Source organism: Panthera leo, chromosome A3 (assembly GCF_018350215.1).
Source record: "Panthera leo isolate Ple1 chromosome A3, P.leo_Ple1_pat1.1, whole genome shotgun sequence".
NCBI lineage: Eukaryota > Metazoa > Chordata > Mammalia > Carnivora > Felidae > Panthera > Panthera leo.
The window spans coordinates 5,670,966-5,806,890 of record NC_056681.1 but is presented as its reverse complement, the minus strand read 5'-3'; the positions used below and the strand labels follow the sequence as shown (position 1 = coordinate 5,806,890).

General features: G+C 55.6%; 3 protein-coding genes, 3 long non-coding RNA genes and 1 pseudogene across 12 annotated transcripts; 4 read left to right on the top strand and 3 right to left on the bottom strand.

Annotated features, from left to right (window-relative positions):
- Positions 1-16,966: 16,966 nt before the first annotated feature.
- On the bottom strand, positions 16,967-18,479 carry LOC122215373. The gene is made up of 2 exons (XR_006200340.1): positions 18,027-18,479; positions 16,967-17,341 (listed from the first exon to the last, which is right to left on the bottom strand). It is a non-coding gene; the product is annotated as an uncharacterized LOC122215373 (long non-coding RNA).
- Positions 18,480-18,548: 69 nt separating this feature from the next.
- On the bottom strand, positions 18,549-28,703 carry LOC122215372. 2 transcript variants are annotated; one of them, XR_006200339.1, is made up of 4 exons: positions 28,594-28,676; positions 28,034-28,152; positions 26,796-26,893; positions 18,549-19,393 (listed from the first exon to the last, which is right to left on the bottom strand). It is a non-coding gene; the product is annotated as an uncharacterized LOC122215372 (long non-coding RNA). The 2 variants fall into 2 exon arrangements; XR_006200338.1 differs by lacking the exon at positions 26,796-26,893 and having other exon boundaries at positions 28,594-28,703.
- Positions 26,034-26,138, top strand: LOC122216787 (annotated as a pseudogene).
- A 56-nt stretch (positions 28,704-28,759) lies between the features above and the next one.
- Positions 28,760-41,632, top strand: SPO11 (SPO11 initiator of meiotic double stranded breaks). Of its 3 annotated transcripts, none has more exons than XM_042930594.1 (13): positions 28,760-28,984; positions 31,145-31,258; positions 32,530-32,618; positions 33,035-33,101; positions 33,324-33,432; positions 33,985-34,071; positions 34,786-34,822; positions 35,153-35,262; positions 36,690-36,789; positions 37,104-37,141; positions 38,080-38,156; positions 40,358-40,469; positions 40,970-41,632. In XM_042930594.1, the coding sequence occupies exons 1-13, from the start codon at positions 28,854-28,856 to the stop codon at positions 41,087-41,089; spliced, it is 1,191 nt and encodes a 396-aa protein (XP_042786528.1). In that variant the 5' UTR covers positions 28,760-28,853; the 3' UTR covers positions 41,090-41,632. The 3 variants fall into 3 exon arrangements, with proteins under 3 accessions (XP_042786528.1, XP_042786529.1, XP_042786530.1); XM_042930596.1 differs by lacking the exon at positions 28,760-28,984 and adding an exon at positions 29,050-29,311; XM_042930595.1 differs by lacking the exon at positions 33,985-34,071.
- Positions 41,633-46,301: 4,669 nt separating this feature from the next.
- Positions 46,302-68,031, top strand: RAE1 (ribonucleic acid export 1). Of its 4 annotated transcripts, none has more exons than XM_042930589.1 (12): positions 46,302-46,326; positions 48,676-48,772; positions 49,337-49,441; positions 51,493-51,585; positions 57,105-57,191; positions 57,935-58,021; positions 58,148-58,219; positions 59,205-59,312; positions 62,980-63,086; positions 63,168-63,243; positions 63,788-63,982; positions 67,596-68,031. In XM_042930589.1, exons 2-12 carry the CDS (start codon positions 48,683-48,685, stop codon positions 67,680-67,682), a joined length of 1,107 nt encoding a protein of 368 aa, XP_042786523.1. In that variant the 5' UTR covers positions 46,302-46,326; positions 48,676-48,682; the 3' UTR covers positions 67,683-68,031. The 4 variants fall into 4 exon arrangements, with proteins under 4 accessions (XP_042786523.1, XP_042786526.1, XP_042786525.1 ...); XM_042930592.1 differs by lacking the exon at positions 46,302-46,326 and adding an exon at positions 46,351-46,487; XM_042930591.1 differs by lacking the exon at positions 46,302-46,326 and adding an exon at positions 46,591-46,761.
- Positions 68,032-81,537: 13,506 nt separating this feature from the next.
- RBM38 (RNA binding motif protein 38) lies at positions 81,538-96,454 on the top strand. Its single transcript, XM_042930588.1, has 4 exons — positions 81,538-81,949; positions 82,757-82,880; positions 83,361-83,415; positions 95,819-96,454. The coding sequence occupies exons 1-4, from the start codon at positions 81,713-81,715 to the stop codon at positions 96,120-96,122; spliced, it is 720 nt and encodes a 239-aa protein (XP_042786522.1). The 5' UTR covers positions 81,538-81,712; the 3' UTR covers positions 96,123-96,454.
- Positions 96,455-127,541: 31,087 nt separating this feature from the next.
- On the bottom strand, positions 127,542-130,567 carry LOC122214862. The gene is made up of 3 exons (XR_006200108.1): positions 130,344-130,567; positions 129,464-129,725; positions 127,542-127,853 (listed from the first exon to the last, which is right to left on the bottom strand). It is a non-coding gene; the product is annotated as an uncharacterized LOC122214862 (long non-coding RNA).
- Positions 130,568-135,925: the final 5,358 nt, after the last annotated feature.

Here is a 135,925-nt window from a genome sequence, read left to right as displayed (position 1 = left end):
AGCAATGACAAGGGGACCGACATTGCCAGACCCCAGCCCATCGGGGCCCAATAATCACAGGCAACAAGGACAAAGCCTCTGCCGTGAGCCCTGTGTGGAGATGTAAAGTCACTGGGCCTCAAACAGCCGTAGGAGCCGGGTGCCAGGATTACCGAGGGAGAAACTGCGGCACAGAGAGGTTAAGCAACTGCTCCTGGGTCACACAGCTCCATAGCGAGGCTGAACCCAAATGTGATTTTACCTCGAAAACCGCCTGCCTCCCCAAAGTCACTCTTTGTACTGAAAGGACTAACGCTCTATGAGCAAGCAGCTATAAATCAAGACTAATAAAATACCCACTTTGAAGGGCCACCATGGTGATTCAACGAGATAAAGGGAAGGAAAGATTCTGGTACCTGATTCCTTAAGAAACATTCACCCATTTCCGGCCTCTCCCAGCTGGCAAGACACATTTGTAAATACCAAAAACAAAGGTTCAGACAGATTAGGGTGCAGTTTGAGCACTCATCACTTAGCGGCCGCGTGATCTTGGGTGAGGCACTTAACCCTCGCTGGGCCTCAGTTTTCCTAGCCTGGAAAATGGGGCTCGGGCCAGTGCCTCCTGCATGGGCTGGCTGCGGTTCAGAGAGAAAGCCGTGGGAGCTCTTGGCATAAGCGTCACCTGTGACTCTAGAAAACGGCAACAAGCTGGGGGCCTACGGAGGGCATGGCTTGTCCTGGAGCGCACAGGCTCGGTGGGGGTCTCTGGGGAGGCAGGAATTGTGGCGAAGTAGCCAGAAGGGAGCCCCAGCGTGACTTTGCACGGCATTCCCTCTGTACCAGGTGCTGTGCTCAGCCCCGCTTGGGAACAGACTCAGGAATTTTGCTCTGATTCTCAACGAACCCTCGCAAAACCCCGAGGAACCAGGTCTGAGTATGAGCAGACAAGGCAACCGAGGCTCAGAGAGCAGTCCCCTCCTCAAGGGTGTGGGGAGGGGGTGTGGCGGAGGGAGCACCTGAGCCGGCCACTTCCCAGCCCCCGCTGCCCATCACGTCACCACGGTCCCTGTCCGCCCCGTTTCCACACATCAAACTTCTGGCATCCTCTATCCCATGTTGGCCGCATCAGGCAGCACCGTCGTGACATCCTTACCTGGCCCCTGAACCGTAGATGGTTCTAGAAGGAGGAGACTTTGGGGAGGCCACTGGGATTCTTTCAAGGCAATACTCCCTCACAAAGCAGCGAGCAGCTTTGCTGTCAGAGGTGAACACGGGTCAGGGTTCTTACAAAACCCCAAATCCCACAAAGCACCCTGGCTGAAACCTGTGAACGTACGCCCCCCACGCCCCCACCCCAAGCAGAAAGAAACAAACCCCCAAATTCTCTCAGGCCCCCAAGAGCACTGCTCTTGTGGGATCATCCGACCTCTTCCCCGTGTCAAGAGGCCAGGCAGTTCTTGGTCATGTTAATGAATCATTTTCATAGGGTGTCTCCACAGAAACATTCATCACCTTTCGGGCAACAAGGCTTTTTTTTTTGTTTGTTTGATTTAAATGGTTAAGTAGGTAATAAATGCCTATCAGCTTCCCCACTATAGGCTGGTAATCCCTCGAAACCGTCAATCACCCCGAAGATTATTATTGTCCTGATAAACTAACACTCGGAGGGGCCTGGTCAGCCAGGGTTTGGGGCTGTCTGTCCCTCAGGAGCAAGGAAGGAAAGCTGGGGTCTCATCTGCTGACCAGTGAGGGTCTGGCTAGAGGAGGTCCCCTCTCCTGCCCACCAAGGCTGCGATGGTCACATCTCTCTCCCTGCCGGCCTCCGCCCCCTTCTGTCAGGTGCAAAAGGCCCCACTCTGTGCGGGGCACTTGGCCAGGCCTGGGGCAGCTGAAGAGAAGGAGCCGGATGGGAGGCTTGACCTCACGGAGCGAATGGGCCGCTGGAGGCTGGACAGGGACGCCCAGGGACCCGACGCCCCGGGGCAGGGCCTGGCTCAGCTGTGGGGGCACCCCCTTCTCTGTGGGGTGTGGGAGGGAGTTGGAGTAGTTTCCTACAGCTCCTCTGGAAAGAACCAAAAGCTTAGATGGCTAAACAAGACAGGACGTTGTTCTCGCACGGCGCTGGGGCTCAAAGTCTAAAATCAAGGGGTCGGCAGGGCTGTGCCCCCTGCAAAGCCTTCAGGGGAGGATCCTTCTTCCCCTTCCGGCTTCCGGTGGCCCCAGGCCTCTCTGGCTTGGAGCCACCTTCATGCCGTCCTTCTACACGTCTGCGTCCAAACGTCCCTGTCCTGTTCAGATCACCGAGCCGGCATCCGAGGGGACAGGACTTCAACGTCTCTTTGGCGGGGACACAGTCAGCCCATCACGGGGGGCGGTCGGAGAGACCGACACTCGCCTGCTGGCTGGCTCACCTCCGCGATGCCAGGCCCGTCACTGACCCTCCTCCTCCCCTCTTGCTCCTTCAGCTTCTCTGACTCCTGGGCCAGGCAGGTGTTGGGCCTCGCCGCTGCGGGGCACCCTTGTCACCGCCGCCAGAGGGAGCGAGAACCAGACAGCCAGAGAACGAGAGGGGACGGGCTCCAGTCCATCCTCGGGGCCTCCGGCTCCCGCCTGCAGGTGCCAGCACGTTCCTGTTCACCTTCCCTTCCTGTCCATCCCCCCGGCATCTGCCTTGCTCTCCCCTCCCCAGCACCCCGGGGCCCCGCACCTGCCCTTCTCTTCAGAGCGCGTGGCCTTTGCTGGTCAGCCCAGCCCCTGCCTCGAGGCCGGCCAGGCTTTGAGCGTCCTCCACAGTCCAGAACCTCCAGTGGGATCGGGCCCAGCCCAGCTTCGTGTCTGAAACCACCCCCGGGTTCGGTTTCTTCCATCCCCTGTCTGGCTGCCTCTGGGCACACATCTTCGGCGACTTCGGGGGGACTCGACCTACTGCAGAGACATTTAGCCAAGTGGTTCTAAGCAGCAGGTTAAGGGCCAAACCGACTGTGATCAAGTCCTGAGAAGCCGAAAGCAGGGCAGGGGTGGCGGGGGGGTGGGGGGGGGAGGTTCAGGGAGGCAACACGTGTGTCCGTTGAGTGGCTTTCCCGTCAGGCCAGGCATTGTATTCATGGGGGCGCACGGGGCTGGCGGGTGGACAAAGGTCAGACCTTGACCCACAAGATAAAGAGGAAGGTCCCATCACGCAGGACACGTGGGGCCCAATAGGACTGTCGGGAGGAAGGGTCCCTTTGTTGTTAACTTTTCGTTTTGGAAGTCATTGCAGACTGGCAGAATTGCAAACACAGTGCAGAAGGTTCCAGAACAACCCTAACCGCTTCCCCTAAAGTTAGCGTCTCACGGAATCAGGGCACAAGGGCATCTCTTGCAAATCCCTACTCGTTCCCATGGCTGCGGGGTGAGTGGGGAGGCAGAGAAGGGTTGCCGTGGGAAGGGGCGGCCCTACCTTCCCGGGGTAAAAGTATTCCGGGGCGCAGAGCAGAAAGCATGGGCCCGTGGGTGCTGCAGGGTGGGATGTGTGGGGACACGAGCGGGGACCCGAGCCGCGAAGAGCTGCCAGCCCCAGGTCCACCGTGCTGAGCAGTCCGGAGCTCGGTGTGCAGACGGGGGATCCCCGGCCACTTCTCGGGACACCTCCAGCCCCGAAGCTTGCTGTCTTCCCTCCAGGAGAGTGCCAAGGGGGCAGGTGGGGAGCGGGTGAAGACAGAGCCCAAGGAGAGACGCGAAGAAGCCACAGGGAAGCTGGACCTGTGGCTGGACGTACAGAACCGGCCCCCTGGGCCGGGGCCACGTTCCAGCGGGGGCAGCCTCCACACAGGCCGCCCTGATGCGGTGAAGGCAGTGACCTTGTCACCTGAGGGCTTCGCAGACCACTGGGGGGGGGGGCATGTTATTGCCCCCCACCTCCCGCAAGCAGTGGCCGGGTCTGGCACCTTCCTCTGGTCCGCCCCAACTCCTTCTAAGTGGCCAGGGAGCCACCCCTCTCCCCCCTACTCCCGGCTCACTCCCGGGCTCCCTGAAGGCGGCTTTGTCTCCTGGTCCTTGCTGGGTCACCCCCACTCAGCCTTGGGCTACCTTCCCTCAGAAGTAAGTCTGTCTCCTTCCTGCTAAGGCCTTAGGGGGAGTCTGGACCTCCGGCAGGCAGGCCCGGTGCTGAGCTAATTAGCTGAGTAAAGCAATTGACACTAAGGTGTGAGTGACAGACAGGCCTTACCTGGAGGTGGATGGTGGCAGGGCCACAAAGCAAAGCAGATGAGTTGACAGAGTGCCGTTGGGGGGGAGGGGCGCAGAGGTGACTGCCCCCGATGGAAAACCTCCTGGGGGTTCCCCTGGTCGTTACCTGGAGGCGAAAGTGCCCTCTGGGGGCGCCTGGGTGTCTCAGCACAGAGCCCGCCGTGGGGCTCAAACTCACCAACCGCGCGAGACCATGTCCCAAGCCGAAATCAAGAGTCTGAGCCACCCAGGTGCCCTGCATACAGCGCGTCTGAAGCCCTCCGTAAATGTGGGCTACAGTTATCAATGACCCGCTTTTGTTAGAGAGCAGGGCAAAAGGGTCAGCTGGCAGGAGAATAGTTGGATATGGTCTTTCTGGGGGTCAATAACGGAATATGGGCCAAAATTTAAAACACACTTTTTAGCAGCTGTGATCTCGATTTCCTGGCCTGTCTGTGCCTCAGTTTCCATACCTGGAAATGGGGCTGAGAGTGACCATTGCAGAGATCGCTGTAAGGATTAAATTAATTAATAAACAGAAAGCATTAAACCATGCCTGCGACCTAGTAAGGGCTTGATTCCCGTTATGACTATTGGTTGGCCCACTGATTCTGCTTTTCAGATTCGAATTCCAGCTTTCAACTTCATGATTTTTCCGGGGCTTCCCGACATGGGCATAAGGCTGTTCATGGTTGCAGTGTTTGTCATAGCGAAGAATTAGAAAACCCCTCAATATCTACCTGTAGGGGAGGGAATAATATACTATAGATCGTCCCCACGGCAGATTCTTTGCTGCTGTTAAAACAGGAAGGACTCGATCTGGAACGACGTCTAAGACGTGCTTAAAGGCAAAAAAAAAAAAAAAAAAAAAAGACTGAAATAATATGCGTAGCGTTACCCGTGTTTGTTGAAAAAATACTGTCAACATACACAAAACTTCCTAAAGAATTTTTCGCAAACTGCTCATTTCTAGGGAAAGGGCTTTACTTTGAGATTCGTGTTTCGGTATTTTCGAAGTGAGGGTGCATTGGCTGGTGTAATCTAAAAATAACAATATAATAAGAAAGATACACTGAAATGAAGATGGCCGTAATCGCGCCCCTCAGAGGAGGGCAGAGACTGAGCTCCCGAGAGACGGATGGAAACAAACCAGGGAGGGGGCTGACTCTGGAAAGGGGAGAGCCCCGCTCCAGGGCTCAATTCCACCGCACTGACCTGGAAAGGGCCCTCCTGTACTTTGCGAAAGGAACCTCAGTGCACCGAGGGTGACTCTGACGTAGGTGATGGGGAGCGGGGCTAGGAGAGGTCTCGCTATTCGCAGGTCGGCTCGGGCGAGCAAGAGATGGGACCCGCCGTGCCCCGGGTCAGTCCCCGCTGGCCACCCAGAGGGATCTGCTGGCTTCTGTGCTCGGAGCTGGCACCGAGGGCCCCCCTGCCTTGGAAGGTGGGAGAGGAAAGAGCCCACGGGGGTACAGAAGACCAAGGTGGTCAAATCTTCCTTTCCGCCCCCTCTCCCTCGGACACACCTCTCTCAGCCATTCCGGATCCGAGTGCCCGAGAGGGTGCACAGCCGACTCGCTCGCGAGCATAACCTGAGCGAGTGTCACTGAGGGCTTTCCGCTATCAGGCGCTGTGTGAGACGTTAGCCTCACTTGAGCTCATTTCCGCACGCGCTGCGGTTAGTTATAGCCCCCTTCTTCTTCACGTTTATTTATTTTGAGGGGGGGAGAGGGGCTGAGAGAGAGAATCCCAGGCAGGCTCCGCACCTTCAGCGTGGAGCCCAACGCGGGGCTCGCACCCATGAACCGTGAGATCATGACCTGAGCTGAAACCAAGAGTCGGACGCTCAACTGACTGAGCCCCACCCCCCCCCCCCCCCCACGCCCTCCGGCACCTCTGTTATTCCCCTTCATATAGTCAAGAAGCTGAAGCCCAGAGCTTTGAAATAATTTATCTCAAATCACACAAATCACAGATGGTGGGATTTACACCTTTGTAATTAACGTGTACATCTTTTTATACAAGTTACTGTTTTTACAAAATGTAAAAGCTGGAATTTCGACGCGTGATGGGTTGAAGCCATCACAACACGAAGCCGCCGACATCCAAGAACGTCACTGCTGGCAAGCTCTTGAGAGATTCACTCTGTTGTCCAACAAATGTTTCTCGAGCCTCTTCTATATCCTGAGACGCCTGCTTGGACTTCACCAGTGCTGGACGCGTGAAGGGACCTCAACCGGTATTTTTGTTTTTTTAATGTTCATTTATTTATTTTGAGGAAGAGAGAGCACGAACAGGGTGGAGAGGGGCAGAGAGAGAATCCCAAGCAGGCTCCACACTGTCAGCGCAGTCGAACCCATGAACCACGAGATCATGACCTGAGCCGGACCCTTAGCCAACTGAGCCCTGCAGGCACCCTCCGGCCGGTATTTTGAATGAAGGAATGAGCGAGCGAATGAGTGGATACACTCTTGACATTGAAAAGCCGCTCAGATGCCTGGATCAAAAAGCTGGTACACGTGCTACTTGGGTCAGTGGCGAAAGAGACAGGTTTGCCCCAGAAGACAGTGACCATAATGGAACGGCCCACCCTCATTGTCTGCTGATACTCCACTGACACACTGCAATGCTTCACTGATACTACGTCATTCTGATCGTTCCAATCCCTACCTCACTATTGCTCTTAGAACGGGGATCAAAATTCTCACCGGGCCCCCAAGGCGCGGCATGCCTTTGCCCATGGTCCTCTCCGGCCCCCTTCCCCTACTGTCCGCCTTCCCCCGTCCCCCACCCCAGCTCTCCAGCCCCACCCCCCTTCTGAGGTCACCATGCTTCCCCCAGGGCATTTGCACATGCTCCTTTTGCCTCGGTCTCTCTTCTCTGTCTCTTGGACCAGATAACACCCCCTCAGAACTCAGCTCAGGTATCACCTCCTCCATGAAATCTTCCCTGATTCAAACACTCCCCCTGCCGCCAGCCCCCCCTTCCCCATTAAACATGCCCTCAAGGTCTAGAACACTTTTCATGAGATGACGTCTGTCCACTAGTCTAGACTGTAAACTTCCCAAGGGCAGGACCAGGTCTGCTTATTCTTCACAGTATCTTCAGCATGGAGCTCAGTGCCCCCTCACCCCCCCCCCAGGTAGACGCTCATCAACCAGCCACTGAAATAAGGTCCAGCCTCCGGGGTAGGTGGACATGTGTCCAGACAAGCCTAAGACAAGGCAGGCCAAAGCCACACGTGATGTTGCAGTCAGACGGGAGAGCGAGATAAAATTGCCCCGGCCAGGAAACACAAGAGGACATGTGATGGGGGACAGCACAAGGACACAGCCTCACGGGAGTACGGCAGTCAAGGCGGCCAGAAAAGTTGACGGTGCATCTTCTAGCCTGGAGGAAGGCTGGAGGTAGGCACCAGGGAAGGAGCCCGATCGTGATGAGGAAAACAACTTTTATTTTTCTGAGACGCCGCCCTGGTCACTTATAGAACGCCAACCCTGCTCACGCCGAGTCTGGACATTTAGATGCGTCTGAGTTTAGGGTTCCACCATCGGTCTCTGCTTTGCTTTTCCCGAGTCCCCTTTTAATACAACCTCCTGGAGTCGGGCTCACGAGAAGCTCGCGACTCCGCCCCAACCACCTTAGAAGTACTAAGTGCTCGCGACCCTGCTGGCTCGTGACTGCGCTCCCCCCCGGTCCTGGCACCTGTAAATAATGAATCTTGTGACTCTGCTCGCTTTGCGTGGCTGCACTGAGACCGCACCTTCGATCAGGACAATCCTGTGGTTTTCACCGCCCCGAAGCAGGAGCTCAGACGCCCAGGAGGCTCCCCGCTGACCCCACAGGGGTGGCTTGTGCCGCGTCATCCCACAGGTCAGGATCCGCCCCGTCTGAATCCAGTGCCCCAGCGCCAGCTTCCCGACGCAGTCGAACAGCTACCCTCCCATCTGCTCGAAGCAGAAGCACTCCTCCTATCCGGGAACCGCTTTTCCGCAGCTCGCCCGACGCGGTCCTGGTGCGGCCGCTAATCCCCGTCCCCAGACCTGCTGGCCGCGGCGTGGGGCGCAAGGCTCAGGGCCTCGGCCACCATGGTCTTTACAAAGGACTTTTAAGGAGGCAGAGAAATGGCTAAGCTACTAACTAACGGGAAGGAGCAGCGCACACAACTTAACACATCAAATGACCTTATAATTACAGAAAAAGTACCTATAGTACATGGAAAAAACTCTGGAATGGACTATGAATGGCTTCCTCTGAGCGTGAGATTCTTTGTATTTTCCAACACGGTCACCTATTACTTTATAAACAGAGGAGGGGGCGCCTGGGTGGCTCACTCGGTTGAGCGTCTGACTCTTGATTTCAGCTCAGGTCATGATCCTGGGGTCGTGGGATCGAGCCTCAGGTCAGGCTCTGCGCGGATCGTGGAGCCTGCTTGGGATATTCTCTCTCTCTCTCTCTCTCTCTCTCTCTCTCTCTCTTTCTGGCTCTGTCCCTCCCCCCTGCCCTGCACTCTCTCTCGCTCTCTCTTTAAAGGTAAAATTTAAAAAAGAGAGAAAAGAACAAAACGGAAACGGAAGAGAAAACATTGTCGAAGGTACGTGCAGGGGGGTGAGGTGGATAACACCGGAGCCGCCCCGCGGACGGGCGTCCTGCCGTGTGGTTTATAAGAGACTCAAGCACGCAAGCAGTCAGGGGTCTGGGTAGTTACTGTAGCCAGGGTGGTGATAACAGTGACAAGTGTCGCAGGGTGGTGATGAACGAGTGCTGTCACTTTACTAAGAAAAAGCTTGGGGAGCCTGGCTGGCTCAGTCAGTGGAGCGTGCAACTTGGATCTCGGGGTTGCGACTTCGAGCCCCAAGTCGGGTATAGAGATTACTTACAAATAAAATCAAGGGGCGCCTGGGTGGTTCAGTCGGTTAAGTGTCCAATTGTGGCTCAGGTCGTGATCTCCCGGCTCGTGGGTTCGAGCCCCGCGTCGGGCTCTGTGCTGACAGCTCGGAGCTGGAGCCTGCTTCCGATTCTGTGTCTCCTTCTCTCTCTGCCCCTCCCCTGCTCACGCTCTGTCTCTCTGTCTCTCTCTCTCTCAAAAATAAATAAAAACATTTTGAAAAATTAAAAAATAATAAAATTGAAAAGAAAAATGAAAAGAAAGCTTGGTAGAGGACATCTGAGGTTTCCGTCTTCGCTCCTCAGTATGCTTAACACTTTTCTCTGGAAATTTCTCTTGGGGACGCACCCTCCCCGGTCCAGGCAGCTCTGGCGGGGCTGGCCCTGGTTCTGCGTACGGATGAGCCAATCAGAGCATCTCATCCCCTTGTGGCCAAAGTGCTTGGTTCAGGAACGGGCACGTGACCCCGGCAACGTTAGTCCTTCTCAGGGCCGCTCCGTCCCAGACTTTCTGTTGGAACTCCTGTGAGGGAGCCACTTCCTCCCGCCTGCAAAAGCATTGGACACAAGCCTGGGGCTGCTGACTTCCATCCTCCTTGGAGAATGCCTGCCTGAAAAAGCAGACAACACGGAGAGCAGCTTTGTTGGAGCACCTAGACACAGCCGTTCCTGAAGTCATCTACTCTGCACTTTTAAGTTGAGGGAGCCCATGTTTGCTTTTCTGTTTTTCTGTTAAGCCGGCTTGATTAGCTTTTCTGTCACTTGCAACCTGAGTGTCCTGCTGACACCAGGGGCAGAACGCGCGCGCGGGGTTGCTTTGGAAGTGGCTTCTGTGGCCACGCCCCCTCGATTTCTTCCCGGAGCTCTGTGGCTGGCTGCAAGCTGCCGCTCCTGCCGGACAGGCTGGGGCTCCTCTGGGAGGCCTGTGCAAATCATCAAGGCCACCCGACCTCACTCCCCAACACCGGCGCCCCTTTCTTCCTCCGATTCTCCCGTTCCCTCACAGTCTCCTCCCTCTTCTCCTGAGGCCGTCTTCTTCCCTGTTTCCCGAAACAGAAGAATCGTGAGTCAACCGAGGGTGAGAGTATGGAATCTGGAATCAGATATCCCAGACTTCAGACATCCAGCATCCCAGCTGTGTGACCTAGGCAGACGACTTCACCTCTCTGAGACTCGGTTTGCTTTTCTGTAAAATGGGGATAATACTTCCTATTCATGAGTCGTCTTACACACAAGTCGTGCACGACGCACGGCACGTGACTACTACGGCTAACCTTTTCTTCCCGTTCCCCGCGCGTGGCCCAGTGACGCCCAGAGCCATCGGTGACCTTCAACCTTCTCCCTGGCAGTCTCCGTGGGGCCATTTGCAGACGCTGTTAGCTGATGACTTAACTCCCCAAGGAAATGGCTGTCTGCTCAGCCACGTTTTAAGAATATAAATACCACCATCGGCAAGATTCAAAGGCCAGGCCGGGTAATGACTACCCCTCACAGGCCCTCGGTGTAAGACAGGTCTCAGCTTGCTACTCAGGGCGTGGAGCTGCTCTTTGGTCTCGCGAGGAGCATTTCAGCTGAGCTCCAGGCATAAGCAGCACCTGGGGACTCCGCTAGGTGTCTTCTCGGCGCCCAGGTTCAGCGCCCTTAAAGCAGAAACGGGACACCGTCAGTCAACAGACGTGGGCCGGAGACCACGAGGCAGCCCCATCACCAAGCCAACCCGTGAAGCAACTGCAACAGCAGGCTCAGCCCAAACAGTCCCTGCAGATGCCGCTGGGTTGTGACGAGCCTCTTCCACTCACAGAGCCGTCTTCAAGCTGCCCATTTGTGTCACGTGCTTAACGCTGCTTGTTCCTGAGGCCGCACCCCGGCCCATGTGCTTGCGTAACCGGGGATTTTCTTCGAACGACACGGAACTCATGCCAAGGCGTCCCAGAAGCCACGGAATATAGCGCTGTGACCCGAGCGTGGGCTTTGGAACCTGTCCTTCCATAAGGAATGGGATCTGAAGCACCTTGCCTGCATCTGGCTTTTTCTTTTCTTTTTTTTTTTTTTTTTTTTAAGCACAATGCAATGCAGAGCCGAGTTTTTTGTGCGTTTGTCCCATATTAAATGCAGACTCGCTGAGCACAGGGTGGGTGTTGTTTCGCTCTGTCAGCTTATGAGCTTGCTTAGTTTCCCAGTCTGCTAAGTCGGGATCATAGTGGTTCCCGCTTAGTAGGGCTGCTGTAAGGATTAGTAACGGCTGTCTTTGCTGAGCCCACACCCCGCACGGAGCACCTTTTAAGTGAGCTGCACGCATTACCTTATTTAATCTGGACAACGTCCCGGTGAGATAGGTACTAACATCATCCCCAGACGGGGGGGATTTACAGATGAGGAAATTGACCCAGAGGGGCCTGAGCAACCTGCCCAAGGGCAGGGATGTACCGGGAACTGGGGCCAGAATTGAACCCAGACGGAAGGACCGCAGAGCCCCGCTCGCTGACTGCCCCGGCGCCCCCCCCCCGCCCCCCCGTTCAACACGGTCACGGGTGTGCAACACGTATACAGCACAGCGCCTCACCCAGCCGTCCCCAACTCGTCACAGTTGACCTCGGTGCCCCACGTGCACCACGGGACTGTCACCGATTCGCATTTAGTGAGTGGCTCCATGCTATTGATCCCCAAGTACCGGTTGAGTTCCTGCACTGCCCTGGGGTACAGTTCTGGACACAGAGGGCGGAGCACCCATCAGGTTTGCATCTGTCCCCATGCTGCCATCGCGGTGGGAGGAAACCGCAGCAAACCGGAAGTCAGAGGCACGATCAGATGGGACCTAATGCCAACTGGCGGTAGGAAGAAAAAAAACGAACCAACAGCCCGAAGGACGGGAGAAAGACAGGAGCTGAAAAGGGAATGACTTCTGGTTTGCTTGAAAAAGTGGACTCTCTAGAAGGAGAGGCACAGTGAGGACATTTCCAAAGGGAATGTATTTGTGACTTGGTCACACTCTTGGTCAAATTCAGTGCCATCTCGTAGCAGGGAAAGTTACACGAGGGGGCTTGAAATGGCGATAGAGAGAGAGAGAGACGGTTGATGGGGCTGACCCAGGAGGCAGAATCCTTAGACCACACCTGCTCGCTCTGGCTTTCACGGCCTAAGGCACCACGTGAGGACAGGGCCCCCAGCCCCCAGCCGCCCACCTGGAATCCTGTATTCCGCCTATTCTTGAGCCGTCAAATATCGGCACAACCCAAAATACGATGTCATCCATCTGTGACTAGCACAGAAGAAGCTAGACCCCCAAGACGGGATGTCCGAGGGGGCCAAAATGCAGACGTGCCCCTCCCCGCCACAAGCCACAGCGGCTGGACGCAGCAAGAAAGTCAACACAGGGATTTACAAGCACACAACAAAACAGACATTTGCCTGATGGCAAATCGTGCAGGGAAGGGTGGGTATCTTGGAGCTGCAGATAACCAGATAAGGAGAAAAAGAAAACAGATCTGTGTGCAATTATCTCCCACACTGAGTCATAAGGCACACGAGCCGCGTCCTGCAGGATGCTGTCACCCGCACCCGCGCCCGCGGGCCGCGGCGCCGTGGCTGATGGGACCCAGCGGCCGCCTCCCGGCTTCTCTCCCTTCGCTGCAGCCCCGAGGGAGCTCGGAGGCGATGTTACTAGCGTCCGGGTCTAGCGCTCCAGAGGGAACCGGCCCTCCAGGTTGACGCTGGCCGAGGAAACCCACAGAGAGCCGGGGATCATGTTCAAGAGCAAACAGAAACGCTTTCTGACACAGATTCCGCCCAGTCTGTGGGATTCCCTGAAGCAGGAGATGTCAAGGGAGCAGAGAAGACCGCCAGGGCCCCCTCCCCACAGGGGGAGGGGCTGCGACGTCCCAGCGACTGAGGTCCCCAAGCTGACCCTGCGAGTCCCCTCGGGAGAAGAAGGGAAGTGACAGGAACGTGGGAGGGAAGCCCGGAGCGATCAGCAATTATGAAAACTCCCCGGCGATGCTGGATTTGGCCTAAGAACAGTCTCCTCCTCGCACAGCCGGCCCCGAAGAGCGAGGGACAAGTGTCAGCAGCCGTGGCCGAGTCCCCGATGACACATCGTGTTTGTCCTCTGCCTCTAGCAGCTGAGTACGTGGCTTGCTTGGCCATCCCCAAAAGAAACCCATCTCGACAAGAACATTCTAGTTCTATTAGCAAGGCAGGCGAGCCAGGGTTTTTTGGCTCTGCCCGCCTCCCCGGGGAGCGCCTCGGGACCAAGCAGACACAGGGAGGAGGCGAGACACGAGTGGAAGCTCTGAGCTGGGGACATGCAGGAGCGGAGGGCGAGGTCCCTGTGCAGGGCTCGCGGGTCCTACAGGAGTGCCTCCACCGGGGACGGGACCGGGCAGGGCGGTCTCACGCTGGAGCTCGGGACGCAGGCCTGGTTCGAGCCCCAGCTCCAGTGCGTTCTTGCTGGGGGCCTGGGGCAAGTTCCTCACCCTCTCTGTGCCTCAGCTTCCTGGTGTGTGAGATGAAGATTATCAGCCAGCGCCTCCGATGCCCCCGTAGGGGGACGGGGACGGAGCGGAGCGCCAACCTCGCGTGCGAACTGGAGCCTTGAACGTGGCCCGTGCTCCGTGAGGGCCTCTGACTTACCCTCGTGTCATCGCGGTGGCGATGTGGAAGGGCTTCGAGTTCCAGCCACGTGGGGCTGACGCGTATCCGACACCACAGGACGGGGGACTGGCTCGGAGCTTCGCAAGCCTCCTCGCCTCACTTAATTCTCGCAGTGGGTCTGCGACACGGGGACCGTTCCGTAGGCGAGAGTATGTCGACAAGAGGGCCCGGGGCAGTCGATTGAAGGTGGATCAAACAGGGGGCCTGGGTGGCTCAGTCGGTTGAGCATCTGACTCTTGATTTCGGCTCAGCCCACGATCTCACTGTTCGTGGCCCTGTGCTGACAGCGAGAAGCCTGCTTGGGATGCCCTGTCTCCCTCTCTCTCTGCCTCTTCCGCAATCACGCGCTCTCTCTTGCTCTCTCTCTCTCTCTCAAAAACAAACATTAAAAGACTACCTACGTAGGAGTGGATCAAACGATGAGGAAGTGGCTTTTTCTCGCCGAATGTGACGGCCGCTGGTAGGCGGTCCCACCCGGCACCAGCGTCCCTGGGAACTCTTCCAGGGTCCGGGCTCTTTTTGCTCTCCCCCATCGACCGCAGGTGGGGCTGTCCCCTCGCGGTCACAAGATGCTGCTGCAGCTCTAGGCGTCACACACAGATGTGACAACTTCCTTCAGGGAGCTGGGGGGGTGGTTCTTAAAGTCTTCATTGCTACTGTTTCGGGCAACTCTTGATTCGCTGCCGAATACAAGCAGCGCAAGCGGGGCTTGGAGGTCTGACCGTGGTCCCCTCGGAAGGGCATCGCCAGGCTCCCCTCGCTCGCGGGCCGGTGCTGAGCCCACTGGCGCTTCGTCCGCGTGGGGTGCGGCCGTCCCCCGTGGCCCGAGGGGAGTCGGCCCCTCGTCCCTGCCTCCCACGCCGCGTCTCCCGACTACCTCGAAAACCACACCCACACGCTTTGGCGCGGTCGTTAGCCGCGCGTGTGGAGGTGGTGCCGGCACCCGGACAACCCCTTGAACTAAACGGTCCCAACACCGCTTGGCGTCCACACACGGTCCTGTCACTCAGGTCTCTTTGCCCGTGCCAGCTCTTCTATGGAGCAACTGGGTTTCATTACGAAACGCTGCCAGGAAGTCAGACCTTCTCAGTTAGCTCATTAGCATGTGGTCCAGACAAGGTAGATTCTGGAAAGAGAGCAGCAGGGCGGCAGGCCGAGGAGAGCAGTCACCACATCTGGGTGGACAACCTCGCAGGTGATGGCCCCACAACCACGAGCCTTCCGGTGACCAACGGCTTCCGTTGCTGCTGCGTCGGATAAGGGGTGGATGGGGCATCTCGTTGAACAGATTCATTCAAGGGGCGCCAGGGTTGCCCAGTCGGTTGGGCATCCGACGCTTAAGTCCGGCTCAGGTCATGATCTCACGGTTCGTGGGTTCGAGCCCCGCGTCGGGCTCTGCGCTGACGGTGCGGAACCTGCTTGGGATTCCGCCTTTCCTTCTCTCTCTGCCCCTCCCCTGTCCTTTCTCTCTTTCTCAAAAATAAATAAATAAACATGAAAACAGATGAATAAGTAAATAAAAGATCCATTCGAGATGCGGCAGATGGGAGCAGAAACAAGAAAACCTCCCTCAGAGTAGCCCAGCCTCCCAGATGCAGACACAGTTCACTCCAGGTCTGGGGGCTCCTCGCAGAGGCTCTGTGGCTGGAATGCCTGGGTCCTCACCAACTTCTGCCGCTTATTAGCTGTGTGACCTCGGGCAAATTATCAATCTCTCTGGGCCTCAGTTTCTCTATCTGTAAGATGGACGTGGCTACCTACCTACCTCATAGGCTGTTGAAGGATTAAATGAGATGATGCATCCAAAGGGTTGAGAACAGGTCCTGGCACAGGGTGAGCACTCGGCAAACGTTAACCGTCGTTATGATTACTACTGCTTTCACTGTGAATATTAACATCATCATCTTTGAGTTGTGATGAGAATGTAGGTCAATATGACACAAACTCAGACTCTGGTCTGGCTGATGCCCCATCCTGGCAGATGAGACTCGGGGGCCTGCGTACCGTCACCTTGCGGGAAAGGCTTCCCGCCCTAATAAAGAGAGGTAGTTTTCAAGGTAGTTTCAATACCCAGGTCCTCACTGACTTGCATGATGTGAGGCTCACAACACTTTCCCATTTGCCCTCACTACAAAATAATCCCTACCTTAAAAAAAAAAAAACAACAAAACCCAAACAGGGGCGGCTGGGAGGTTCAGTCTGTTGAGCGCCCGACTCTTGATCTCGGCTCAGGTCGTGATTCCCGGGGTCGCGAGACTGAGCCCCGCGTCGCGCTCCGTGCTGAGTGGGGAGCCTGCTTGGGATTCTCTTCCTCTCCTTCCCTCTGTTCCCCCACCCCCCAGCTCACTCTCTCTCTCTCTCTCTCTGTGAAAAAAAGAAATAAAATAAACTGTTTAAACATTTCAGAAATGCATAATACAGAAGGCAAAAGTATAATCTGCTGAGGACACACGCGGCTTTCCCCCCGAAGCGTACCCGGCTGGTACCCGTGCCCACCGTCGGCCTCCCGCGTTTCCGCTGTGTGTCTGGAAAACGCTGGCCGAGTCCACCAAGTACCGGAGAATATTTGAGTGTTTGCAACGTTCTTGGTTTTGCAAACAGCGAGGCAACGAACGTGCCGACTCCTGCAGACGCCGAATGTTTTAGGACAGACGCTCGGTGCCACTACGAGGTCTCAGAAACCGGGATTCCTCCCGTGTAGCGAACACTTCACGCTGTCGGTGCATTTTAGCCTCACAACCCCGTCAGGCAGCTACGACGGTCACCCCCACTCTACAGATGGGCAAACGGAGGCTCTTAGTCAGTCTCACGCAGGTGAGCGGGGCCAGGAAGGAGCGGAGGGGGGGGTCGCAAGCATGAAATGGGACGCGCCCCACTAAGCGCAGTACCCGGCGAGCGATAAAGACGAAGCCACTGCCACTGTGACCCTGCCTTCTTTCTGCACGTGCTCCCGCGGCCCCGTCCCCGCACACACAGGACATCCAGCTGGTGCGGTGACTCCCCACCCCGATCACACAGAGTTGGGCCCAGCGGGACCTCTCAGAGGTCAGGAGGCTGGCTCTGCCCACTAACTTGCTGTGTGGCCTCGGGCAAGTGTCTTGACCCCTCTGAGCCTCGGTGTCCATGCGTGGAAAACGGGGGTCACGGCAGCCCCGCCTCCCCCCAGGCCCGAGATAGGGATGAAGGAGTCGACCCACGAACAGCACTCAGCACGGTGCCCACCCCCAGTAAGCATCCTTAGACATTAACTCTCCATCGTACTATGATCGACTCGACTAAATGTTAATTGAGTGCCTACTGTATACCAGGCAGTGTTCTAAGTGCTGCAGTATAGTAGCGAACAGAAGCAGACAGAGCCCGCCCTCCGGGGGCCTAGATTTTAGGGGGAGAAGGAAATAATAAGCAACTAGCTGTAGCCAACGGCACGTGGGGAGGGGCACAGCAGAGAACCAGGGCACGGTGGGGGGGGGGGGCACAGACACAGGGTGTCTCAGGAACAGGGTAACACGGAGCTGTTCCCCAAAAGTCTTCCGGACCCTCGTGACTTGCTTTGGCCAAAGACACGTGACAGGTGCCAGTTCTGGGAGGAACTGCAGAGCCGCTGCGTGACTTCCCACAGCTCCGGTGACCATGAAAATACAAACAGAGGCGCCTGGGTCAGCCTGGGGCTCTGAGTGACCAACAGCGCCCCCCAGGCCGTGACACGGGATGGGTAGTGTGTGTGAGAGGTGAACCTGCACCGCGCGCAGACTCGGGAGTCTGGGGTTGCTAACTGCCACATAACTAAGCCTCATCCAAAGTCCTATGACTTAAGGGGGCAGAAGCTTAAAGGAAGTGAGGGAGCAAGGCGCAGGACAGTGTGTGGGAAGAGTGTTGCTGGGGGTGGGGGGTGGGGGGAGCAGCAGGTGCAAGGGCCCTGAGGCAGGAGCGAACTGGTGTATTTCCGGAACAGCCCAGGAGGCCCTGGAGGCTGGTGTAGCTGCAGCAGCGGAATGGGGTTGGGGGGCAGGGGGAGGGGCACCCATCACGTCCTCACAGGCCACCGTCAGGCCAAGCACAGTGCATGCTGGTGTCTGGGGAGGGGAGGGTCTCCGAGCCAACCAGCACACCTGTCCTCCCAGCCCTGTTTCCAACACTGCGTTTAAAAAGCAGCAAGCGGAAGATACCGGCCTTGGCACCCCTCCCCCACCCCCCACCCCCCCCACACCCCGCCCCCACGCGAGAGCAAAAGGCTGGGCGTCCTGTTGGACCGCCCCCACCCCAGGGCTCTCCCTCCCTGGCTGGGACCTTCCAGCTGGCCTCACGCTTGGCTCCGGGTCCTCGTTTGTTTGGAGCTTGGACAGACTTTCCGGGCTGCTCCTCTCGGCGTCTGTTTACGAAGACTACTCCGCCGCACGAGCCTCCCAGGGCCTCTGCGTCGGTCCAAGCATCTGTTCTGCCGAGTCTCTTTCTCTATTTATTTCCCCAGTAAACAACCGGGGCAAAGGCAGGCTGGTGTGGCGTTTCCACCTCCGCCCGCTGCCTGTGCCAGGATCTAATAGGATGCAGAGATAACGAGGGGGGAAGCGAGGGCCCCACGACCGGAGCGGGAGCGAACACAGGGTGGGCTGGAGTCTCCCTGCAGAAGCCGTATCGCCCACGGCACCCGGGCCCCCGCGGCGCCTCCCCCCCTTTCGCTATCCACAGCACCCCAGTGACCCCCCCGAAAGGCCCCAAAGGACCACCCCTCCCCTTTCTCAGTCCGGGGGCTTTCAAGGTAGCCCTGCAGGCCCCTTGCTCCCCACCCCGCACCCCGCCCCCCCCCCCACCCAGCCCCACATCCAGGAACAGGTACGGGGCTGAGGCCTCCTCTCTGCAGTTCCCCTTCCCCCGCCCTTTGTGATTGGTTCTGCCTCGGTCATGTGACCCAAGCTGCGCCTTTCCAGGTCATCCCAGGACTCTTAGGGGAGCCATGGGGAAAGGTGGGGTCTCTGACTGGGTTGTTAAGGTGACAGGCTGCGACTCCCAACTGCTGGTGGTCCTCTCAGCCACCACGTGGGGAGGGCCTGCCAGGGAATGAAGGTGAGGCAGAAGACAAGGCAGAAGACAGCAAGGTAGAGGGAGGGAGGGAAAGACGCAGACTTCTGAAAGTAATCCTTGAGCTCCTGGATCCAGCCGTTCCTGAAGTCCCCGGATTTGGGGGTTAAGTAATTTGTGAGATTTCCCGTCACTCACAATCAACAGTGCCCCGGGGCGATCCGCGAACACACCTCGGTAGACAGATATAAGGAGGTAGGGGGTGGCGATGGAATGAAAACCGGGCAGGATGGAAAATGAGAGAAGGGCGAGGGGGAACAGAGGGCGAGGACGTCTGAGAGTTACGCACTTGGCGTGGTCTTCTGGGTCCCTCAGCACAAATGCCAAGTCCTCCCCGCGGCCGATGGCCCTGCAGGGTCTGGCCTGTCACCTCCTGGGCTTCACCCGGTGGTAGTTACGCGACCTCTACATCCGTTTTCTGTGCCACGTGACGAATGACTCAAATTCAGGAGCTTAAAACAACACCTTTTTACGAGCTCACGGTTGCGTGGCTTGGAAGTGCGGCACAGCGTGGCTGGTCCTTCGCTCAGGCTGCAGGGAAGGTGTTGGCCAGCTGCACTCTCTTGGAGCTGAGGGTTCTCTTACAAGCTCATTCCTCAAAAAAAAAAAAAAAAAAAAAAAAAGTTTATTTAGTTACTTTGAGAGAGAGTGTGTAAGCTTGAGCAGGGAAGGGGTAAAGTGGGAGTCAGAGTCCCAAGGAAGCTCCGAGCTGTCAGCACAGAGCCCGACACGGGGCTCAAACTCGTGAACGGTGAGATCATGGCCCGAGTCAAAATCAAAAGTCGGACGCTTAACCGACTGAGCCCCCCGGGCGCCCCGCCAAGCTCATTCCTGTCATTGGCAGAATCTGTTCCTCGTGGTTGCAGGACTGCAGCCCCCATCTCCTTGGCGGCTCTCAGCCCCCGGGGAAGCTCCCAGCTCCCAGAGGCCACCATGTCACGGTCCCGTGTACCTCAGCCAGCCACAGCACATCAAATCCTCTCGGCTTCCAGGCCCTCTGACATTTCCTCCGGCCTCCAGCCTTTCTGCCTCCCAGGGGCTCCCCTGACGAGGTCAGATGTGCCCATCTTCCCTCTGTATCCCAAGGGCAACTGACTTGGGGCTTTAATTACAAACACAAAGTCCGCGCACGGCAGCACCTAGATTCATGTTTGGATGAATAAGCAGAGGGCGGGGATCTTGGGAGGCCAGCTGGAGGGTTCTCGAGCTCCTTAAACATCCCAACCGCCTTCTCCTTCGAAGCCCGAATGTGCTATCCCCTCCCCCCAGACAGCTCTCCTGGCCGGTGCCCGTGTGGCTCGCGACCCACTTCATCATGTTTCTGTACGAATGCTACCTCCTTGACGAGACTTCCTCGACCTCCCGACAGAAACAGCGCCCCTCTCCCTCTCCAGCTCCTTAACGCTGCTTTGTTTTTCTTCGCAGAGCTTACGTGACGGTACAGATTTATTCTCTCTCCCTCCCCCGCTGGACTGCCAGCCCTGGCGACAGGGACTTTATTTTGTTTGCAGAGCCTGGCACCGAGTAAATGCTCAATAAATATTTGTCGAATGAAAGGATGCACATGTTTCTTAGATTTCTTAATGGTCTTAGTCACCGCGAGGTCTCGCTCGTGTTTATCTGCCAGCGCCGGGCTCCACAGGAGGCCCAGTGAAGCGGAGGCAGGGAGCCCAGGCATCGGAGCCAGCCCGCCCGAGCTCCAAACTCGCGGGCCAGCCCTTCACCTCTCAAAGCTGGTTTCTTCATCTGCAGGATGGGGAGGAGATCAGCGTCTGCCTCACAGGGTGTCTGCAGGTGCTAAACAGTCCCAGGGAAGTGGCAGGCACCCAAATCAAAATCATAAAGTCACACCTTTTCACACCCTCCGAAAGGCAAAAAGGAAAAAAGACAAGGACACGGACAAGGAGGGGAGTGACATCGGGGTGGTCACTTCAGAGATTCGTTTGGCAAAAGCCGGCAGAGGTGAGGAGGTGCACGTCCTGCGTCCTGTTCAGAGACAAGCCCAGGAGCCCTTTACACGTTTGCAACCACGTCTACCAAGGTAGGAAACTTCTCTCAGTAAGGTCTCACAATACCGGCTTCAGACACCAGAGCGAGCGCTTTCCACAAACCGCCTCCTTTCGTCCGATTCCCACTTTACAGAGGAGAAAACGGAGGCTTAGCGAAGTGCACATCGCTTGCTCAAGACCACACATCTGCGAAGTGGCAAAGTTCCGACCTGCACCCTGGATGGTGAAGAGAGTGGAGGGGGTGAGGGGAGTGGGGCGAGGGGGCGCAGGAAGGGAAGAGGAGGAAGGAAATTGGCAGGGCAGGCAAAAATGACGGCACCTACCCATCTCCGAGAGTGCCCTCTTCTGCAAAATGCCGCACACGCACCGGCCACTTCAGTCCGAGGTCTGGACCCAAGAGCGATGCAAACATACATCCACGTGGAAACTTGTACGGGAATGTTCGTGGCGACGTCATTCCTAAAGGTGGAAGCCACCTGAACGCCCACCAAGTAAGGAATGGGCAAACCAAAATGGTGCCCTCCATACAGTGGGACATTTACTTGGCCGGGAAGAAGAAAAAGCACAGACACACATAGACGAACCTTGAAAACACGCTGAGTGAAGGAAGCCAGTCACACAAGGCCCCTTGTTGTAGGATTGCATTTACGTGAATTGTCCAGAACACGCAGCTCCATAAACACGGAAGGTTGCTGGGGGCAACGAGAGAGAAGTGACTGACGGGGGGTTTCTTGGGGGGCGGGTGGAGGGACACAAAAATGTTCTCCAAGTAGATCGGGACGATGGCTGCACAGCTCTGTGAACGTACCCTGTGAACTTTGGGAGGGTGGATTTCATGCCGGCTGACTTACGTCTCAGGATAGCCGTTTTTTAAAATTTCTACAGATTTTAAAACGTTCTATGGATTTCTGGTTTTCTGCGTGTCGCTGAGGAAGAGGCACGGAAAACGGAAGTTTGGCAAATGCGGGTTACACGGGTTCAGTAAGACTTTTATGCACAGCCTTGCATTTGTGGACACACATGGTGGCACCCTTAATGGGGACGCGCTCGAATAACAGGTAATGTTTGTTGAGTGTCCATGATGTGCCAGGCATATACGAACTCGTTTACACATATTAACAAATCAACCCACACGGACCCTGGGAGGTAGGTACTATTCTTAGTCTTATTTTAGAAGTGAAAAAAAACTGAAGCACAGAGAGGTTGAGACACTTACTCAAGATCACACAGCCTGAGCAGGTGGCAAGGCCAAGGTTTGAACCCAACCAATCTCGCTGTGGGATTCACGCCAGACTGCTATCTTGGTGGAGCATGCAGCGTTTCCAAAACATGTGTGACCATGGCTTTCTTTGATTGAAAAGCATCCCCAAGCCCGTGCCTTCTCTCCATCTTGGAGGACAGCGTCCTGGTCCAGGAGAACCTCCCGCCTGCACAGATGCAATTCCTATCCCCGGTCTGGCTGCCTCCACCCTCACTCCCTGGGATCCATTCTCCCTTCTTGATTCAGTTTATGTCATTCCCTTGCTCTAAACCCTCTGATGACCTCCGCCTGCCTTTCCAGCAGGCTTTCTCAGCCTGGGCACTATTAACATCAGGGACAGGTTCATTCTCTGCTGTGGGGGCTGCCCTGTGCCCTGCAGGATGTTTAACGCCACCCTCTTCCCACCATACGCCAGTAGCAGCCCCCCCACCCCCCCAGGTTGTGACAGCCAAAGACACCTCCCAACATTGCCAAATGTCCCGTGGAAGCAAATTGCCCCAGTTGGAATCATTGCCTTATAGCAAAGTCCCAACTCCTCCTGCTGGCGGACAGGCCTCTGATGGTCTGGCCCTCGGCCCCTCCTCTCCACCACCTTCCTGTCCTTCTCACCCTCCACCAACATTGCCTTGCTCTCTGATCCCATCTGTCCCGAGGGGCTTGGCATGTGCTGCTCCCCCCAGCCTGCGGCTGGCCCTTCCTTAGTATTCAGCTTCTCTGTGTTCACGTCTTCACTCTTTCCTGTCCAAACACTGGCATTTCTTTTCCAGGCAACACAGCATTATTGACTCTATGTCGTGTATTCGTTTTTCTCTTTATGATCTGTCTTCCCCATCAAAATACCAGCAACATGTGCGTGGCACTTGGTGATCGTGCTTTTTTTCTTTTTTTAATTTTTTTAAATGTTTATTTATTTTTGAGAGAGGGAGACCGAGCGTGAGCAGGGGAGAGGCAGAGAGAGAGGGAGACACAGAATCCGAAGCAGGCTCCAGGCTCTGAGCTGTCAGCACAGGGCCTGACTCGGGGCTCGAACTCACAAACCGTGAGATCGTGACCTGAGCTGAAGTCGGACTTGGACGCCCAACCGGCTGAGCCACCCAGGTGCCCCAGTGATCTTCCTCTTTGTCATCTTGGTGTCAAGAAGGGCCCTGGGCACCAGGGAGGCGCTTGTCTGCGTGTGTGTGATGATCCAGGTCAATACGTAAGTCCGGAAGCCCTCTGGTATGGACTCGGGCGTAGTAAAGAGGGGGCTAGAGGAGGAAACACCTTAGGAGTTTTATCACCTTGGTTTTGGGCACTGAATGTGCCTTCTGGTCTTTGGTAAAAGGTCTCTTTCTGTCAAAACCAGTTGCCAAGAGGGCTTTAGAATGAAACACAAACAATAAAAGAAGAAAAAGGAGTGGCAGAGAGGGACGATGAGAACTACTTTAAAATTTTTTTTAAGTCCCCTTAAATCAAAGCAAGGCGCTGTTTAGTGTCAACTGATTTTTCCAATGAAGCCGAGACTAGATGCTGGAGGAGGGCTGGGAAACGGTTGTGGTGGGGTGCCTCTAGGCCATGGCTACAGCAATTCTCACACACACACACACACACACACACACACACACACACACTAGTGGGTGGAGGGGAGTGATTAGCAGCCCAGTTGGGGTGTGAGGCAGAAAGAAATAAAAAGCAGAGAGGATGAGTCAGGCTGGGCCGCGGCCAGAAGCCACTCTGCGAGCTGGCAAGCCGGGAGGGAGCCAGGTTGCAGAGCCTTCCCTGCAAATCCATAGGACGCTTCCATGAAGTGGAGGGAAACCGTGGCTGCAAAATCGCTCCCTGGATTTCCTCCTCTGGGTTGGTCTTCTGTGGAGGGATTCTGAACCCTGCAGGGTTTTTGCTGAGCCTGACTCTGCCTCCTGGGCTGGGCTTCTCCTTCTGTTAATGAGAGGCTCAGGCCAGCTCTGAGCTTCTCAACCTGGAAGCTCCAGCCATAGAGGGCCTAGGAGGTTACAGTGGAGTGAAATATAGTGAAATATACACATTTCAAACTACCTATGATATATACAGGGAAGGAAGGAAGAAGGAAGGAAGGAAGGAAGGAAGGAGGAAGGGAGGGAGGGAGGGAGGGAGGGAGGGAAGGGAGGGAAGAAGGAAGGAAGGAAGGAAGGAAGGAAGGAAGGAAGGAAGGAAAGGAAGGTCCAAGCAAGACCAGTCAAGCCCCTAAATCTAATTTCCAACTTACAGGAAATACCAGGGACAGAAAAACATGTTAAATGACACCACAGGGGTGCGATCCACAAACTATTAATTGCGTGAAACTCTCTGGGACAAATGACTCGGTATCTTCAACAAATAAATAGCAAGGAAGGAAAGCGGGGGGGGGGGGGGGGGGAGGTGTAGAATTAAGGAAATTTAAGAGCTGTATCAGCCAACAGCCATGAAGGGATGGACCTTATCTGCACCTTGATGAGAAGAAACTATAAAAACAATTCGTGGAATAACTGGGGACATTTTAGCAGTGACAGAATATTAGGAAGTATTAAAGGATGATTGTAAAATATGCTCTTTTTGGTATGAAAATGGGATTATGGTTATTTTTTTTTTAGTTTTTAAATGTTTATTATTTTTGAGACAGAGAGAGAAAGAGAGAGAGAGGGAGAGAGCCAGTGCACTTGAGCGGGGGAGGGCCAGAGAGAGAAGGAGACACAGAATCCGAAGCAGGCTGCAGGCTCCGAGCTGTCAGCACGGAGCCCGACGCAGGGCTCGAATCCACGAACCATGAGACCGTGACCTGAGCAGAAGTCAGATGCTTAACCAACTGAGCCACCCAGTCACCCCAGGATTATAGTTATTTTTAAAAGAGTCCTTATTTTTTAGAGATGCGCGTTCAAATACTTAAGATGAAATAATACGATGCCTAGGATTTGCTTCCAAATAATCTGGAGGGAGGGTTGGGAAGGGGGTGGACGTAGATGGAAAGGTTTGGCCAGAGTCACAGAAGCTCATGCTGGGTCCCTGGGGGTACATATTACAGCATACTCTCTTTCTCAAACAAACAACTTCCAGGCCTTCATCAGTAAGATAACCCACAGGCTCACGAATATTTTGCTGATCTTATTTGCATCATCTTCCTTGTATTGATCGGCTTTACATCATATATCCTGTTCTATAATCACCCTGCCTACGAAAAATGAATGAATCCGTTCATCAGCACCAAATGACCTCGACTTTGAGGCAATAGGATATAGCAGCTCACAGCACAGACACTGTTCTTGTCAGATCAGAGCTTTGTCAGATGCCTCTCTGTGAAGCCAGGAGTTCGGATTGTACTTCTTTGAGCCTCGACTTTCTCCCCATACAATGAAAGGCAGGAAATGAGATTTCGTGCATGGAGTTCGGCTCAGGGTCTGAGCATCAGCAAACCGCAGTTATTATTATGGCCGGTGGCAGAATCCCAGGAGAATGTAGGGTCTTATTCATATAAAAAAGGATGCTTATGTGGGCATGTGCAGAAAGATGTACAGAAATACTACAAGTAGATAACAGACAGAATCCCGCAAGGCGTCATTCATTCATTCGCTCCACAAATACTGCTGAGTGCCTTCTGTGTGCTGGGCACAGTGGAACTGTGGGGTACCGGATGGGCTCAGCCCCTGGGGTTGACAGGGTAGAGGAATGCAGGCATGTGGAGACAGGGGGCACCAAGGGTCAAGACTTGGGGGTGGTCCAGGGAGATCCAGACGGACATCTGAAGGATACAGGAGAATTAGCAAAGCTGGCTTTAGGGGAGGGAGGGCGGAGAGTAGGAGAGAAAGAAGACAAAACATTCCAAACTGCTAGAGAGCACGTGCAAAGGCCCCGGGGCGAGAAGGAATCCTTCCAGGGTCCGGAGGATGGCAGAGTGCAGAGTAGGACAAATGAAGCTAAGGCAGTGAGTAGATGCTGGGAGAGGGGCTGCCTTTCACTTTCATCTCATACCTTCAGGCTCTGCGCGGGGGCAGTATTGTAGCCAACGAGGTTTATCCGAGGCGCAATTATTGCTAATTGAAAACGCTTCTCATTTTGTAATTTCTGAATTATGTAAATATTTTACGAAAAGCATGTATCTTTCTTATAATTTTTTAAAAGCGAAAAAAAAAACCCATACATACAAAATCAAAACACCTGATAAAGCTCCCCAAATAAAGACATTATTGTGGAATTTACCTTTTTTTTTTTCCTCAACATTCTATATGATGTTAAAATCCACTTACAGCTGCTGAAGAAGCCACCTTGCTTAAACGTAACAAGTGGGGCATCGTCTCCTGTCCAGTTTGCTAGAAAGGCCTCCCCATCCTTCCTACAATCATTGTGCCTAACTTGAAGAATGCTCCTTTCCAGCCCACTCGGAGGTTCTGGCCCTCAGACAAGCTTCCGGATGTCAGCTTGGGTTCGGAGGAAAGGCCCACTAGTAGGGTGTAGGGGGAAAGCTTTTCATTTTCCCAAGAGCAGCTTGAGTGCGACTTTGTGACCCTTCTCTGTCCCTGTGCCAAGCACAGCTGGCCAGCAGGTAGGCAGAACCCCATACCAAGACTGCCCCGCAAAGCGCAAAGCGCAAAGGGCATTTGCCAAGTTTCATTTGCGATCCGTTGCTAGGGGCGGAATCGGTTTCTCTGGTTTCCTCGCAGGGCCCCGGGGCTGGGCTAGTTGACTTTGATGTGAAGGTGGTGGGCACAGGGCAAGTCGCCTGAGTGCAGGCTGGATACCTGAAAGCCTCCTGCAAAGACAGCTAACGCCTCCCGCTTTGGTCTGCCGCGGTGGGAACACAGCGAGGCCTTTCAAGTCTGCCCCTTGTGGTTTCTCCCTGCAGGAATGCCAAGTTTATTACGGGTTGTTCCCTTCTTGGTGTCGATCCCCTCCCCTCCCCGTGCCCCTGCCCAGCTCAGGACTTTTCATAGATCTGGTGAGGCCGCCGGCTCCTGGCTGAGCCTAGCGCTCTGTGATACAGAACGGCCTGTCCTCGCGAGAGCCAGAGACAGCTGGACAGATGGTTCTAGTCCCAGGAGAGAGGCACTTCCCAGCAGACAAGCCTAGCTGGTGTCACTGACTTGCCCTCTCCCTTCAAAGGCCTTTTGTTTCTTCCTCGTTGGGGATGATAAATTAGAGTGGCACCGCCCTCATCCCAAAGTGGAGAGAACTGAGGCCAGAGGGGTAATTCTATCACCAGAGAAGCCTCTACAAATTACACTACACATTCCCCAGCCAGACCTGTAGTAGTGCCTCCTGTCCCCATGATAAAAAGCTTGAATCTGGGGTCATGATTTCGCTCTCACCCCTGTTACATACCAGAGTGCAATCTTGCACCAACTGATGGCTCCCCAAGCCTCGGTTTCTTCCTCGGTGAAATGGGGGTAATGATTTTTACCTCTTAGCGTTGTTGATTTCAACGCACCCTGCCAACTTGATTACTCAAGCCTTCACTTATCTATCCCCTCCTTAGATGGTAAGCTCCCAAAGGGCAAGGACTCTGCCTGCCTTGTTCACAGCAGCGTCCTCGGTTCCCGACAATTCCTAGCTCAGGGCAGGCAGTAAGGAAGTATTTGTGATAATAATAATAACAAAGGCCCTCAGTTCAGTACCCATTATGAACAGAGGGGGTTCATTGTCATTTCTGACAGCAAAGCAGTTTTTAGTTTCAAAACTATCAAATACCCAGCAAGTGAGGGAATAAAGTCGTTTTCTGGAGCGGGCCTGCTGTCAGGTGGCTCTTCCGTGGCAAAGCCCTCAGGCTCCCATCCATGTAGGACCAGGCCCCCAGAGGCCTGGGACCTACCTTGCTTTAGGGTCTCTCCCCACTGTCCTCTCTCTCAAGGGCACCATTCCCCCTAAAGCAAGAGTCCTTCTCTGGGGCTTTGGAATTCCTATCTTCTGCTCAAAGGTTTCAAGAGAGGGTGGGGGGCTGGGGGCGGGGGGGGGGGGGGGGGGGGGGAGAGACACAACTCACCAATCTCCAATCTGCCAGGCAAGGGTGTGGTCCAATGTGAGGATTGCTAGATGAAATACTGGATGTCGGAAAACTTTTAGTAAGAGTATGTCCCAAAGATGGCATGGGACCTAGTTATCCTTTAAAAAAAAAAAAAAAGTATTTGTTGTTTATCTGAAATTCAAATTTAACGGAGCGGCCTGTATTTCAATTTGCTAAACCTGGCGATCCTTGCAAGTGATCAAGCTGGGATGTTACCATAGCCCGACTGAGCTGTGAACCTCACTTCCTCCTCGCCTGCTAAAGCGCCATGACCACATCAGGAACCTCCTGGGATGGTTAGGAGAATTAAGAAAGAGGCCGCTCTATGAATGTTGGTAAGGCCAGGAGATTTGTTTGCCTTGATCACAGCTGAACCCAGTGCCTAGCACCGCATCTGGTGTACAGGTGGATCACCAGAACTATGTCTTTTAATGAAAAACTGCTGGTACGATTTTCCCTAGATACCACCCTCCCCCCAAATAACCCATAAATCCATTTCAAGGAAAACCGGGTCCCACAGTCCAAACATGGGTCCCTACCGGGCCCATCACTTTGCCTCCCGAGGTGGGACCGCACCCGATGGAGCCCTGCTCAGCTGCGAATTCAAGTCGGTGAGAGTCGTTATGCGCAGGCGAGAGTCGTTACACGCCGGCCTGGGCAGTGCGCATGCGCAGTCGCAGCCAGAAAGCCGACGAAGGGCTCGCGCCGCCAGGGAGCATGCGCAGCAAGCAGCAGGGAGGGCCGTGGCGGGCGCTGGTGGGGTTCCTGCGCTTGGCGCTTCCTGTCGCTGTCGGCCCCCATGGCCTTTGCGCCAGTGGGGCCTGAGGCCTCGTTCTTCGAGGTTTTGGACCAACACAGGGCTTCGCTGCTGGCCGCCCTGAGGACAGGCGGTGGGGAGCCCGCGGACGGGGGGACGCGCCTGGCCTCGAGGTAGAAGGGCTCCTTGCGGGGCGCGCAGGCCGGGCGGTTAGCAGCGGGGTCCCCGGAGGTCCCCAGTCGCCCCGGGGTGGGGGCGTGAGGCGCTCCGGGGGGACGTGGCTGGGGCCCCTTCCCTTCTCCCTTGAGATGCTGAGGTGTTGAGGCCACAGGACGACGTCCTTCACAGGCCACCCATGAACCCGGAAGCGCTCCATCTCCTCCGCTCTCGGCTCTCATTTTGAACTCAAAAAGCGTCGTGACAGAGCCCCTCCCCCCTTGTTTTCTAGAATGTTCGCCATCTAGAATGTTCCAGGAGCGTCCCCACAGCGAGGCTCGCAGGTTTCCTAAGATTCTCTGCAGTCGGGGAGTTTAGGCTGACCTAAACTTTGGCTTTGTCTTTGTTAGAAAAAAAGAAAAAAAAAATTTTTTTTTTTTTTTTTTTAATTGGAGAGCATTTTAACCTAAAAAGCTTTCAGGATTGTGGGGGTGGAGGCGGGGGTGGGGAAGAGAAAGGGAACACGAATGTTGGGAGTTGCCGCTCACTTAGGGGGTTTTAGCAAAGTGAAGGAGAAGGTGTTTACGCTACGACAAGGATTTACTTAACTTGGAAGTGGAGGGGATGTTCGCGCCTCAATGAAAACCAAAGCAGTTGGCGGCTTGGCTTAGTTGGTTAGGGTGAGGTGTTGATGAAATCATTACGGAGCGTCTCCAGCTACTCAACTTGGAATGAACTATAGAGACTATGTTCTGGATCGTTTTTGCCTAAAGTGCCCTGTTGTTCTTTTCCTAGGTCGGCTTTTGTGGTTTATCGGCAAAGTTTGTTTTGTTTTTGTTTTTCGATGTTTGCTTGTTTTGAGAGGAGGGGGAGGGGCAGAGAGAGAGGGAGAGAGTCCCGAGCAGGCTCGACGCTGGCAACGCAGATCCCACCGCCCGGGTAGATCCCATGAAGCATGAGGTTACCGCCCCAGCCGAAATCAAGAGTCAGAGTCTTAACCCACTGAGCCGTCCAGGCCCCCCTCCGCGAAGTTTTTCAGCCTAAACAAATTACCGGTGTCTTTTTAAGTCTAAGCCGACTACCAGAAGCAAAACAGAACAAAACGAAACGAACAACAACAGAAGTGGAATACCTACAAGCAAACCAATTTTTATGAAACTAGTTTGGGAGAGAAGTGATGAGGGTGAGGGGAAGGAGGGCACGGAAGGCCCGTATTTACGGTTCCGATGTAAAGTAATCTAATTGTATTTTCAGGTTTGTCACAGCATTAATCTTGCAACTTTTTTTTTTTTTTCCCCAAACTGGAAAAATGAATGAGATACGTGAGTCCGTTTTTCTCTCCCCATTAGAAAATACTGATTCTTTTGAAACTTACTTTCTGATTTGTGCATTTTCAAAGCAAGCTCTGACCTTTCTGTGGAAACTAGAACATTCTACATTTTGCCCATTTTCTACATTTAATTTGATCTCCCTTCTTAGGCAGCACGCTAATGGTATTTATAACCGAACGGCATTTTTTGAAGCTGATGGCTTGTGAAATTAAAAGTCAGCTCACAGAAAACTGGGCTAAGTCTTAATATTTTGCTGTAAAGTGGTGTAATGGTTTTGCCAAGTCTTTTCATGGTAGTGATTAAACTTTTTTCTCATTCTATCACTAAAATTCAAAAGGGCAGATTTAAGGCATGAGATCAATCAGGGCGATGTGCTACAACAAATACTGCTTTTGGAATGTTTTTGCATTGCATTTTTTTGGGGAAGAGATTCAACTCAGCCAATATTCCATCATTTTTAATTAAAACAGTTATCAGCAGTATTTCAAGCCAACAAGTTTGGATTTAAGTAGGTTAATATGATGAGATGTAAAATATATTTATAAATTCTATTGTCTAGTCATTAACACTGTCTAAAAGGGAGATTTTAGTTCAATTGTAACTATTTGGGAAGTAAAATTACAAGCAAATGAAATTTCTCTGTAAGTAACCGCTATCCATCCAGTTGTTTTAATGCAATGCTGATGTCAAAAGCGAGAGAGAGTGGTATAGAGGGGAAATTACCTAGTCTTAAAAAACAATCAAGGAGACAAGAACTTACTTTAGTGTTGATCTGGGGGAATGGTACATGTTGTAAAAGGCCTAATTTAGAATTAAGATTGAATCATAATGTGTTTCTTGTTTCAGTTCTGAGGTTCTTGCATCTATAGAAAGTGTTATTCAAGACATCATCACCAGCCTGGCAAGAAATAAAGCTCCCGTGTTCACAATAGACAACAGATCAAGCTGGGAAAATATAAAGTGGGCATGTTGCCTTTTTAATTTTTAAATACAGTTATCTATGTCATTATTTTAATTTACTCGAGTTAGAGTCCTAGTCCGATTTCATTCTTCTTACCGCGTTTACCCTTTCTGGAAGGCTTTAAGGGTGCTTACAAAAACACGTACGTCGTAGGCAGGTCATTTAAACCAGAAGTGGATGTGGAAGGTAAGGCAAAGGGAAGCAATGCTAGGAACCGTGAAGGAAGCACCAAAAGAGGCTAGAAGTCGAAACGCATATGATGAAGTCTTACAGTCCTGCTAAAAATAGGCTCCAAACTTGGATCTAAGCTTTTGTAGCACTCAAAGCGGGGAAACACCACCGGGGGGATTCTGCAAAAATACTGTAAAAGTGAACTGCTTGCTCAGGGGAGCTACAACCAATCCTGATACTGAAATGAAAATAAATGTATCTGGAACATAGAGCACACTTCTGAGGCTCTTCCTCCTGGTTGATCTCCCCCCTGCTAAGTCATGTGTCCGAGAGGTTAAAATGAGCAAACAACTTTGTCAAAGCCTTCTGACCTACTCACATAGCTTGTTTTTTTTCCAGGGGCTCAGCCTGTAGAATCTAAATAGCAAAAAGCACTGTGGTAGCTCTCATAAGGGTTACAGAAACAGAATAAAAGTAATTTGGGGTCCCCTTACTCACTAAATGCTCTTTTACAGTCAGTAATTAATACAAACTGTAAACTTCTGAATCGCATTCTACATCATTTTGCAAGATAGGCTTCATCGAGTCCAGAAGCAGCAGAGACCTGGCCTATTTGCCTGGTGCCCTTCTGCCACCTTTAGGACAGGCCTGGGAGTTCAGTGTAACCACCTAACACAAATTGTCATTTCATTTAGTGTAACTTTGGAGATAAATCAGGAATACGATATTTCAAAACTTGTTAAATTGAGCAAAATTATTAAATGGGCAAAATAAGCAAAAATGCTAATAAAATTGTGAAATATTTGATAATAGTTTACATACAGTTGATGTCTTCCCAGGAAAGAAATACACACATTATACTTAAAGGTACTTAATTCACGTATTTTAAACACTTTATTTTAGTACCTCTGTGTGTCGCAAAGCTAATTACCTAATTAACACCTGGAATTATCTAAGGTTATAAATGAAGTTGTCCTAAAGCTTCTGCTGAGAAGAAATAAAGATTTAGATTATGTGCGGAAGAGGACACTAAGTGTATGTTGTTTGGTGATTAGAAGTTAATTTTTTTTTGTTTTATTACCTTTCAACAAAATGACAGGTTTGAAGATTCTGTGGGTCTTCAGATGGTCCCTCATTGTACTAGGAGAAAAATCAAAAGTGATTCACCAAAATCAGTTAAAAATTTTGGTAAATTAATCTTTCTTAGCTTTTAGGAATAAATAAGTTTGGTTGTTTTCTGGGTTTCAGTTGTTCCTAGTTGAATAATTTTAGTTGTTCTTTCATAGACCACCCTTACACCTGAAGTATAGTTACCGAAGCTTGCATTGTCAATAACCATGGAAATAGATTATAATTTCCAAATAGATTTGCAAGGTACACGAATCAGTGAAAAAGTGTTCTCTTGGTTTTGCTGTTCAGAGAGCAATTCATTTTATCTGATCCTTCAGGAAATTATTATTCTGTATTCAATACTTCTATTTTGGAATGACAGTTTTTTTAATGTCATGGATAGTAACGGGGGCAGTTGAAATCTTTGATAGCAGTATGTTTTGAATTAATAAGAGAAATGATGAGTAACTTGTTTGTTGCATCTTATCTTGCAGCTCTCATTCTTAAAATATTGTCCATAATTTATAAATTGGTACAGAGCAACACTTACGCAACCAAAAGGTAAATACTTGTTTTGGTAAATTGCTAAGACACAATGTGAGAGTTAGTTTAGATTAACTCCTATTATGTTTTGAAATGGTACATAAAAGCCACAGTCTACTGTGGGTAAAAAATTACTTTCTTTATATGTTGTGTTTCATCCAATTAAAGCTTCCTACAAATAATACTCCAATACTCCAAAGAGAACATGGCTAATTAAAAATATATATTTAATTTTCATAGAGACATATATTATACCGACAGCCAACTTTTTGGTAACCAGACGGTTGTGGACAATATTATCAATGACATTTCTTGTATGTTAAAAGTGCCGAGGATGAGTCTACATATAGTAAGTACCATTAAATACAAAACTGTTTTTTTTTAAATAGAAGATTTGCGGGGCACTGGGTGGCTCAGTTGGTTAAGCGTCCAGCTCTTGGTATCAGCTCAGGTCATGATCTCACTGTTTGTGGGATCGAGCCCCATGTCAGGCTCTGTGCTGACAGCATGGAACCTGTTTGGGATTCTCTCTCTCCCTCTCTCGCTGTCCCTCCCCCTCTCAAAATAAGTAAATAAACTTAAAAAAATACAAGTTTGTGTAAAATTATAATAGAAAAATAAATGTAATCTGTGCCTTTTTCTGATATTATTTGGTACTACATTTTTCTCACTGTGAATTTAAATGATCGACTCTCAATATATTTCCTTGGATGAATGGACCAAAACAGGTGAATTACTAAATATTTTTTATTCCTAAACACCTTATGTATTTTCTCCTTCACGTCTTAAATTCCAATCGGAGCTAAAACACATGTAGTCAGGTGGGTGAGCATGAGGATTGACTTAGCAGTATAAAGTATGTTAGTGAGAAAGTGTTCAAGTATGGCTATTATTTTTTCAGTCATCCACATCAAAAGGTTTAATTGCTGGCAACTTAAGGTATATCGAGGAAGACGGAACCAAAGTGCACTGTACCTGTGGTACAACAGTAAGCATATTGATGTTTTCACATGCTTTAACTCCCTTGCAGATCCTTTGTTTTTGAAATGTGCTTTATTTCCTGCTTTCTTATGTAGTTTGGAGTTTAAGATTTTCAAATAAAACTGAATGGTGAGTAGGCATATGCTTTCTGGGCCTGCACATTACATAGTTTCAGAATATGCCAATTGTCCAATGTCATAGTGAAATAAACAAAGATATGCTTTCCTTCAAAAAAAAAAAAAAAACGTACCTTTGTTTTCAGGTAGAACGTAGCGTGGCTATCTTAGCATGATTCTTTATGTAATCTTTACACAGTTTTCTGGTTCTGAAATTGATACCTTTAATGCTAAACTGTTTGTTAGGCTTGGGCACCTAGAAAGCCCACAGCACTAGCATGCACAGCAGTCTAGAAACACACAAGACGACACTCATGCCCTCTAAGAGAAGGAGGCCTTAAATTTCATCCCTTTCTGCTGCCTAAGCCGGATCTCCACAAAGCTTCCAAGAGATTCTCACCTGCAAGGAAGTAGTTTGAGTGGCATGTCTGTTTTCTTACTGAGGAGTATATCTGTTTCCTACTGTTTCTTTTCTGAGGAGTAAACCTCTGATGCCTGGTATATCCAGAGGAAAATGAAAATGTAGGGCTTCTGTGATAAATTTTTTGAATGTGGTTATACTTGCTTTTTATTTAAAATAAAAGCTATCTTGTTTTGTTATTTAGGCTGTTGCCGTGCCATCTAATATTCAAGGTATTCGAAGTATCCTTTGAGTGGGGAAACTAGTTAAGCTCATAGGGCATTCATTCATTCATTCGATAGACCAAGCCTTCATAATGTGTAACCATCAAGCTAGACCCTATCGTGGTCAAGATGAACACACATGGTTTCTGCTTTACGATTCTTGTAGGAGCTCCCCAACTAGTAGGAGAGACAGATATCTAGATACGTGAATAGGCCTATATAGTTGAGGGTAAAAAGGAAAATACTGTATCTATAGCTGCTTTTGAATGGATTTATGTGGCATCATTATTTAGTTGGTGATTAAATTGCAATACTCCTGCCTTCAAATTATCAGCCTTAACGTCACAGATATAATGACAGATGCAAAATTTCTGTTAATTGTGGAAAAAGATGCGACCTTTCAGCGACTCCTGGATGACAACTTTTGCAACAGGATGTCTCCGTGCATTATGGTTACGGTATGTTACCTACCTTGACCTCGATTCCAAGGCTAGCACGCTACTTTGGGGATTGGCCGGAGGGGTTTATAACATCTGTGCAGCTTGCTCAACGTTCTGTCAGCAATATGGTGTATCTTTTATGGTTGTAGAGTAAAAATTTCCAAGGTGTTTATTTTTTTTTCATTTTTTTAAAAGATTTTTTAAATGTTTATTTCTGAGAGAGACAGAGCGTGAGTGGGGGAGGGACAGAGAGAGAGGGAGACACAGACTCCGAAGCAGGCTCCAGGCTCCGAGCCGTCAGCCCGGAGCCCCACGTGGGGCTGGAACGCACCAACCGTGAGATCGTGACCTGAGCCACCCAGGTGCACCCCAGTGTGTTTATTTAAGCATCCTCAAATCTGACTAAAATCAAGGTGGTGCTCCCAATTCTTAAATACCAGTGATTTTCCAATATTGCAGTGAGTTTACACAGGCTCTCAGTCACCCACTCGCCATTCCCCTACCACCGTGGTGTCAGCTGTGATATGGTAACACTGGGGCTGTGGGGAGGAGAGGACTGAACGCACAGGAGCTGCTCTGTTCTGCCTCCTGTGGGTTTGTATATCATGTAATTGCATTAATTCCATCAAAGGGAGCCTGATTCTGTATACATATATATACGCGCCCAAAACGGCCAAGAACGCAGAAGTATACGTTGAGATGACACACAGGCGGCCACAGGCATCAGTCAGCAGAGGGGGGTAAGCTTCCTGCTACAGGGTAGTGTGGCAGAAGTTGATGAAACTGGGATAATCAGGGCCCCCCGGGTGGCTCAGCCAGTTGAGTGTTCAACTCTTGAGTTCAGCTCAGGCCATGATCTCGGGGTTCTGGGTTCGAGCCCTGTGTAGGGCTCTGTGCTGACAGTGCAGAGCCTGCTTAGGATTCTCTCTCTCTGTGTCTCTCTCTCTCTGTCTCTCTGACTCTCCCCTGCCCACTTTCTCTCTCTCTCTCAAAAATGAGTCAACTTAAAAAAAAAACAAAACTGGCGTAATCCGAGACACCTGCTGGACCGAGGCAGCGTGAGGCGTGTGCAGCGCTGCCTCCCCGTGTCCCTGTTGTTACCTGTTTCGGCTGCTTGCCATCTCGAATAGTTTTTGCCATCTCGAATGAGACCGCAGCGAACATCTTTATAGGCGTCCGACTTGTTGTTATTCCCGTTTCTGCCGAAATGTTGCCTTAGGATTATTTCCCAGGACTGGGATAGTAGAGTCATAGTTATGAACGTACGTGGGCCTTTTTCCCTCTGTTGTGTAGACTGCATTTTTGTCACAGTCTACACCAGTCTTCCACCTGAAATTTAAAGTACTCTAACTTTTTAACTTTTAAATTATTAATAAAATAAGGAAAAGATTTTGTCATTTTCTTCTGCTGGAACTAAAGTTGCGTCATTTCAATCTTGCTTTTAGGGAAAGGGGGTACCTGATCTGAACACGAGACTTTTAGTCAAGAAGCTGTGGGATACGTTTCACATTCCTGTCTTCACTCTTGTGGATGCCGACCCACACGGTGACTTATCGTTGGGGATGATTGGAAGCAGTTGTCTTAACTAAATCCTGTTTACAGTATTCATAGTTGTGCTCTTCTGCTCTTAGAACACTTCCGTAGATTATTGTAAGAGAATATGGTTATTAGATTAAAATTAATGACTCTAATCACGTGAGGCAATTTCTTGCTATTTTTGCCATAGGAAGCCAAACCATAAGTTTTTTGTTGGTAGTATCTGTGAAAATAAGAATTACAGATGTTACATATAGCGTTGATGATGATCTAACCTGCAATATACAAAGAAACTAATTGTAAAGGTAACTTTCTTTTAACAGGCATAGAAATAATGTGCATCTATAAGTATGGATCTATGGTGAGTAGAGAGGAGTATTTTTCCTCTCCTACTGTTGAGGTAGCTCATAGTCATCAGAGTGATTGTTGTATCCACGTATTGGCCCCTTGTTAGCTGAGGACCCCCAAAATGTACAGGGGAGCTACTCTCCTAGTCTGAGGCCATTCTGTTTCAGTGGCCGTGATTCCAGCTTCTGGCATGCCAAACGTGACCACAGATGACAGAATGGGATTAGCTGTGGGCAAGAGGCATTATTATCTTCCGCTCTCCCAGCCTGTTCTAGTGACTGCGGGGCCTCACCGTAACAACAACGTCTCATTGCCAGATAAACTCTGGAAGTTATATACAGCCTTGAATTCTGACGTCGCCCGTTCCCTTCACTCCCACCAGATGGTAAAATGAAAACATTTCCAAATTCCACCCCCGGAGTCCCCAGCTACCATATATCAGTGGTTCTCAATGTACGGTCCCAGACAAGCAGTGTTAGCATTACCGGGGAACTTGCCAGAAATGCGTATCTCGGTCCCCATCCAGGCCTCCTGAATTGGAATGTCTAGGGTTGGGCCCCAAGCGATTCTGTTGCATGATAAAGTTTGGGAACCACTGGTATGCACGTGGAGTATCCCTGACGTATATGACCTACATATTGACATAAAAGGGATAGTGAAGCAAGATGTTAAAATATAGAACCACAAACAACAATAAATGCAGGTCAGAGAGGTTGTTTATGGTTTCACTTTATATAAAACCAATGTGGAAATACTAGAGCAGTTTTAAAACCTTCACTGAAAGCCCAGTTTAGCAAAACTCTTGGTGATTTCCTTAGTTCCATAGGCTCAGGGCATGTGAAGTCTTTAGTACTCGTCTTTCTTAATGTGTAAAAAATTAGGCTGCACGAACAAGTATGCTAGCTTTCTGCATTTTAGCCTCACCCAATGTACTTTTGTTCTTTATTTTAGGCGATGTCTTTTGAAGCCCATAATCTCACAGTTCCAGCTATTAGATGGCTTGGTCTCCTCCCTTCTGATATTAAACGGTTAGATGGTTTTAGTAAAATCAGGGTGTTTGAAATGATGACTCATCATAATATGTAACAACGAGCCTAAAAAGCCACTACGAGGGAAAGCTCTTCGTGTGTCGTCTTTATGTTGTTCACTGTGACTCAGGGTTAGAGAATCAGGAGTTAAAGTCACCATGTCTGTTTCAATTTCTAAAACTTCAATGAATTTGGTTAATTGAACTCTCAGCTGGAACGTATTTTTTGTTTTACCTTTATGGTTAAGAGATTTTGTGGCATTTTTATACTCAAAGTAGAAGACATCGCATGTAGTTAAACGGTAATAATTGACAACATCATTGGTTGCACCTGAATCCATTTTACCATAGATGAAAATTTTTTAATTTCATAAGAAAATCTCATTTTAAGATTACTTAAAGTTTGGGAGCCTCAATTTTGGCGAGTTGAACATAACACGTTCACTATAGGAAAAATGTCATTATGTAACAAGATAAAAATCACCTACAGATGAACGGTGTTCGTCCATCTGTACGTTATTATTCACCCTTGTACGTTATTATTGCTCTCTGTACATAGCCCTCACTTTTTCACAAAAATGGGATCATACCCTGTTATTTTGTAATCTGCTCTCCTCACACAACAACACAATGAAATCACTTTTCCGTATCAAGAAATACAGTTCCGTGACCTCATTTTAACGTCCTCCGTTACTGAGTTCCAATTCTGGATGGACCAGTGTTTATTCAGCCAGTGCCTCATAGTCAGACGTTTGGGTGGTTTCCAAATAATCTGATAAATAGTGCTTTGATGGACCCTGCTGTAACTGAATCTCTGCCCACATCTTTAATTAGTCCCTTACTCCCGAAGGCTGAATTCCCAGAATTGCTGGGTCAAAGGGTATGCACATTTTTAAGACGTTGACTGCCCTCTGGATAGGTTAATTGTTTTCCCTGGAGAGTAAGAGCCCGCCTGTCCCTCAGCATAGGACATCATCACTGTTATTCATCTCTGCTTAATGTGATATTTAAAAATATTTTGTTGTTTTAATTGGCCGGCATGAATGAACTTGAGAACATGTTTATCGGATTTCTTTAAGCAGTGAGCAAACCTTGGTCACTGCTCCTTATTTCCTAAGTTTGGAACACGAACAGGTTTTGGGTGATTGCCACTTCTTCAAAAATGAGGGCATAAAACATTCAGTTTTTGATTTTTGAATAGTTACGCTCCAGTGACTCAAAGTTTTGTTCAGTCTGGTGTACGTGTATGGTCAAAATCCCTTCGGGGTGATCTGCCTGTATGAAAAGCTTTCCTAACGAATTCGGGACAAACGATCTGATAATTACTAAGGTGAAGGGCCTTGCAGAAACTGTAGCTGCGGCTCCTAAATTCCATCAGTGCCCTCAAAGCCACTCCAGATAAATGTACAACGAAGTAAGGGGAAAGATGTGATAGCTATGTAAACAGCTTCATGGGAAATCCTCTAGGCCCCCCTTTCTAATCAAATTGTCACCCTATCCGGAAGCTGCCACTGGCAACTGATCATAATTGTGGGGACATTGAAAACGACTGTTTGAAACTGGAGCTCTTCTGGGAAATCCAGGATTTGTCACTTCAAAAGTTAGTCTATACCATAAATCCTGGACTCCTCATGTTCTGTTTTTAAAACACACACCGAGAAAAAAAATTACAACCTGCTTCTCGAAAATTTAAAACTAGATATGCGCGCGCGCGTGTGTGTGCCCACATGTGAAAAGAAGTGAGTGATAGACTAACTTCCTTGGCCCAGAAAATTCTCGATGAATGGCAAAGAAGGAAGCGCTCAGTGGAGCCTAAGATCCCACAGCGAATCTTGCTGCTGGCCACACACATTAAATAGCTCACCGCTTCAAGGCCGTAGTGCTCTGGGAGCCACACTGGTGTCCACACGCTTGATGTGAGCGCTGTTGGCATTAGTGTCTGTAACCAATGTCCGTGTTCTTCTTCTCACTGTCGTGTGCGTGTGATGTGAAGAAAAACAATTTAGAGCAGACTTCCACTGTGAACCCGAATACTTGCTGGTCTGGGACGTGCCAGATCCCCCCAAATTCTGAATTTAAAATAACTTGCTTATCTGTTATTTTAGAGTTTCTTGAAATAGTATAATAAATACAAACAAATATGTGTTCTTCAAGTTATAGGAACACTTTGTTTTTGCTGATTTTTTTCATATATTTTTCCAGATTAAATATACCTAGAGATACTTTAATTCCACTGACAAAACGGGACCAGATGAAACTGGACAGTGTCCTGAAAAGACCTTATGTTACTTGCCAACCATTTTGGAGAAAAGAAGTAGGTTTTTTTTTTTCTAAAATTCAAGTGTTGTATGTTTTATTGCCTTTAACTTCCATAGTGGCTATTCACATAGTATTTTGAAAATATCCTCCTTGAAATTTTATATTACCAACAACTAGCATAGGTGTTGTGTGGCGGTAGATGGTTGTTGAAACACTGAATTAGGAATGCCAATAGAGAAGATCAGCTGGATGGAGCTGATCTGTTTATCCTCATCATAGTTGTATACCCATTGTCTATGGCTTTACCATAGCTTATGGGGATGTGGGGGAAGAAGAGAAAGAAATCAGAAAGACCCCAGACCATTCCTAGTTATCACACACAGCCATACTGGGTATTCTGACATTTTTTGCTGTGACAGCTCTGGAATATTCTGGCTGATTCGAAAGCTATTGCTCACGGTTTTGGAGAATAAAACAAGTCTAGACTTACTAGTTTGAGTCAACAGAAGTGTCACACGGGACCCTGTTACGGCTGTACTTTACTTTTATTGGCAGATGGAAATAATGGCGGACTCTAAAATGAAGGCAGAAATTCAAGCTTTGACCTTCCTTTCATCAGATTACCTTTCCAGAGTGTACTTACCTAACAAATTAAAATTTGGAGGATGGATATAAAACGTATCACAATATACCTTGTGATTCCAAGAGGCTTTTCATTAGTTTTCAGTAGTAGATACTGTTGTGGAAAGAATGTATATTCTTAACTCCGTGGAGGTAAAAGAATTTTACGTTAGTTATATTTTTTGTCAAAACAGTTTTCTCTAGAAGTCTTTGTTTTGGCCTTCTCTGTAGAGATTGAGTTCTATCTTATGTTCTAAAGTAAATTATAAAAGAAATAGTAGAAGTTATTTTGACTTTTAAATTTTACTTGAAAAAAAATGTGTACATGTCATCAAGGTCTACAGAAATACCTTATTTACTTTCTACAGTACGACTAATGTTAAGGCACGAAGTATCTTTTCAGTATCAAAACAAATAATAACCTAGATTTGAGAGGTTGCAGATGAATCACAGTGTCCGGCATTTCCTTTTTAGCTGCTTTTTGTTTTGTTTTGTTTTGTTTTTTCTTTTTCCTTCCTGGTGTAGGGGCTGTAGCCCATTCATTCACTTGTGAAAGTGGTAAAATTTATTATGAATAAATATTTGGGTTGATGCAGACCGAAGCACTTAATCTCGTTTCTGAGTATGCCTCTTATTAGTAATAATTTGTTTGAAGATTTCTCCAGGGCTTTATCCGTTCTCACCCCAAATCAAGTCTCCTGGCTTCTCCTCTAGTCCGTGTTTATGAAACATAGAACATGTTCGAGATTTGCAGAAGCCTCGAATTTTAATAAGGTCTTTCTGTGACAGTAAAGATTTGATCTTCTCCCCTCCTAACCCTATCTTAATTTTTCCAGAGTTGGGTTTTATGGCTTTATTCTCTACTTTCGGCAAGCTTTTCCCTGTATTGAAGAACTGCTTGTAATTATAAGCAAGAATATAGATTCATAGGAGAACAGAAATGTTGGTGATTTTATCAAGTGATGACGTTTCATCGATGATAGTAGTGGATACCATTTCTGAGAACTCACATGTGCTGATCACTGCTTACACGTGATCTTACTTAAGGCTTCCAAGAGCCCCGTCACGTCTGTAGTTAATTACATCTGCAGCTTACAGGTGAGAACACGGGGGATGTTGCTTCTCCCGGGACACGTAGCCAGGACATGGCAGAGAGGGGACAGTGACACTGCTTACCTCAAGAGTAGGACCAGCTACCGAATGTGTGGGGGCCAGGGCAAAATGTAATTGTAGGGTCCTCGTTCAAAAGTTAGCAGCAGGGAATTAAAGGGCCCTTGGGGCCCGCGTGACTGCACACCCACGAAGCTGGCCCTACTCAAGAGGTTCTGGTACATATTAAATGAGGTAATATAATAAGAAAATTAAGTACTTGTATAGCACTTACGCACCAGGTGTTTTCCTAGGTGCTTTTGAACATTAACGTCATCTTCACAGAAACTCTATGAGCTAGGGACTTTCATCAGCCCCCCTTACAGATAAGAGAACAAAGGTACAGAGATGCTAATAGCCTTTCCCAAAGTCACACGGCTACTAAGCAGCGGAGCTGGGACTCGAGGCTCCTGCTCTCATCACGACACCGGTACACGTGAAGGGCTCCGCGTGTGGAGCACGAGTGTGCACACTGCTCGGAGAAGGTCCACAGTTCTCGTTGGCTGGGGGCCGAGTCAGGTCCTCCTGATGCCAAGCCTGTAGTGTCAAAAATTATGTGATTTTCCGTGGTCGCCTCAGAACCAGGTATTTCATTTTGAGAATATTCTGTGAGGCTACCAAATTGACTTGTGAGACTATCGCGAATTGTAAAGACACTTCTATAACTCACAAATTTTTCTTCAAATTTATACCCTACTTCCTTCCTTTACATCTCCTATCGCTGAACTTTGACATGTCGTGTAAAGGAGAACATTACTAATCTAGAAATACATGGTCAAGCTGCACGATGTCTGGATTCGTTCGGATAGACTATCAAATGGAAAGGAATGAAACATCTACAGTAGTCTAACTAAAGTTTGAAAATAGGGGCGCCTGGGTGGCTCAGTCGGTTAAGTGGACACCTCCTGATGTCGGCTCAGGCCGTGATCTTGCGGTTTGTGAGGTGGAGCCCCAGGTCGGGCTCCACGCCGACAGTGAGGAGCCTGCTTGGGATTCTCTCTCTCTCTCTGCCTTTCCCTCTGCCCTTTCCCTGCACATGCACATGCGTGCTCTCTCTCTCTCAAAATAAGTAAACTTTAAAAAAGTTGGAAAATAAATTTGAAAGGGGCTTGCAGATACATTCAGTTTAGACAATTACAGTCATTTCAAGTTTATGATTGGAAATTTACTTAAAATACTTTTCAGTTATTTGGGAAAAGAAAATGGGAGGAGAGAATATTGCAGTTTCTGCAGAATAAGCAAAATCATTCTGGGATTTCCATCTATGACTTCCTTCCTTTCATGAGCGCGTCTCGGTTGAACTGTTGGATGTAGACACCTGTTTATTGGTGCCGAAAAGAACGGTTGCTCTCAAAGCTAAACCACATGTACATGTGCACTAAGAGATATTTGCAACAGAATGTTTTTGTAGTAAAGTATCGAGAAACATTACTTCTGTTTGGACTTTTGTGCACCGGTAAAATCTGTTACCCGGGGGAACAATCCTGTAAACACGAGCCAAGGGCGTCCTCTGCTGGCAGAAACTCTACTGTTCTCTCAGATCCTTCCACTCTTGGATGGATGTTTCTTTAAAATATCTTCAAGTCAGCGTTTGAAGGAATGGAGCAGAAGAGTCTGAGATGCGACAAAAGACGGGGAAACCACGAAGATTCCTGTGTGAGACTGAGTACTACTTGACAAAAATTCATTCTGTGTCATCAGCTCTGGATGCTTCCGATTCCTTGTGAAGCTGCACTTTGTGCTTCTTGGCAACCGAGCTGTTTACAAAACCTTAAACAACACATTAGAACTTTGTAATCAGGGGCGCCTGGGTGGCTCAGCCGGTCAAGCGTCCAACTTCGACTCCGGTCAGGATCTTGCGGTTCTCGAGTTCTGGCCCCCCCGTCGGGCTCTGTGCTGACAGTTCGGAGCCTGGAGCCCGCTTCGGATTCTGGGTCTCCCTCTCTCTCTGCCCCTCCTGCCTGCGCGTGCGAGCTCTCTCTCAAAAATAAACAAACGTGAAAAAAAATTCGTAATTAAATTTCAACATTAAAGGTCACCTTAAATGAAAAGGAAGTGATACTAAGATTACAAGCCTGTTTAGTCTGTATTCACCTAGAAATGTAATCTAAACTGTGCGGTCCTTCATAAAGCCTGTCTTGCATAATAACCGCGCAAGTGTTTACCAATGTGAATGATAGCCGTAGCTGAAATTTAATTTTAATTGTTTTATTTTTAATGATGTTTTGCCTACACTTTATGGCTCGATAATTCTATCCCTGCTTTTAGGTTGTTTTGATCCCCCTTCCTGTTGCCAGTGGAAAAGATGCCACTGCTAGTGGCAGTGATTTGCTGCCATCTGCCGAGTCGGATTTGGGGGGCACGCGGCTTGCATCTCACTCCCCCTTCTACTCGCTTCTTGTGTGGCTGGCCTTGGTTTTGTCAACGGCGAATTGGAGATAACAAGAATAATATCCCCGTAGTCTCATTGTGAGGACTAAATGAGAGAACTCCCGTAAACTGTCGGAATGACACTTCAGAAAAGTCAAGGAACGTTCGCTGTTGCTACATTTGCGTGCACGTGCTTTTATTCTTCCCCGGGGGGTCGATGCAAAAGCAGCTTGTCAATTAGTTCCCCTGAAACAGCAGAAAGATCGTTTTAAAAATATGATGAAGCACCAGGATTGTGCAAGACTCTGTATCATGATAGAGGTTTCTGGAGTATTCCTCAGGTGTGGGAAATATAATTCAACAAACGCCGATCTCACGCCAGCTGTGTGTAAGACACTGAGAGCTTGGTGCTGCAAAGGATACGCACGGGAGTAAGACACAGTTTAAAGTCTAGCAAGCAAGACGAGGCAAATGCCTGCCGTCTTATGAGGCGGAATATGAGAAGCAGTCTTCAAGAGGCGATGGTATGAGATGGGCCATTTGGGAAAGAATGAGGAAAGGTGTCCTTGAGGAGGGAGTACTTGTCAGAGATGATTCCAAGATTATGCTGGGGGACTTCGGTACCGGACAGGCTTCACTGGCTCTGCTGCTTAACGGCTGTATGACGTCTTGACAAGGAGGTTGCTTCGCTCAGCCTCGCTTTCCTTTCTATAAAATGGGATTACAGTACTTACTTTATAGGGCTGCTCTGGAAATTATAGGAGATAAAGAGCTCTTATTATTATCACGATCTAGACTAGAGGTTCTCAATCTTGCCTGCTCCTTAGGATCACTTGGGGAGCTTATAAAAACGATTAACCCCCTGTGCCACCACAGATCAACTAAATCAGAAATCTCTGAGAGGGAGGCCCAGGCAGCACAGCTTTACAAAAGGTACCCCAAATGACTCCGAATACCTCATCTAGACTCGGTGCGGCCAGCTCAGCTGGGAATTTGCTCAGCACCCCCTGGACCTTCTCGATCTGCATTTTATAAAAAGGTCTTGCGGGTCTGAAAGTCCCCTGCAGAGATTAAGGCTCCTGGTTCGCAGACCACACTGAATAGCAAAGGAGAAGGTTCGGTGTATGTCCCACAGAGTCAGGAGATCCCTCTCTCTTCTTTTCCTTCAGAAATTCAGCCACCAGCTGAAATCTTTGGAGTTGGCACGCGTCCATGTGTGTGTCCTAACAACCCCTTAGCATTCTTATGGAATCTTACACTTGGCAAAAGTCTTTCATGTGTGTTACTTCATTCGACCCCAATTAAGAACTTTCCTGAAGTCAGGCATCGTTATGCCAATTTTACAAAAGGAAACTGAGGCCCAAAGAGCCCCTGACGGCAGACAGGAGACCAGGGCAGGGCCCCAGGCTGGCGGACTTCACCGCAGCCCGAGGCAGCATTCCATCAGCTTCTCCGAGGATGGCCTTGGACTTGAATTGGCGGCAATCAGAATTCTGCTAGACATTTAATTCTCGAGAGAAAATACTGACTATCCTCCGCGGGCGGGAGCGGCAGCGGCGAATTTATTAAAACGGTTGCTTGGCAACTTGCAGGCGGGCCACACCAACTTACGACCAATCCGCAAATTGCTGGCACGGGGACTGCTTCTCGGCGTCAATAACGCTTCTGCGCATGTGTCATCGTCTCGCGAGAGGGGGAAGGCTTTCTCTTTCTTCGCTGCCTTCCGGGCGACACAGGAAGTGGCCCCGGGGCGCAGGCGCAGTGGCTCCGCGGTAATTGGGGCAGTTTCCTCCACCAGCGTGAGGGTGTTTCGGCCTTGGGGTTTTCTGTTCGCGCCACCTCGCCTTCGCCTCCTCCTCGCCCGGGTGGGCTCGCAGGCCCCCGAGTTCCTCCCGCTCCCCGCCACCTGCCCCCCCGCCGCGGCGCGACTCAGGTAGGCCCCGTGCCGCCTCCCTCGCTCCCCGCGGCCATGGCGCCTCCGAGGCCGGGTCCCCCGGCGGAGTGAGCCCCGCAGCGAGGTGCCGGGGCGCGAGCCGGCCGGTTAGCTGGCTTCGTTACCGGCCCCTGGGAGGGACGCCAGAGCTGGAAGGGGCCTCGGAGTCATCTCGGGTCTAACCCCCTCGTCCCTCTTGTGGGGAAACTGAGGCACTGGGAAGGGTCGCGGAGTTGATGGCAGCGTGTGTCGCCTCTGCCCGCCCCGGTTACAGGTCTGGCTTATCAGATGCATGCTACCTCCTCGGAGGAGCCTTCCCCGACCAGTGTAGAAGGGCATCCATCCCCTTTAGTCTTCTCCCGCCTTAACATCTCTTCGTTGCACCGACCACTGTCTGAAACTGATCTGTCTCTTTGTTTCCGGCCTTCTCTGCCAAGTGTTTGCTGTACACGCGGAGACACGCGTCCCCCAGGCCAGTATCTGTTCAGTCCCAGCCGCCGGGCCCAAGGCACTGTGCTGAGGGTCAGGCGTGTGCCAGGGAAGAATCCGGACAGCCCTCTGTCCTCCCGGAGCTGACCTTCTCTCGGGGAAGAGCCTGGTTGCAAACAGTATCAGACCCTGACAGGTGCCGTCCAGAAAACAGGGTGATGTCGTCCGAGGTTGGAGATGTCAGATGAGGAACACGGGGACGCCTCTGAGGAGGTGACCTTTTGGCAACAGACGGGTCTAGCAGCCTTTACGGTAACCCTTTTAAAGCAGACCTTTCCGATGAGTTTGGGAAGTTGGCCACGGTTGTGTCAACATCACCACAGTCCAGTTTTAGAACGTTTCCATCGCCCCCCAAAAGTGCTCGGGAGACAGCTTTTGAATCGGGGGTCTGAAGGTTCAGCCTGAGACCTCGGGGGGATGGGGGAGGGCGAGTCACCCCAGGCGGAAGGAACAGGTGGCAGCAATGTTCCAAGGCCGGGTGGACCTTGCTGTGTCCACGCGCAGGAAGGGCGTCAGCAGAGCCAGCCCGGCTGGAGCGCAGCGGGTGGTGCAGGCGGGGAGATGCGGTTGCGTTGGACGCGTGTCCTCCGAACTGGAGGGGTCCCAGCGTCCTGTATGACACGCGGTCCCCGTGGCCTGGTGCATACTTGCATGACCCCTGCTCCTTCCCTGGGTTCCACGTGGCAGAAGCGTTCTCTCCCAACTTGAGAGCTGCAGAGAGGGAAGGAACAGAATTTTCAGGCGCGATTGCGTGTGTGCACGCGACCTCCCTTGTTTTTCGCGGTTCTGTGAAGTGGGTATTCGTGGCCCTGTTTTCGGGGCTGAGGAAATCGAGGCTAAGCCACCTGCCCCAAGCCGTGTAGCCACTGGTTCCTGGACTCCGACTGCAGAAGCCTTGTGATTCCTTTGTTCTCATGCACTGAGCTGGTGTTGCCCGGGCACTGCTCACATTTAACGTCCTCTCTCAGAGTTGTTCTCAGATGCCGACGGGATCATAGCTGTTGCTTTGACCAGGTCGCTGGGCGCCCACTTTCTTCATGAAGTCGGGAAGCCCAGATGCCTTTCCAGAATCCCTGGCGGCCTCCCCATTCTGTGTTGTCCAGGATGTAATACCAGGCCTTTGGGTACTCGAGCGGACCCGATGGAGTAGTGTTTAAAACTTCTTGTACGGAGAAGTTGCTGAACTTTGCCGGGACTGGTTGCTTGTCTTAGTGACTTCGTTCGGAGATGCTGACCTAAAGCAGCGTAGAAGTTAGTAAGAAGAGACGAAACTCCCACTGAGTGGTGACCTGAAGAATGGGGCCTTTCGCTGGTTTACTGTTGTGTTCCTGGTGCCAAGGGCAGCGTCTCAAACTACGTGAGACATGGGTGAACTTATTTTCTGGCTGGTGACTGAAAAGCACTCGGCCGTAGTTTATTGGTTTACTAACGGTGGCAAACGTGCGAGGGAAACGGGGAAGCTGGCTGTGCGGTGTGTGGGAACTCTGTCTTGACAATTCCCTGTAAGTCAAAAACAGTCCTAAAGTAGAAAGTTCATCTTTAAAAAGTACCTGCTTATCACGTTTAGATGTCTTGAGAAGAGAGCAACTCATTTAGAGTCTTCTTTTTCTTCTGTGGCTGAATTAGCTTTAAGTTAGCTCTCAGTGATCTTGATTCCTGAAGGAAGGACCCGTCCTTAACGTTTTCCGTTACTTTTCAGGGCCAAAATGAGTCTGTTCGGAACAACCTCGGGTTTCGGAACCAGTGGGACCAGCATGTTTGGCAGCACAAGCACAGATAACCACAACCCCATGAAGGTACCGCGGAAAGCTTCACAGCACTTGGAGGAAATCACGCGCCAGGGCCTCCCCGAGTGAGAGACACTGAAGTGGTGTGGGAGCCTCCTTGGGGGCGAAAGCTCTGGAACTCTGTCTAGCCCACTTTCTCCAACTTGGGAGCACGGCAGCTGTGTCCACTGCACGAGTGTCCCGGGCACCCTAACTTCCCCCATCTCTTAAGTCACCGCGGTGCTTGTTAAAACTGTGGGTTCCCAGGGCCCGGCCCACGACTGTTGAGTTAGAATTTCCTTTGGGGTGGGGACAGGCGATGACTTTGATCTAGCACTTTGAGGCCACAGTGAACCAGTGGGCCATCGCTTGGAAGATATCATGATGGGCATTCCATAGAGAGTGCTGGGTCTGGTCCCTCCCATCTTTGCTGGTCCTTCCCCTGGCTTCCCCTTTGGGATCCAAGTAAGAGAGGTCCAGTTCATTTAGTTCTTGAACACAAGGAAAGTCTACCCTGAGTGCTTAGTGAGAAAGAAAACAATTTTGAATGAAATTAATGATGCATACTTTGTAACACTGGCTTTTTCCCCCCAGGATATTGAAGTAACATCCTCTCCTGATGATAGCATTGGTTGTCTATCTTTTAGCCCACCAACCTTGCCCGGGAACTTTCTTATTGCAGGATCGTGGGCTAATGATGTAAGTGCTCCTTACGTGCATGTTCTAGAAGTCCTCTCTCTTTGTATGGACAGGGTTAGCTTTCCTTTTGGCTCCATTCTTTCCCAAGTGAATGAAGTGAATGAAGAAAGAAATCGGTTAGAGGGTGTGACCCTTCTGAGTGCACTGACATCATCTGTTACCCTGATTTTTGTTAAGAAAGCACGATCATAGGCATCACTCAAAACTTCCTCCTCTGGGGGGGCCTGGCCGACTCAGTCAGTGGAGCACATGTCTCCTGATCTCAGGGTTGTGAGCTCCAGCCCTGCGTTGGGTGTGGAGATTACGTACGTACATATACATACGTACGTACATACATACGACCGTAAAAAAATTTCCTACCTTAGTTCAGTAACTTGACGTGGATTCCCAGACCAAATGTAGTATCGTTGAGAATGACTGTTACCCGTGGTAGTATACGTAAATTTCTTTTCTTATCCTGAAATGTTCTTAAGGCGTACATTAAGCTTGTTTAACTTGGGGTAAAGCACAGATCGTGCGTAGGTGTTACACTTAGCCTGTGGCGTACAAGAAGAAAGGCAAAAAAATCGCAGTACACAGAAAGAGAAAAACTCTGGTAGAAACATAAGGCAAAGGATGTGAGGAGGCACTTCACAGAAGGACTGCAGGTGGCCCCTTGGTGTGGACTGGAGCCATCCAACCACACTCCTGAGCAGACGAGTTCAGACTTAGGCGATAGACTGCGTCACGTTACCGAAAATTAAAAGCAGAAAAGCGTAACGCTTGGTCCCGGCAAAGATAAGCCGAAACCGTACGTGTACCTCTGCTGAGTACGTAGATTGCTACGGGGCTCCTGAAAGGTAATCGGCCATACCTGTGAGAAGTCCTTAAGTTTGTACGTTGCATCTTAGTGCTTCCCCTGTGGGGCATGAGGAACGTCCCCAGGCTGTCTCTTGCAGACTCTCCAGCGGTCTCTTCACTGTCCTCCCCGTCTTAGGAAGCAGCTCGTGAGCTCAGGAGTAGAACAACTGGCCCAGGGCCCACATGTAAGGGAGGGGCGAGGCGGGGCTGCCGACCCGTGCAATGTGGCCCAGGGTCTAGACTCCTGGCCGCTACCCGATACCGCCTCATTTTAAGAAGTCTCCGTGCTAGTCCACTCATAATGGTATTCTGTGGTATGTTTGTATGCTGGGTTGCCATTTTAAAAGTTTTGGAAAAGATTCTTCGGCAGCAGGGAGGCAGTGGGGCGGCAGGGGGATGAAGAGAGGAGAACAGCAAGGGGAGGAAGGTAGCCGTGGCTGAGCAGGTTTGGTTTCTACATGTAGTTTCTGGAAAGACTTCAAATGAGTCACTAAAAAACGTCAGAAGAATGTGTAATGGCAACTAATGATGCAAGGGAGAAAAGTGCTGACGAGAGTGAAGGTACTCTGTAATCTAGGTTTTTGTTTTTTTTTTTTTTTTTTATGTATATTTTTTTAACGTTTTATTTTTATTTTTGAGACAGAGACAGAGCATGAACGGGGGAGGGGCAGAGAGAGAGAGGGAGACAAGAATCCGAAACAGGCTCCAGGCTCTGAGCGGTCAGCCCAGAGCCCGACGCGGGGCTCAAACTCACGGACTGCAAGATAGTGACCTGAGCTGAAGTTGGACGCTTAACCGACTGAGCCACCCAGGCGCCCCTGTAATCTAGTTTCTTGAAGACAACGTGTGCATAGAAAGACAAAGCACAACAAACTTTTTTTTTTTTTTTTAATGTTTATTTTGAGAGACAGAGCACAAGCTGGGGCGGGGCAGAGCGAGAGAATCCCAAGCAGGCTCTGCACTGTCAGCACAGAGCCCGACTCCGGGCTTGATCCTGCGAACCATGAAATCGTGACCTGAGCCAAAATAGACAGTCAGATGCTTAACCGAGGAAGCTACCCAGGCGCCCCTCAATTGCTTTGTTGTTAAAGTCAATGAGGTTGACAGGAGACGTTTCCATATGTGTAAGTTGCCCCCATTCCTTATCAGGTGTTAGCTGCGTGCAGCGTGCCATGGCTTGCTGTTTGTGCTCATTTGTCGTATCGCTTCAGGTTCGCTGCTGGGAAGTTCAAGACAGCGGACAGACGATCCCAAAAGCCCAGCAGATGCATACGGGGCCGGTGTTAGATGTCTGCTGGAGTGATGTGAGTCTCATTCAAGTTTTCGTGTTTTCTGCAGCGTAAAATCGTGTGTAATCCAGAGTTTGTGTTTCAACTTTTATATAACCCAAACCATACATAGCGTGTATCTGTACACATTGTTGGAAATTCTGAGTTTCTGAATGTGTTGATGTTCCTAAAGTGGTCCGTTAATGTTAGCTTTAGTTAATGTGAAAGCTTTTCTTGCATAAAAACTTCATTATTTTAGGGGTGCCTGGGTGGCTCAGTCGGTTGAGTGTCTGACTTCAGCTCGGTTCATGATCTCGCAGTCTGTGAGTTCGAGCCCCGCTTTGGGCTCTGTGCTGACAGCTCGGAGCCCGGAGCCTGCTTCCAATTCTGTGTCTCCCTTTCTCTCTGCCCCTCCCCTGTTCGCACTGTGTCTATCTCTTTCAGAGGTAAATAAACATTTTAAAAAATTAAAAAAACAAAAAAGCACAACTTCATCATTTTATTGACACGGTACCTTGGGCAAAGGGTTAAATAATTTCTGGAAACCTTTTTTTACCCTTATGCCATAAATTTATGTTGTTTTAAAATTGGAAATTTAGTATCTCAGAAAATAAATGCTAGAGAAAAAAAATAATATCTTTCTATTAACAGACATTTGAAGTCTTTTTTAGGGTTTTAGAATTCTGTTTTTCCTTCCAAATCTTGAACATCAGTCATATAAACAAATATGTCCAAGTTAATGTGGCTCTGAGCTTCTACTGTGGATTGGGGAGAGTCTAAATGGAGACATCTTTCACAAGGCCCAGCAGAGAAGGGAAGGTGGGTGTGGCGGGCCGCAGCTGCGGAGAGGCCGGTCCCCTGGGTAGAGGAGGGCCTGGGGCACTGACAGCTCAGCCTTTCTCTCCCGCCACCGCTGTGGCCCGGTTGGCTGAGCTCAGCGGAGGCAAGAAAACAGGGGCCTGACTGACAGGCAGACAGATGTACCCCCATGCTGGGGAGGCTAGGCCTTCCGGCCCCTCCCAGGCCTTCTGTGTCATTTGTTCGGTCAGATTCATTAGGTATGATTTGCAGATGATGAAACGGAACCTTTTTAGCGTGTAATTCTGTCAGTTTTTGAGACTGCAGAGACTTGTGGTCGAAAAACAGAACATCAGCCCCCAGAATCCGCCCCCCCCCCCCCCCGCCCTTATGTGGTACGTCCTCCTCCGATCCCAGCCCCTGGAAACCACTGGTGTGGTTTTGGTGCCCGTGGCTCTCCCCGTGCCGGGTCGCGCAGACAGCCCCGCCCCACGGTGCCCCTTCAGTCCGCGTGGTGCCTTTGAGCCCCGTGCAGGTGGTCGTGCCAGTGGTTTGGCCCACTGCGTGGCTGGGTCATCGTTTGCTCACCCAGCCACCAGGAGAAGGATGTTTGGGTTGTTGCCCATTTTGGTCAGGAATCAGGCTGCTGTAAACACTTGGGTCCTGGAATTGCCACGAACAAAAGTTTTCATTTCTCCTGGGTAGATAATGGATTACTGGGTCGTATGGTGAGTATATGTTTTATGAGAAATTGCCAGTTACTCCTGTTTTATGTGGTCATTTTTAAGTGACGTGATCTTACTTAGTTTCTAACTAAGAAAGGAGTCTGCTACTCATCAATATTTCGGGATGGTTCAGGAGCCAGACTTGCTCCTGTTCTCATCATTAACTGTGATGGTCTTCTCTGAGCATTTTTGTCATCTGAAGGTGTTTTCTTGACATCTCTGATTGGGTTAGTATGAGACTGATAATAGATCTGTGAAAACAATTTGAAAAGATGCATTTTTTACAGATACAACTTATTGTTTTTTAAGTTTGTTTTGAGAGAGAGAAAGAGAGAGAGTGAGCACACGTGCAGGGGAGGGGCAGAGAAAAACAGAATCCCAGGGAAGGGGGGCGTGGCGCCTGAGTGGCTCAGTCGGTTGAGTGTCCGGCTCAGGTCATGATCTAACGGTTTCATGAGTTTGAGCCCCATGAGTTCACGCCCCGCATTGGTCTCTCTGCTGTTGGCCTGTCAGCTCAGAGCCCCCTTGGGATCCTCTGTCCCCTCTCTGCCCCTCCCCTGCTCACGCGCATGCTCTCTCTTTCTCTCCAAAAAAAAAAACCCGAAAACTCAGGCAGGCTGTGCGGTGTCTGCACAGAGCCTGACGTGGGGCTCGAACTCATGAACTGTGAGATCGTGACCTGAACTGAAATCAAGAGTCTGACTGACACTAAACCCACTGAGCCACCCAGGGGCCCCACAACTTATTTTTAATTTGCACGTGGAAAAGTAATAACTTGAGTAAATTTAAAATACTTGATTTATTTTGCCTGTCTTTTTTTCGGATTTGGTGATGGATCAGAATGTAAAGTTTCTTACAAACTAGGTAAGAAGTAAAATGAACTGGTAGAGGATGTATTGAGTGGCTTCGGGATCTATAAAAACGAGAACAGCTTATTTCCTTTCTCCCGAGTCGTGCGTCATCTGCTGGAGGGATTGAGCACCGTAACGAAGGGTTCTGAGTTCTGAGAAGGTGTGCTGGTGCTGGGTAGTGGGGAACACAGAAAGCAACTGTAAATTTTGGGGAGGGGGCCGTGAAGGCTCCACTGAAGAGACAGGAGTTAGAGAAACGAACTGCACACAGGCCTCTAGTTTTTTGAGCATTGTGTCACCCAGTCCAGGCCTAGGTTCAAATTTGGGCTCTACTCTTCAGTGTTTTCAGTTTGGCAGGTTACCTGATCTCTCCATCTGTTTCCTCGTTTGTAAAATGAAGGTGATAATAATTACGACGGGTCATATTTAATTCAGCAGATAACTATCAGGCTCCTCTAGTCAGCTAAAGCCATGGGGGGGGATAGAGTGGAAAACAAAGTAGGCCAGGTAGGCAAATACCGTATTCATGGAATTTCTGGTCTCTTAGGACAGACCTGTAGAAACAAGTAAGAACTCCAGGTGGCAGAACTTGTGACAGCTAGACTACGTGTACGTAAAGCAACGGGCACGGTGTTAGACGACGGGCTTGCCTGAGGGAACGTAGTGAGTGGCCGAGTCTAGGCCCAGACCCAGACCTTCCTGGCTCCAGAGCCCATGCGCTTGACCGCCTCCCTCATAGGCCTACAGGAAGGGAAATGGGCCAGCGTGGGAAGAGCGTCCGGGAGAGGAAGCCGCGTACGTAACGGCACGGAAGCACGAAAGAGCCAGAATGACCGTGGAGGCAGAAAAACCAAACTTGGCGAAGATGATTCTTTGCCCTCTGAGGACATTTTCGCTCCGTGGCCGTAGCAGCGTGGAGAGCAGCTGGGTGGAGAACGCAGGGCCGGGGAACACGAGTGCTGTCGTCTGCCCCGCCTTCGGGTCCATTAGCCTCGAGGTCGGCGCCCACTGGGCTCTCGTGTGCCCGCTGCCGCGTGGTGCTGGTCACGGCTGGTAGGATGGGCGTTGCCGGTGCGATGGAGAGGCCGGCGCGTCCCTCGGTCTGGGGGTGGCCATCGCACGCGTCGGTATCTTTCTGAGGGTTCACAGAGTGAGCCTTCCGACGTCACTGACACACAGGCAGGTTGTATCTTGTCTTTCAGTTGCAGAACTGGTGACTTTCTATGGGAAGAAACTTTTGCTGGGGAAGAATGGCAGTAAATCTTTGAGCTTTGGAACCAGAAATGACATAATCTGGGTCACTGGTCAGCAGACTGTGGCCCGTTGCCTATTTTTGGGAATAAAGTTTATTGGAACACAGCCACACTCCCTCATGTACATAGTGTGTATGGCTGCCTTCAAGTGTAACACTTCAGGAGTTGCAACGGAGACCTATAAAGACGAAAATTCACTAAATAAATGGCCCTTTAAGAGAGAAATTTGTGGGGCGCCTGGGTGGCTCAGTCAGTTGGGCGTCCGACTTCAGCTCAGGTCATGATCTTGCAGTCTGTGAGTTCAAGTCCCACGTCGGGCTCTGTGCTGACAGAGCCCGGAGCCCGTTCAGATTCTGTGTTTCCCTCGCTCTCCGCCCCTCTCCCGCTCTCACTGTGTGTCTCTCTCTCTCAAAAGTAAAATAAAAACATAAAAAAAATTGTTTTCTAAAGAAAAAAATTTGCCAACCGCTGGTCTAGAACTTTCCATTTAGTACCTTTCTTTTTAAAACTTATCTTGTGCTTCTTCGTATTTGACCTAATTTATGAGTTCTGTATTTGAATTTTTTTAAACATTTGTTTATTTTTGAGAGAGAGAGGCACAGAGCGTGAGTTGGGGAAAGGTAGAGAGAGAGGGAGACACAGAATCTGAAGTGGGTTCCAGGCTCTGAGCTGTCAGCACAGAGCCCAACACCGGGTTCGAAGTCACGAACCGTGAGATCCTGACCTGAGCCGAAGTCAGACACTTAACCGACTAAGCCACCCAGGCATCCCTGTATTTGAATATGTTTAAAATCACCACACCATGATTGCTAATTTTTTAAGCTGTTCTGTAGTTTACATAGGACCAGTGATGTTTGCAAATTAGCGTAAGGGCACCTGGGTGGCTCAGTCAGTTAAACGTACCAACTTCGGCTCAGGTCAGGATCTCACGGTTCGTGACTTCGAACCCCGTGTCGGGCTCTGTGCTGACAACTCAGAGCTTGGAACCCACTTTGGATTCTGTGTCTCCTTCTCTGTCTGTGCCCCCCCACATGTGCTCACTCTTGCTCTCTCATAAATAAATAAACATTAAAGAAATTTAAAGAATAAGAATTAGTGTAGTCTTACGGTGTGCACTTCAGAATGTTATTGGATACATAGGCGAACAAATGTGTAATGATTACGGATATATACGTGTGTCTACATAGATACTGTAAATGTGTTTACGCTTGGTGATTCTAGGTGAAGGGTTTACGGATGTTCATGGTTTTATTCCTGCAACTTTTGTGAGGGCTTGAAATTCATTAAAAAAAAAAAAAAAAACAGCTTAAAATTAATCAAAGCAAGAAAAAATGTATAAACGTCCCTTGGTAATACACACAGACAGAGGATATGCAAAAACTACTCCCAGAGGGTAGTGAGTGGCCCATAAGGAAGGAGCCGGGTCAGGGGTGGGAGACCTCATTTTCCCTGTATAACTTCAAGTGCTATTTGAATTGTTTTCATCCTGTTTACGTGGTATTTCTTAGAAAAATAAATCAGTAATAAAGAAATGAAGCTAAAACACGTTTTGGGTATGACAGTGTAGTTTATAATATACCAGCCCCCAGATAATTAGAAAAATAAAAATTGCAGGGGCACCGGGTGGCTCAGTCGGTTAAGCCTCCGACTTCGACTCAGGTCATGATCTCATGGTCCTTGAGTTCGAGCCCCACGTCGGGCTCTGTGCTGACAGCTCGGAGCCTGGAGCCTGCTTCGGATTCTGTGTCTCCCTCTCTCTCTGCCCCTCCCCACTTGTGCTCTTTCTCTTTCCCTCTCTCTCTCAAAAATAAACATTTAAAAATTTTTTTAAAAATTGCAAAACGAAACCTGCCTCAATATGATCAACTTAATATACAGATAGAAATTTTATTTTTTTTCAATGACAAATTTTCTCCACTTTCTTTTAGGATGGGAGCAAAGTATTTACAGCATCATGTGATAAAACTGCCAAAATGTGGGACCTCAACAGTAATCAAGCAATACAGATTGCACAGGTAATAAACAGCGTCTGCAAAAGGCTGGTGCCCGTGGGCCTCAACATTCACGTATCTGACATTCCAACACCCGTGTGTGGCTTGCCTTTTCCCAACTGTATTTGGATACTCGTTCGTTCGACAAGCATTTATTGAATGCTGCCGTATCCCAGGCACTTTCCGTAGGGGTAGAGACGCGGCAGAGTAAGAAAGACACTTGCCACACGCCCGTGGAGCTGTTAGCCTGCTCGGGGACAGCAGGCACCCCCTTGTGGAAGGACTACTGAGGCAGGAGTAACGGAGGCAAGAGAGCCAAGAACCAGAGGGTCTGACCTGTTGGAGAAGGGCCCCTTGACATGGAAACATTTTCAGAAAGGCATCACATACTCCGAGATCACGGGGCTGTGTGACTGTGCCAGAAGCGTCTCCTTGATTTCTTGATTCGTGCCACCTTAGTATAAACAACAGTGGTGGAGTCCCTACTCGTCACTTCTGAAAATGCCTCCCTAGGAAGGGTTTACTTTTACCCTCACGTGCTCGCTAATTAGGGGGAAATAAAACTGACGTTTGTCAGAATGGTAGGTAGATACATGTTCTTGGGGTAAATTGGGTGTCATGGTCATGGGGAAAGGCTTGGATATCCTTTGGTGTTTGTTTGCTACGACCTTGATATTTAAGTTCGTTCCTTCTCTGAGTTTCCAGAACTGGGGCCGTTCGGCACATGGTTACATTTATCTTGATCTGTTCTGATTGTGTTTCGAAAGCACGACGCTCCTGTTAAGACCATCCATTGGATCAAAGCTCCAAACTACAGCTGTGTGATGACTGGCAGCTGGGATAAGACTTTGAAGGTATGATCATGCCATTGAGGGGACTGCATGGCCTGACCGGGATGGACATTTCCTTCTCATGCTGTTTGGACTAAAGCTCTGAATGGTCAGTTACTGGCGTTTTGGTTTTTTTTTTTTTCCTTCTAGTTTTGGGACACACGATCGTCAAATCCCATGATGGTTTTGCAACTCCCTGAAAGATGTTACTGCGCCGATGTGGTGAGGAATTTCTGACTCAATATGTATCCTTTTAAGAGAAATACAAAACTCGATGACGTCTTGCAATTAGAGGATAATGTAAAAATCCCTCGCATTTTAATAATAAGTTCCCAGAGGATGTAGTTCAGATCTCCCGTCGTCTTGAATCAGGAGATTTTTGTGCTGGATTTGTTCCAAAATTACTGAATCCTGCTGCCGGGGTTTTTTTTGCCACTTGTGTTTTGAACGTACGCAGGAAGCCACGTGCCATCAGGGCTGTAACGCTTTTTGGTTGCTGTAGAAAAACCGGCAACAGCTTTGTGGCGTCGCACGGGCCCTTTGGGGACTGTGAGCGGGAGAGAAACCGAAGAACTCTCTCCGTCCATCTGGTGATAAGTCTTAAAGTTTTGTGCGAACTACCAGTAATCGCACCTTTAGGAATTTGTTGTGAGAAAAATGACGCAGATGCGTTTTGTTTTGTGTAACGTACCGAAACCTTGGATGTGACCTAACGGGCCAACAGGACCAGGGAGCTTAAACGGACCCGGTGCTGTGTTTGTTTGAGGGAAAATTGCACAGTCGCCAGTAGCGTTCTCGGAACACACACCTCGAGTGCAGGATCCACGTCACGTAGGAACATACGGACGTGCCTGTGTGCGCGTAATGCTCCGAGAAACGCCACAGGAACACGCTGTGATAGTGACAACAGCTGTCATCTGGAGGGATGGTGTAGGTGACTGTGATTTCTTCTCTCTTCCTCAGGGTACTTTTCAAGTGGTCGTATTTCATGGTTTTAAAAAACGAGCCTTTTAAAAACGGACGTTCTCCTTGCAGATACGGTTTCTGCAGGTTTTCATGAAACATGTTGATACCGGTGGTCTGTTTTAGATTAAAAAAAATTCAGGCTTATTTTTGTGACTCTAAAAGAATTTCGATCTAATAGTTTTGTGTAAAAAAAGCACAGTCCTTCATTTGAAGCACGCCCCTGCCTCCCTCCATTCCCTAGATCTACCCTATGGCCGTGGTGGCGACTGCAGAGAGGGGACTGATCGTCTACCAGCTAGAGAATCAGCCCTCCGAATTCAGGAGGATAGAATCCCCGCTGAAACACCAGGTGAGTCGCGTGACCAGGACGCACATACTTAGAGCCTGTGTCACACGCACTTCACTGCGCACGATTGGGATACGGTTGTGCTTCCAGACACGTGTAAGCATTTTCTTTTTTTTTAAAGTTTGTTTGTTTAAAGGTCTTAAAGTTTATTTCTTTGGGCAGAAAGTGAGCGTGAGCAGGGGAGGGGCAGAGAGAGGGAGAGAGAGAATCCCAAGCAGGAGCTGTCAACACAGACCCCGATGCAGGGCCTGGACTCCCAGATCATGAGCTCGTGACCCGAGCCGAGATGAAGAGTCGCATGCCTAAGCAACCGGGCCACGCGGGCGCCCCGGCAAGTAGTTTCAGAGGGGGTGAAGTTAAGGGTATAAGCGAGCACTTAGTGAGTAACTACTGTCCGTCCCTGGACAAGCCAGACTTCTCTGTCCTCTCCAGACGTGCCCCGGACAGCTGGATGCTGCGGAATCAGATCGATACCCCCGCGGGCTGGTTCCGTCGTGGGCATAGCTCCCAGCCTCCGCTGTGCCTTCATCCCGCCCAGTCACCGGGTTTTTCTCGTCCGCTCACCTGCCACAGACTCTTAGATTTTCTTCACTTGAAACTGCTAGGCTCTCCCTCCCCTACCTTTGTCTCCGCACATCCATCCGGCTCCTGCTCAGAGAGCATCCGGACCGGCGGTGGGGAGCTTCTCTTCCTCCCGCTGAACCTAGAAGTCTGCCTGCGCCTGCCCCTGGCCCCCGCTTTCTCCCGCCAGTCAGGGGACGTGTGCCCCTGGGGAAGGCCCATCGTGTGGGGGGGGGTCTGTGGAGCCTCGTGCTGCTGGTCCCCATCGCCTCCGGGGGCGGGGGTTGTCTGGACTCCCACCCCCTCCTGATGTCACAACCGGCCGTGACATGCGCCCTAGTCTTCCTCACCCGAGAAAACACTCTTGGCCCACATCCTTTGGTCCCACCCGGACCCCTTTTTCCTCCGCAGTTAAGCATCTCACCTGCGCTTTCTTGGTTTCCTTACCTCCCACTCACTTCTCACCCGACTCCCTTGAGACTTCTGCCTCCGTGACTCCTCTGAAACAGCTTTTGGCTGGCCACCGAGGGCTTCCTCGTCAGCGATTCCGGTGGACGCTGACCAGCCGTCCTCTTCTGTCAGCCCAGCAGCATTCGCCACTGTCCCTACATGTTCTCAAACGCCCCGTCCCTGTTCTCCGCGACGCCCGCCTCTTACCACCTGCCTCGCGGTTGCTGCTTCGTCTTCCTCACTGCTGCTTGCTGCGTGTCGGGTGCCCCGGGTGTCTGCCCTTGGCCGCGCTGCCTCCTCTCCTGAAGCAGGACCTCCTCTCCCGTCCCTGCTGTCATGTTGGTAAACCTTGTGGGCTGGGGACTCAGATCCCCCACAGACCTCGCCTCCGGGATGCCTGCAGGACACCCCCAGTCTGACAGCTCCTTGACGTGTCTCCCGACGTCTCCGCCCAACAGTATCCGTCACCAAACCCGGGACGACTTTCTGCAGATCTTCATTTGGGTGTTGCCCCTCCTCAGGCTTCTCCCTGGCCCTTTTCCCCCAAACTGCGTGTGTGCGTGTGTGTATATACCTTAGAGATAAACGCGTGATGTGTCTCGTGTGTTTCGTTTTGTGCTGCCCACTAGAAAGTAAACTCAGTAAGAGCAGACATTTCTCTTTGTTGCTGCTTCGTTCCCAGCTGCAGCCCAGTCTGGTGGGTAGAAGGCTTCTGTAGATGTTTGCTGAGCAAAACAACGATCTTAACCTGCTCCCGCCCCCCACCCCCCACCCCCAGCATGTTCCTCCCCAGGTGCTCTGCCTCTCATGAGACCCACCTGCTGTTGTCAATGCTGCGAATCGGAAAGGCATCCTTGATCTGCTCCCCCTCCTTTCCGCCTGTCCCCCTGATCCCCAGGTTCACTTCTGCAGGTGTTTTAGAATCTGTTCATTTTGTTCCTTCCCTCCCACCACATCTAATCCAAATCTCCTCGAATGACTGTAAGAGGTTCTGTCTGTGCCCTCCTTTGATCTGCTCTCCACGCGTGGGTTGGGGGGGCTCTTTCTTCTAGTGGCACGTCTGACTTTGCCACACCTCTGCCGAAAAGCCAGCAGTGACTTCTCATTTCCCTTTGGATAAATCCCAGATTCCCTGACAAAACCTAGTCTGATCTGACTTCACTTCCTGCTTCTAGGCACCCTGGCCTTTCATTTGTTGAGGCATGCCATCAGCCTTTGCATAGGGCTGCTGTGTGGTTGTGTTCTTGTAGATGGTGCCCCCTAGAGGTGTGCAGTTCCTGGGCTCTGTGCTGAGCATGGGAGGCACAGCTTGACGAGCCATGGTTCCTGCTGACCTCTAAGAACTTACAGATTTTGTCTCTTTACATTAGTTTTTTTTCTACTCGAAGAAGTAATGGACTTTCTGTTCAAAAAAAGGCAAATGGTACAGAAATAGAACTAGCCTGTGCTTTTCTGTTTACTTAGGAAATTTGTGCGCTCTAATAAGTGTTACAATAACAGAGACTGCTCTTTACCATCATTCTTCTATGGCTTCGTCCCAGGCTCTGATGCTGCCCTCGTGCCTCCCGAGCCCCTCTAGGAAGATGAAATGTCCAGTTTGGGGAGGGTGGGTGGTTCTCGGGGGTAGGCCAGGTTGTCACATCTAGAAGGAGGAAGTGACGGGGTGCCTGATCGGCTCAGGTGGTTAAGCGTCCGACTCTTGATTTCGGTGCAGGTCGTGATCTCACAGTTGGTGAGATAGAACCCCGCACCAGACTCTGTGCTGACAGCGCGGAGCCTGCTTGGGATTCTCTCTCTCTCTCTCTCTCTCTCTCTCTCTCTCTCTCTCTCTGTCTCCCCTCCTCCTCCCCGCCACCCCCACTTGCCGGCATGCTCTTCTGTCAAGGTAGGTGAAAGGATAGAAGGAGGCACTGAAGACCCAGGCCCTGGTCCTCTGCCACAGGGGCTGGTCCCAGGCTCTTCTGTGGGGTCTTCTGTAGAGTCCCGGAGACCCTCCTTTGGGTCCCCAGACCCAGCGTTAGATGGGGTGCGGTGTGTTGCTTCTGCATAGTGTGGTCACAGTTAGAAAGTGCTGGTCACATCCACTGTCCCGCTCGGCCCTGGTTTCCCCTGTGGTTGCCGGGCAGGCGCCGTTTCCCTCTTCTGCCTGGGGAAGCGGATTCAGAAGCATTGGGTGAGTTGCCGCAGGGAGCCCACCTGGTGGTGAGCCGTGGGTCAGAGACGCGAGTGCGCCCCCCGCCCCACGATGGGGCGGCACCGGGGTAGGATGTGGTGGGGCTCCGAGGGTCACACGAACTGCGGGAGTGACAGGCCTTTGTGGCGCCAGAGGCCGAGCGGCACCGGACGGAAGCACGCCGTCTGCGGTTTATCCGCAAAGTCACGTGGCCGAGTACGAGTGGTTTCCCCGAAGGTGGACAGTGATGTTTACTGGAGGACGAGCAGTCACTTCTGTGTCATATTTGTATAATATGTTTCTGGTTCTTCTGAAACCCCAAAACAGGGTGAAAATTATTCGTCTTCAGTTGGTTACATAATATGTTCTGGTTGTTCTGAAACCCAAAAACGGGTGAAGATTATTTATTTTCACTTAGTTACGAAATCTTGTCTTTTACACTGTGATAACGTGTAAACGTTCTCTTTTTCTGTCTCCAAACGGTAGCATCGATGCGTGGCTATTTTCAAAGATAAACAGAACAAGCCGACTGGTTTCGCTCTGGGAAGTATCGAGGGGAGGGTTGCTATTCACTACATCAACCCCCCAAATCCGTAAGTGGGCTCAATTCGCTTGTGGATTTTCACTGGAGACTCTTTCAGAAAGGAAAACTCAGTTGGGCCTTTGCTTTTCAGTGCCAAAGACAACTTCACCTTCAAATGTCACCGCTCGAACGGAACCAATACCTCAGCTCCTCAGGACATCTACGCGGTATGTTTTTAGAAACTTTAACCTTGAGAACCTGTCTAGAAACTAGACTTGGAGGTGGGTGGCTGAGTCATTAGGGGTCACAGGCAGAGATAGATGACTTACGCCGTAGGGCCCGGGTTTCTGTTTTTATGACACACTGTCTTTGCTCTCCGCCTGCTGCTTCGGGCTCTCGCTTCGGGCTCTTGGAGCCATCCACCTCCTTTTGGGTGCTGGTAGGCAGTTGATTCGCTTAGCTAAAACTCAGAAATTGCCGTTTGCTGAGAAAGAAAAAGGCATTCCTGTGGGGTCCTCTCCGCAGTGTCGGTAGCCACATACTTGTTGATTTTTGCTGACTTGTGTTCCCAGCAAGAGGCGTGACTCAATTCTGGGCTGGCAGTTGATTCTGGAAGCATGGCTAGTTTCTTCTGTGATCAGCGGGCAGCCGGCTCTCACAAAGTGACAGTCTGTATGTTTTGTTTCGTACGTGCAGCAGGAAGCACGTCCTGGTAGAGACGTGCTTTCTCCTCTGTCGTCCGCTTCTCACTGTGCGTGTCGATCCCTTCAGGTAAACGGGATCGCATTCCATCCTGTTCACGGCACCCTTGCCACTGTGGGATCCGATGGCAGGTTCAGCTTTTGGGACAAAGATGCCAGAACGAAACTAAAAACTTCGGAACAGTTAGATCAGCCCATATCGGCCTGCTGCTTCAATCACAATGGGAACATATTTGCCTACGCTTCCAGCTACGACTGGTCAAAGGTGAGGATTCCCAGTCCTGCCCTGGGCTCTCTCGGGTGACAACGCCAGGCTGGGGGCGGAAGGCCCGGGCTCGAGCTGTGACTCTTCTCTGGACTCGCTGGTGACCTTGGCAGGTCACCGTCACGTCACCTCCACGGGAAATGGCAGGCCTTCCTCACCAGGTGTGCAGACCCCGTGAAGTCATACCTGTAGAGCCTTTCCCTGGGACCCCGCCCCTGGGCAGGGTCTGGTCACCGTGAGCCCAGAAGCAGGGGGAGCTGGAAGCCGCACGTCCTTCAGCGATGGCTGGGGCGGTGGCCAGAGAGGAAGCGGTCATGCAGGGGGCAGGGGCCGCAGGGCCAGGTCACCGAGCTTTGGCTGGAGGCGTGGCTTTTTTGTGTATTATCTGGGGAGAGGGTTGAGGGGCTGACCGGATCGTGGCTGCATTTTTGAGGCGTCCCGGCGTAGCGGCGGAGGGACCTGACTCGGGTGCTTGAGTTCCGGGCCACTGGCTGATGTCTGCTGTCTCTCGGCCAGCCCACGTGCTTGCTTCTCAGCGGCTGGTTCTCCTGGATTGTTCGACCCTTGTCTCTCTCGTCCCCTCCCCCAGCAGCCTTTCCACCGTGTCTTCCCTCCCATCGGCACACGTGTCTGTCTTCTGGCCCGTCTCCTTCTGCCCTCCTGCCACCGCAGACAGGCGCGGGACTCCCTCAAGCCACTCCATTCTCTTCTCCTCCCAGCGCCTTCTCTCCCTCCCCGCCAGCTCCTTTGTCCTCCAGCCTGGGGCCGTGCCGGAGTTCGAGGAGGAGCCGCGTTTCCCTTGACCGATAGACCTGTCGGAAGAGGATAACGCCTGCTAGCTTCTGTTGTTTTGGCCGCCTCCGGGATGCTGCCCCTCCTGGTCAGCTCTCAGCCTGACTGGTTCTGCTCGGGGTTCTCCACAGTAAACCAGTGACCCTTCGGTTTCTGACTTGATTCCTGAGCTCTTCCGGTATCATGGTCCCGACAGGATGTGTGTACCTGGTGCCCTAGGGTACCTTCACTTTGGGAGAAGAGTCCTGCTGACTCCCACCCACACATCCTTTATCCTCCAGGCTTGCTGCCTCTCCCGTGTCCAACCTCTGTGTCAGTCACCATCCGCTCTCTTGGGGCATAGGTCTTGGTCTCAGCTTTGATTGTCTCTTTTTCTCAGAAGAGCCGGAAGTCACTGTCTCTGGCCGCTCTGCCTGTGGCCGCCCTGCCTGTTCAGCACGTTGTTATTTTTTCTTGTAATTTTTAATTTTTTTTTTTAAGCTTAATTTATTTTGAGAGGGGGAGAGTACGAGCAGGGTAGGGGCAGAGAAAGAGGGGGAGAGAGAATCCCGAGCAGGCACTGCACTGTCAGCACGGAGCCCGACGCAGGGCTGGATCCCACAAACCATGAGATCGTGACCTGAGCTGAAATCAAGAGTCGGACACTTAACCGACTGAGTCACCCAGGCGCCCTTCAGCACGTTATTTTCGATGCCTGCCCCGGCCTCTACAGATGTGCCCCCTGTGGCTGAGCGTTTGCTGATGCGGGCCGTGCAGCTGCTTTGGTTTTCGTCAGGCAGCTGTACTGACGTGTCCCTGCAATGCAGTCGTTGTTGTGCGGAGTGATCAGTTTCAGCATCCGTATATGTGCCCGTGAAGACTTCACCCCAGTCGAGAGAGTGCATTTATCACCCCCAGAAGTTTCCGTGTGCATTGCTGGAATCGTTCTCCCCACACACAACCGGTGATCTGCTTTCTGTCTTTATAGATGAGTTTGCAGTTTCTAGAGCTTTATGTAAAAGGAGTCCTACAGGGGCCCCTGTGTGGCTCAGTCGGTTAAGCCTCCGACTTCAGCTCAGGTCAGGATCTCATGGTCTGTGGGTTCGAGTCCCACGTCGGGCTCTGTGCTGACAGCTGGGAGCCTGTCTGCCCCTCCTGTCTTCCTGTCTGCCCCTCCCCCACTCACACAGTCTCCATCTCGAAAGTAAATAAACAGTTAAAAAAAAAAAAAGGAGTCCTACACCACACGCTTTTTTTTGCCCGGCATCTTTCACTCAGTGTGATGATCGTGGAATTCACGCACAGCGTGGAGCGTATCCCTGGTCCATCCTTTTCACTGTGTAGCAGCCCGTGGCACGACTGTGCCCCGCGTGTCTGTCCCTCCACCCGTGGAGCCACACGCTCAGTTTTGCAAAGTGTGCACTTCTGGTTCTGGCTGATTTGGTGTTGGAGCCAGGTGGTGGCCTGAGGCCTCGATTTCTCCACGGGGCTCCGTGTGTCGCAGGCTTGGAAACATTGGTAGTGGAAGGAAGTGAGAAAGTTCATCGCCGTGAAAGCCGCTCAGGATGAGTTTGTCCAGACAGGTTGCGCCAGCTCGTAGCGCCCGCTGCTTAAATCCTCGTTCTCGTTTGGAAGGAGTTGCTTTGGGAATTTCACCCTGTTCTGGTCTAAGGATCGTTGTCTCCAGGATGCGACCGTGATCACTTACGATTAGTACTCTCAGTTTGCTGCCCGAGTGTACCTTTCCAGAAGAGCTGCACCTTGCGTGTTACGATGAGAACGTATGGTCACCACTGAGCAAAGCTTCTAGAGCCACCTCGGCACATCTGCCCAGGGATGAGCAAAAACCTGTCGTCACGGGGGAGGCAGAGGGCAGTCAGTGTCCCTTCCCCCCTCCCTGTTCCCACGCTTCTGGTCCCTGGAGTGCTGCCTTTCTGCCTTGCCCCGCCCCCATCATCTCCCTGAAACAGGTCTGTCATGTGTCTCTCTCTCTTTGTTTTTGGTTTATTTTTGAGAGAGCAAGCAAGCAGGGGAGGGGCAGAGAGAGAGGGAGACAGAATCCCAGGCAGGTTCCGCGCTGTCAGTACAGAGCCCGATGTGGGGCTTGAACTCACGAACCGTGAGATCACGACCTGAGCCAAAACCAAGAGTCCGACGCTTAACCGACCCAGCCACCCGGGAGCCCCCCTGTATCACTCTTAATGCCACTTATGACTTTGGTGGCTGCTGTTCCTTTTCCCTGTGGGATAATGTTTAAAGCCCCCCTGTCTGCCCTTCCCAGCCCTTCAGAGTCCAGCCTGGTCCAGATTTTTCTGGCTCCCCCAGAGTCATACCGATCTCCTTCCACCTCAGCACGGGCACGAGCAGACGCACTGACGGCCGTGCGTGCCTCCGCTTCTCTATGGGTCCGCGTGGGGAGGCTTGTCCCGGACCCTGCCTTCGTGCCCGGGAAGCCTCAGAGCAGACGTCCGCTCTGCTTCAAGGCCTCAAGTCCAGGCCAGTCCTCCCCCGTCCTCCTGGGAGGCTCAGCTCCTCCCGTGGGCGGCCCTCCGGGCCTTGAAGTGGGGGTGGGCTGAAGAGTCTCCGTGCCAAAAATACATAAAAGATGGTCCGTCCGAGGGGGACACCAAAGACGGACTTCCTCCACGCCCTTAACCTTTCCTCCGAAACCGGTTTCTGCTTAACGTTTGTTTGCCTTTTCTTTCTCGCCAGAAACCTGTTTTGTTCCCCCAGAGAGATTCTGTTTGATGCACGAAGCACAGGACTTGGTGTGTGCCGAGTGCCCACAAAATGCTAACTTTTGCTTTCTCATAATAAGCTCGTTGTGTTTTTTTCCCTTTAGGGACATGAATTTTATAATCCCCAAAAGAAAAATTACATCTTCCTGCGCAACGCAGCCGAAGAACTAAAACCCAGGAATAAGAAGTAGCGGCCAGGGACCTCTGGGCCGTCGGGAGTCGTTCTCTCTCACTCTGCCTCGTCTTTGTACGAATTTGGGTCCCAGTTTTTGGTAGGTTGTCAGCCATGGATGTGGATTTCAACCCCTGGAGAAAATGATCATTGTTCGGCAGTCGGGAGCCCAGCCGGCCACGGCGACCGCCTGTCACAGGTCTGTGCTGTGGCCCTGAGGGGACTGAAGTCATTAGAGAAGTCAGATTCCTGTGGGCGACTGCCAGGCATCTTTCAGCGCTTCATTCAGCCACGTCTGTATTAGAGAACATTGGGGAACATTCTACGGACGCTGTACTGTATTTTGTAATAAAATATTTTGAAGATTGCCTCCTAAGCTCCCTTTGTCTCTCTCTCCCCTGGCCTGCCCCCTAAGCTCTCACATGGTTGTCCTGCCCAGCATGATCATGGGTTTTGATTTGTGATGTGAGACGCCGTTGGGGGAGCAGCAGTCTTGCTGAGGAGGGCGGGAATCCTGAGCCGTGCGCGGGGGGCCGGCCGCTGCTTCTCCAAGCACCGGCTTCTTTCGTCCCGTCTTCCACGTCCCCGGTGTCGTTTGGCTCTGCGGGCGGACGTCCTGGTGGCTGGGACGGGGCCTGTTCCGTGTGCAGACCCAAGCGGGTGATGTTTGTGTGGCCCTCAAGTTAGGAGCGAGCCCCCTGCATGAGACATGCTCTGAACTCACGCCCGGTAACTGTTTTCTTTTCAGGCGTGGCTTTTTTATTTTTATTTTATTTTATTTATTTCTCGTATTTGAAAATTCTTGGTTGGTAAGTATCTGAAATGAAATTGAACTTCGACATTTGACCTTTGAGTCCATTGTTGTGTTCCTACCCTGCGATCCCAAATGCATCTTATGCTTTACTGTCTGGGACTGGGATGTAAACTGGCTTGCTGAGTTCGGAAATCTGGCTTTCATAATATTGTAAGACTTGTTTGCCTACTCGTAAAAAGCAATGAAAATAAAGTTTTCTACTGAAAGAGATCGCCTGCACTCAATGGTTTGAATTCTTTGGTAGATCCCAAGCAAATTCAGGCCCTTTAACTCTTCAGCTCTCTCTGCATTGAAAGATGCGTTTTTTGAGGGAGAAAGGCAGGTGCACGGGGGAAAAAGTCTGAATCTTCAAGTTAATCGTTTCCACCTCCCTTCTCTCCCTGCTGCACGAATCAGCCGTGGGGCTTTATGATCTGTGCCTGCGGGGGGAGACAGCAAGTAGCCCGCTCTGCCGAGTCCAGCTTGGTTATCTCGGTGGCTGACCCTCACGGCAGGTGGGCAAGATTTATCAGTGTTCGTTTACCCGGAGTTTCTTCATTCTCTGTATGTCCGTGACTGGCGATGCTTGAAAAGGACCTCGAAACGGCCCGAGTGGTGAGCTTCGTAGAGCGTTCTTTTCCAAGACTGGGCCTCGTCACGTGACCAAGGGGCTAGGTAGTTTTAGTCACTGGCCAACTTAAGACATTGTTACCAAGGTCCATTTACCGAAATTACTGTGGGGTGGCGGAACCAGGAGTGAGGGGGGCTCCCTGGGGCCCACAGACATGTGAGCCCTGGCAGCCGGGGCGGGGCCCAGAACCTAGAGCCTTAAAGCCTGCCTGGGGTTCGCCGATGCACCAGGAAATAGTTGTTGAATCACCGGACTTAAGATGCTTGCTTTCACGGTTCCTAAAAGGCACACGGAGTATTTGAGAAAGTCCGCACCTTAGACGTCATCGCTGCAGGCGCCCGAGCTGCGCGTTGCATGCGGTAGGTACGCGGAAGAGATTTGCTGGCGTCTTCTAGTCCAGAAGGCCACGCGTGTGATCGTGACTCTTGTAACCAGTGTCAGGCCGCTGCGCGCACGCGGCTCGAGCCAGAGGTCCCGGCTTCGTTGAGCGAGGAGAGAGTAGGACCCGTCGTCTCGCTCACCTAACGTTTTCCGGCATTGGATCGTCACAAAGTCCCAAACGGAGGTGAGAGCTTCCCCGGGAGCGCGGGCCTGCCACGTAGATTCCGAAGGTGGCACGTTGCTTTCACGAATGTTCCCCTCTGCTCTCGCTGGGCCTTTTCTCCTCTCTGCGCGTGACCCCGCGCTTGGCGGGAGCCGCGGACGCGGCCTGGCGGCGAGACCTTGCACGAGAGGGGCCGGGGGTCCGAGGTGGGGTCGTGCAGGCACAGGGTGGCCACACCCCTCCCTGCTCCTGCGGCGGTTGGTCTGACGCCGCGTCCTGCGGGGGCACAGACGCCGGGAGGGGCCTGCAAAACGTGGCCTGCTTTGTGTCCCGCGTCCGGGAGCCTCCTCAGAGCCCTCTGCGGCCAAGGGGGTCTCCTGACCCCTGCCTGCCCAGCCCGTGTTCGGGGTGGCTTCGTCCGCCATGCGCCTGGACGAACGCATGCCGTGCCTGGGATCCGGTAGGTCGAGGTGAACCCCCTGCTTACGACGTCGCGTCGCGGCTGCTCTTCTGGAGCAGGGGTCGGTCGTCACGCGGTGTCCCAGGCGCACACCGCTCTGGTCACCGCTTGCACTGTTGCTCGCTTCTTTCAGTGGATCCGCTTTTGAAAAACATGGTTGCCTTGCAAAAAAATTAGCCACCGCCATCAATTGCAAGAAAGAAAGGAAGTCTATGGAAAGCGATTCTCTTTTGCCCGAGGTAACCATAAAAATTAACACAGTGAAAACAAAGCAGTAAAAACGAGCCATGAACTAATACGACAGAAGGGAAGACGTACCGCGCAAAGCCATCTTCAAGGGACGAGGTACAGCTCTGGAAATTCTCTCAAGGGGACGTTATTCCGTATGTTCTAGGCTGTTTGGTAGGAACTCTGCCATTTTTGGAGTGACCTGGGAAACCATTTTTTTTTTTTTTTTCATTCAACCCAAATTTGATTTTGTTTAAACATTTATTTTATTTTTTTTAATTTTTTTTTTTTAACGTTTATTTTTGAGACAGAGAGAGAGCATGAACAGGGGAGGGGCAGAGAGAGAGGGAGACCCAGAACCGGAAGCAGTCTCCAGGCTCCGAGCTGTCAGCACAGAGCCCGACGCGGGGCTCGAACCCACGGACTGGGAGATCGTGACCCGAGCCGAAGTCGGACGCTGAACCGACTGAGCCACCCAGCGGCCCCCGGAGTTTGGTTTTCCTTTGAAAGGAGGGGGTTCTGGGAGAAACGAGCCAAACCCATTAGGGAACGTGTGAGCCAGCATTTTCCAAATGAAACATCCATGCGCAGGTTGTGAAGTGACTGGAGTCGTTGCTACTGGCGTTTGTGTAGCGGAGCCGTGTTAAAATATATTTATTTTCTATTTTCCGCTGCGTCGTTCGCAGTGACGGTCAGTATCGTTCGGCGTAACTTGTGCCACCGTCACACGTGTGCGCGCGTGTCTACGCACAGGCACGTTCTGCACGGTCATCGCGTCCCGGACTGGGGTTGTTCTCCCTGCTGCGTCTTACACGGTTTAGGACGAGTCCTTGGGGCTCAGTAACTCCAAGCACCACCCGCCATGAGCACCAGCCGTAATGGTTTCCTTGCATTTTGCCCCCGAAACGGGAGAGGGACTATCGACTAAAACGGGACGTTTGAAGTGTCCGCACAGCGTTGTACGTCGTGAGGAACGTGGGCTGCCCAGCGACGAATCCCAGCGCTGGCGCCCCGAGCGTGTCATCTCCACTTCCCTGAGCCCCGGCGACCGCATCTGCGGAATGGGACACGTTAAAAGCAGCGCTCGGGGCGCCTGGGTGGCTCAGTCGGTTGAGCGTCCGACTTCAGCTCAGGTCACGATCTCACGGTCCGTGAGTTCGAGCCCCGCGTCGGGCTCTGTGCTGACAGCTCAGAGCCTGGAGCCTGTTTCGGATTCTGTGTCTCCCTCTCTCTCTGACCCTCCCCCGTCCATGCTCTGTCTCTCTCTGTCTCAAAAGTAAATAAACGTTAAAAAAAAAAAAAAGCAGCGCTCGCGAAAGACCGGCGCTGAGGATTCGGAGTGAAGGCCCGCGAAGTGTTTCCGGGGCCGGCCGGCCCACAGCACGTGCTCAGACTCTTGCTGCCCCCGCTGGAACTTCCAGGTGGGATGGCATCCGTGGGACGCTTCCCTTTCCCCCTGGGGCCCTACAGGGACGGAAGTCACACGCCGGGCGGTCTTGGGCTCTCCGGTGCGGGTTTCAAAGCGGCCGGCAGATGGCGCCAGCGACTCCGGCGCCTGTGTTGGGGGCGGGGCGGTTCTGTGTTCTCCTCGCACTTGTTCCGGGAAGGGAGGGTTGGCTCTCCGCTGGGTGGTGTCGTGAAGCTTGTCAGTGGGGTTGAAGGAGTATGTGCCCCGTTAGAAAAATGTTCTTTAAAACTATACGCTTTATCTTTACCGAGAGTGATGGCCTCCGTAGGAAATCCTGGAGTCAATGTTTTTTCAGAGGTCCGATTCCTGACTCCTCTACTTTAAAATTCAGTGCCTCCCCCACCCCCACCCCCCGCGCCGTGGTTCCCTTACGGGACATTGGAGTTTTGTTGCCTGTCGGTGTGGGCGATCCTGAGAACCCACTCACCCTTTGGCATCCCTCTGCCCTGGTTTGGGAAGGAAAGAGTAGGAAATGCAAATCTCCTTCCCAGGTGGACCCTGGTGGCCAAAAGGGCCATTTGGAGATGAACTTTGGTGCCTTTGAACCCTCTCCACCTACCTGGGCTAGTGGGTGGGAAATGCCTCCTGGCGGCAGGCTATCGGGAGCAGTTTCAGTAAGAGCACCCTGTTCCCTAGAGAGGGGCTGGGTTGACCCCTCCGAGACCGGCCAGCGGGATCGCCTGCAAAGCGAGGGTACCCCGATTTCATGCAGCTCAAGCAGCAGAAGGTGGGAGGAGGCAGGAGAGCCGGGCAGCTGTAGTTTTGAGAGTTTTGGGTTTTGGGGGGTTTTTTGTTTTTTTTTTTGTTTTTTGGTTTTTTTTGAGAGTTTTTCATCACCACGAGGCTCACATGAGCAGAGTGAACCATTCTACAGCCTGGCGTGTGTAAGTCGTCGTGAATTTTGTGTCACTAATACGGACAAAGACTCTCGAAGGGAAGGGCTGTTTCCAAAGCAAATAAAACACTGGTTGCATACTTCCTTAACACATGAGTCAGCCCCTCAAGAAAAGTAGCTATTTTACCAGTTTGAGTTTCTCCCCGGGGGGAGGGATGGGGGAAGGTAGCAGAGGGGAGAGAACAAACGTGCTTAGAAGACACTCATCCACCGGCACTGCCCGGGGCCCAGCCCACACTGCCCTCTGGGTCATCTGGGCATCGCTTCCTGCGTCCCGTCCCCGGTTCTTCTCCACCGCGGGTCAGAAGCAAGAGGCCACACTCCCCGGCACAGATGCCGGGAGTCTCAGCACAGATGCCCCCTGGTGTCACCGTTGCTCTGGGGCCCGGAGGGGCTGCCCGTGACACTGTGCCCGAGGGCTCCTGCCTGCCCCTGCCGCCTGCACGTCTCTGCAGGGCTGCGCCCCACCCCTTCCTCCAGCGTCCCCGTCCGCCATCGCCTCTGATTCTGGGGTGACCTTTAGAGCCAAAGTGCCATGGAAGTGGACTTTTCTGAGAGAACTACGTGCATGGCTTTCCCCTTGTCTTCGGATTCGTCGCGTGTTTCGCGGTGCCAGGGGTCGCTTTATCTCCTGGGACTTCGTGTGACAAGGACCCCAGTTCTTGGCCGCCTCAGTGGGACTTAGCAGGGGCCCCTTGACCAGCGTGGGAGGCCCCAAGCATGATTCTGTTCGATTGAGAGTTGCCTGCAAAAGCAGAGTAGGTGCCTGTTATGGCCTGAGCTGTGTCCCCTCCTCCTCCCACCACCAAATTCCTATGTTTAGTCCCAACCCCCAGAGCATCAAAGGCGACTGTACGGGAAGACCGGGTCTTTACAGAGGTGATGAAGTTAAATGGGGTCACCACGGGGCCGCCTGGGTGGCTCAGTCGGTTGAACGTCCAACTTCGGCTCAGGTCATGATCTTGTGGTCCGTGAGTTCGAGCCCCGCGTCGGGCTCTGTGCCGACAGCTCGGAGCCCGGAGCCTGCTTCGGGTTCTGTGTCTCCCTCTCTCTCTGCCCCTCCCCTGCTCACGCACTGTCTCCCTCTCTCTCAATAAATAAACATTAAAAATTAAAAGTAAATAAATAAGGTCACCGGGGTGGACCCTAATCCAATATGGCTGCTGTCCTTCTAAGAAGAAATTAGGACACAGACACCCGGGAGTGACTATGTGAGGACACAGGGAGGAGACAGTCATCTGCAAGCCAAGGACAGGGGCCTCCCCCGAAAAATCACCCTGCCAGCCCCCCAGCACCTCCATCTTGGACTTCTGGCCTCCCGAACTGTGAGGAAATAAATGTCTGTCATCTGTGCCCCCCAGTCTGTGGTCCTGCCGGGCTGCACCTGCTGGGGCAGGGTCCCGGGACCAGTGCTCACCGGGAAAACCCGGCCCCCGGGCAGGCACCTCACTCCCACTGCAGAGAGGCTCAGCCCTCTCCCGAGCACTGGCTCTCACGGGTTTCTCGCAGCTCCGGGATTAGCCGCACAGGGTGGGGGGTGGGGGGGTGGGGAAAGAGGCTTCCATTTACAGGACGCGACTTCCTGCAAATTCCCGGCACACACACCTGCTCGCCTGCGGAGTGCCAAAAAGTAAAAAGCGTGCAGCCTCCAGCGGGGGAATTGCCCTGCTTATAATCCACGTTTCCAGATCAGCAGTGGCCACTTTTCCAAGGTGGACGGAGGCAGTGCCCCAGGTTGTCTACTGATGAAACACCCTCATTAGCCCCACAGACGGCCGCTGCTTTCCGAGCTACCGCGCGTGGCAAAAGGGGCTTTGCCGCTGTGACCAGGGCTCTGGGCCTTGAGATGGGGCGATTATGCCGGTGATGGGGGGGACCATCTTCCACTCAGCAGCTGGAAGACGGGGGCAGAGGGAGAGCCCACCCGGCAGCCGGCTTGGAAGATGAGGGAAGGGGTCACCGGCCAAGGAAGGCGGCAGCCTCCAGAAGCCGAAAAGGGGCAAGGAGACGGATGTATCCCCTACAGCCTCCGGAAGGAGCCAGACCTGCCGACACCTCGACTCTGGCCCATGAGACCCCTCTTGGGCTCCGACCTCCAGAGTAAGCAGAATGCGAGAATAAATCTGTGTCACCCGAAGCCACGAAGTGTGCGGAACTCGTTCCCACGACCGAAGGAACTGACGCAGAGCAGCTCTTCCCTGGGGCCCCCACACCCACCCGGCCCGTGGACAGAATTCAGGGCCCGTGAACTTGGCGAGGGAAGAAGTCTCCTCGGCAGAGTCCGACCGACGCGGACGAGCCGTGGACGCAGGCCACAGGCCGTGCAGCCTCAGCAGCCGCCGTGACCCCGAACCTGAGCGGCTCTGAGCCACACGCACAGCACGGGTGTCCCGGCCATTTTGCCGGGTCGTCCACAACGTTGGCATCGTCCAAGCCACCGCTCGTTCTTGGTACTTTGCGCATCAACGGAAGGGCACACACGTTCGTGTATCACTGCTCATTTGTAAACACGTTAATAGCGTTTTTTGAATGTGCTTGTTTTCCGTGACATTTCTAGCCATTTTGTTGTTTGGAACCATCTATCGGAGGAGAGGCCTCAGGTCCTGGCAGACTGCAGGGGGAGGGGGGAGGCCCAGGCCCACACAGAAGGGAGGGCCCCTGAGAGGGGACACGGCTGGGGGAAGCGGGGAGGGGGGCCTTTCTGTACTGGGGGGGGGGGGCGGGAGGGCATCTCGAACAAAGGGATTTGGGACTCTGTCCCACAGGCAACGGGAGTCGCCGAAGGAGCACGTGTGGGAGGGCTGACAAGGTCCCCACCTCCCCACCTGGCCCAGACTGCTGCTGTGTCGGCTGGAAACTGAGGGGTGCTGGTAAAAAACCGAAAACTGCAGGAGTTTGCGTTTACTGAGCGCCTACTCGGTATGAGTTTGACCTCAGCACTTTCTGTGTGTCCCGGCCCCGCAGGAGCCCCACGAGGAAGCTGCTACCATCACGTCCATTTCATAGCCGAGGAAACTGAGGCCCGGGGAGGTGGCTGCCGGCAGGCTTGCGATGGGTGCGATGGGCACGGCTCACGAACGTAGGGCCGGCTCCTCCTGGCCTGCCCTCTGCTCTCTCCTCACAGCCCTGCCACTGCCTTTGCGAAGAACACGGGGTGGCTTTTTACCACCTGACGAGGAGAAGCAGAAAGGAGCCTTGCAAACCTGAAAACGGCAGGTAGATGGGGCTCCGCTAACGCGTCAAAGTCTGCGGCCCTCAAGTCGCCCGCGCTTCCTTTTCGATTTGCTGTGTTGATGTTTTCTTTCAGGGTTCCTCAGGCCTCTGGTTGGGGGTGGGGTGGGTGCAGGTGGCCCGCACGCTTCTACCTTGCAGCCTGGCATTGAGACGAGGGGCAACCTTGGCTTGGATATGCAGAAAGCCTGAGTTGCTTGGGTCTCCATTAGAATAGACAGGCTTCGGGGTTCCCCCCCCAACACCTCCAATCCCAGTCTTCTGTTCATTCATTCGTGTGTTTGCTCACTCATTCGTGTGTTTGCACACTCAGTCGGCATACATTTATTCAAGGATTTTTTTTTTAAGTAAATAAACTTATTTTGAGAGAGAGAGAGAGAGAGAATGAATGAGCAGGCTCCGGGCGCTCAGGGCGGAGCCTGACGCGGGGCTCGAACTCATGAACCCTGAGATCATGACCTGAACTGAAATCAAGAGTCAGACGCTCAACCGACTGAGCCAGCCAGGCGCCCCCCTCAGCACACATTTATCATGTGCTTTCCATGTGCCGGGCCCTGGGCACGTGGCAGTGAACAAAGCAGCCAGCAGCCTCTTGGAGGTGACCTCTAGTGGGGAGACCGCCAGTCCACAGAGAGGCAAATGCAGGTGTAGGACGGCGTGGGGCGGGGACACGGGCTTCTGAGGGATTCTAGAAGAGAGGCCTGGATGCAGCCTGAGTCCCAGGCTCTGGGAGCATCCAGCTCAGCGGCCACTGATCCAAACGCCGGGCTGACCGCGTTCCGGGATGGACAGAAAACTAAAGATAGATCTGAGTCGATCCCCGGGCTGCATCCAGATGGTGCCTCCGAGACGCAGGTGGGGATGGTGAGGTCCTAGCCTGGCTGTCGCTGTGGAAAAGAGCCCAGGCTCCGGCGACACCTGGGAGGGGCGCAGGGAAGGCGGCTGCCGGTTCTGTTCCCAGTAGGGGTTGGGCAGTGAGGACGGGAATGGACATAAACCGGTGGTGTTTTAAGCAGAAGAATCCTTTCTTGGATCCCCACCTTTCCCGGCTGAGCAGCTGAAGCCCAGGGAGGCACAGGGCGGCTTCTCAGGCCTGGGGCCTGGAATGACACCCAGGAGTCCCAGGACCCCCGCGTGGCTCTGAAGACGGTTCTGAGACCCGAGCGTGACAAACTGTGTGATTCCACCTGCTCAGGGCTCTGTCCTCCTCCTCTCTCCAATCGCGTTAGTGTCCCAGGGCTGCCGCAGCAAAGGAGCACACGCTGGGTGGCTGAGGACAATAGAAGGTTATTCTCTCGTGGTTCTGGAGCCAGAGGTCCAGACTCAAGGTGGCGGCAGGACTTGTACTCCCTCCGAGTGCACGAAGAAGGGAGAATCGGTTCCACACGTGCCTTTCTCGTCACCTTCTGGTGCTTCCAGGGATCATGGCGCTCCTTAGCCTGTGCGTATATCTCTTCATTCTCCGCCACTGTTGTCACACGGCCTTCTCCCTGCGCCTTCACATGGGCTTCCTGTAAGGACAGTAGTCACGGTATTAGGCCCCATACGAATCCGATGTGACTGTCTCTTACATCGATTAGATTGCGAAAACCTTCCCTCCAAATCAGGTCACACTCGTGGGCAAGAGGGGTTAGGACTTGGACATATTTTGGGGGAGACACAATTCAACCCGTGACAAGCGCACACACCCAGGCACGGTCTCAGACAAGGGCCAGTGTTTCCAGACCTGAAAGTCTGGGCCTTCCCCCTAAGACTTCCACATAATCACTTCCCTTAACCTCTCTGAGGTCTCACCTGCCCAGCCCTCAAAGTGGGGGGACAAATCTTCCTTAAATGCTGTGGGGGGAATAAAAGGGCATCATGGATTGGCCATCGTTCACTTGGTGGCCCTGGGGAAGCCACTCTGAGCCTCAGTGCCCACTGCCTTGAAACTGGGTGTACCTACATATGACAAAGGCTGTTTTGAGGTTAAATCATCTACATTTTTTAAAATTTATTTTTGAGAGAGAGAGAGAGAGAGAGAGAGAGTGAGAGCAAGGGAGGGGCAGAGAGAGAGAGAGAGAGAGAGAGAGAGAGACAGAATCCAAAGCAGGCCCTAGGCTCTGAGCTGTCAGTGCAGAGCCCGACATGGGGCTTGAACCCACGAACCATGAGATTGTGACCTGAGCCGAAGTCAGACGTTTCACTGACTGAGCCACCCAGGCACCCCAAGGTTAAATCATCTAATAGGAAGTCACCTAGCCAAGGGCCTGACCCCAAACAGGTATGCCAGGACAAATGACCTTTATCATTCGTGGTGTGTGAGGATCGACCACATAAAAGTGCCCAGTACTCGTTAGGTATGGGGCACCTGGGTGGCTCAGTTGGTTGAGTCTGACTTTGGCTCAGATCGGAATCTCATAGTTCATGAGTTCAAGCCCTGCATTGGGTTGTCAGCACAGAGCCCACTTTGGATCCTCTGTCCCTTCTCTCTTTGCCCCTCCCCCACTGTGCTCTCTGTCTCAAAAATAAACATTAAAAATTTTTTAAAAAACATATGGGGGGGGGGGCGCCTTGGTGGCTCAGTTGGTTAAGCGGCCGATTTCAGCTCAGGTCATGATCTCACCATTCGTGAGTTCAAGCCCCTTGTCCTGTCCTGTGCTGACAGCTCGGAGCCTGGAGCCAGCTTTGGATTCTGTGTCTCCCTCTCTCTCGGCCCCTCCCCTGCTCACCCTCTGTCTCTCTCTCTCTTGCTGCCTCAAAAATAAATAAAAACTAAACAAAAAAATACATATTGGATAAACGTTAGTCGCTCTGAGCCTTTTCATTCTGTTCTCTCTGTTCCCTGTCCTCCAGTGGCTCTGGCTTTTACCAATTCCCACAGGCCTTCCCTGACTCTAAAGAACGGTTATCTCTTGGCCATCTCTCGCCTGCTCTTTGCTCCCTTCTCACAGCCTAACCAGAAAAATTTACCTGAATATAAAACCTAATATTCACCATTCATTCATTCGCCCTCTCTCTACTCCGCCTGAAATGTAAGCTCTTAGGGCGGTGGTGGGTCGTTAGGTTGGGCTCCTATTTGCAGTGGGAAAGTGCGGCCACCCCATGGGCAGAGAGGTCGGGGATGCGGAAGCATAAGGGGGCACAGCATGAACGAGTGAACGAAACCCCACCCGGGCAAGCGCCCGGTAAGACACACATGGCCCCCGGCCCCCCGGCCCCTTCCGGGGCCGGGCAGGAGCGCGAGGTGCACGCAGCCAGCCCGCCTGGCCCGGGGTGCACAAACGCCCCGCCGGAGCCCCGCGCTTTCCCCTTTTCGGAGCCTGTGTCCCCGCCCTGGCTCGGGACCCCAGGCCCCCGCAGAGCCAGCACGTGCTAGACAGACGCCAGCCGCCCCGCGTGCAACTGCGCTCGCGTCCTGCGTCCTCCCGGTTTTGTCCGGCGGGGCTCCGCGAGCGCGGGGGGGGGGGGGGGGGGGGGGGGGCGGGGCCGCGCGCGGGAGGGCGGGGCCGCGCGCGGGCGGCTCTGGGACTTGTAGGCGGGACGCCCGGGCGGCTTGCGCCTCTGGGAAAGGCACCGCCCACCCCGCCGGAGCCCCTCGTGGCCACTGCCAGGGCGGCCTCAGAGAGGCCTTGTGTGTCACGGAAGGGGAAACTGAGACCCGGGGAAGGGACTCAGCTTGCCCGAGACCACGTGGCCGGGCAGTGGCCGCCTTCCCTGGCCTCCAGGAAAAAATCTAGGCCACCCTTGAATCAAAGTTTCCAAAGGGCTCTCTTAAAAGTGCCCCTTGTCTGGTGGAGAATTCTCCTCACCTCCATTCCGTCGTGCATTCAGTCAACAAACATTTCTCGAGGGCCCTCTGCTTGCCAGGCCTTATAGCTGGAGCAAAACATCCAGGGGCCCGCCCACCTAGCAGGAGAAAGAGGCTGTAAATGAGCAGGTGGGCAGGGGTTCGGGAAACAGGAGTACATTGAACGAATTAAAAAAAAAAAACAGGACAGGGGTGCTTGCGTGAGTTAGTCGGGTGAGGGTCCGATTTCGGCTCAGGTCATGATCTCAAGTGTGGGTTCCAGACCCGCGCTGGTCTCTGTGCTGACAGCTCGGAGTCTGGAGCCTGCTTTTGAGTCTGTGTCTCCCTCTTTCTCTGCCCCTCCCCTGCTTATGCTCTGTCTCTCAGAAAATAAAACGTTAAAACACACACACACACACACACACACACACACACACACACACAGACGGGCAAGATAAAGGGCAAGTGATGAGGCAAAGGCCCCAAAGGAGGCAGGAGTGTGTCTCAGGTGCTGCAGGAACGTGTGCGAAAGGACAAGGGAGGAATTAGTTGGGACGGAGAAGTGTGTGTTTCGGGGAGACCTGCTGAAAATTGAGGGCTCCCCTCCCAGCTTAAGGGGCCTGGAGCAGAGAGGCTTGAGGGAAGAAGGCGAGGTCAGGGTCCAGGGACTTGAGACAGTCTGTCTGGGCCTGGAGTCAAGCACCCTAGGCGCCCGGCGAAATTAGGGAACACGACTCGCCCCGCCCCCCAGCCCACCAGGTGCCACTCCCAGCCCCCCAGGCCCCACCTGTATCCCACTGTCCCAGAGGAGGCCATAGGGTCAGGGCCAGGAGTGACCTCACTTGGAGCTGTCACCACAGCTGTGCTGGGACAGCAGAGGATCTGAGGTGCCCAGAGTCGGCCTCTGCACCAAGGTGTGACCCACCAGTGGGGGATGTTGGTGCCAGGGCCAGCTTCCAGGGCCCCAAGCTCAGAAAGGCCCCACGCTTGGTTTACTGCTCTCCTGTTCGTTGAAATTCCTCACAACTCTGAACAAGTTCTTGTAGCCCGTCCTGCCTGGTGTGGAGCACACAGAGGCTCCGGGATGGCCTGTTTCCATGGCTGGGGACAAGGACAGAGAGGCAGGACTGCCCTCAGCTTGCATTTCCCCCACGGTCGCCCACCTACAGGGAGGAATCCCTGCTATCAGCTGGAAGAGGCCAGAACAACTTTCTGCCCAGTCACCTCCTCCAGGGGGGTCTCTGGGACCACTCTGGACCCTCCCGGATTGCAGATCCCTGGCTTATGTCCCTCCGGGTTGTCCACTGTATTTTTAGCGCTGACTTGTCTTATTCGTAGAGGCTCCACGGAGCTAGGGCGTAAGTTCTGTGCGTCCCTGCAGCCCCCATCCTGGAGTGTCGCATGAAACGCCCTGAAAAATATTCATCGAGTGAATCCTATGTGCATGTAAAACAAGAATCATTTCAGCTTTTAATACATGTTGCTGTATCCCATCTCACCCTGGCTCAATAAACATGCTGATCGTCGCTGACTCTAACTCACTAGACCCCTGCGGGCACGCAGAGGCAGGGCCCCCCCCCCCCCCCCCCCCCACCCGGGCCGGCAGGGCCGGCAGGGCCGGCAGGGCCGGCGGGGACACGACCCTGCTCACTCAGGCTCGCGTGCGCGCCCCGCCCCAAGTCTTCCCCGCCCGCCCGGCGCCGCGGGGCGCGGCCCGGACTACGCTTCCCGGCAGGCCCCGCGCGCCCGGGGCGGGGCGGGGCCGCGGCTGGGGCGTGGCTGCGGCGGACTAGGGGCGGAGCCGCTTACAAAGCCCGGGGGCGGGCGCCGGGGCGCAGAGTGCCCGCAGCGCCGGCAGGAGCGGAGCGCAGCGCAGCGCAGCGCGGCGAGGCGCACTCGGTGGGAGCGGCCCGCCAGTGGACGGGCCCGGCGGCTGGACCGGTGCCGCTGCTGTCCTGCTCGCTCTCCGCCGCCGCCCATGAGCGCGGCGCCGCGCGGCCCGGGTCCGTAGGCGGCGGGGCGCCCCCCCCATGCTGCTGCAGCCCGCGCCGTGCGCCCCGAGCGCGGGCTTCCCGCGGCCCCCGGCCGCCTCCGGCGCCATGCACGGCTCGCAGAAGGACACCACGTTCACCAAGATCTTCGTGGGCGGCCTGCCCTACCACACCACCGACGCCTCGCTCAGGAAGTATTTCGAGGGCTTCGGGGACATCGAGGAGGCCGTGGTCATCACCGACCGCCAGACGGGCAAGTCTCGCGGCTACGGCTTCGTAAGTGGCCCCGCGGCCGGGCGCGCACCCCGCCCCGCACTTACCGCGCCGGGGGCGCCGAGTCCACCGGCGGGCGCACGCCCAGCTGCCCCGGCACCTGCTGCCCCCTCCTGGGCTCGGGGGCGGAGGTTCACGCTCCAGCCCGTCCCGCCGCCGCCGCTACTCGGCCGCGGCTCCCTGCCCCCACCCCACTCCTTGGTTAAAAGGGAGAGCCGCTGTGTTCAATTAGCGCTTCGGAGTTTGTGGCGAGATTCTGGGGACAGTCGGCTTACTCCCAGGACTTCCTGGAGCAACAAGCGAGCAGAAGGGGCTTCACCTCAGGGCGCTTTGGAGGCCTTTAGCACCCCCTCCCCTCCAGGATTTTACAAGAGTTCCTTTAAACGCCCAGAACAAACGGCTTAAGTAAAAAAAGAAAAAAAACGGTTTGAAGGCACGTCTCCTACTTTCCTTCTAACCGGTGTCCCCCAACCCCTCCCATGAGGAAATTCGCACCCCCGCAGGCAGGCAGGACAAGCTCGGGGCCCCTGCCTTCCTTGGGGAGGAAAGGGGGAAGTTCCTTGTCTCCCCTGGGGATCATTTCTGTCGGTAAAGCTAGGTTTCCCAGCACATGAACTTGGATGGAGGAACTGGAATCCAGGGGCACCTTTGCAGGAGGGCCCCATGGTGGGGGTGGGGGGTGGGGACTGGGTCAGAGGTTCTGAATAACTGGCCCCCCAGGGAGGGGGAAATGAGTGCCTCTTGCCGGAGCAGAGGGCTCTGCTCCTCCCACCGGTAAGGGAAACCCCTGATGCATCTGTGTTCCTCTAGGTGACCATGGCCGACCGGGCGGCGGCAGAGAGAGCTTGCAAAGACCCGAACCCCAACATCGATGGCCGCAAGGCCAACGTGAACCTGGCGTATCTGGGTGCCAAGCCGAGGAGCCTCCAGACGGGTGAGAGCCTGTGTTTTCCTTTCCTGGCTCGTCTTGATTGCTATATTCAGTGTTGGTATCTGTGGGGTGGAAAGGGCCCCCCCCCCTTCCCCAGCCCTGCCCCAGGAGTGGCCGTCAGCTATCATGTGCTTGCAGAGCTGTCCCTGGGCAGTCATCCCCTAGCCTGGGAGCTGGACCCCGTCGTCCAGGTGCATGTGCCAGCGGGACAGGGCGAGGAGGGCGCATCAGCCAGTTGTCAGCCGTCCGCCAGGGAAGGAGGAAGTTGTTCCCCGGGGCTGGCGATCAGGGGGACAGACACCCAGAGGCCGCTGTTACCCTTCTCCGTTGGCTTTCTTAGGCAGGGAGCTTCGGGATTTGTGGGAAGGTGGCCTGGGAGTGTAGAGGAAGCTAGTTATCTATCCCTTCCGATGGGGGAGGGCACGGCTGTGTGCTTCTGCTCCCTTGGGTGAGGCTGAGCCCCTACGTGGCCTCTCGTTTCAGGCTTTGCCATTGGAGTACAGCAGCTGCACCCCACTTTGATCCAACGGACTTACGGGTGAGTGGACACTGTTGGCTGGGGAGGCCGGGGGGGTGAGCAGACCTGGCCAAGCAGGCCCCGGGCGCCCCTTGGCCCGAGGGAGTCTTTCATCCGAGGACCGCCAGCCCCACGGGATGCCCTTTGCATCTACCTTTCCGTGTTTGCGAACCGTCGCCGTCTCCGATCTTCCATAAACCTGATTGCCTTCGGAGGGCGGGGAGGCAGGGCCAGCCGGGAGGACGGAGAGAAGGCCGAGAGCGTTCCTCCGGTCCTGCCAGAGACCACGGAGGCTGCCGGAGCCTGGTTTCAAGTCTTGGCTTCCCTGTGACCAGTTGCGTGACCTCTGGCAGCCTACACAGCCGTCTGTCCCTCAGTTTCCCCAGCTCCCTCTGTGGAATGGGGATGGTAGCGGCCTCTCTGAGCTCTGCGAGCGGAGACCTCGGGAGGGGCCTGTGGGGAGGGAGGGCAGGGAACGCTCCGGAAGTGCTGCCCGTGCTCTGTGGGCCCGGCGGCTGCGTTCTTCTCAGGGTGCCGGGTGACCCGCTCTGGTGCCTGACAGATGGTGCCAGCAGGCCACTGCCATCCGGGGTCTGGTATTTAGGAAAGCTGCAGCAGGTGAGACGGGACCGGGGCCAGCTGTCCAGCCCCAGTGGGCCCGGCCTGTGGGCCTTTTGTCCGACGTGCTGTGGTTCAGCGCATCCCACCCTTGCCTGGCTTTTTTTTTTTTTTTTTTTTAAAGTTCTAATAAGTCCCGGCAGCTGCTTGTGGAAGGACACACACACTTCAGGGGCACAAAGGAGCCTGCCATGCAGTGTGACTTCCCAGCCCCGTGATCGATGCTGGCTGTGCGTCCCAGTGCCGGCAGCGTGTCGACGGGGGTGGGGTGTGCTCCTGGGGGTGGCGAGGGCGGTGAGAACACAGACAGCCCCTTTTAGAACGTTGGTGCCTCTCAAGCTGTCAGAACCAAATCCCAGGCTCTGGATTTTGTGCTTCAGGCTGCGTGTGTGCGTGTGTGTGTGTGTGTGTGTGTGTGTGTGTGTGTGTGTGTCTCACGTGCATGTGTCTGCCCTAGAAAGAGGCACAGTTCGAGGAACCACCTGGCTTCCCTGGCAGGGCTGGGAGCTGGGCTCGGGTGGACCGGGCAGGTCACCCAGATGGCTGAGGAGTTGTTGCGTGCCCACGATCTGGGGGTGTTCGCCCGGACACGCGGCGTCTGTGTCTGCTTGGTGGCCTTGGCGTGGATTGGCATGCGTGGGAGCCCAGCTCTCAGTCTGTTCTCCTGGGAGGGAGCCCGGGGGCGGCCGGGAGCTGGTGCTTCTGGGTTTCCTTCTCGCCCTGGCATCTGCTTCATAAATGTGTGGAGCCGTCTGGGGAGGTATTTGGGGACATCTGCCGTCATCCGAAGTTCTTCCTGCTTGGGGTCCAGGTCACGTGAGGAGGGCATTCCTCATCTTCCGTAGCCTTGGCGCTGTTCCCCAGGTGTGTCCCAGGCGGCCAGGGGCAGGGCCTGGAGCAGGGGCCAGCTGCACAGAACCGGGGGTGGAGGGGGGCGGGCATCAGCGGCTCTGTCCTGCTTACCATGTAGCAGCTCCTACCCCGAGCACGTTTGAGCTCTTTTCGGATCCGCTGCCGCTGCCTCCAGGACTCCAGTCACCGTCAGGACTTGGCCCCTGGAGCCTGCACACCTGGGTTCAAACCCTGGTTCTGCCACATTCCAGCCGGGTCCGCTTGGCAGATGGCAGGTGGCGTCTTCTTCCTGAGCGTTCGGTTTCCTCGTCTGTGACTTCCTTGACGGAAATAGTGACCTCTTCACATACGGTGCCGGCACGCGGGACCGGGTGCTCTGTGCCCCTGCCCCCCATCCTCTCCTGTCCTCGCAGCAGCCTTCTGAGGTTGGGGCTGATGTTACCTTCGCTTCCTAGATGAAGAAACTGAGGCGAAGAGCGGTTAACAGTCCGTCGGGGTGACCTAAGTGACGTGACTTAAACCGGGCCACTGGCTCCGAGCCCACACTCAGCCGCCGCTCTCTGGGGTGGGCGGGTAGGAAGGGTGCCCCAGCCTTTCCCCTCACGGTCCCTTGAGCGCCACCCACGTGAGGGTGGTTGGGGGTCGGCGCAGATCTTACCGCCGTGCGTTCCCGACTTCAGGTGACCGTGTCTTGTAACTAAATCTCTGGCTGGCATCTAATACCTGTGACGACGAAGAGGCCTCGGGCTCTTCTTGTTGGTTGCCAGGGGGCGGAGACCCAGGCGGGGACAAGGGGTCAGAGGGAGCGTCCAGGTCTTCGTTGCCAGCGGCCGGTGGCCCAAAGCTTCTCAGGGTCCCGCCGCCTCCCACCAGGCCCCGCTGAGGTCCGGGGTGGCGGGAGGGGCCCCTGGGGGTGCTCTCCCAGCGAGGCAGGGCCGGGCTGGCCCCGGGTCAGCTGCCTTCCCCCAGTGCCCCTCGGTTGGGAGAGTTGGGCCGTCAGCGTCCCTTTTGTCTTTTGTCTCTGCAAACGAGAACAATCGGGCGGGAGCGCGGCTGGCCTGACTCAGCAGTCAGTGTTGTGTGCTGCGGGCTGGCAGTGAGGCTGGGCCTGCGCCGGCCGAGGGCACGGTGGGAGCCAGGGCTGGGCAGCTCGGCCTTTTCAACCAGTTAACCCCTCTCCTGCCTGGCCGAACTTCCCCTGGACTTCCTGGCTCTGATCCTATGCCTTGCACAGGTCTAAAGGTTGCACGGCCCCACCTTTGGGCAAGGCCACTGCGGAATCCTCGCCTGTGGGGCCATAAGCATCGGCGTGGGAGATTCGCCAAAGAATTTCTTAACAAGTTACACTTTTTGCTTGGATTCCCTGGCTCTCGGGTTTTTTTTTTTTTTTTTTAAGGGGGATGGGGTCTTTCAGGACCTAACTTGGGCTGTGCATTCCTGTCATGTAACTATGTGTGGGGCCAAGGCCTGAGGTTTGGAGAATCCTTCCTTGGCAGGTGACCAGTGACTTAACCATGAGAGGACATGACCAAGGCCATAGACCATCCAGTTGAGCATCTCTTGGCCGACCCCCCCGGGTGGGACAGTCAGCAGCCTGCAGGCGGGAAAGTTCCAAGTGGTCTGGAGAGGGCACATGTCCGGGCAGAGCTTTGAGCCTTGTCTGGAAGGGACCTCCTGGTGTCAGAGGGTATATGTCCAGGGCTAGACCTAAGACCTGCCAGGGTCTGAGGTTTGTCCTGGGCCTGGCTGTACTTGGAACCTCTCCTTGGGTTATTTTTGAAGGGCCAGCTGCTTCTCTGGGCACAGCCCCCGTCCCTTTTCTTAAGGGGGCCTTGCTGGGGCCTTCACATCCATTCACCGCAAGTCCTGTTCTGTGGCCAGGGTGAGACCGGGCCCCAGGTCCCACACAGCAGGGTCATCCTTCATCCTGTGTTGGAGCCAGGATCCCAGGGTCTGCCTGGGCTCATCTCCCCAGAGATGACCAGGATGGAGACCAGGATGCGGGGCTGACTTGAGCACTGAGTGGGTGCTTTTGTGCAGAGCCGGTGGGTCGGGGGCCTGGCCCACAGAGAGACTTGTATTTGTCAGGGACCCAGCTCCTAGCAGCCCTCCGACAAGGCCTGTTGCCCGAGCTGCCCGTGCAGGCACCGGGTGAGGAGAAACTTGTCTGAGCTCACGCACTGTGGGGCCGGGGGCCCGATTTGGTGGCTGCAGTACTCTCCTTCCTTCCACGAGGCCCCAACACCTCTCTCTGGCCAGCTCTTGAACAAATCCGAGCCAGACACCCCAGGACTGACACCCACTATGGGACCCTCTTGGGGCGGTACATGCCTTGTGGGTCCAGGGACGCCTACGCTCTCTGGGCAGGCCCCCGCTGTCCCCGCCATCACCAGGCCCCAGGTGTGTGCACGCCGAGGGGCCTGAGCCCAGTACCTGGGTCACCAGGGGTGGGGGGGGGGGGGCGGTTTCCATGGGGACCGCAGCCGTGGGAAGGCCATCAGACGACACACTGGGACACACCCCCAAAAACCGCCGAAACCTGACCAGGACCTCCAGCCTGGTTAATAGCACCGTGCCAGCATCAGGTGCCCGGTTTTGGTCGCATGCTGGGTTGTGTAAGACGTCACCCACTGGGGGACGCGGCAGGAGGGCACCCAGGACCTCCCTGTGCTGTTTTTGCAACTCCTCGGGATTCTCCCGCTGTTTCCTGATACGAAGTAGATTAAAGGCTGGGCGGGGCAGGGGTGGTGAGTCGCAGAGCTTGGCTTCGGGGGCTGGGGGGGGGGGCGGGCGTGGGATCAGCACCTTTGGGGGGGGCACAGCAGGAAGTGAGGTCAGAGCGGGAGGCCGTGGGGGCTGGGAGGAAGCTGGTGCCTGCTCCCCGCTGTGGCGTCACGTGGCTTGTTTTTACTTTCAGGGTGCCTGGGGTGGCCCTGCTCCCCACACCGTAGCTTCCTGTTTGGCACTGGAGCGAGGCGTGGGCCGGCGCGTGGCCCTCCCGGTGGGCCGCCCGTGCACACCTGTTGTTTGTCCCCGTCTGCCGTAACAGAAACCAGCCTCCGGGGTGGCTCTTGGGTTCCTCTCAAGGATGAGCTCCTCGCTCCGGCCCGCTGCCCTGGCAGCCTGAGGGCCGGAGAGCCTCGTCCAGAAGCCCGGAGCCGAGGGACAGAGGCCTGGCCACAGACGGGCCTGCGGGTGTCTGAACCACCCCCAAGGGTGTGCCCTGGGGCGGGAGGAGCAGGGGGAACAGGGCGGGAGGGCTCCCGGGTGGCCCAGCCGGCCCCCTCGCGTTGCCGTGGCCAGAGCACTGGGCCGAGAGCCCGGAGGCGCTTTTCCGTGGCCTGTGTGTGTGTGATCCCTTGTCGTCGTGACTTCTCCTCCTTGAGCCTCAGTTTCCCCACCTCCCATGTGAACGCGACGAGGGCTCAGCAGAGCATTCGTGCTCCCGACCCTTCCCACGTGGGTGGAAGCAGGAAGCCGGGCATTCGTTCGGCCCGTTTGTTCAGCAGATGTTTGCCAGCTCTGTGGCAGGCCGCGCATGCCGTCCCGGATCGTAGCTGCAGAGTGGCCTGCAGCCTGGCGGCAGCATGGGCAGGCCCGGTGGCGGTAGGCGCTGTGGGGGGAGGGGCGGCCGGGCCGGGGACGCCAGCGTGAGCCGGGGGGAGGAAGTGGGGGAGTTGGGGGGCCCAGGGGCGCATTTAGATCGTATTCCGAGTGACGTGGGACTGAGGTGGGCCCTGCGTGGCTGAGGGCCGGGTCAGTGGTGTCTTTGCAGCATCCCCTTGGCTGCTGTGTGGCCCGTGCGGTGGAGGCCGTGGTCCCCACGCAGCTGGGGTGGCCGCGGGCTCGGGCCAGGGTGAGCAGCTGTGGGATCCCGAATACGATACATTTTAAAGAACGTGTGACGGAGAAGCCTGAGAAGATTCCAGAGGTTTGGGCTGAGCACGTGCAAGGCCGGATAGGCCTGGAGGAGAGGGCGCAGGTGTGCGTCGAGGTTTGGACAAGTTCGGGGGAGGCCTGGCAGCGTCCCACCGAGGCACGTCTTACCTGCTTTGTGCCGCCGCCCCACTCCTGCCTGCTGTCTGGCGGCCCCAGGGAGCATTCACGTCCCCCCTCCGGGGATTCCCAGCCCCGGACCTGCTTTTCTGCCTGCGCTGGCGTCCCACTCCGCGCCCCTTCCTTCCAGAAGCCTGCACTTGCGCCCCCGGTGGCTGCCTGGGTCCCCAGCACGGCTGGCGAAGACCTCCAGGGAGCAGAAAAAGTGAAACGGGCTCATTTGCCTTTTTTGTTCTTACTTTTGGGGGTGGCTTTGCTTTCAGAAAACGAGTCCCCCGAGGCTGTAGTGATTCCTTTTAGCGGAGTTTTGCTTTGAGTGTGTGCAGCAGTCAGCCGCCTCTCCAACTGGGCCACTCAGGCTCCTGAGACCTCTGTCTCCTGAAGGGGCCTCTGGGAACGCAGCAGAGGCCCTGTTGGGCTCTGTGGCTGGCACCGTTAGTTTACAGATGGGGAAACTGAGGCCAGAGAGGGCTGGGGGACTTGGACAGGCATGGCCAGGGTCCAGACTCAGGGCTCCTGCCCCTGAACCTCCGCTGGGCCAAGTCCGCTGGGGTGCCCTTGGCCGTGCCTTGGGTCCCGGCAGACTTCGCGGCTCCCCCATGGGCCGTCAGGAAGCCACGAGCCCCCGGTCCTGCAGGTCATGGTCACGCCTGGTCGGAGCAAGCCTGGTGAGCATCGGGCCACCTGACCGTGGGCCCAGCTGTCCTGCTGGCTGGTCCGGTTTTCCCTCCAGGGTTCCTGGTCTGCTCTCCCTGGGGCTGGGGCCAGGTGGCCGTGAGAGGGAGGACCTTCTGTGCGTCCCGGCCGGCTTGGGGGCTCTCCCTTGTCGTCCCTCAGGCCCGAGGAGGTCATTGGTGCTGCCACGCTCTCTGGGGCGCGCAGAGCGTTAAATCCTCACGCAGCCCTAGCGGTGAGGGTGACCTCACTCACCCGACAGAGGCAGCGCTGACACAGCCCGGCACCTGGCGAGGACCAGAGCCAGCCTTGAACCGAGCCGCCAGGTTCCGCCCCCCCCCCCCCCCCACTTGCGAGCAGGGCCCCGTCCGGCAATAGCTGTTTCCAGCTGGGCTGCTTCCTTTGCCTTCTAAAGGGCTGCAGCTTCTATCCCAGGACCCAGGCAGCATGCCCAAGGGAGGCTCCTTTGCGCTCTGGGTGCCGGCGATCCCGCGGCCTGCCCGAGGCCCTCCGCACTCGACAGATGGTGTGCCAGGTGCTCGGGACCCGGCGGTCGGCACCAAGTGCCCGCCCTCGGGGGGCTTACGTTTTCATCGAGAAAACAGAACGGAAAGTAAATGACGGGTCTCAGGTCGTAAGAAGGAAATAAAGCCGGGGGTGGGTGGGATGTGGTGGCGTTGACCTGGGGGTTGGTCGGGGAAGGCCTCTGAGGAGGTGAGGCTGGAGGTTGGGGAAGAAGCCTGCACGCAGAGGGAATAGCCGCTGTAAGGGCCCGTTGCTGGAGGTGCCCGTTGCGTCCGGGGAGCAGGGTGGTGAGAGTAGGGACAGTGGGTAGAGAGGAGTTGCAGGGGGAGTTGAGGCTTGGCTGTGTGGGAAGCCATAGGGGGAGCGGTGTGGTTCTGGGGAGGGTGGAGGCCGCTGGAGGGTTCTGAGGGGTGGGCTGGTCTCTTGGATTCTTTTTTTTTTTTTTTTTTTTTTTTTTAAGTTTACGTATTTGGGGAAGGAGAGAGAGAGCGAGAGAGCGCAGAGCCTGACACAGGGCTCGACCTCTGAAACCAGGAGATCACGACCTGAGCCAGGATCAAGAGTCAGACACTTAGCCAAGGAGCCCCGTCTTGGATGTTTTTAAGATGACCCTCTGGTCACCGGATGGGGGCAGAAGCAGGCACAGAGGACCTGCTTCGACGGGGTGTGGTAGATGGAGGCTTGACTGACCGGGGGAGGTGGGCAGGGTGTGGAGAACAGACACAGTTGGGGGACTGGGAGGGGGGGGAGCGGGGGGGGGCCTGGGCCGCAGCGGAGGGAGAGTGGGCAGGACCGTCCTCCCGGGGGCTCCTGCCCTGGTGGCAGACCAGCCTTCGCCCGCAGAGTGTTGTGCGGCCTGTGGCCTTTTCAGAGGTCTGAAGGTCGAGCACGTGGAGGCTGGTGGCGCCCCAGCCTTTCTGGGGAGGGGGTGGGGTGGCAAGGAACGTGCGGGGCACGCGGGCCCTGCCCCCGTTGCCCCCTGGCCAGGGCCTCCTGTTCCTGCCGTGTGTGCGGGCCTGGGGAGGGGGGCGCCGGGCTGCGCTCAGGCAGGTTTGGCTGGGCTTGCTTTCTCCCCCGGCAGCTCAGTGGGGTCCCCGTGGGCGCATGTGCACACACCCCTGCAGCTCTGCCCCTCCGTCCCCACCCGGCCTCCTTCCCGGCGCCCGCCGGGCCGGGGCATCGGGCCCCGAGGGCGGTCAAGAGCCGAGCGCGCGTGCCCTTCGCTTTGTAGTCTGCCCCGCGGCAGGGTCCGCACATGAGGGGTGTGACTCTGGAGGAGTCTCCACGGTGGGCCGTCCCGTGCCTTGTGGGGGATTGGCGGCCTCCCTGGACTCCACCCACCAGGGTGGCACCCAGAAATGTCCCAGGTGTGGCCCGGTGTCCCTCGGAGGGGCAGCGTCGCCCTGGCTGAGGTCGCCGTTCTGGCGGGGGGTCCTGGTCCTCCCCGCAGGCCCTGAGGTCGGCCTCTGCAAATCCACATGCAGAGCCGAGGGGCGGCCGTGCTGGAGGGAAACTGCCTGGGGCGCGTGCCCTGCCTCCTGGGGCTTTGTGGCTCCCTCTGACTCTTGGCCCCACTGTGCGGCAGGACCCCCCCCCGCCCCCGTTCCTTCTTTTCCTTTTGATCGCAGTCTGGGGTGCACACACCTGTTGGGGGTCCAGTCTCTGTGGATCCACTGAGCAGCTTGGATGCTGGGCCTTGGACTGGGACTGCCCTGCCACCTGGATGGCCTCTTGAGACCCAAGCTGGCCCCCAACGGGGGCCCCCGGTCACAGGCTCCAGCCAGCAGCCAGTCCTTGTGGGCTCAGGTAGCAGGCAGCGTATGGACAAGGAGGCAAGACTCTGCCACTGCGGGTGACACAGTACCTCTTGTGGCTTTAAAATGCGTTGTGGGTGATCTCGGACTTTTTGCATAGAGTGGGGGCGGGGCAGAGCGCTCAAGGGAAGCAGGTGAGTGGACGCAGGTGGGCGGTATCCTGGGGTGTCAGGGACCGGGTGTCTCCCTTCCTCCCCAGCCTGAGACAGTTACTCCCTCACCCGTGGAGGCTGGGACAGAGGTCTGGTCCTGACAGCGGAGAGTGCAGAACCTGGTAGATGTGACCACTGCCTCATCCGGCTGGACCTTGGGGAAATACGGCCAGAGCCCTGTTTGTCCGTCTTACCAACTTACGTGTGTATTTATTAAGTTTATTTTGAGAGAGAGGACACGCGCTCGAGAGCGGGGAGGGGCAGAGAGAGGGAGAGGATTCCAAGCAGGCTCCGCACTCTGACCCGGGGTCTCAGTCTCACGAACCGTGAGATCACGATCTGAGCCGAAGTCAAGAGTCAGACGCTCAATCGACTGAGGCGCCCGAAACCTGTCATTTTTGCGGCCCTGGATCCTTCTGCTGTGTGGACAGGGTGAGGCCCGGGTCTAGGCAGTGGCTCTGAGTGTGGGTGTGTATCAGGATCCCTGGGGGCCTGTCACCCCTTCTGACCCCTCTGTCTGCAGGGGATCTGCCTTTTTGGCAAATGCTTCGGGGGTGTCTAAGGCAGGGGCGTCCCTGCCCATGTTTGGAGAAGTTCTGGGCTGCAGGCTCCCAGAGCCTCCAAGTGAGAGATGTTCCCGAGGCTCCAGGAGCCGGGTGGGGGCTCTCGTGGTGCCAGGGACGTCCCGGTGGGTGCTGCACCAAGGCACGCTTCATCGTGCCCCCGTTTTGCTCCTTTCCCGGGCAGCGTCCTGACTGCGGGAGCCCCTTGACCTTCTCAGCGGAGAACCTGTTCCCCGTGAGCTGTTGTTCCATCAACACGCTGTGTGCCCGGCTCGTTGCAGAGCTAGGCCTCGGGCGAGGCCCTGGGGGTCGGGGCAGAGCCCTCCCCATGGCTCACAGGAGATGCAGGGGAGGTGAGGGCTCCAGGGGGTCGCTGGCAGGTACAGACCCGGATGGGGATGGCCTCGGCTGGGACGGGACAGCAGCTGAGGTGGGACAGCAGCCCCCAGGGATGTGGTCTCAAAGCGACAGCCTGGCTCCAGCCTCAGTCCTTGCCTTGCTGGTCCCCCACGGCCAGCTCTGTCTTACCCTCGGGGCTCAGGGCAGCTGCCCTCTCCTCCGAGAAGCCTACCCTGATCACTCCCCGCAGTCCCGCCTCCGGGTCATGGGTTGGTATGTTTGTGTGTCTGTCCGCCCCGCTGGAATCTGAGCTGCGGGGGCCGTATCCTGGCCCCGGCAGACGGGAGATCGCTGTTGCCCTTTTCAGGAGACCGAGCAGGATTCGAACCCAGGCCTGGCTCTGTTCAAGGCTCTGGTTTGCATGGGGGGAGGAAGGAGGTGGTCGGCGGAGGCTCCTGGAATGGGGGCGGTGGAGGGCGATGGGCGCTGTGGCCCGGAGCCAGAGCACGGGGATCCCGGCGGAAGCTGCCCGGGCACACGCGGCAGAGGGTGGGGGTGGGGAGGCACGGCCGCCGCCGGCCTGCGTGTGTTGCTGCGGGAACACTGGGGCGCTGCCGCTGGGAGGGCGGCGGGGAGGGCGGCGCGGTCGGCGCTGGGGGCCCCCCCCCCCCCCCCCGGCAGGTGTGCCCCAGACTCCCGCCCGCTTTGCTGCCAGATCGTCGCAGCCCTGCGCGCCGTGCCCTCGCGGGCGGCCCACTCCGCAGCGGGATTTGTCTCTCGCAAAGGACGGGTCACCGAACATCTGAACATCTGAAACCGAACAGCTGTTTTCAGACCTTAAGTGTGTTCACAGCCGTGTGCAGACGCGCGCTCTGCCTGACCCAGAACTTGTCCATCAGCCCGGCCCGGCCCGGCCCCGCCCCCTGCCGGAGCCCCTGGCGCTTCGCCCCCGTTTCCTCCGGGCTTGCCCGTCGTTTCCTGTCGGGGGAGTGGCCTTCTGGGTCTGGCGTCCTTTGCCCAGCACGTCCTGGGGGCTCATCCACGCCGTGGCACGTGTCAGTTCCCGTTCGCCGTGTGGCGAGACCCCCTTGGCTTGTCCCACCGTGGGGGGCGCTTGGCCCCCGTGAATATCGCCCCTTCTTCCTGGTTATGCGCGGGAACCCATCTGCCCTGTAACGACCCGCGGAGCCCTCCGCCGGCCCCCGGCCCCTGCCTGTGCGCTCAGGGCGTCGTGCGTAGGACGTCTGTTCTCGGACCCGTAAAAAACGGCAGCTTCCTACGTCCTACGGCCCGCCTCGCTCATCCTCAGCCACCTTGGCCCGCGTGGAAATACGCATCTGGCTGCTTTAGCATCAGTGATATCGCAGCAGAAACAGCATCTCGGGTCCGCTGCTCGGTTTCCTCCCGGCAGCGTGGAGGGCAGTGGCGTGGGGTCGAGCACAATTCGCCTGGTCTCACTGCCACCGCGTGTGGTGCGTCTGGAGGGACATCGCATGCCGCTGCGGCCCCTGCAGGTGACCCTCTGGCGTTCTCGGGCTTGTCGCCGATCCTGTGGGTGCTGCCGCGGTGTCCGCCCCGGCTGAGTGTCGGAGAACGGGGCGCCCTGTTCTTTCCGAGCAGCTTCTCTTTGGAGCAGGGCCCCACCCCACAGGTGCAGGAGGGAGTTGGGTCCCGCGTGCCCCGTGCTGGTGCGAGAAGAGGCGGAGGAGAGACTGATGCCCGTGGCCGGGCCGCCTGCCCCGATGGGGCTGCCGGGTACCTGACGTGGAGCAGACGGGCCGCGAGGCCCCGAGAGGCCCAGCCACTTGCCCGGGGCCGCCCGGCGCCTGGTTGGCCGAGCGGGCCCACACCGATACCGCCTTTCTGTGCCCCCGTCTCCCCACCCGTGACACGTGGGACTCATCCCGGGCGTGCGGTGACGGCTTTGCACATTAGCCTGCGGCATGGGACAGACGCGTGGGTCAGGAGGGTCCCCTCACTTTATCGCCGTGGGGCCTTGGCCGAGCCACTGACCCTCTGGGCTCCATTCTCTGTCGTGAAACAAGATGGTGACGTGAAGGGCAGCCTGAGCGCGCGTCCGACCAGGCACCGCGTGAAGGTGTTTCGGTTTCGGACCCGGCTCCGTGGGCGCCGGGCGTGGTCGGTGGCCTTGCTCCCAGGGCTTCTCGTCCTCTTTGTCTTCACTGCTGTCCTTCTTGCCTCACTCCTGCAGTCCTCACTCGGTGAGGCTCGCCGAGCTGCCGTGGGCCGGGCTCTGGGCTGTCGGTGACCAGGGCAAAGCTCCGGAGCTGGGGAGGAGGACGGGACAGCGCAGCGTGTCCCCCGGTGGTGGCGGCTTGCTGGGGAGACGAACAGGGAGGCGGAGGGCCGGGGTGTGACCTGGCAGTCACACGGGGACCTGAGCTCAGAAGGCCCACGCTAGACTTGATGCTCTGCTGTCACCGTCTGAAACTTTTAAATCCTTTTCAAACCTGGGCCCCCCAAATCACTGGCCCTGTGGGGGGCCTCGTGGGGGGATGGCTGGAGTGCAGAGCGTTGGGTTGGGCTGGGGGGGGGGTGCCTGGGAAGGGCTCACTGGGAAGGGGGGCTCTGGAGAGCCGGGGAACGTGTGTTACGGGCAGTGGGAACAGTCAGGGCAAACAGTCAGTGCAAAGGCCCTGTGGTAGGAGCACGGCTGGTGTGTTCCAGGAAGATGCGTTGTTGCCAGACCCATCTGACTGACGAGCGGTCCTCGGGAGCGGGGACGCAGCATCACCCAGCCCCTCCACTCCGGAGCCAGCTTTCCACCGCCCCGTCCCCTGACCCAGACCTTCTGTGTTTGGCCCCGCAGGCTGACCCCCCACTACATCTATCCACAAGCCATCGTCCAGCCCAGCGTGGTGATCCCGGCCGCCCCGGTCCCGTCGCTGTCCTCCCCCTACATCGAATACACGCCAGCCAGCCCGGCCTACGCCCAGTACCCGCCGGCCACTTTTGACCAGTACCCTTACGCCGCCTCGCCCGCCACGGCCGCCAGCTTCGTGGGCTATGGCTACCCGGCTGCCGTGCCTCAGGCCCTCTCGGCCGCGGCCCCCGCGGGCGCCACGTTCGTGCAGTACCAGCCTCCGCAGCTGCAGCCCGACAGGATGCAGTGAGGGCCGTTCCCGCCCCTGGCGTCACGGCCCCGTCGGCCACACGCCGGGCAAGCGGCCGGCCGGGCTTCGGGGTGCGCGCCCGCACACGTACCTCCGGAGGCCCCGCGGGAGCCCCGCCTGACCCCCGATGGGCCGGAGACCGCTTCTCTTGAAATCCAGGACCCGCCGCGTCTTGAGGGAGGACTTCGGGGAAAAGGGACGGCCGAGCGCTCTTCGAAGACACAACCCAGACCTCGCACACACCGCCAGCCTTCCGCCTTCCCCTTCTCCTGCCCCTCCCCGCACCCCAGGCGCCCACGGCCCTGTCCCCACCGCACCTGGCCGGGGCCCTCCCCCCCCCTCCCCCCCTCCCCCACCCCCCACCCCCCACCCCTCCCCGCGGACCGGCTGCCCTTCGCCCCGCTCGGAGATGCCTTACTCCGGGGAAGCCCGAGAGGCCCGCCGAAGCGGGCGGTGAGCCGTGGTGGAAGGTGCGGGGGGCCCGTCTGCCCCCCGGACTCGCACTTTCTAGACCACAGCCCACCCCACGCTGGCGACGGGGAGCCGGCCGACATCCCCTTCTGTCGGGCTGCAACGTTTTTCTTATCGTCCTTGTTTTGCTACTAAGATGATTTCAGAAGCGTAGTCTATTTTTTCAACGGGAACTCCCACCACCAAGAATCCAGAACCTATTTTTGACTTTGAGAGACTCACTTTTTGGCTCCGCCCAAGGCGACGGTGGCGGTATTTCCGCGCGGCGAAGCATCTGCCGGCCCCGGGAGCCCCTCGGAGGGTGGGCGTCTCCAGGCAGGTCTCTCTGGGCGACGGGCAGCCACCAAGGGCAGGAGGGAGTGTGGCCCGAGGTGATGCTGGCCGAGGGGCCGGGGCCGGAGCGCACCGACCTTCCCGGCCCGCGAGTGGGCGGGGCTCCGAGTGCAGGACCACCCGGCCTTGCCCGCCCCCCTCCCTCGTGGCGTCACCTGCTGTGTACCAGCTGGGGCCCTGGGATTGAGCAGAGACACGTCCCGCCTCCTGGCGGGGGCCTCGGTCTGGGGGCGGGGTGGGGGGTGGGGCGAGAGAGGTGCCCCCAGGCGGGGGGGGGGGGGGGGGGGGGGGGGGTGCTCCCCGACAGAGCACCATGGGCCGTGCGGTGGCCCCCACTCAGAGGAAGGGGGGAGTGAGCCGAGGGGCAGCCTCGTGGAGGAGACCCGTGGGAGGGTTTGGGGAGGGCGGGCCGCCAAGTTGGGGGGCGCTGGGGGTATTCCTTCGGACCTACCTCAGGGAAGTGGTGGCCTCAGGGGGCTGACCGACGTGGGCAAGCACTTTGCGGCGCGCCTGGTACAGAGTCAAAGCCCAGAAAATAAAGGTAGCTAATATTATAATAATATTTTTATTAGAACGTTCTGATTATAAAAATAAAACTTGTTTTCTTTAAAGAAAAACTTGGTCTGTAATTTTTCTCTTGCACGGGAGCCTCCGGCATCGCTGCCCCCCCCCCCGCCACGGTGATCACTTGGTGTCACAGCTTAGCCGGGCATTTGCTGAGCACCTGCTCGCACTGGCCTCTGGGCATCCAGAGTGACCGGACAGATGGGGTCCTGTTACCACCCCCCTTTCCACGAACTAGGGAAGGAGCTGATGCCCACACCCCCCCCATGCCCTGCCCTGGGTGTCTGCTCCCCTGCAGTCTGCTTAAAACCCAGGGGAGGGCTGACTGGCTCTGCATAGGTGACGAGCTGTGTGCAGCGTCCTGGGAATGGGGTCAGGGGCCGGCGTGGTGGTTTGAGTGGTGGCTCCCCGGAACCCCGTGGGATGGGGGGACCTGTCCCCAGGAGAAGGGAAGTGCTTCTAGACGAACCTGAGTGAGGACTGCTGAGAGGAGAGAACAGCAGGTGTGTGGGCCAGCTGCCCTAGGGGATGCTGGGAGGCAGGCAGGGTGCGAGGTCAAGGAAGGGAAGTCTTGGTCTGGGGCTGAGGGGGCCCAGCCCAGGGCTAGTTCTGGCATTTCCCAGAACTCTGCTGGAGCCACAGCTCCATGCTGGAGAAATCACGGGGGACTCACGGAGGAAGTGTTCCGCCTGGAAAGAGGATGAAGTCATTCACTCCAAGAAACCTGTGCCGGTCAGAGGCAAAACACTGAAGAGAGTCCTAAAGCAGACACGATGCTATCCCATTGGGGTTTATAATCTAGTGAGGGTGACCTAACAAGCCTACAAGTGGGATAATTTTGGATACTGCTGAGCCCTGTGAAGCAGGTGTCACAGGGTGCTGGAGAATGGCTGGGTTCTAGGCAGACAGCAGCAAGTGCAAAGGCCCTGGGGTAGGATGCATGGAAAAGAAGGCCAGTGTGGCTGGAGGAGACGAAGTTTAGGGTAGTGATGGAACCGGAACTGAGGAAACTGGGGAAACCCAGGGGCGGTCCTGCTCTGGCCTGCCGTCTGGGGAGGGATAGCAGCGTGCACACGTGACCCGACAAGCTTAGCACGGTGTGGTCTGATCGATGCTGTCAGCGGAGAGGCCCCTGAGCCTGGGAGGGGGTGGACACCACAGCTGGGCTGCGCGGGATGGAGGGGCTCCTGGGGAGCTAGTGGGAAGGGAATGGGCACCCTGGTGAGGGGGCCGGTTTGAGTTAAGGCTTGGAGGTCTCGGGTGGGGCCTCCTTTGGGCCGGATGCACTCCAGGCACCAGGCTTATCCTCCCCGGATCCCGCAGAGCAGAGTCGGGCCCCATAACGTGCAATCCGTCCCCGTCCTGTCATCTGGCCCAGACGTCACCTCCCCCTCTGGCCAGAGATTCCAGCTGCTGTCAACTCCTCTCTCTCCCTCACCTTCACGTCTAACCCGTTGCCGGGTCCGACGTTTCCACCAGCAAAGCCTATCAGGAATCTGCCCCCAACCCAGGCACCATCCCCTCTTGTCCTGGACCCTCGCCGTGGGCCCTTGGCTGCTTCTGTCCTCGTCTTCCCACGGTCCGTGTTCCACATGCAGCCACAGGGGTCCCGGTCACCAAAAGAGAGGTCACGTCTCCCAGCTCAGAGCCCTGTGTGGCTCCCCTTGTCCTGGGAGTAAAAGCCGGTGCTGTGAGGCCCATACTGGCCTCCTCGCTGTTCGCCGGACACACCAGTCACAGCGTACCACGGGCCCTTTGCACGTGCTGTTGAGTCCTGCAGCTTCTACCGGCCGAGTCCCTCCTTCAGCTCTCAGCCCAAAAGTTTAAGTTCAGGGAAACTGAAGCTTGCAAGCATCACCTGATCCGGCTGGTGATGAGTGGGCATCAGAGATTTCTGGCAGGAGTTTTGGGACCGTCCATTCGGGGTGGAGTGTCTGGGGTGGTCCTGAGCCAGGAGAGGCCGGACCAGGAGGGGAACAGAGGGAGGGACGGAGACCAGTCACGGCAGTGCTCACAGGGAGTGGGGCAGGAGGAAGCGTGGTGAGCTGAGAAGTTGCTCGAGGCTGGATCTGGCCCCAGAACCCACCGACTGCTCCCCTGGTCGCCCTTGGCTTTGAAGTGACATGGGGTCACCCCGACAGGAGGAGGGGGCTTGGCCAGGGCCACCCCCTCTGCACCATCCCTGGTGGTCCCCCCAGGGGCCTCCTGGGGCCTTTTCCAGCTACTTTGACTTGGAGATTTACAAATTCCCTTTGTCTGTGGTGCGGGACCCCGGCCTCTGCCCAGGGAAGAGTCGGGGTTCCCAGGGTCGAGTCAGGTGCGATCCTGCCGGGCGTGTTGGCTTTTCTTAGGGGACCCGGGCCTTCCCCTCCCCCGGCCTGCCGGGTCTTGCTTTGCCAACACTGGCTAGGGGTCGGGGAGGTCAGCGTGGGGCTCCCAGCTCAGAGACACTTGCTGCAGCTGATAAGGGCTTGGGGGCCGGGAGGGGGTTGCGGGCGCTGCCAGGCTTATCTGGAGGGCCATCCGCTGCCAGCCCATTTCCTGTCGCTAATCAGCCGGTGGCAGCCTCGGGGACCGGCCTCGGAGCCCCGAAAACACCCTCCTGGGTCCCAGGACTGAGGCTCTGGATGCTGGCAACCGGAGGGCAGGCAGAGTTGCCAAAGTCCCAGTGGACTTCCCGCCCCAAGCGGGAAGCAGGGCGAACCGCGGTGGCGCTGGGGGGGCCGGGGCCGTGGCCGCCAGTCTCGGCCACTGTCATCGTCAATAATGACAGTGGGCACAGCTGCGGACGTCTGCGGGGCTGACCCGGCTCGGGCACAGCGCCAGGCGCTTCTCGCGGACGTTCCGAGGGTCCCCGTGGCCCCGGAGGTGACCTGCCTGGGAGGCGAGGGACGCGGGCCTGACGCTTTGAGAAACGGGCTCTGACCGTCCTCCGAGGGCACAGCTCCCTGTCCCTTCTTAGCTGTCTCCCCCGCAGCCAGCCTGGGGCGCGGGCTCAGGGAGGGGCCCAGGGGCCCCCCGGCTCCTTCCTCGTCCCCATCGGTAAGGCCGTCCCTGGTCCCGCACGCCCAGAGGGCCGGGCACACACACGTGTACGTTTATGCACACACAGCACCCTGTCCCCTCCTCTCCCCACCCCCCAGACATACACACACACTCACGGATGCACACACACACACACACACACACACGGACACGTGTACGAGACACACAGGTGCACACGTGGGCACACAAATATGTTGACTCCCAGGCACGCACACACGTGTTCACTCGCACACGTGCTGGTGACAAGCCCAGAGCCGCCACCGTGGTCTGGGGTCCATGTGAAGCGTGTCAGCAGCAGCCAGTGTGTTGAAGGGCTCACGCTTGTGACCCACCAGGGAAGAGGGAAGTAGGCACTGAGCCCGGCCTGGTGGCTCGGAGGGCGCGGGGCGGGGGCTGGGGAAGGGGGAGGTGGCCTGGGGTCAGGGGTCAGGGATGGCAGGGCTGTGACCCTGGACGGCAGGCCCCCGGGGCCGGGCCCTGGCCAGCGGGGCAGAGAGAAGAAGGGGGCAGAAAGGGCAGGGCAGGACGTGCCCAGGGCTGTGGCCGCAGACACGGGACGTCGCGGGCACCCACGTTCTCCTGGCACGCCGGAAGGCTGCCAAGGGCCACCGCCCGCCGCCCGGCTCACTTCCTCCAGCCTCGGGGGGATGAGCCCCCGGAAGCGGCCCCGTGGGAGCAGGGCCAGGTGGGGCTGGGCGAGCACCCCCGCCCCCTCACCCCTGGGAGTTGGGGACGACTTGGGGTGCGTGTTCCCCGGTGGGATGGAACTCCTGTTGCCCACGTGATGATTGGCTCATAACACACGCCTCCCTCCCACCTCGTGCCCCCTCTGTGCTGCGCTTCCGGGGATCCCGTTCCCCAGGAAGCCACCGCTTGGGGGGCACCTGCCTAGACAAGCCGGGGGAGGGGGGGAGCCTAAGCCCCGCCGTGGGGATCAGCACACACTGGGCTGTGCTGGGAATCCTGTGGCCCCCTTGCTCCTCAGGGGTCCTTCCGGCGGGACCTGTTTCTCCCCTCGGCACCCGGCAGAGGCAGGGGCAGACAGCCTCCCCCAGCCAGTTCGCCTGCAGATCTCCCAGCTGTTACCCTCTGAGCTGGGGGGGGGGGCCGGGGCCGGGGGAGGGTGCCCAGGGAGGGAGAGGCTCGGTGTGAGCCACGCGGGCCTCAGGGAGGCACTTCCTTTACTGCTTGGGAGCCTCGTTATCCCACTTTCCAGATGAGTAAAACCGAGGGCCAAAGAGGAGAAGAGGGCTCCTCTGAGACCACTGGGTTGTTGCTCCCGCTCTGGGGGTGTAATCACGAAGGGGCGGGCTGGGTTTGGGGCCAGACGAGGTCACCTCCGTGCTCCTCTGCCCCCTACACCTGGGGTGGAGGTGGGGCTTGCCCCCCAGTCTCTTGCACAGCTGAGGTGATCGCTGGGTGGCACCAGGACCCACTGCCTTCCTGGGTGAGTAGCACCTGCTTTTGTCCCTTGAGGAGCTGGACGGCCTCAGCCTGGGGCCACCCCCCAGCTCAGCTCCACGGTGCCGACAGGGTGGGCGTATTCTAGTCCCCCGGCCCCAGCGATCGGTTCCCAGGGCTAGGCATGTGAGCCAGCTGGGGTCCATGCGAGTCAGTCCTGGATTGAACTCTCGGGGAAGGAAGCTCTTTCTGCTGGGAAGCCAGGCTGGGAGCAGATAAGCCTGGAGCTGTTGGGGATGGGGATGGGGAGGGACGACCTGTGCCTTATGGAGACATTGCCTGAGAAGGAAAGCAGCCCAAGGACAAGTAGAGCTGAGGACTGAAGAAGAGACAGGGTGTTGGTGACACCTTTGGGGGCCCCTTGATCCAGCTATGCCTGAAGCTAATTCCTGGGCCTTTCTGTTACAAGAGCTAATAAATTCCCCCTTTTGCATGTTAATTTTGTTCTTCTGTCCCTTGCAACGAAGACTCTGGACGTATGCAACCTCCACGTACGCAATGTCCACTTAGGTCAAGGGGTGCCTGGTTGGCTCAGTCAGTTAAGCGTCTGACCCCTGGTTTCGGCTCAGGTCGCGATCTCACGGTTCATGAGATCTCTGCGTTGATAGCGTGGAGTCTGCTTGGGATTCTCTCTCTCCCCCTCTCTTTCTACCCCTTCCCCCTCCCTGTCTCAAGATAAGTAAATTAACGTAAAAAAAAAGAAGAAAAATTAGATTGAGTGGCATTCAATAGACGAGCGCAAAATGATAGTGGTTCTTAGCTAGTTACAAGTTAATTTTTCCCCACGTAAAAGATAGCTGAGGCAGGCAGTCCAGAGCCATCGGGAATTCACACTCCTTGTAACTTCCCATTATGCTATTTTAGTCCATAGCTTGCTTTCTCGAGACCGTCGCATGGCACAAGATGGCTGCGGTAGCTCCAGCCGTCATGTCCAAGTTCCAAGCAGCAGTAGGAAGGAGGGGAAGGTGAAAGGAGAACCTCGGGCTGCGACTTCCCGGGGAGGCTTGCCAGAAGTTGCTTTTCCGTCTCATTGGTCGGATCTTAGTCACTTGGCCATACCTAAACGCGAGGGAGGGCGGGGAACGTAGGTGTTTCCCTGGGTGCACAGCTGTCTGGAATACAGGGAGCCTTTCGTTACTACGGAAGGAGGCAGAACGTCCACTGCGTAGACGACTCGCAGTTTGTGTCTCAAGCTGATGCCGCGCGTCCGGGGCAGTGACGGTCCCGTGGGGCTTCGCGAAGGCTGATCCTGACCCCGCCTGTGCTCTCGCTCCCCCTGCACACCAGCCCGCCGAGCTGGGTCCCTCACCGTGCCCACGTCACCCGTGGGGCGGTCGAGGCTCAGAGCGCTCACAGAACTCGCCCGAGGTCGCCTGGCGCCTTAGGGGCCGTTCTGGGATGACAGCCGCACTTGTTCCTCGTTGATGTGTTCGAGTTTGGTGAAGAGTCGTGCAGGGCGCGTCACGCTTGGGCGGGACTCGAGGCCCACACGGCTTCCACCTTGGGGGTCCTGGAGCGGGGCTCTGGGCTTAGGGCTGCCCGGGGGTGCGGTTTGGTATCCTCCCTCGTGCCGGCTGGTTCCCTCCTTGCCAGGACCCTCCCTTGCGGAGTGGGTTAATGGTCCCATTTTACAGAGGGGGAGACTGACGCTCAGAGGGGCAGAGTGGCCTGGGCGGCAACGGCTGATCCAGGCTCGGGTCGGTGTTCCGGGGTCTGTGGGCTGTGCCAGCGGGCCCTCACGGCGACGTGCAAAGGGCCAGGTGCCCTGGCCTGTCACCGCCTGCCCTTGGGCGACAGGTAGCTGGGTCGTGGTTGTGTCACCTGCCTGTGGGGTCATCAGCACGGCCGCCCTCCCCGCGAGGAGGAAGCGACCCGGCCGGCTGTCGGCCTGGTGTGGGTGGCGTAGGCTCGCCGCGTGGGCTGTCACATGTGGAGCCCCCCGCCCCCAGGCCGGCAGGGAAGCTGAGCGAGCAATTGAGGCTGGAGGTGAGAAAACCACCCCGGTTCCTGTGAAACCCACCCTCCACCTCTCAGGGTCCTGCCTGGGGATGAAGGACGCCATGTTTCCAGTCCAGTAAGACAGCCACACCCCCAAGTGACAGCCACCCCCCCAGCGACAGCCACGCCCCCCCAGCGACAGCCACCCCCCCAAGTGACAGCCACCCATCCCCAGCGACAGCCACCCCCCCCCCCCAATAGCGTGTTTTGGTCTGTCCCCCTGGAACTGAGGTTGTCCTCAGAGCCCCAGAACTTTATACTTAAACTGACATTTATTAAAACTACTTCCTATGGTTTTGTGTCTGTTCTTTCCCCCAAACCCTCCCGGCAACGTGGGAGGTCGACCGTGCCCCATTTGCAGATGGGAAAACCAAGGCCGGGTAGATTCAGCCCCTTGCCCCAGGGCCGGAGAGCTGGTGCGTGGCCGAGCCAGGATCTGGACCCGAGACTTCCAGCTCCGGGGGCCCCACGCCGTCCTGCCCCGAGGAGCGGCCCCGTCCTTCCCTGGCTTTCACCGGGAAGCCAGCTTGGGCGTGTGGCCCTCCGCGTTCCCTGCCCCGGCTGCTGAGTCACACTTGGGTTCCTGTCCCGGAGCCGTAAACACCAAACCGGGAGCCCCTGGGTTGGGCACCGTCCAGACACGGCGAGAATGACGGGGGCAGCTGCCCAGAGCGCCGTGGGGCCGGGTGTCTGCGCAGGGCACGGCCTGGAGTGGGCACCTGGCCCGCCAGATACCTCCTGGGCCTCCTGCTGCGGCCGATAAGTGCCCAGCTCTGCTTATCAGCCCCGCTCTCCCCGAAGCCTGGTGTGCACAGCGGGGTGACGGCAGCCTGGCCACGAATGATGGGGTGAATCTCCCCAAGCCCGGCCCACCAGACCACGGAGCGTGGGGCATCGGAGACAGCTCCGTGTCGTCTCCTGCTGGCTTCTGGGCGCCGCCCGCTGGCTCCCCTGGTCCCGCGACGGGGGGGCATTTTCAGAGAAGTTCAAAACAGAGGTGTTTTTTCCTAAGTTATAGAACCACCACCGTCGGGGGGCGGGGGAGAATTCTAAAACAGCGTAAATTGAGTGAGATCATCTGCGTACGTGTATAACAGTGGGAGGAAGGAAGCGGGCCCGATGTCCACGGTGGCAAGACTGTCCGAGAGTCTGCCTTGGGTCTTCACGCTGTTCTGTATCATTTATGGCTGAGTAAGGAAAAGCAGGAAAAGAAGTTTGTGGGTGCGCACTGCAAATGCAAATGGGGAGGGCTTCTTCCGGCGTCTGTCGCCTTGCTTGTATCGATCCGGGCGCCCCTGATGAGCCCGAGCCAGCTGCTCTTACCCCCTCCTGCCCCTTGTCTATGGTAACCCCCGCAGTTTTTTCTTTCCTTTTCCTTTCCTTTCTTTTCTTTCCTTTTCCTTTCCTTTCCTTTCCTTTCCTTTCCTTTCTTTTCTTTTCTTTTCTTTTCTTTTCCTTTCCTTTCTTTTCTTTCCTTTTCCTTTCCTTTCCTTCCCTTCCCTTCCCTTCCCTTTCCTTTCTTTTCTTTTCTTTTCTTTTCTTTTCTTTTCTTTTCTTTTCTTTTCTTTCCTTTCCTTTCCTTCCCTTCCCTTCCCTTTCCTTTCTTTTCTTTTTTCTTTTCTTTTCCTTTCCTTTCCTTTCCTTTCCTTTCTTTTCCTTTCTTTTTCTTTGCTTTCTTTTCTTTTCCTTTCTTTTCTCTTTTCCTTTCCTTTCCTTTTCTTTTCTTTTTTCTTTTCGTTTCTTTTCTCTTTTCCTTTCCTTTCCTTTTCTTTCTTTTCCTTTCTTTTCTTTTCTTTTCTCTTTCCTTTTCCTTTCCTTTCTTTTCTTTTCTCTTTTCCCTTTTCTTTTCTTTTCTCTTTTCTTTTCCTTTCCTTTCCTTTCTTTTCTTTTCTCTTTTCTCTTTTCTTTTCTTTTCCTTTCTTTTCTTTTCCTTTCTTTTCCTTTGCCTTCTTTTCTTTTCTTTTCCTTTCCTTTCCTTTCCTTTTCTTTCCTTTCCTTTCCTTTCCTTTCCCTTCTTTTCTTTTCCTTTCTTTTCCTTTGCCTTCTTTTCTTTTCCTTTCTGTTTCTTTCCTTTCCTTTCTTTTCTTTTCCTTTCTTTTCCTTGCCTTCTTTTCCTTTCCTTTCCTTTCCTTTCCTTTCCTTTCCTTTCCTTTCCTTTCCTTTCCTTTCCTTTTCTTTCTTTTCTTTTTCTTTCTTTTCTTTTCTTTTCTTTTCTAAATTATATTTAAATCCAAGTTAATTAACATATAGTGTAATAACGGATTCAGGAGTAGAATTTAGTGGTTCATCCCTTCCGTACGACGCCCAGTGCTCATCCCAACACGTGCCCTCCTGAATGCCCATCCCCCATCTAGTCCATCCCCCTCCCCCCTCCCCGCAGGCACCCCTCAGTTTGTTCTCTGTATTTAAGAGTCTCTCATGGTTTTTCTCCATCTCTGTTCTTATCTTATCTTTCCTTCTCTTCCCCTGCATTCACCTGTTGTGTTTCTTAAATTCCATGTAAGAGTGAAATCATATATTTATCTGTTTCTGACTGATTTCGCTTCACGTAATACACTCCAGTTCCATCTGCATGGTTGCAAATGGCAAGATTTCATTCTTTTTCATCGCCAAGTAATATTCCAGTGTGTGTGTGTGTGTGTGTGTGTGTGTGTGTGTGTACCACATTTTCTTTATCCATAACCCACTCGATATTCTAAGAAGGTAACTCAGGACACGCTGCTTCCTGGCATAGAAGCCTCTGTGGCTCCCCATTGCTCTGGAATAAAATCCCAGTTCCCAGTTCCTACACCACTGGTGCGAACTGGCCCTGCCAGCTCTCAGGTGCCTCCCTCCTGTCAGACATCCTGATCTGGCTCCTTTTCATCCATAGCCCTAGCTCAAAAGCCACTGGGTGTCAGCTCAGACATCGGCCCCGCCTCCTAGCCCCCCGGTGCCTTCCTGGGTCTCCTTGTGTAAGCTGCTTCCCCACCCCCATTCTTGTTTCTGTCATTTTTCTTTCTTTTTTCTTTCTTTCTTTTTTTTTTTAAAGCAACTGTCTCTTTATCTGTTGCCATGGCCCAGGGGCAAGGGCCTGGGCCCGGCCTCTGAGCGTCCTAAGGGTGAGTCTGGGACGCCTCTTGCTTGTGCTTGGTGCTGACCGGGACTCCTGGGCTGCGTGCCCCGTTGCCCCCACTCCTGGAGGGTGGGCCTCGCCCCTGCCCCTCCCTTGGCCTCCCACTACCCCTGCTCACCAGCGGTCAGCACACGCCAGAGGCCCGCCCCTCTGCGGCAGGACCCGGTCTCTGGCCAGTCGGCATCATGAGCTCTCCTGGGCCAAGGCACAGGCTGCTCGGCTCCCACGGGCCCAGGTTGAGGCTTGTGCAAAAGGCCGCAGTCCTGAGTCTCAAGCCGGGGTTTAACAGGAGCCCCCAGAGTCACGAGGGGTGTGGAGCAGCCGTGCTCCTCCTCTGGGGCGGGCAGGACCGGGAACCCTGCACTTCCTGGGCCCCTCGCTTGGGCCGGGCCCCGGGCCTACCACTCAGCGGTGTCGGCTCTGGAATCCGCACCACTCTGTGTAAGATGCACCCTCATTCTGCCGGCGCAGAAACTGAGGCTCAAAGTAGTTAGGGAGCTTGCCCCAGGCCACACAGCAAGCAGCTGGCAGACCCCGAAGCCAGTCCCGTAACCTGCTGCTGGGCTCTCCGTTGGAGGGAACGAGACGTGAAGTGTGGTGCAGCCACGAAGAGCCATGAGGTGGGGGCGTATTTCACAGAGCCCCGTGGGAAGGAAAGAGCAGCCACCGACAGAAGCTTCTCTGGGAACGCTGGGCCCGCATTCCCCTACAGCAACGATTAGACCCGGTTTGCCACAGTCCCCACCAGGCCTTACCGTGCCTCTCACCAGTGAGGGACCATGGGAGAGAGTCAAGTGGGGGAGAAGGGCAGGGGCCACATATGTTGTCTCGCCCTGATGTCTAGCGGGAGGGCATTCAGGTAGTTATGTCTTCATGGAGGGAGGGAGGGAGGGATGAATGGAAAAAAGGACAGACAGATGGACAGAGACAAGGAAGGAGAGATTGAGGGCAGCATGGAGAGATGGAGAGACAGATGGATGGAGGGGTGGATGGAAGGACAGATAGACCGCCAACCCCCACCCCCACCCCCCTGCAAAATCGGCTTTGCCTCAGGAGATGGTCTAGTGCAAGGGTTAATAATTCAAGGGTTTGGGATCAGACAGACTGGGGTTCGAACTGGAATTCCTCCCCCTACAAGCTGTGTGACCGTGGGCAAGCCACTCACCCTCTCTGAGCCTCAGCTTCCTCGTCAATCCAAAATGGATACTGACACCTCCTCGAGCCTCACGGGACCGGCATGGAAAGAGCACTTAGGGCCACGCCAGAGGGAGGGGCTCAAGGGGCGCCCATCCTTCGTTGCTACCCGTGCTGCTGTGTCGTGCCCTGCCCTGTCCTGGGAGAACAGGTCAGTCTCTGCGGAGACTCAGCACTCCTCACCCCCCCAGTTCTGAGCGTCTCGGGGTCTCCCTGGACCAACGCTGGTGGCACCCCTTGCTTGCTGGCTCCGGCTCCAGCCGGACAGGCGTGAGCCGCCCAGACGCACAGCCTGCACCGAGCAGACTAGAACTGGAAGGGCCCAGGCAGCCCCCGCCCAGAGCAACCCCTGCTATCAGGGCTCTAGTCCTGCTGCATCTCGCAACCTGCCTCTACGGAGCTTCTCAGAACCACACTGGTGGGTGTTGGTGGTATTGGTGGTGTTGGTAGGTTGGTGGGTTGATGGGTGTTGGTAGGTGTTGGTAGGTTGGGGGGTGTTGGTAGGTTGGGGGGTGTTGGTAGGTTGGTGAGTGTTGGTAGGTTGGGGGGTGTTGGTATGTGGGTGAGTGTTGGTAGGTTGGTGAGTGTTGGTAGGTTGGGGGGTGTTGGTAGGTTGGTGGGTGTTGGTAGGTTGGTGAGTGTTGGTAGGTTGGGGGGTGTTGGTATGTGGGTGAGTGTTGGTAGGTTGGTGGGTGTTGGTAGGTTGGTGGGTGTTGGTAGGTTGGTGAGTGTTGGTAGGTTGGGGGGTGTTGGTAGGTTGGGGGGTGTTGGTAGGTTGGGGGGTGTTGGTAGGTTGGGGGGTGTTGGTAGGTTGGTGAGTGTTGGTAGGTTGGGGGGTGTTGGTAGGTTGGGGGGTGTTGGTGGGTGTTGGTAGGTTGGGAGGTATTGGTAGGTTGGGGGGTGTTGGTAGGTTGGTGGGTGTTGGTAGGTTGGTGAGTGTTGGTAGGTTGGTGAGTGTTGGTAGGTTGGTGAGTGTTGGTAGGTTAGGGGGTGTTGGTAGGTTGGGGGGTGTTGGTAGGTTGGGGGGTGTTGGTAGGTTGGGGGGTGTTGGTAGGTTGGTGGGTGTTGGTAGGTTGGGGGGTGTTGGTAGGTTGGGGGGTGTTGGTAGGTTGGTGGGTGTTGGTAGGTTGGTGAGTGTTGGTAGGTTGGTGAGTGTTGGTAGGTTGGTGAGTGTTGGTAGGTTAGGGGGTGTTGGTAGGTTGGGGGGTGTTGGTAGGTTGGGGGTGTTGGTAGGTTGGGGGGTGTTGGTGGGTGAGAACGTGGAGGAGATGGAAGTCACTGGTGGGCATGTCAGGCAGAAAACAGCCTGGAGGGGCTTCAGATGATTAAACATAGAGTTGCCATATGACCCAGAAATTCCGCTCCCGGGTGTCTATCTGAGACACCTGGACGGTAGAGCGAATGTCCACACTAAGTCTCATGCACAGAAGCACTATGCAAACAGCCAAAAAGTGGAACAGCTTAAATGTCCGTCAGTTGAAAAATTGGTGAACAAACATCATCTGTCTACACAACAAGTACATTATTTGGCCATAAACAGGAATGAGACCCTAACAGATGCGACCACGGAGATGAACCTTGAAAACCTGGCGCTAAATGGAAGAAGCCCGTCGCAGGGCTGCGTCTTGTGCGCGTCCGTTCGCGTGAAGTGTCCAGGAGAGGCGAGTCCACACAGACGGCTGCCGGGGGCTGGGGGCGCCTGCCGCTCACCAGGCACACGTCACCAGGCAAGTCTTAGGAAGCCAGCAAGGCAGTGATGCTGGAAAAGTGAGGAACGGCCGCGACAGAATATTCCAGGGGAGAGCAACAGAGCTCGCCACGGAGAACCCAGAATTCTGGGGGGGCCCTCCCTGCACCGACTTGTGGGGGAGTGTCATTTCCGTTTCATGTGCCGTGTTGGCCGGTCACCTCATCCTTCTCGTTGTTTGTACCCGAGGTCTCCCGGCTGGCCTCACAGGGTGGAGGCCATGAGCAGGGCAGGAACAGCCCTCAACAGGGAGTGAGTTCCTGTGTGGGGCTTGCGTCCCCAGGTCCACAGGGAGGGAGGCGGTCGTTTTCACGAGGCTGGGGAGGAACCCAGCCCTCTCTGAGGCCGCTACCCACACTCACTCACCCCAGCCCGGAGCCTCCTGCTCTATGGCACGTGCATGGATCTTGGGACAAAGTCTCCCCCAACCATCAGGTGCAACCGGGGGGCAGGGCAGGGGGACGGACTCTGATGAACGGAGCCTTCCCGGAATTCGGGGCGGATGTCTGGCGAGTGTGGGCTTTTCTTCTTCCTCTATGCTTTGTTTGAATGTGGTACCACGAATGCATGAGAATGATAAAAACCAAAAGATTAAAAATAAATGTCATCTCACAGCGAGATGTTGGAAGGACGCAGAAGTCTGCGAAATACCGGGAGAAATGCCCTCCGGTCCCACGCCCTGGCGATAACATTTGTGTGTTTGTCCCTCCAGATTTCTCCGCTAGAACAGGGTGACACAGCCATAAATACCTTGTCTGTGGGACCTCGCTACTTCTCAGCTTGCTTTTCCACTTACGTCCACGGTGCACAGCCAGCCCACTTGTCGCTTCTGCGTTCAGTGAACCTTGCTGATATGTGTTAGCGCCTGCTGGGTACGGACTTTGTTCTAGGCTCTGCGGATATGGCGGAAAGCAAAGCAGACAAACTCCTGCCCTCATGGGGCTTCCAGTTGGCTGGGCGAGACGGGCAGTCAACAAGGAAACACGTAGCCAACAGAATTGCAGAACCAGAGAGGAGCTGGGATAGAGATCACAGGGCCTTTGCACGAGCAGTTCTCTCTGCCCTGGGGTGCCCTTCCCGCAGAAGTTCCTGTGCTGTGCCCGTCCCGAGCCGACTCCCTGCCCCCTGCCCCCCGCTCTGCGCCCCGCTCACCCGCCTCCTCCGAGGCACCATCAGGATTTATGCCTCTCAGTGCATTTAGTTGTTGGCTCATCTGATGTCTGTCCCCCATCTCGGGCTGGGGGCCGAGGTGCCTCAGGAGCGTGGCAGACCCGTCTCGGAGCCAGCCACGGTGCCCGTGCTGCGCACACGGCAGGGTGACTCAGAATACTCACGGATCATATGGATTCTGAAGAATGTAAATTAAATAATCTTCCAAGATGAGAAGTCGCCCGATCAGGAGCACACGCGAAGAGATCATTGCGTTACAAGTTTGTGAAGGAAAGCGGCAGGTGAGTCGGTGGAGAAGGAGAGGTGGGTCCAGCCCAAGGCTCACTGGGCAGAAGTCGTATGTGGAGGCAACAGTGAGAAGAACTTGCCAGAGGAGGCCACGGCATGTGCAAACGCCCTGAGGCTCGATGTGTCCAGCCAGGATGGACGGCAGGGAGGCCTGCAAAGCGAGAGGGTGGTCTGGGAGCAGAGGCTGAGGTCGGCACGGTGGGGAGCAACCGGGTGGGGATGAAGGATTAACCACCACCCCCCGACCCAAATGAAAACTGGCACCTGGCCGTGGCTTTGGAGCAGCTCCCTGGGTGTTGGAAGTGTGGGATCAGACCAGAGCACTCCCTGGCATCTTTGTTCTGTCCCCTTCCCTGCGCCCTGTCCCCGCCCCCCCTCTCCCCCCCCCCCCCCCCCCCCCCCCCCCCGCCGGCACCTCAGCATTTGCGAGGACGCAGCCAGAGAGACCTTCGCCAGCATGACTTCCTCTCTTGCTCCCGCCTGGCCGCCCAGAATAGCGTCTGACACAACCCGGAGGCTTCCACGTGCCCCTCCTGGCTGTCTCCACCCCCCCCCCCCAGCCTCCCCGCAGAGGACGGGGGAGGCCCTGCCGTTCTCCCGTGGGGATGGCTTGCCGGGATGGTTGGCTCGGTGCAAAGGGAGGGGACAGACAGGTCCCACTGAGGGGCGAGCCTCCTTGGCACCCCAGACTGGCAGCGGTGTGCCAGCCCCCAGCTGTGAATAGCGGTGGCATCCTGACCGGGCCGAGTTGCACAGCTTCTGTTTACCAATTGCATCGACCAGGCGTCACGAAGGCAAGTCTTGCCCGTCCCGTCCCCTCCCCCCCACCCCCACTCTTCTCCCTGGACGCATCCGGTGCCTCTGCCTTCTGCAGCCCGTCTGTCTGTTCTCGCCCAGACCAAGCACGTGCATGCGCCCTGCGAGGTGTGGGTGCCCTGCACCGTCTCCAAGGGCCCCCCCTCGGTTCCCGCCGAGCCCGCTCTGGCCTCCCCGTCAGCCGGAGGCAGAGGTGCCCTGCCATGTGGGTGGGGCATCTCTGCTGCCCGTCGCCTGGGGTGCAGGCGGGACTCGGGACTCAGGTCCCGTCTTCTGCTAACTCGGGCAAGGGGAGAAGGCAATGATGTCGTCGCTGAGCGTCTGGGCCTTCCCAGGGGGGCACCTGAGCCGCGCTGGGACCCCCCGTTGCCAGGGGGGCACAAGGTAGGAATAACTATTTGGGGCCTGAGGGCTACACTTTTAAGATTCATTTCCCAAATTCGGCGACCTGGCAGGAACTTGGCCCCCCTGAAACGGTTTCCTGGGTCCTTCTGGGGTGTCTGCAGGGGGCTCACAGGTGCCTCAGACCAAGCTTGGACGTTGTGGGGTCTTCCCTGTTCTTTTTGTGCTTTTGCTCTCAGCTGCTCATGCCGGCCGCCCCCAGGCTCCTGAAAACAGCTGTCTGCTGTCCCCTAGAGCCCAGATCCCAGCCCGCAGGCTCCCGCTGAGCCCCAGCCTGTGACCTTCGGGCCGCCTCGGGGTGCGGGTGGGGCTCCCTTATAGCTTCACCAGCCCCAAGCCCTCCCTTCAAATAAATACCTACAGAAATGCCTTCTCCGTTTATTTATTGAACGCCTACCACACACAAGGTCTTAGTGGGTAAGCCATCACTGGAATAATTAATTGCAGGCCGATAAACACCACAGAGAACTGTTGTGTCCTCCCAGGTGAGCCCCTGCCCCCGGGCCTTCGCATCCGCTGTTCCCTGTGCCTGGACCGCTCATCCCTAGGTATCTACGTGGCTCACCTCTTACCTTGCCCCATTAGAAGCGACAGCCCATACAGGTGCCTGGGGTGGGGGTGGGGGGCTCAGCCAGTTACGCACCTGACTCTCGATCTCGGCTCAGGTCACGAGCCCATGGTCTCGGGATCGAGCCCCGCGTTGGGCTCTGTGCTGACAGCACTGAGCCTGCTTGGGATTCTCTCCCCTGCCTACCCCCACTCGCACACACACTCTCTTTCTCAAAGTAAATAAATAAGCCTTAAAACAAATTACAACCCCACGTTCCCTCTCCCTTCCCCGTGGCTGTCGTCACGCCTTAAGCCTACATTTACCAGTTATTATTTCTTGAATATTCCTTACTTGTCTGTCAACGACCCCTGGTAGGCTGTACGTCCACAGGGCAGGCGTTTTTGTCTGTCTTGTTTCCTGGTCTACTTCCCGTGCCCAGAAAAGCGCCTGACACATAATAGCTGCTCAGTAAATATTTGTTGAATGAATGGATGACGTAACCGGGGATGTGACCTACTCAGGTCACCCAGGACTGCGGAAGAGAGGCTCGGGGGACATTTTCCCACCACTGGGGACAGAGGCAGGTTTTGTGGAGCCTGAAGTCGATACGATCTGGGGCACCGTCTTTAAGAAGAATGTACCTACAAGACGCAGGGCCAGAGACCCAAAGCAGGACTGGGGTCGGTCCCAGGTAGAAGGAGCGGCTTGTGGGAGGGCCCGGGGTGACAGAGCGGAGCAAGATGGAGACAAGGGCCGCGTGGCCAGAGCTTCGCAGGGCATCCAGGAGAGGCTGGACGGCCACTGGGGACTGGCCAGGAAGCGGGGGTGCCCTGGTTTCTGCGGGATCCCGGGGGAGAAGCCGGAGAGACCGTCGCGTCCGACAGAGGCCTCTGCCAGCCGCCGCTTTCCCACTCGTTCCGTTGACCAAGCAGAGGGCGTCACAGCCTCCGGGAACGTGTCTCCCGGCCCCGGGGTCCCTGCTCACCCCTAACCCACCTGGAAAGATCCCTCGAGGCCGCCTGGAGAGGGATCCCTCTCCTCCCTTCCCCCCTGCTCCGCCCGGAATAAAAGCTGGGGCCCTGGCTGGGGACATGTGCCCTGGCCCCAAGCCACTGCCAGCCATTTGCATCACAAATGAGACTCAGGCTGTTGGGTTCCAGCCAGCCGGCCTGGTGCTGCCCTCGGTGACTTAAGGACACGAGCCAGAGCCGGTATCCAGCTGTTGCACAGGCTGCCCCCCTCCCCCAGCTGCCTGAACCCCACCCTCCGGGGGGGATGCCGGGTCTCCGGTCCGCTGGGATCCCCCCCCACCCCCATCTGCCAGCTCCCCCCACCAGCCAGCCAGGGAGGGCTCTCTGAACGGCACAGGGGCGGGGGGTGGGGGCCCCTGAGGACTTGATGCCCTTTCTCTCAGCTCTCACACCGAGGAGGAAACCGAGGCTCAGAGAGGGTGACTGATGTGCCCAAGGCTGTTCCACTAACTCCCCACAGACCAGGGCTGCAACCCGAGCAGGGAGCCCCAGCAGCTGGGTGACTAAATGACCGTCTCCGCACCGGCCTCTCTCTCCCGCATGGTCAGGAGGAGGGGTAGAGCTTCTAGACCGCGAGCCCCGTGAGGCCGGGGTGCCGCGCGTGCTCGCTTACGGCCTGCAGCAAACACTCCGTGTTTCCGAACTGGATAATCGAGGCCATCAACCCACGAACTTTGTTTGGAGCCCGGCTTGTGCTTTTCCCCTGCAGGCTCTTTCCAAGGCAGAGGTGGATCATGCCCACCTCAGGGCCCCCCGTGCTGAGCATGTGGTCTGGCCGCCCCCGTGGGGGTGCTGGAAGGTTCTCTGAGATTCATCTGTGACTCATTCGCCGTGGGGTGGCCGGGGCTCCTGCGTTGGAGCCTATGAGTCTGGTGCCTAGGGAGGCCCCTGTCCAGCTCCCCCGTCTCTGCCTGGCTCGTCCCCAGGTTCTTTCCTGCCCCGGGGCCTTTGCTCATGCTGCCCTTCTGCCTGGATGCGTCTCAGCAGTGGCTGCTTTTCTTCCTGTAGCATTGGCTTCACCGTCCCCTCCTCAGAGGCGTCCCCTTGGCTGCCCCATCTGGCCGGACGTTCTCTCTCCCCACCCTGTCTGTCTCCAGAGCACCCAGTGTGCCCTTTCTATTTGTCGGGTTGCTTTCTATTTGCTTTCTTGGGGTTGCCTGTGCCCCCCTCAGAATGAAAGAGGGAGAGAGATGGCAAAACAGAGAAAACCAGAACGTGTGTGAGAAGCAACAGAGTGACTCACAGGCAGACACGAGAACAGAAACCGAAAGAAGAGCAGGAGCGGAGTCGCAGAGAGAGAGGGAACAAGAGAAAGGTCCCTGGAGGAGAATCGGAGGGGGGACAGGTGCACGAGCGTGTGCCTACTAAGGGCCACGGCATTGGACGTTGGAGAAGGGTGCCTTTTATGGAATGTGAATTATATCTTGTTAAAAAAAAATTATTTTTAGTGTTTATTTATTTTTGAGAGAGAGAGAGAGCGTGAGCAGGGGAGGGGCAGAGAGAGAGGGAGACACAGAATCCCAAACAGGCTCCAGGCGCTGAGCTGTCGGCACAGAGCCTGACGCGGGGCTCGAACTCACAAACTGTGAGATCATGACCTGAGCCGAAGTCGGGCGCTGAACCGACTGAGCCCCCCAGGCGCCCCTCTCTGTGTGTTTAAGAAAGAAAGTGTTACAGGTACAGCTGAATTCTGCCGTGGCTCCCGCACCCCCACCCGGAGCCGGCCTCAGCGGGGAGAGAAGGCGGGGGCTTCAGCCTCCTGTCCTGGTGTTTCCCCAATATTGACGGGTGACTGTCCGCTCACGGCATTGTTTCGTGCGAGCCGCTCTAACAACCTGCGTGTGAAGCTGCCACACGCAGGGCTCTTGTGTTTTCCACTCGACGGTGCGTTGAGGCCCACCGAGGACGGCTGTGCGGAGGGATCCCTCCTCGTGAGGAGCAGCCCCCCACCCCCACCCTCTCCCACCTCCGGGGCCTGCCCTCCACTTCACAGCCGGGCGGCCCGGACAGTCACGCGGGGCTCAGAAGGGCGCCCGCCCCACGTTTAATGCTGTGCTGTCTCCATCTTGAAATGTTGAGCGTCTTCTGAACAAGGGGCCCCACGTTCTCATTTTGACTGGGCCCTGCCCGTCTGACCACAGGGAACACCTCCCGGGCCCTCATCCTGTGCCAGACGCTGCCCAGCTGGCGGCACGAACCTCACCACTGAATCCTCCCAGAGGCTCTGTGAAAGGCGCGGTTCTCGTCAACCCATTCTGCAGACGGGGAGACTGAGGTTCAGAGGGCTCCTGGCTCTGGTGGCCCTGCTCGAAGCGCCACGGTTCACAGCCCCTTTGAAACTCAAATCCGGTCCGGGTCGCTCTGTCTTAAAGCGGGGTGCTGCGGGGGGGTAAGGCCTGCTCAACCGGACACGGCCCGTGGGAGACCAGCCTCCAGGCCGTCCCCGCGCCGGGCGCCGGAGGCCCCCTGGCCTGGCAGCTGAGTTCGCCTCGCACATTTCCTCTCCCGGCGGGGACTGTTTCAGTGAGGGGTGAACAAACCCCAGGGTGTTAATCAGAGTAGCTACTTCCTCTCAGAACCTGCCTTCTATAATTAGACCCTGGGCCCCAGCGCCCGAGCCAGGCCCCGGCTGAGTAGGGCCAGGCCCCGGCTGCTTCCGGCCCTGGGGACGGGTTTCCACGCTGTTCCCCAAGAACCCCCAAAAGCCTGGGGGCAGGGGTGTGTGTGTGGGGGGGTTTTGCTCAGGGCCCGGAGCTTTGGAAGGGGCGGGGGGTCGGTCTGGCTTGCCCGGCAGGCTCTCCCCTACCTTCGCGGCCGCAGGGGCAGACCAGATCCGTTTCTAGGAGCCGAGAGAAGCCCACCCATCTCGTGCATTCGTTCTTGGAACTCGGGGTTTCCCGAGGGGCCTTCTGGGCACCGGGAGCTGGGCGAACGGGAGTCACGGGCCCCGGCCCCGTGGAGCTGAGACACAAAGAGACACATCACCGAATGGAAAACAGAAACAGAGTAGCCGGTGGCAGGAGGCTGGTGGAGGGGGAGAGAGGTGGGGACAGGCCTCTGGTGGCAGGTGACAGCAGAGGCCTCCCTGGAGACCTGTGGGGAGAGGGAGGCAGGTGCACGGGCAGGTGGGAAAGCATCTCGAATTTGTGTGAAGAAGTCGGATGAAGCCGGGGAGGCAGGCGGGGTCACATCCTGCCTGGCTTCCTGGGCCCAGAAGACGACTTTCACCGGCGACCTTAAATGCGAAGGCGGTGAGAGCACTGAACAGGGAGTCCAGACACTGGGTGTCGGCTTGAATTGGGGCCAACGGCCAGATGACGTTGGGAACATTACCCCTTGGGGGCCCCAGTTTCCTTTCTGCCAAAGTAGGGGCCACGCCTCTGTCTAGTCCCCTCAGGGGGCTTCCGGGTGGGGTCAACGGGGTGCTGGGCGTTGGGACCCCGGGGAGCGTGTAGGACGGGGATGTGACCTGTCATTCCGCTCTGAGGGTCTGGGAGTGCCTGCCCCCCTGAGAGCTGAACTCAGGCCCCAAGTGTGGGTGGCCTCCAGAACCCCGGCCAGGGCTTAACCAGCCCGGGGATCCTCGCAGAGCAGACGAGCATCTGCGGGAATGTTCCGGCGTCATTTCCAGCAGCGACCCTGCGTGGTGGCAGGACGCTGTAAACAGCAGCGACGTTTGGTGGGGAACCAGCTGCGCCCCCACCTGTTGAAGAAGATTTGGGGGGCTCTTGGATGATTCCAGCTGAGGGAGGACCCAAGAAGGGGTTCTGGGTGTTTGGCTAATGTAGCACCGCGAGCCTAAGTGATTAAGGCAGAAGGAGAGAAAGACATCGCCTTCTCACAGCTTGGTGGAGGGGTTTATTCTGACCCCACAGTCTGGAAGGAACGTTCCTTGGTGCCCAGGGGCCCTGGGGCAGCGGGCAGGGGGCTGCAGGAGGGCGGTGGTCGCGGGTACAGGAGTGGAGTCTCCGTCTGCCTCACCGACTGGCTCGTTGCTCCAGAAATGCAATCAGTTCCTCTGGTTTCTTCCTCCCCCAGCCTCCGGGGCTGCAACCCCAGTCCCAGGAAAGGATTTCCTCAGCTGGCCAGGCTCTGAAGACACCCAGGTGAAGGGAAGGTGGGGGAAGGGGTGGGTGCGGCGGAGGCTTTCGCTGCCTTCCTGAGCCGCAACCTCTCCCGTCTCGCCCTCGTGCTCAGAAGCTGCTTCCCGCGCGGACCTCACAGGGGCACGATGCCCCTCCACAGGGGCATCTCCACAGGGGCAGAAGCCACTTGAGGACCATGCAAAGGAGGCCAACGAGCCATTTATCCCCGCGGAAACCGTTAACAGTTGACTGTTACCTGGAAGAATGCACAGACTTGTAGGCAAAGGAAGAAATGCGGACCAAACCGTTTTGATTACATTAGAAGCACAATGCTAAAATGATAAAACCCAGTGCTGGCAGGGATGTGCAGAAAGTGACACATCGGCCTTGCTGTAAGCACATTCCAGGTTTCAAGATCAGTCTCCGGGCAAGAAACAAGGGCCGTGGAATATACCCAGTGGCCCAGCATTTTGTCTTTTGGTCCCTGAGGACCCAAGCATTTATAGTTGCCTCATTTCAAAGCGAGAGATGAGAAAACCAAAGGCGGAAAACCCCGGATGCCCCGGGATAACGTCTGTGGAGTATTCACACTATTTGAAATGCTGAGCGTGTGTTACCCTTTAATCCTCAGAGAGCTGTGTGTTTTACGAGCCCCTGAGGCACAGACGAGGACCTGGGGGACCCGGAGCCCGGCCCCGTCTCCGTGGTCGCTCACGTGCTTAGCAGCAGAGCTGAGATTTGAGCTCAGGCCGCCCTGCCTGAAACGGGGTGGGGGGACCACGTGTCACTACTGTCCTGTAACACGAGGGCAGAACTGTCCACTGAAGAGAAGATGGCACGCGGCTCCCTGGGGGTGTGCTGTCACCAGGATGCCATCTGAGGGGAAAAGCGTTTCTTTCTGCTTCGGCCTGGCGGTAAATAAGAGCCCGCAGCCTGGCAGGCATGCCCCAGCCTGCGGTTCTGGAATGTGGGCGAGCCACCGCCCTGGAGGCCTGCCATTGGTGGCTGGCGTTGAGGCAGCCAGTCCCAGCCCACAGGCCCGGCCAGCAAGCCCACTGTGTGTTTGCCCAAGGAACCGACCCGGTGCCCTCGGCACTGCCTTCGTGGGAGCTGAGCGGCTGCTCGGGTGCCTAGAATCTCTCAGCGTTAACCCTGGGCAGAAATGCCAGCGGCCTCGTGGTTGGAGGTGCTGGAAGGAGAGCGACAGTCGAGGCACGAGTGGCTTCCAGGTCATGAAATTTTGGAGATGTCCTTGGCACAGGGCACAGCCTGGGGATCCTCTGCCTCCTGAGCAGGGGACAGGAGCGGACACATCCTGGTGGCACATTCGAGGCTGATGTGAGTGTTGACGTGCCTCGAACCCCCAGGGAACTGGGGCTCCTGTTCTCGGGGCCCCGGCCTCCCCATCTCTAAGGTACAGGCCCGCCCAGATGGATGTTATAAATGCGGGACCTGGGCCCGGGGCCCGGGGAGGAGGCCGTTCCTTTCCAGTGGCTTTTTCTACCCTTCCCTTCACCTCTGCAGAGAAGGTGTGTGGGGCTGAAGCGAATGATTCCGGGCTCAAATCCTTGCTCTACAGTTACCAGCTGTGTGGCCTGGGGTGGCTGTCTCAGCTTCTCTGGGCTTTGCTCTTTGCGCAGAGCTAACAGCCCTTTCTTCCAAGGGTACCAGGAACATTCCAGGAGGTGATGGTTGGCCGCGAGCCTGGCATTCAGCAGTCCTCTGGCTGTCGATGTCTCTCGTCCCTTTCCCGTCTAATAAGCGGGCCAGCCGAGGCCCACGAGGTGCCCAAGGTCATGGAGCCCATAGAGTCGAAGGCAGGCCTCCTTGACCCTGAGTCTGCAGCCGGGGGACGAGCCGTCCCTGCTTGGCCGGTTCCCGGGCAGACTCCCGCGCTCCGCTCCCCTGGCAGGCGGCCCTAACCCTCCCTTTGTTCTGCGGTCGCCGGCTGTCCGGGAGCAGGTGGCGTTGTCCTGGCACCGCGGGAGGCTGAGGCGGGCAACACACGGGTTGCTATTTGCTCCTCTCCCCACGGCCCCTTCCTGGTCCAGGCGGAGGTGGGCGTGGGGCCAGGTGTGCAGGTGCCACAGACCTGGATGTCTGCTCCCCAGTCTAAGCTGCCAGGGGTGCCCGGAGCCCCTGAGCGGGCCACCTGCGGGGCAAGTGACCTCAGGTGCCCGGGACCAAGGCGTTTCCCAGGAAACAGGACTTGCGGTGCCGAACAGGGAAAGTCCCAGGCACAGGAGGGCACTTTTGTCCCACCATCTGCAAGCGGCCGTGGGTTGGGGGCGGTGGGTGGGATGGCAGGCGGAAAGGGGACAGGATCGGCCACCCCCGAGGACATTGCTTTGCTCCCCTCTGGCCCTGCCGCAAAAATTTTTTTTCAGGTTTTTATTTATTTTTGAGACAGAGAGACAGAGCATGAGCAGGGAGGGGCAGAGCGACAGGGAGACACAGAATCGGAAGCAGCTCCAGGGTCCGAGCTGTCAGCCCAGAGCCCGACGCGGGGCTCGAACTCACAGAGTGTGAGATCACGACCTGAGCTGAAGTCGGTCGCTCAACCGACTGAGCCCCCCAGACGCCCCTGGACTGGTACTGGTTTTGACATAAGGCGGAGCTTAGGGAGGAAGTCCTGTCCGATCCCATATCAATGACGCAGGAAGTCATTTCAGCTCTCAGGGCCTCAGTTTCCTCATCTGTCAAATGGGGATAAGGATTCCACTCCCCTCAGGGATGCTGAGGAATCAGATAAGAAGATGAACATACAGCACTTAGGAAAGTGTACACATCTCGTACATGACAGCACATGTGATTCTGTTAGATCTCTACTAAAAATGGAGCTCCCCCCGGCCCCCCGCTCCTGGAATAAAACCCACCCCCGTCCTGATGGGAGCCTTTGAAGCTCCCGTGATCACCACCTGTGACTGCTTCTTCTGCTCCCCTCTATTCGTTCTGCCCCAGCCGCGCTGGCCTCCTGGCTGGCCTAGGCCCAACCACGCTTCTCCCTGCCTCAGGGCCTTTGCACCTGCTATTTTCTCTGCCTGCAACACCACCTGTGTCTTTCCCGGGACTGGCTCCTTCTCAGCTTTGGACCCTCAGTTTAAAGACCGTCTGCACAGAGAGACCTTCTCTGTCTCCCTTCCTTGACACGATGTTTGTTCCCTCGCGGACAAGCCATTTCTTACCTCGTTCGCTATCGTTGCCGCGAGCCTAGGATGATGCCCGGCCCGGAGCTGAGCTCAGGACACGTCTGCGAACCTGTTTGTGAACAATGAACGCTGGCCTGCAGAGCTCCCCGCAGGGCTGGAGAATGAGCCCCGAGTCCTACACCCCTTTCCTCCTCCGAGCCTCGGTTTCCTCGTCCGTCAGCGGGGATGACAGGAGCGTCCACCTCCTTGGTGCTTGAGAGGCGCGGATGGGGTGGCAACGACGGCCGGGTCCTTTCACGGCAGCTACACGCGGTTGGAGGCCGAAGCCAGGCGGCTCTCCTGGCGGTGACCTCGCGTGCCCCCCTCCACGCCCATTTTCCTCCCTGCTTCCTCGGCGGTACCCCCCGCGCGCCCTGCGTGCCGATCGGGGCACAGAGGCCCCTGCCCCTGTCACCCCGAGCGGGGCGGCCCCGAGCCCGCTGCCAGAGCTCGCCCTCCCGGCCCGCGGCTGGCGCCCCACGTGCCCTCGGCCCCCGGGGGCGGGCTTCTCCCGGAGGCTCCAGAACATCGTCGAGGCTGTCAAACAATTTCCCTGCCAGGATTTTACAAGAATCCAAGGCCTCGCTGCCCGGTGCCAAACACCCTCTTAAGACAATACCTCGGGGGCCCGCGGGGCCTGTGGGAGCACCGCGGCCTCTCCTCGGCCATATAAGGGCAAAAGCTGGGGAATCCCTCTCCCGTCCCCGTCCCCGGGCTGGGATCCGGTCTTGGCCCGACCCGCGCGGGATCTCGCGCCTCCAGAAGTGCCAGCCTCTGGCCCAGGGGCCCGGGGAGGAGCCAGGTGGGGGGTGGGGGGCGAGCTGCGGGCCTGGCGGCGGCTCGGGGCCTCCGGGGGCCCCCCGCAGCTCGCGCCCCGGCGGAGGGCAGCGCAGGCTCTTACCAAATAAGGCCCGGGCGGCGGGGCCTGGACAGGCTCAGACGCGGCAAGTCTGCGGGTGGCAGGGGGCTCGTCCGCTCATCCCCTCGCCCTCCCGCGCTGTCCCGGCCACCGCGAGCGCGGCCTGCAAACGCTCCCCCCAGACCCCACCCCGTAAGAAGAGCCCGTGGTCCGTGCAGCCCCAACACCCCCCCCCCCCCCCTCCCAGGGGAGAGCAGCCTCCGTGTAGGACCCTCGGGATGTTCTATTTGGAACCTTCAGAAGCTCCACTTAGAATCTTGACGGGGCGCCTGGGGGGGCTCCGTCGGCTGAGCGTCGGACCGCGGCTCAGGTCATGGCCTCGCGGTCCGTGGGTTCGAGCCCCGCGTCGGGCTCTGGGCTGACGGCTCGGAGCCTAGAGCCTGCTTCCGATCCTGTGTCTCCCTCTCTCTCTGCCCCTTGCCCTGCTCATCTCTGTCTCTGTCTGTCTGTCTCTCTCTCAGAAATAAATAAACATTTAAACAACTCTTTAAAAAAACGAGTCTTGAGAGAAAGATTCCTGGGCTCCCAGCCGCGGCCACCGGAGCCCCTCCCCGCGGTGCGCACACACCTGCCCCCACACCCCGGGGATGTTCCGCTGTTTCCCCGTCCTCTGTGGGGCCCCGGTCACACCCTTCAGCCCTTTTTGGTCCCTGGTCTGTGACGTCAAAGGGCGAGGCTAGCCAAGGGCCTGGGGCAGAGGCCCCGGGGACTCTGGAAGGAACTGACCCCCACCCCCCCCGTGCCCATACTGAGGTGAAGCCGTGAACCCTGGAGGGAGGACTCCACCCCTGTGAACCAGCTCGAGCAGCCCTTGGGGAAGAAGCACCCTGCAGGCAGCGGCCCGAAAGAGGGGGTAAGCCCACTGGGGGCGCAGAGGGGGCTGGGGGGGGGCTTGTCATGTTTCAGGAGCCGCTATGGAGTGTAGAACTCCCGAGACTGTCCGCCTTGATGCCAGCAGGCAACTTCTCTTCTTGGAGCCTCAGTTTTTCCATCCTTAAAATGGGTATAATATAAACCCTACCCCAGGAGCGGCTGTAGGGATTCAGTGGGGTGAGGCGTGGAGGGCTCAAGTGGGATCCTCGGCCAGGGAGGGCTCGCCTCCTTTCCTGGGAGACTGGGGGAGGCAGGGGCTCTCCCTCCGTCCCCGACGCCCCCCTCCCCAGCTTTGCATTGCCTGCCCCGCTTTCTCGTTAGCCTGGGCGGGCTGGAGTGGCCCTTGGGGGTCTCCTGAGCAGGAAGCCCGTGGCTTGGAGTGACCGGCTGTTGCACGTGTGTGTGAGCCCACTGAGTGTGGGTGGATGTGGAGCCCCCCTGAGCCCAGCTCTGCGATCAAGGCTGCGCGCAGAGGGGTGTGCCTGGAGCCCCGGTACGGGCACGAGCCGGCCGGGGAGAACTGCCTTTGCTCCACTGCCTGTTTCCAAAGACTTTTCCCCAGTTCTGGGAACCTCAGGGGGATGGGGCTCACCCGATGGGCCCCCAGAACCCCTCTTCCGGGATCGGCCACAGAATTAAAATGTGCAGCCCCTGTTAAAAGAGTAGCAGGCCCTTCAAGAAGGCAGCAGTTGAGCATGATGCCGAGTGCCCTTCTGAGCAGGGGCCCCTGTGCCTGTGACCTGGGCCAGGCCCGAGGGACCCTTCAGCCCCGTAGTGCCAGCAGGTTCATCAGGAAGGGTCTGTAGAAGCCTGTGCAAGCGACCGGAGCGAGGTTCGCTCCCACGGACCAGAGGGCAGGGAGTGTGTGCAGCTCCTGCCGTTGGCCGGCCTGGTAGGTGCTGGCGAGGACGCTGTGGGCAAGGCTGCCCGTGAGCCCGACACGTCCCGGGTGGCCAGGATTGGCTCCACTGGGTGGGGCAGGCTGGGCAGAGCTGGGGGGCCCTGGAGGTGGAGGGCGGGCGGAGCCCAGATGTCCTGAGAACCCAGAGCTTCTCCTTGGCATAGAAAGAGGAGGCTGCCACCTGGGGGCTCCTGCAAGGGGCTTGGGGCTCCCCTGGTGACCGCCACCTTTGATGCTGGCTCTGGGGGTTACAGCCTGCTGGAGGCGCCCCCACCTTTCTGGAAAGTTCTCTGTGATCGCCGGAAACCACCCACCCTGGCGCTTGAACGTGCTCACTGGGAACTCATGGCTCTTCTGTTAGAGCCTCAGGATTCTGCTCAGAACCTTCTGGGTTGCCCCCCAGCTGGGGTGGGGGGTGGGGGTGGGGTCTCTGAGCCTGACACGGCACTGGCTCAGAAGGGAAGAATGACCAGCTTCCCGCGCGGGTGGAGGAACCGGGACCTGCCCCAGAAAACAGCACAGACCCGGGAGCTGGCGTTCGTCGTTCATCAGAACCGTCCCCTGAGTCTGGGATCATAACCGGCGTGGGATCCAGACCGTCCACACTTCATCTTAACGGAAAGCCTGGTGATGCTCATCCACTCGCCTATTTTTTGATGTAGGAGAAAGAGCTTTTTTCCCAAGGGCCTGGGGTGGGGGGGTGGGGTCTGCTGACAAGGGCTCCCCCCGTCTTTCTCACGTAAACCGCACACCCGATGGCTCTCCTGCCTTTTGGAATTTCTCTTTCTTTACAGTGGAGAGAGGGGCACCTGGGCGGCTCAGTCGGTCGAGCGTCTGACTTCGGCTCAGGTCAGGATCTCGCGGTTTGTGGGTTCGAGCCCCGCGTCGGGCTCGGTGCCGACAGCTCGGAGCCTGGAGCCTGCTTGGGATTCCGTGTCTCCCTCTCTCTCTGCCCCTCCCCCACTCACGCTCTGTCTCTCTCTCTCTCTCTGTCAAAAATAAAATACACATTAAAAAAAAATTAAAGTGGAGAGAGAAGGAATATGTTCCCGGAGACCATCAACCCAGAGCTTCTGGGCCGACTTCTGTGCTCTTAAAGTAAACTTGTCTTTCCAATGAATTAATCAGCAAACATTTATTTGGCACCGACTGCATGCCACAGCCCGCACTAGATACTGAGAAACCAGATGAAAAATGAGCTGAGGCAAATTCTACCTCAGTGCAGCTAGGTCGGTTTTCTGCGGTGCGGATGTAGAGTCCAAGGCGCAGAGAGGTTGTGTGAGTTACCTAAGGCCACACAGCACGTGCGTGACAGTGTCTGGATGGCGAGGATGTCGGAGAAATCAGCTGGAAGAGGTGGGTGAATGGGGAGTCGTCGATGGTTAAGACTCAGGCCTTCGGTGCCCGTGAACCTGGGTTCAAATCCTGCCTCGGGGACCTCGGGCGGTGTCTTCCACCCACCCAAGCCTGGGTTGCCTCAACCTCTGAGGGCTGTACTTTGCTACATGCCAGCCGACCTCTTGGAGCCTCAGTTGCTCATCTGTAAAATGGGAACGATGGGAATACTGCTTATTCCTTATTGAGCACCTACTGTGTGCCATGCACCACTCTGGATGCTGGGATACAGCCGTCACCCGTACAGCCCCCAGGGGTTGTGGTGAGAGGTGACGAGGGTGGGAAGGCGGCAGCGTGCCTGCCCAGGAGCCCTCTGAGAGCCAGAGGGGACAGTCTCAGCAACGGGGCCGGGCTGCGGGTGGAATTCGGCAAGACGGGCTCCAGCTCTGAGCCTGCCGGGGGCCAGGTCTGGGGCCCGAGGGGAGCAGGGGGAGGACCGGGGGCCAGAAGGAGGGCAAGGATCAGGGAGAGGAAGAGAGGAGGGGTCACCACGGTCGCCCCCTTCCCTGGAGGAGGAACGACACTTGCCAGGCACCAGCTCACTGGCTGCCCGCCATGCTCGGCTCTGCCCCTGGGGTGTCCTGTGGGTCCTCAGGCCCACCCAGTGAGGCATGGGCCCCGTGTGACCAAGGAAGCTGAGGCTCATGGGGACAAGTCATCCATGAGGACGGAACCTGGGTTGCACCCCTCCACAGCTCGAACTTTCTTTTAAGTTTATACATTTATTTTGAGAGAGAGAGAGCAGGGGAGGGGCAGAGAGAGATGGAGAGAGAGAGAATCCCAAGCAGGCCCTGCACTGTCAGCACAGACCCCGACACAGGGCTCGAACTCACGAACCGTTCGATCGTGACCTGAGCCGAAATCAAGAGTCGACGCCCAACCGACCGAGCTGCCCAGGTGCCTCCCCGACGCCCTATCTTTTATTTATAGAGGGGATGACAAGAGAAGAGAGAAGCAGAGGGAAAAGAAACCCCTGACAAGGGGGCCAGATGAGGTCTCTGCTCTGGAGGACTCTCCGGGCCCTGCCTTGACTTCCCCGAAGGGAGGGCCTGGCTCCCCATTCGCGCTTCCTGCAGGGGCTGTGCTCCCAGGGACTCGGGCTCAGCCAGGCCCGCGGGCAGGATTTGGGGCCTGGCCCGGGAGCCTCCCCAGAAGGTGGTGCTCCCCCCGTGGGGCTGATTCTTCTCCCCAACCAGGAGCCTGGCATCTCTGGAAGGCTGGGGAGGTTATTTTTAAACCTTACAGCTGGTTTTTATCGTGGCTGCTGATATGTACGTGTGGAAAGGCCGGGTTCTTTCTGCTGACACTCAGAACAAACTTTGCAGATGAGGAGGGATGGTGCTCACAGAATGAAGGCCTCGGGGGGAGGGGCGGGGGGGATCCAAGGCTGGAGTGAGTGCTCCGTCCCCACCTGGGCTCAGGGAACAGAGGGGGCAAAAGAGCCAGGTCCAGCCAGCAGGTCTCAAGGCGGGTGACGGCAGGGATGAGGCACGTTCCAAACAAGGTGTAGACTGACGTTTGGGAAGCTGGCGTGGGATTTTTAGCAGCTTTGGGCTTTCTTACTTATTTCCCTGTGGGGAGGTGGCCGAATATAGGGGATGAGAGTATGCATTTGGGAGTAAAAAGCCTGGCTTTGAGGGGTGCGTGGGTAGCTCAGGTGGTTAAGTGACCAACTCCTGGTTTCGGCTCAGGTCGTGATCTCACAGTTTGTGAGTTCAAGCCCCGAGCTGGGCTCTGCAGCTCAGAGCCCGGAGCCTGCTTGGGATTCTGGGTCTCCCTCTCTCTCCGCCCCTCCCCCACTCATGCTGTCTCTCTCTCTCTCTCTCTTTCTTTCTCAAAAGTAAATAAATAAACTTTAAAAAAAAGCCTGACTTTGAGTCCTGACTCTGCCTTTAACAGTTGCGTGATCATGAGCGTATCAGTTAGTGTTGCTGCGTGACAAATGATCCCCAAACTTAGTTGCTTAAGACAACACGATTCAGCCAGTCAACAATTCGGCTTGAACCATCGCCTGGATGGTTCTTCTGGTCTGAGCTGGGATCCCTCATGCATCTGTGGTCAGCTGCTGGGTCAGCTTTAGACGCTTTGCGGGAGGCAGCTGAGTATCATCTAGGGCGATGGCGACAACCGGGTGCTGTGTGTCTCCTTCTCTGGCGGGCTTCTTCGCCTGATGGAGACAGGAGTCCTAGAAAGAGAGAGCAGAAGCATGCGAGGCTGTTTGAGGCCCAAGCTGAGGCGTGGATAACATCGCTTCCAGCAATTCTGGTATCCAGAGCAAGTCACAAGACCAACCCAGATTCAAGGAGTGAGGAAATAAACCACCTTTTGACGGCTGCAGCTGCAAAGTCGCTTGCAAAGTGTTTTGAATAGAGAGAGGGATGGCGGGTTGAGGTCTTCTTTTCAAAACTCAGTGTACCACACTGAGTACTCACGCGGCTCTTTGAGCCTCAGTCTTGTTGTTTGTAAAGTGAACAACATGGCTGTTGTGTGAACTAAATTAGACAACGCGTGTGAAGTCATTGCGTGGTGCCCGACAGAGTGCGTGCCCACAGCTGGAGCTGTCACGATCCCTTGAAGGGAAGGATGACTCCCTGCCCCTCCCTGACAGTGTCTGTGAAACATGTCTGGAGGCTCAGCTGCTTTCTGGAGGAACGTTCTGGAAGAATATATAGTTGCAAGAAACCCACCGGGGCCAGGAGCCTTTTTTAAAAATATTTCTTCCACGCTCCCAGTTCATCTGGACTGAAGTGTATCAGGCATAAGGACTCAGACTGTCTGTCCCCCAAGCCACGTAGGTGTCTTCATTCTTCCATTCAACAGCACCAAGCACGTTCACGCAGGCACGCACAATCCCATTCACGTATGTGCATTCACATACATACCCGAACATCCGCCTGTGCACACAGACACATCCACAGACACACGTGCCTGTTTACATGCAGACACAGCTGGCATTTCACACATTTGCACATATACACCCCTTGTACACTCACACCCACATGCACACTCTCGTGTGTGCCTGCATGCATTGTGTAGCACACCCACGTGCTCCTGCAACACACATGCTGTGCACACTCACATGTGCACATTCACACACAGCTCTCCTCATTTGAGTCTCACTGCCTCAGTCGGCTGTGGTCCTGTAGACCGAGAAGCTGTGCCGGGCCAAGGCCGGGGTCAGGAGACTCATTTCCACCCTGCTCAGCCCCCAGGCTGTGTGACCTTGAACACATTCCTTTCCATCTCTGGCCCCCCAGTCGCTAACAGTGACAGCCAGCATTTGTGGAGCGTGCCTGACGCGTTGTTATCTAAAACTCGCAGCGGCCTGACAGATGGGGAAACTGAGGCTCAGAGAGACGAACGGCCTGCCAAAGTTACCCAGGCCATAACCAGAAGACTTGGGGTTTGAACCCAAGTCTGGTCTCGCTGCAGAGCCCGTCCTTCCAGCTGCTTGCTACACGGCTCCCAGGCCCACTCCATCCCCACAGTAAGGGAATGCTGTTATAATCCCATTTCACAGGTGAGGAAACCGAGGCTCCGAGAGCACAGTGACACCCCGAGTGCTCTGCCCTGTAGCCACATCGGGCTTCGTTCCCTCCCTCCTTTCCTCATACCAGTCCCCCTGACTTCAGGGCCCTTGCACCTCCGCCTCCTCCCTTTTCGAGTTGATGCTTTGCGTCCTGTGGGTCTCAGCTCAAACTCCACTTCTTTGGGAAGCCTCCTTCTCTGACCCCGAAGCCAGACTACACCATGCACGTTTTCTGCTTGTCATCATAACACATTGCCATCGTTTACCTGTGTCCGAGGTGCAGCGGGTTCACCCAGCTCTGCACAGGGTCTCACAAGGCCAAATGCAAGGTCCTGGCCGGCTGAACTCGCCTCGGGAGGCTTTGGGGAGCACCTGTGTCCTGCTCATTCGGGTTGTTGGCGGGATGTGATGCCATGGCTCGCGGCCCCTTCCTCCAGCCTCGGGCCAGCAGCATCGGGGACATCCTCCCTCTGCTGTCTGTCTGCGTCTCTCTTTTGGTTTTCCCTTCTATTTCTTCTTCCTCGAGGCCTAATTGACATATAACATTAGATACGCGTTATCTTCAACTTTGAAGGTTCCATCGGACCCTCCTGGATCATCGAGGATAAATACCTTCCCCTCAAGGTCAGCTGTTTATGTTGTTTTATTAAAACGATATTTTTTTAATGTTTATTTATTTTTGAGAGGGAGATAGAGTGCAAGTAGGGGAGGGGCGGAGAGAGGGAGGGAGACACAGACCCTGAGGCCGGCTCCAGGCGCCGAGCTGTCAGCACAGAGCCCGCAGGTCAGCTGTTTAGATAAATAAGCCACGGGATGTCACGTCCAGCATGGTGACCATCGTTAATAACACCACATTGCATAGTGCAAAGTTGCTAAAAGCCTTAAAGCCCTCGCCACCCCAAGAAAATAAAGAAAGAAGTTTCTGTAATGACGTGTAGCGATGGGTATTAACTAGACTCTTGTGATCGTCGCACGCCACAAGCCAACGTCACGTTACGTGTTAATTATAGTTCAGTAAATAGCTGAGTAAATGAATGAATTTAAAACAATAAACCAAGATTTCCTCAACGTAAACTGAAATGGAAAATAAAACAAGGAGTAGGAATTAAAAAAAAAACAAAAAACAGAGAGAAACACGGTTTTTACCTTGTTCCCTTGGCAGTGGGTTGTTTTAACTTGCCTAGATGTCCCCCACTCGCTCCGTGCCTTTCTTTCTCCTGTTTGCGGCCTCAGCGGCCCCACAGCTTTAAGACCTTCCAATCTACGCCTATGAAATTGTCACGTATATCAAACGTACGTTACGGTTAAAGTTAAGAAAAAAGAATTTGGTTGATACGTGAAAAAAAAAAAAAAAAGTCAGCTGTTCGGTGACCTTAATTCCTTCCCTTGTGTCTGCAGCCCTAATTCCTTTATGCCATTGAACCTAGTGTTCTGGGTTCTGAATCTAGTGTTCGCAGGTTCTGGGGACTGGGCCGTGGACGAATTTGGGGGACGATTATTCTGCCTTCCGCACTTACCTTATTGACATTTTCTACCACGTGCGTGTCCCAAATTTGTTATTATATATTCATTTGTGACGTTCTTTGTTTTCTGTCTGTCTCCTTCCCAAGACCATCAGCTCCATGGCTGGTGGTTGGAGGAACGGAGCACAGATTCTCCGAACAAACGGAACCGGGATTGGAACACGCCCCTTTGCCCAGTTATTTCTCAGCCAAGGTTTCGGATGCTCAGTTTCTCCTGCGCTCCCGTCAGGACTGCTGCGTCCGGTTGCACGTGTTGGGTACTGCACAACCGCAGGACTCTGCTCACACCTCAGATTGCGTGAGCCTTGCCGTGGGGTGGGATCCAGCCGTCAAGCCTGTGGACTATGCTCCTGAACCTGGAGCTTGTGTTCTCAACCTTGGCTGCCCTTGGAGTCATCCGGAGGGCTTCTAACATCCTGATGCCCAGGCCGTACCCCAGACCTGTTGCCTTACAATCTCTGGAGCGGGCTCAGGCACCTGCGGTTTTTTAGGCTCGCCAGGTGACTCCAAGTTTGGGCTGAGGTGGGAGCTCCCTCTGGGAGGGTCAGAGAGAGAGTTATGTAACACGGAGGGAGGGGAGCCCGCCCGGCCTAACTGCGTAACCGAGGCCCAGCGGGGGCTGTGACACACGTGCCTTCCCCTTCCACGGGCCCCCGTTTCCTCACTCCGTGTGGCTGCGACCGGGCTCACGTTTCCTGCGGCCGATAAGCTGGCCTGCACCGGGCAGCTGCCCTGGAGGCCGTAGGGCTGATTTATGACCAGCCGACATCGGCTGTCCGTGAACCTGGGCCTCTTTTGTCCATCGGCCCTGCTCCACTGAGGATGTGCGTGTCCCTCCTGGGTGACGCGCTGGCTGCCGACAGAGGCAGGGGACGGCTTGGGGGCCCGGCAGAGGGAGAACGAGCCCAAACTCGGGAGTCCCCTGCAGGCTGCCGGATCCCAAGTTGTACTTGGCCGCGGCCGATTTGCTGGCACACCGACTGGGCATTCTTTTCCTCTGAGAGTGCCGAGCGCAGTTTCCGTGGTCCCGGCGGCTCACTTATGGGGGCAGGTGATGAAATGCAGTGGCAGCGGGCCTGGGAGCCGGGCTGAGATAAGGCAACGGAGGCCGTCTGAGGCAACACGCTGTCAACACCGCATTTCCAGGACACTTCTGCTGTGCCCCGCACTTGGGGACCCAGCTCGAGGGAGGAAGGAAGGAGTGGCACGGACGAGCCTGGGGCGGAAGCCAGCGAGAGATGGCAACGTGGCTGGTGTATTTCACCACCTGTGAGAAATACGCAAGCTCCGCCCTCCCCGAGCCCGAGCCCTGGAAGGTGTGGTCCCCGCTGGGACACGAGCCCGGGGATGGGACTGGCAGGCGTTCGCACTTACCAGGGTCGCCCAGCCAGTGTGCCCGGAGGCCCATCCACCGCAGCCCCAGGCCCAGGCCTGTGCCCCCTTCCGCTGGCAGATATCGATCTGCCCTCCCCGAAGAGCTGCGTTTCCCTCGCCTCTTGGCCGGGGGCTGGGCATTCGGTCTCTTCCTGTGTCTTCCTGAGTGAGGCTGGTGGTAGGGACGGACTCGGGGTCTGCTCGGGGCAGGAAAGGGGGATCCTGGGGCTTCTGCCGGGCAACTTCCCCCCAAAGGTGAGGCAGTCGCATGGTGACCCAAATCCCTCTCTTACTACCCGCCCCTCTGCCCGTGGCCTTGGGACACCATCGTACTCACGGTCTGTCCTGTTCCCGGCTCTGGCTTGGCCGTGCCCCAGACCAGACCAAACACGGACCTCGGCTCGCCCCAAAAGGGAGGAGTGGGGGCAGGGTTGATGGAACACCACCCTTCTCCATAGCACTGCAGATTTGTTTCTGTGGTGGCACCCACTTACCGGGCACCTGCTGGGGCCATTCTCAGCCTGGACATGTATGAGTTCATTTAATCCTCAAGCCACCTTGGAAGCCAGGTAAACTCTTGCTGTACCCATTTTGTTTTTATTTTTTTTAATGTTTTATTCATTTTGTAAGAGGGAGAGAGAGAGAGAGAGAGACAGAGCATGAGTGGGGGAGGGTCAGAGAGAGAGGGAGACACAGAATCCAAAGCAGGCTGCAGGCTCCAAGCTGTCAGCACAGAGCCCGATGTGGGGCTCGAACTCATGGACCGTGAGATCATGACCTGAGCCGAAGTCAGACGCTTCACCGACTGAGCCCCCCAGGTGCCCCTTCCTGTCCCCATTTTGTAGATGAGAAGACCAAGGTCTGGGGAGGTCAGTAAACAAGTGGAGGCCACACGGCACAGATGAGGGAGGGATGGGCAGCACGGGCACTGAAACGCAGGCCTGGGTCCCCAGGGGCGGCTGGGGACGAGGTCCCCCAGCCTTCTGTCTGCACGCACCGTGAGAGGGGGTGTCACGGCCCTGGCCACAGGGGTCACGGGGAGTTGCCTCAGCTGCTCGAGAGGAACAGGAAACCACGGTCTTATCAGCTCCCCACAAGAGCTGCAGCGTGGCAGTACCCGTGGCCAATTAAGCTGGTGGTTTTCATTCACTTCCTTGTTCATTTATTCATTCATTCACTCACTCGTTCACTTGTTCGGTCCGGGCTTATGGAAGCCTCCTCACGTGCCAGTGTCTGGGCCCAGCGGCACGGACAGGACAAGGCCTCTTTCCTGGACTTCCAGGAACAAGCCAGCAGGCGTGCGGTGTAGACACCGTGGCAGGCGGATGGGCTGTGAAGAGCGCTGATGCGGGTAAGGGGGTGGTGGGTGATGAGACAGGGGCCCACCTGACACGGGTCGGGGAAAGCCTCCGGGGAGGTGACATTGGGGTAGAGGCCTGAGTGAAATGAGAGAGAGAGAGAGAGAGAGAGCCAGGCAGAGAAGTGTGTTAATTTTCAGTGCATAACAAATGACCACCAACTCCGTGGCTGAGACGACACCCATTTATTCTCTCAGGGTGTCCGTGGGTCAGGAGTCAGCACATTTTAGCTGGGTTCTCTGTCAAGGGCCTGGTGAGGCTGCACACGAGAGGTTGGCCGGCCCGTGTTCTCATCTGGGGCCTCAACTGCAGAAAAACCCACCTCCAAGCTCCCTCGAGTTGTTGACCAGCTCAGGAACGAGACCCCATTGTCCCACGCACTGCTGGCCGGGGACGGCTCTCAGCTTCTGGAAGCTACCCATAAGTCTTCACCATGGGACCGCCCTCCTTAGGCCCCCTCCCACTTTCACTCCCGGATCTCAGAAGGGTCCTGGTTCCTTTCAAGAGCTCACCTGATTTGGTCAGGCCCATCCAGGATCATCTCCCTGTTGGTGAATCATGGGAGTGATCTCCTGTCATATTCACGGCCCGGCCCACGTTCAAGGGAAGGGAATTCTGCAGGGCGCCCGTACCCAGGGCCAGGATTCTCCCGGCCACAGGCAGACAGCCTCTTCCGTGCTGCCAGAAAACACAAGAGCACTCTTTGGAAGGACTCCCGGCCAAACTGCCTTAGAGAGAAAAAATCGATGTGAGGCACAGGCTGCTTTCCAAAGCCTTCCTTTGGCTAACTTTAGGAATTTCTCCAAGTCCTGAGCAACTGTGAGAGCCAAGTGTGAGTTCTGTTCATATGCAGCTGTATCCTTCACGGCAGAGGGAGACAGTACGTTGCTCAGGGCTCTTTCGGCCACGAGTGACACAAAACTCGACGGAACCGACTTAAGAAAAACAAAGTTTATGCAAACTGAAATGGGCTTCAGGCACGGCTGGATCCGGGAGCTCAAATGCTGTCATCAGGACTCGATTTTATTCCATCTCTGGCTCTGTCTTCCTCTCCAATTGGCCCCCGATAGCTCAAGGTTTACATCTCCCCACCTGGCCTCCCGGGAGAAAGTCAGATTCTTTCTTCGCAGCGTTAACTCAGATCATGCCAACTTGGGTAATGTTCTCCCTGAACCAGAGGCTGAGGCCTATGCAATAAGCTGGTTGGCCAGGCGAGCGCCGCACAGGCACCCTTGGATTCTGGGAGCGGGGCTTTCCCCGCCCAAACCACAGGGATGCAACGTAGAACGTTCTAAGTGCTCTTTCCAGATGTGGGCGTGCACACTGGCGGGCACGAGGCGGGGCAGAGTGGTGGCAAGAATGACAGCTGTCTCTGCATTTGGTGAGACACAAAGGAGTGGCATAAATGCCTCCGCATCCCACCCCGCTCAGGGACAAGAAGCCAACGCAGGGAATTTCTACAGCCTGTGCATGTGTGTGCCGTGTGCGGGGGGAGAGCAGCGGGCCCTCCCCGAGGTGGGTGGAGGGAGGGAAGAAGCCGGGCGGGGTGAAGGAGGTGCAGCCGTCCCTGGGAGCACGAGACTGCCCAAGACTGGGAAGGAGAGGGGGCTGGAAACTTCTCCATGTGGGAGCTGGGAGTAGACAGCAGGTCCTGGGCAGGGGGGCGGGGGGACGCTCTTCCTGGGACTCCAGGTAAGGCCCGACCCATCTTCGGGAGGGTCCGGCTGCAGCCAAGTTCCCCAGCTCCCGCCCAGCCAGAGGCTGCGGACCTGCCCCGGACACGAGCACATCAAGGTGAGGGTGGCCTGAGCAGCCAGCACCTGGAATGTTCCACCTCGGGCGGGACCCTGCCTTTGCCCGATCCCCGGGACAGTGGGGCAGGATGGGCAGGGGAATTTGTGGCACCCAGTGCGAAACGAAAATCCGGGCCCGCGTTCAAACACTGTTGAGAATTTCAAGATGCTGGGGCGCCCGGGTGGCTCAGTCGGTTCAGCGTCCCACTCGTGATTTGGGCTCAGGTCATGGTGTCACAGTTCGTGGGATCGAGCCGCGGATCGGGCTCAGCTCTGTCAGTGCGGAGCCTGCTTGGGATTCTCGGTCTCCCTCGCTCTCTGCCCCTCCCCCACTCACGCTCGTTCTCTTTCAAGAACGAATAAACATTAAGAAAAAGAAAATGAAACAGACTTCATTAAAAAAAAAAAAAATCTCAGGATGCTGACCCCAGAGCATGAGACCAAGCACAGGCCCTTCTGAGCACACACGCCGGGGGGTGTGACCCCCCCCACCTCCGACAGCCCACTCTCGAAGCGCGGGATGGACCCCAGACTGCCCTCCAAACGTCGAATGTCATGTGACTCAGAAGCACTGAGCCAAGTGAGGCCTCCTGCCCCCACCGCTGTGTCCCTGTCGCCCCCGGCACTCCCCCCCCGGGGACCCTGGCCTTCTCTGCGTTGCAGCAGGAAGAGACAGAGCA

What these genes read in the sequence shown, in the direction of transcription:
- SPO11 (XM_042930594.1), top strand. Translation starts at nt 28,854, where the DNA reads ATGGCCTTTGCGCCAGTGGGGCCTGAGGCCTCGTTCTTCGAGGTTTTG. An exon ending in GGGACGCGCCTGGCCTCGAG is followed by an intron (nt 28,985 to 31,144) that starts GTAGAAGGGCTC and finishes TTCTTGTTTCAG; the next exon opens with TTCTGAGGTTCTTGCATCTA. An exon ending in AACACTTACGCAACCAAAAG is followed by an intron (nt 33,102 to 33,323) that starts GTAAATACTTGT and finishes TAATTTTCATAG; the next exon opens with AGACATATATTATACCGACA.
- RBM38 (XM_042930588.1), top strand. Translation starts at nt 81,713, where the DNA reads ATGCTGCTGCAGCCCGCGCCGTGCGCCCCGAGCGCGGGCTTCCCGCGG. An exon ending in AGTCTCGCGGCTACGGCTTC is followed by an intron (nt 81,950 to 82,756) that starts GTAAGTGGCCCC and finishes GTGTTCCTCTAG; the next exon opens with GTGACCATGGCCGACCGGGC. An exon ending in GCCGAGGAGCCTCCAGACGG is followed by an intron (nt 82,881 to 83,360) that starts GTGAGAGCCTGT and finishes CTCTCGTTTCAG; the next exon opens with GCTTTGCCATTGGAGTACAG.
- RAE1 (XM_042930591.1), top strand. Translation starts at nt 46,724, where the DNA reads ATGGCAGCGTGTGTCGCCTCTGCCCGCCCCGGTTACAG. An exon ending in TCTGCCCGCCCCGGTTACAG is followed by an intron (nt 46,762 to 48,675) that starts GTCTGGCTTATC and finishes GTTACTTTTCAG; the next exon opens with GGCCAAAATGAGTCTGTTCG. An exon ending in CTCCTCAGGACATCTACGCG is followed by an intron (nt 63,244 to 63,787) that starts GTATGTTTTTAG and finishes CGATCCCTTCAG; the next exon opens with GTAAACGGGATCGCATTCCA.